Below are 101,940 nucleotides of genomic sequence, written 5' to 3'. Positions count from 1 at the left end.
TTAAAAACCTGCACAGGGCAACATACTCAACTGAGTAGATACTGAATCATTTTGAGAGTAAAAAAAAGTTGGCTTCTCCACACATGCTACTTTTTTTAACAAGACAGGCAGTGATTGAGTGAATAAAAACATGCTTGTTGATAAAGTTAGTACAGAAGCATATTGCATTCACAGGATAAAAAATCAGACCACTGATCTTATAATTACGAGGTCTTTTCTCGTATTTATGAGAAAAGATCTCGTAATTATCTCGTAATTATGGGATCTTCTCTCGTAAGTACGAGATGAGGGGTCAAATTTGTTTTTATCCTGCAAATGCAATACGCTTCCGTAAGTTAGACTCTTCCATTTAACAAAAAAATAAAAAAATGAACATTTTCTTTCGATGACCTGGGAGGGTGTGTTGTGCTTTGCTTTGGAAGTGATTCATGAATGACCCCATAAGGAGACTGAAGATGAATATCACTTACATTGTGAGGAAACAGCTACAACACTTTGGCCCTGGTGTGCATTTCTAAGAGTATGGACCCATCATGTAAGATGCCTGTGCTGAGGATCCCTCAGAACTCAAAACAACCAAGGGGCACCCATACTTCACCTGACTGTGGCAGATAGATGGCTACTTTGAGAGATTTGGACAGAGCAGTTCTCTACCTGGGTGGTTACCATACAGATCAGAGGCATTTCTATATTGTGGTGGTCAATTCAGTGACAGGCAGCAGCAGTGCAACGTCCCAGGACTAAGTGCAGAACTGTTACTTATTAAGCAACAAAACCATCAAGGTAACACACCTGGGATTATCTTGCTTGACTGAAAAATGGCCTCTGATACTGTGGGCTACACTGTTCTTTCAAAGTTACATGCATCTGATTTTCATAACAGTACTGTTCAGTGGTTAAAAACATAGCTGGTAGGAAGAAAGCAAGTGGTTGACATAAATCTGAAGAAATGCATATTTTTTATGGTGTTCCTCGAGGGACCATTGTTGTTTTTATTGGACAGTAGTGTTCAGAATAATAGTAGTGCTATGTGACTAAAAAGATTAATCCTGGTTTTGAGTATATTTCTTATTGTTACATGGGAAACAAGGTACCAGTAGATTCAGTAGATTCTCACAAATCCAACAAAGACCAAGCATTCATGATATGCACACTCTTAAGGCTATGAAATTGGGCTATTAGTAAAAAAAAAAAAAAAAAAAAAAAAAAAAAAAGTAGAAAAGGGGGGTGTTCACAATAATAGTAGTGTGGCATTCAGTCAGTGAGTTCGTTAATTTTGTGGAACAAACAGGTGTGAATCAGGTGTCCCCTATTTAAGGATGAAGCCAGCACCTGTTGAACATGCTTTTCTCTTGAAAGCCTGAGGAAGATGGGACGTTCAAGACATTGTTCAGAAGAACAGCGTAGTTTGAATAAAAAGTTGATTGGAGAGGGGAAAACTAATACGCAGGTGCAAAAAATTATAGGCTGTTCATCGACAATGATCTCCAGTGCTGTGGACAAAAAAAAACAAAAAAAAAAACAGACGTGTGGAAGAAAACAGAAAACAACCATCAAAATGGATAGAAGAATAACCAGAATGGCAAAGGCTCACCCACTGATCAGCTCCAGGATGATCAAAGACAGTCTGGAGTTACCTGTAAGTGCTGTGACAGAAGACGCCTGTGTAAAGCTAATTTATTTGCAAGAATCCCCTGCAAAGTCCCTCTGTTAAATAAAAGACATGTGCAGAAGAGGTTACAATTTGCCAAAGAACACATCAACTGGCCTAAAGAGAAATGGAGGAATATTTTGTGGACTGATGAGAGTAAAATTGTTCTTTTTGGGTCCAAGGGCCGCAGACAGTTTGTGAGACGACCCCCAAACTCTGAATTCAAGCCACAGTTCACAGTGAAGACAGTGAAGCATGGTGGTGCAAGCATCATGATATGGGCATGTTTCTCCTACTATGGTGTTGGGCCTATATATCACATACCAGGTATCATGGATCAGTTTGGATATGTCAAAATACTTGAAGAGGTCATGTTGCCTTATGCTGAAGAGGACATGCCCTTGAAATGGGTGTTTCAACAAGATAATGACCCCAAGCACACTAGTAAATGAGCAAAATCTTGGTTCCAAACCAACAAAAGTAATGCCTCGCAGAAGAAATCATGAAAAACTGTGGTTATACAACTAAATACTAGTTTAGTGATTCACAGGATTGCTAAAAAAGTAGAACATAATAGTTTTGAGTTTGTAGCGTCAACAGCAAATGCTATTATTGTGAACACCCCCTTCTCTACATTTTTTTTTTACTAATAGCCCAATTTCATAGCCTTAAGAGATACTCAAAACCTGGATTAATCTTTTTAGTCACATAGCACTACTATTTTTCTGAACACTACTGTATATTCATGACATACCAAATGCTGTTGGCTGCAAGAGCTTACTATACGCCGATGATTCTGCTTTGCTGGCATCTGGTAAAAATGTATCTGACAATGTGCAATGCATTAAGAGAGACGTTGAGCAATGTATGTAAATAGTTGGTGGACAATAAGTTAATTATTGTAGGCAAAACTGCATCTATTATGCTTGCATCTAAAGGAAAACTGTCAAAGATTAACAGATTACAGGTCAGGTCTAATGGAATTGACATTGAATCAAGGGAACAGGCTTCATATTTAGGCATATAACTTATTTCCAAATGTTCAAATAGACCAAAGTTCTTGTACCATTATACCAGAAGTTTCAGTCTACAGATTAAAAAACTTTTGGTACCTTTCCCTTATAGTGTTATTTCGATTCCAACCTTTCGAAGCACGATGGGACTTTCTTACAGGTTGTTCAAAACAAAACCATCCCAATATATGCTCAACATGCCTTCCAGGACCAAAATAGGACCCAAACAATTCATAAAAATTTAAATGTTACTACCAGTCGAAGGAAGGGTCATGGAGGGAGCTGAAACTTATTCACATGTTCAGTGTTTTCCATTGGCTGGCTCCCAACAATTTAAATATCCATTTCAGTTTAAATGACAGGTCTCACCAAACCAGCAAATCAGTGTCGAATGTTTCAGAAGTGAAATCCTATGGTATAGTATGTCTTATTTTATGTACATTGGTACCAAGGACTGGAACCAATATCCATTGTCCAGTAAACATTCAGAGTCAAAGTTTATTTTTTTAAGAATTGGTCAAAGTTTTTAGTTATCCAATTTTATTAAAAATCACCAAGACATTTACTTGACAGTGCACGTCAGTACACAAACCATGCATGACGTCAAAAGAACGTACACGTCTGAAACAGGATTGTCTCGAGGCACAAATCTGAAGGGTTGTTAACCCCCAAAACATGAATCAAATATTTCTGCTGCTTTGAAGGTCCCAATGAGCATAGTGGCCTCCAGACGCTCAGATCCATCAGGACTCTTTCTAGAGTTGGCTGCCCATCTAAATTTAGCAGTCGGGGGCTCAGTCAGGAAGGTGACCAAGAACCCGATGGTCACTCTGTCAGAGATCCAGCATTCCTGTGTGGAGAGAGGAGAACCATCCAGAAAGACTACCATCTCTGCAGCAATCCACAAATCAGGCCTGTATGGTAGAATGGGCAGACAGAAGCCCCTCCTTAGTAAAAGGCACATGGCAGCCTGCCTGGAGTTTGAGAAAAGTCACCTAAAGGTCTCTCAGACCATAAGAAACAAAATTCTCTCATCTGATGAGACAAAGATTGAACTCTTTGGTGTGAATGCCAGGCATCATGTTTGGAGAAAACCAGTCACCATCCCTACAGTGGCAACATCATGCTGTGGGGATGTTTTTCAGCAGCAGGAACTGGGAGACTAGTCAGGATTGAGGGAAAGATGAATGCAGCAATGTACAGAGACATCCTGGATGAAAACCTGCTCCAGAACGCTCTTGACCTCAGACTGGGGTGACGGTTCATCTTTCAGCAGGATAATGACCCAAAAAGCACACAGCCAAGATATCAAAGGAGCGTCTTCTGGACAACTCTGCGAATGTCCTTGAGTGGCCCAGCCAGAGCCCAGACCTGAATCCGATTGAACATGTGCACAGACGCTCCCCATCAAAATGATGGAGCTTGAGGGGTGCTGCAAAGAATGGGCAAACCTGCCCAAAGATAGGTGCAGCAAGCTTATGGCATTATATTCAAAAAGACAAAGCTGTAATTGCTGCCAAAGGTGCATTACCAAAGTATTGAGCAAAGGGTGTGAATACTTACGTACATGTGATTTCTTAATTCATCCATCTGGTTTCTATACCCGCTTACCAAAGCTAAGGATGACGAGGGGGGGCTGGAGCCTATCGTAGCAGTCATGGGGCATACAGCAGGGTACATCTTGGACAGGATGATCTGTCGCAGGGCCAGCAATTTCTTAATCTTTCATATTTAATAAATTTGCAAAAAAAAAAAAAAAAAAAAAAAAAAAAAAAAAAAAAAAAAAAAAAAACCTTTTCATGTTGTCATTATGGGGTGTTAGGAGCAGAAATTTGATAGAAAATTGAATTTATTCCATTTTGTTATAAGCCTGTAACATAACAAAATGTGGAAAAAGTGAACCTCTGTGAATACAGATATACTGTATAACCGTCTAATTGTGCCCGTATGAAGTGGGGACATTTGAATTTCCACATTTTGTACACCATGTCAACCCCCTCCCCCCAACCGCCATGTCTGGACCACCCACTGTCATTTTTATGGGCGTTATCAACTTTTTGGTGGCAGCAAGGAGAGAAAAAAAAAAAAAAAAAAAAAAGACCTCACATGAATACATTTTTTTCAAGTGTGCAGGATTAACTGGTCAGGATTCTAACTGTGTGGTGGTGCTGAGAATCAAAGCAGGAATTACTGTATGCCTCAAAGTCCCAAAAATAAGAGTCTCGTACGACTAATGAAGCGCTTAAACTTTTTTCTTGTATGTCAGAGGTCACAGCCAAGCTATTAGAAAACACAGTAACTAGTCTAACTTAAGAATCAGCCATTATCTGTACAAAACTTGAAATTTAATTAGGTGAAACTTTTCAGAAATCAAGAAAACACAAGGTCATGATGGCCAATACAACTTCTGCACAAGAATCATTTCTGTTAGTCTTGGGACAAAATCTTTACAAAAAAAAAAAAAAAGGACTCAGAATTGGGTTGGGGGGTGGCACGTGGTCAGAACTCATGTTTCAGAATCTTCCTGAACGCTCTCTGTCTCTGGAGCGACGTCGCTCATGGTCACGGCCTCCTCCTCTCCCTCTATCCCTCGAGCGAGATCGTCTGTCTCTGGACCGGGAGCGGGACCTGTGACGGCTTCAGGAGTGAGAAGAGCAGAATGGAGAAAACGGTGAATGAAGTCATCAAAAAAATAAATAAATAAATAAAAGAAGAAAGAAAAAAAGCTTCAAACAGAACCAGGTAGGTTTAGTGAGTAGTCTGGGAAAAAAAAAACAAAACAAAACAAAAAAAACACCAAGTTTGTACCCTTTCCTCCGGCGCCCGTAGAGCTCTCTCCTCAGTTCACGAGAGATGGGCTTCAGGTGCATGAAGTTACAGAAACCACCCCGAGTGCATTCTCTGCACAAAGAAGGCAAACACAATCAGCTGCTCTGTACTCTATCAACAGTCTTATGCACACTGATGTAGACTCACAATACGCTGCAGACAGACTGAACTAATAGACACAAACTGGAACTTAAAAAAAAAACAAAACATGATAAGTAGGACAGTCCCGTCTTACCATCGCCACTTACCCCATTTCATACTGGCGACAACAAGCTTCTCTGAAGTCTGTGACAGGGGACAGTTCCGCATGGATGGGCTGGCCATTAAACCATCGATTGTTCAGGTCCATCACAGCCTTCTCAGCATCCTCTTCATAACGGAACTATAACAAACCAATAGGTAGCTCAGTGGGATAAGGTGATGGGCTACCTTGGCTCAATTCCCAATTATGCTACCTGTCCATGTCCTTGGACAGGACACTTCATCTGTACTGTCTCAGTCCACCCAGCTGTAAATGGGTACCAGCCTTGGCTGGCGAAATAGCCCATGGTGGACTGGTTCCCTGTCCAAGGGATAGTCATAGTCATCAGTGAGAAGTTGGATGTCTAGAAATTTCCTACTTTTAAACTCTAATAAAACTGAAATGATGGTTCTTGGTCCAGTGAGACATCGGCATCAATTTGACCAGTTAACACTTAGCCTAGGCTCGTGTGTCATACATCACACTGAAAGTGAGGAACCTTGGGGTAATTTTTGATCTTACATTGTCCTTTGACCTCCACATTAGAAATATTACGAGGACTGCTTTCTTCCATCTGCGAAATATAGCAAAGATTCGTCCCATCCTGTTTGTGGCTGATGCTGAGACCCTGATCCATGCGTTTATCTCTTCTAGATTGGACTACCGCAGTCTAGCATTAGGGCTCTCCAACTGGTTCAAAATGCTGCAGCCAGACTTTTGACACGAAGCAGAAAGTTGGACCACATTACACCAATTTTGGCATCCCTTCACTGGCTTCCTGTCCCAGTGAACATCAGATTTTAAGGTTCTGCTACTAGTCTATAAAATTGTTCACGGACTGGCACCTCCCTACCTAGGTGACCTAATTAAACCTTACATACCGGCCCGGGCTTTGCGGTATCATGGTGCAGGACTACTTTGTGTCCCTAGGGTGAATAAGAAGTCTGCAGGTCACAGAGCTTTCTCTTATCGCATACCTGTTCTGTGGAATGGTCTCTCTGCGTCAATAAAACAGTCAGATTCTGTGGAGACTTTCAAGTCCAGACTTAAGACACACTTATTTTCCCTTTCGTATGACTAGCATACTGACATAGTTTTGTTTTACGCTTTTTACTCTTTTAATTAATTTTGTTAGGAAACGGAGCGTGCCGCGGCCTCAACTTTACCTAAATTCTGGGTCTTTTAGTGAAGCTTAGGGCCGGCGATCACCTTAGTATTTCTTCTGTTTTTCTTGTTGTTTAATGCTGGCAAATTATACAGTATTTCTTGTCGTTCTGATGCCTGATTCTGTTTTTTCTCTCTGTTTAAGGTGTAGCTCCATCCAGAGATGGGAGTTGTATTTGTGCTGGTGACCCTCCTGTCTTATGCACCAACAGCATTTCTTGTATATTCGTTTTGTGAATTGTTCTGTAATTTATGTCTGTAGCATGGCCCGAGCAGAGGGTCACCCCTTTGAGTCTGGTCTGCTTGAGGTTTCTTCCTCAGAGGGAGTTTTTCCTTACCACTATTACTCTGGGGGTTGGTAAGGTTAGACCTTACTTGTGTGAAGCACCTTGAGGCAACTCTGTTGTGATTTGGCGCTATATAAATGAAATCAAATTGAAAAGTCATAGACTCTCATCCACTTCATGCTATGGTATTCAAGAATAAGCACCGGCACCAATAGACCTCAGAGCCTAAATATGGTACTAAGACATCTGAACAGATGATGAGTGATCAATTCTGTTGCCAAATCATGGTTACGTGATATGCATCACGCTGTGCTCCTTTCATGTAAAAACACTTTTTTGTAAACTTTGATTTATTATGTTATTACAGGTATAATTTTAAGTAAACTTCCAATGATATACAGAGCACTGATTGTACAAAAAAAGTAGAAAGGTAAAAAAACCTGTACTTTTGTTTGTTAGAAACTAGGACACCCCTTTATTTCAGAGACCATAAAACTACAACCATACAACTCTTTTTGTTTAATAGAGATGTTCCAGTCTGATCGAATCGATCATTATCAGGCCCAATGAAGGCATTTTTTTTTTTGATTAGTATTGGCTACATTAAAACACAAATCACTAAATAAATGCACGTTAACCATCATTTCATTTCATATGCGCACTGTCAGCAGAGCCAACAGGCACACCACAGAGCAGCTACGTATGTTTTAAAAGCACAATGATGCTCTCCTTCACTTTAAATATGCAACAACACTGAATGTGGATCTGTAGCGTGTGTCCAACACTCGACATACAAAATAAGGTCAGTACTAGCACCATTACACCCATAATTAGCCTGATACCCACCTTCACATACACATTCCCAACTAGATGGTCTCCAAGGTTATCACATACGTTCATTTCTTCCACCTCTCCATACTTTTCTTCCATCTCTGTGAAAACCTCCTGAGAAGACAACAGAGAGATGCCATGATTTCACTTTTTATGAACTTGAGCAATATAAGCGCACACTTCTGTTTCAGTGCTTAACTAATGTTTGTGTCTTCAGCAATATTGGGGAGAGATGGGATTTAGGAAACTGATTTATTTTAGAGCAAAGTATCCATTTACACAGCACTAGGGGATTTCTGTGTTGTCATACTGCTATGCAGTGATTGACCAGCTTTGGTGACATTTTGGATTGATCAGAGGATAAACCAGTCAAAAATTAACTGAAAATTGGATAATATAATTCAAACATCCCCGGTTTGAACTTTGTAACCTAGTGCTACACACCTCCTCTTTCCCTTATTATTATTACTATTATTATTAAAAAAAAGAAGAAAGAAACTAGGCCACAATCCTAAAACAAGACAGTAAAAATACGCCAGGATCACTACATAGACTACATACAGTTAGTACACTGTAGAACAATTTCACCACTTACATATTCCGTTATCTGATGACAGTGTGTTCAAGCAACAGTAATCTTAGTGGCCAAAACAACCCTGTGATTAGCAACAACGCTTTATCAGCAACCTGATCACAGCTTTTTTATCCCCCCAACAGTTTTTGGCTATGATGCCCCAAAATCATCACAATGGTACTTACCTCAAAAAACTCATCATAGTGCTCCTGCATCTCCATATCACTGATGGCACCTAGTGGTGACAGCAAAGTGACTAAAACGCATGCATGCTTGAAATTTCTACAAAATACCCCATATAGCAGAAACTACATAAATACAAAACTAAACAAGAAAACTAAAAAAAAAACCTTACAGGTCAATCCATCAGCAGACTGAGCACTGTTCTGAGGGTTACGGTAAATATTCAAAAGGGTGATGGTCTGAAACACAAAATGAAGGCATTAAGATTATTTATTTGAACTCTTTAAGCCTAGAGAAGTGTGACAACAATCAATCAATCAATCAATAAATAAGGGGGATTAATTGTACAAGTCTGGGTTATGTGACCTAAACATTAGAAAGCAAAAAGGTAAACATTTCACAACAACAACAATCACTTGATGCATACCGTTTAAAACAGTAAACCAATACAACCTTTATTTAGTTACTTGAAGTGTGTTTGGTGTAATTCAAGTGTTATTTCATTAAAATGTGACAGGTTTAACTGTTTTAATGACATCAAGCACATTACAGCATGACTGCTGACAAACATTAAGAACAGAACATTATTATAAGTACAGCTGCAATGATTAATCAACTACTAAATTCATTGACAACCATTTTGTTTTGATTCTTTAAAAAATACAAATACTTTGATTTCAGCTTCTTAAAAGTGAATATGTTCTGGTTTATTTTAATCGCTCCTTTACTCCTATCTGATAGTAAACTGAGTATCTTTTGGTTGTGGATAAAACAACACATTTGAAGGCATCACCTTAAACTCTGGACAACACACTGATAAGCATTTTACACTTTGATGTAAAACATTTTTATGGAGCTAACAACTAATCAATGAATCGAGAGAGTAATCGATGGATAACTGGTTATGAAAGCAATCGTCAGTTGCAGCCTTCATCATCAAAATACAAACTACAGAATGCTACAAAGGATCGTTTTCGAAGTAAACAAAACTCTACATTCGCATTAAATGTAAACGCCCCATTTCATACGCAAACATTATTTCCATATGCAAATAAATGCAAGTGAGAGATTATAGGTGTGGTTACAGGTATTAACTATAAACATTTACAGTCTAGAATAAATAAACTCACCTGGCTGAAAGTTGGTTTATTGTGTAATCTGGAGCAGCGATCACCATGTCGACAGGCACCGATTTTGAAATAAAACGAGCAGTTTACCCTTTAAGAAAAAAGAGGATTAAGAATAACATTAGATTATCTACATGTAATAAATCAAATAAATATGCAGCAGAAGTGTGACTTAAGTAATTATTTTGGATTAATTTGCAAAAACTTTATTTAAAGTTGCATGTTGGCCAACTTTTTGTGCACCACTGTGCCTTCTACAGGATTCAGATGACTGTTGCGTCAGTCTCAAGCAAACTTGTGTTTATGAACAAAGATTTTCAGTGAAGGGGAACAATTTGTTCCTACCTAGTTTGCATCTTGTTCTTTTCAATTACTTGGTTTTTTTAAGTGCTGTTTTATTAAACCGAGTGTTTTATTTGTGCTTATTTTTGCATTCTGATTCACCTTTTATCAGCTCCTGACTTCCATTTTCAGCGAAAAATGAGTATCCAGGCTTCACACAGCTCAAAACATTTCCTCATTCACATGTGAATGAAGCAACAACGTCCTCATTGAGGAGGTCTGACTGCACGAGTCTCTCCTTCACTTATTCACCAGCTCTCATTCCCTCATTTCATGTGGTTGTAATCAATACATTCAGTCCCAAATTTAGCTTCCAGCAGACTCATATATTGTAGTGTTGGGGCGACCCACGTTCTCACTTGTATCAGTGGTTGGGCACAGCAGACTCTACCTCATTTCCTCTATGATGTCACATCACGCAGTAATAACAACTATTGATGTTATGCTCGAAGCAGACGGCTCAACACAGTATCGATCTTTCCGAAGTGTCGCTGCAAGATGTTTCAATGCCTCGCATCGCCCTGCGAAAATTCACATAACTCCCCAAATGAATCTTCATTACGTCACACGTGTATCTGCAACGTGTCGCACCTATTTGAATTTAGTGCTATGTGGGAAGCTTGCCCAGCAGATGTCGCCATATTTAACTGTGTCAAATTCTTCGAAACACTGAACCATTTCAACACAACTGCTTTATGTTGATTCAGTGGTTCAAAAAGCTTTGGATTCTCCATCACTAGTAACAACATGAAAGGCAGACAAACAAAACAGCAAGCTAGTGCCAATTAGCTATTTTGGGATAGCATCCTTGTGTACTGAGGAGCTGTGGCTCATCAAGTGAGGAGAGAACGAACACAAGATGAACCATCTATCCATCCATTTTCTTCTGCTTTATCCGGAGTCGGGTCCAGTAAGAAATTTCTACTATAAAAGGACACATTCAACCCACTACAAAGGACCACAATGACAACGGTATGGCAAATTTCTTCTTGCACACGGCAGGAAAGATTTGATTGCAATGATCTAAATGTTTATCATTTGCACTCGCTACCAAAGCACTGACAGTGAACTTTTAATGTCCCTGAAGGGCAATTTGTTTTTAAATACCTCAAACACACACACACACACACATCATACATTTCCTGCCACTGTAAATCATGATAGGTGATTTTAATTTATTTGTGTGCATTAGTCACAATAAGGCAAAAATTGTTTGTATTTATGGGGAAATTAATCTGTGAATATCATTGTTGACTTCTAGTGCTAACAATGCAATTGTTAGGAACCAATGTGGTAGCTCTCCATGGTTGTAACTGATGCCTCACAAGACTACTAACCCCAACTGCTAATGAAGGATGCATGATTGGCAAGAAACTAGACATGGAGTGAATACAGCCTATGACCCTACAACAAATGAGACATGACTGTGATGTTCAAACAGGACATGTCACAAAACGGTGAATGGATCAGAAAAAAAAAAAGTTTTGGGTGAACAGAAAGAACTGTGCCAAAATGAAGATTTCTGGTCCTTTAGTAACCCAGATAAGCATGCCCGCAGGTGTGCCTGGGTGGGCGACCTACCTCTTAGCAAAGAGACAAATCCGAGAGCTCCTATGCAATTTACTGTAGTAGATTAATTCCGCCCCACAAAAACTTGTTTCTATAATCACAATCAATCTGATATGGGTGGGCTTATATGTTAATCAGTTAAGTTTCATAACAGCTAGGCTACTCCCAGTGGTCATTAAAAAGATGGGATACAGTAAAACCCAGTGGGTATACAGTAGTTGTTTCTATCTCGGTCGACTCAGAGCCAACCCAACTGGGAATCACTTCTGTGCATCTTGGGGTCCACAGTGAGGTATAAATCCACAGCGGATGAAGCTGGAGAAGCAGTTGGAGCAGTGCAGTTTACCATATATCTCTACTTAAACTGATTGCACATCTGCATTGATTTGCAAGTTAAAATCCCCATAGACTTCATGCTGCATTCAACTGCCCCAAAAGGACCACTTAGATGGTTTTAAAAGAGTTTGAGTTTGTTTCTAATGTTTAAAGACAGCTATCATTACTACTCTTTCGCCACATTAAATATTAAAATACTAAATGTAAAAACATAATGACCTATAAAAAAAACTTACCTGCTCCATAATTACACAAAAGATTTCACAGAAAACTATCAAGTACTTACTTATGAGCCAGTTATCCTCGTGCAAGTTATGCAGCTGCCAAATATATTTACATTGGTTTGTGAATTCTAAGGAACTGAACTGCAAGACGAGTCTGATTCATTTTATTTGCAATATTAAAAAAAAAGTGATAAATATCATTCCTCAATCTCTTTACGTTTTGAAAACAGATTTTATAATTCAATTTCGAGCATATCCGTTACTATATTTTGAAACACTGCATTTACATTGTGTATTATCTAGTTTAAAAAGCTGTGTGGCGAACCCATGAATTTCAGAAGTTAAGCTAAATCAGAAATTACATAGGAATTAATTTGATTTCCGATTTTTTTACATGACTAACGAAAAAAGTGAAGCGATTAAAGAAAAAAGTAAAAACTGTATGTTAGCACGCGCATTCATCAGCAACGCGGTATTTCAGTTAGCTTAGCTAGCATGAGCTGCAGCCACTGAGCTCTAAAAGGGTATTTATAGCGCCCACACATACTTAATGACTGCAGTCAGCTCTGAGAATGAACCTAAAGACAAAAACAGTTCATAAAAAATCATTAAAATAAGTCTTAATCGCTTACTTATCCTTTTCTGTGCCGAAAATGGACGCCAAGTACTCCGCCATCTTGGCTCGTCTGTTCTGCCCACAAAAACACTTCCGATCTAAATCCTTCAAAATAAAACTCACTTCTCAAATATGAATTTACATTAAAAAATAAATAAACCAACACACGTTTAATAATAATGCAATGGGCCAGAGGGATGATGCAAACCCTGTGCATTCTGCACATTTGGATATGTTAATTTCAAATAGTTCATGTTACCAGTCAGTCAAAAATATTTTGCTGAATATAAACTTTAGAATCATCTCTCTAGCTAGCCCTACTGGTCGCACAGATACATCAGAAAATGTTTTCACAGTTTTTGTTGACCTCGGCCTTTACGTTATCTGCACAAAACATATTCCCACCAGGTTGGGTGAAAATTCATCATGCCACTTTTTAGTTATCTTGTTCAGAAAACACAGATATCACCCACTTTTCCAATGTGCAGAGTATTCAGTGTGCACTAATTTTATACTTTGTGCTGCCTAATTATTAACATTTTACGTTTTTTTTTTTATCCAATGAAAATGACAGCATTTGTGAGGGTTATTTTTCTCATTTCTAAAATTACTCCCTATTTAAAAGGGGTAATTAACTTTTTTCAGTAAGCTAATATATATCACCAGGCATCTTAAAAATAGATATTAAAACTTGCAGCTAACACTCTCAAGTCAATACAGGCAATTAACAATAAAAACACTCATTTTCAGGTCTCTCATGAAATAACCTGTTGTGATTGTTGCTTTAAATACAAACAATGTAGCTGCTGCAGGCCACACCCCTTGTCCAATTCAGACACACCTCTCTCACTCTTGGACAGATTCTGGACGAACTGGCACAGACTAGTGCAGTGACCATATCTTAGAGCAAATTAAAGTTCAGTTTGACTCCTTGTACATATGTCACAGTAAAAAAGCTGGCAGCCCTAAAATTTGCTCAACGCACTGTAACTGTAAAGGGCAAATCAAACAATTTTGCAGAATATGACAGCTTTAATGTAAATGGAAACACATTCCCAACATCACATTACCAAGTTATTTGAGTTCAAAACATTCACAGGCCTGTTTGGCAGGTGTACCCAATAAAGTGTCAGTTGTATCTCTTCAGATGTGGAGGAACAGACGTGCAGTCATCTCACCATTTTCCGTCAAATATTAAATAAGAATATTGCACAATGACTCTTGGGATTGTTTTGAGCCACAAAAGATACACCTGTTGTACTACTGTTCATTTTGGATGAAAGAAGACTGCCTTCAAAGGATGCAGTCGCTGAATTGAGACACAGTAACAATCTTCCCTGCAAGACCAGTAAACGGTGCACTTTAACTTTGCTGGTACACACTTCCAGTAACTATATCGACTCCTGCAAGTATACTTCAGCAGCACCGCCAAGGATGCACAAGCTTCTGGCAAGGTTGTCCAAAGAGCTGGAAAAGGCCATCCCTACTCAGAAGATGGCAAATGATGATATGGTGAGGTAGTACATCCCCAGAAGTGTAAACCCTGTCACACTGCTCTCCCAATATGTTGCTTTAGTGCTGCCTTGGTGGGAAGAAGGGCTGACATTTGGCACCCTTTGCACATGAATAGAAGCTTTACGACTTTGTTGACTGAAGCGTATGTCCCCGTCATAGAAAAGGATGGTGAAGGGCTCCAGCGAAGTTTCAGTCTGTTTAGATATTTGCTCTGGTGCACTGTGCAACTCTTAAGGCACCTTGGCATTTGCACACATTTAACCCCCGCACTGCTGCGTAATTCGTTGTATCAATGCGACCCGCTGTGTTCCGCTAGATGCAGCGATTTGTGCCGCTGGATGCTGCGTTATATAAAATAATTATTTCGTAGTGGATTAATCATTTGCTCTCAGAGTTTGTTGATGAAACCACCTCTAATCGCTACGGAATCAGAGGAATTTTCTACAGTTGTTCTCATGCGCTTCATGACGTGGAGAACGCATTTGGAATCGTCTCAAAGGTAATTATAATATTTGTATTTGGCTTGGTAAAACAGTTGCATTTTCATTCCTTCTCATGAATATCTGTAAAATTATGTTTATTATAGATTTAACATCTCATCATAATCGGTCAGATGAGCTGGGCTGAGATGCGCTGCACTGGCACAGTGACACTCAAGTGTTTTTGAACTGTTTGCGTAATGTTCACGTGTTCGCGGCAGATTGCGCACCAGTGCACGGATCAAATTCATGCAAGTGTCAAGGTACCTTAGAAGGCCCTAGTCAGTTAGTCAGGCATTTGCCAAACTTTCCAGGAAGTTTTCTTTCTGTGTCACAGTCTGTGAAGGGGAGAAACATCGAAAGTATTAATGGATTGCACAAGCCGAGTGAGGCACACATCTGGTGAGATGGGACGTAGTCAAAGTCCTTATCATTTCTGAATGCAATCCATATTTCGACCTTTTCAAACTGCTGCCACAAACCTGGCATGACAGCAACATAAACCATAATCCTGGAATCTGCATCATGATTTCACGGAACCAGACTCACAGGTCCACAAAGAACATGCTCACCAGTGGTAACAACAAGGAGATGATCTGCTGATGCAGCTGCCATCAGTTCCTGGTTCAAACGCTGAAGGAACTGCTTTGAGAGTTTTTGGTATGGGGATGGAAACTTCTATGTGACTGTGTTGACAATGACCCATAGCACATTTTGACTCTAGTCTGTGTCTTCAGACTGTTGTCTAAGTATTGATCCCAGACAATATCTACTCTGAGTCGGATTCAGCTCCCTTTTGATGAGGAAACTCCTTGCAGCTGTAGTCATAAAATGTCTTGCATTGTCAGGGTCTCAGGATGTTAACGAATATACCACCATCCACGATGCTTCCATTTGGTTCTGGTCTCACACGCTGTTATCAATACGGATACTTTCCATACTCTCAACACCTCTTGATGCAGTTGAACATGAGCATTTGAGCGATGGTGAGCACTGGTTGACTGAGGCTGGTGGTGCATGTTTGATCCTTAATATTCGACCCATTGATGAGCATGCTGACTAGAGACAAAAGTGACTGGGGCACAGATTCCACTTGACTACCCTGGTCGAATGAACATGAGGAAGTATCTTTTTGTGTAAAAATGTCTTGCCGGATCGTGTCAGCAATTTGAGTCATCATGACACTCTGTTCATCTCGATCAGTCTGGTATCCTTGTCGTAGGACAGTGTCCACATCATCATCATAGGTCAAGAACACATCCCTCCCTTCTTTGTAGACTTTTATACATGGGAGATGCGTTAGGATTCGGTCCTTAAGGTGAGTACTATGCACCCACGTAGTAACATCCACACCAAGCTGCTCTAGCTTCTCTGTGTATAGCTTGGTGAGGTCTGCTAGTCTGAAAACCTTGTTGATGTCTTTTCTCCTCTATGTAGGATATCAATTCTGATAATGCGATGCCTTTGCATATCTGCTCACTTGAGGTATCTGGCTCCTGACTGACTTTCCCACGTGTTCTGTTGTACAAGTAGGTTAGACATCTTGCATGGTATTTTGCCTAAAGGGCAATGAGGTCTCCTGCACTTAATTTTGCTAGAAGATCCTTGTCTTGGAGCTCATGGGCACACTTCCAGACACGATAGTCTAGTTGAAATGTGCACACTTTACAATGTTTATCTTTTGTTTCCGGTTTGGAACAAAAGAAGCACACAGATAAGGAACGGTCTCCATTTCCGCTACGGCTGTGTGTAAAAAAAACGCTTTGAGGTTGTTAATTCTTCAGTAGCTTTGCGCTTCCTATGCTTTGCACGTTCAAGTTTACTTTGACAATATTTCAAGTAACAGGATTTATGCCATTTTGCATTCTGTTCCTTTAGCGTGGACTCCACACCATTTCCAAGGTTCAGTCTTGTGATGTCTGTTTGTACTGGCATGCAGCTGAGTTCATTAAACTGAAGGATGTTCTCAGTTGTGATTTTGTAGCTTGCATCAGTTGGACATGTTAACTTTTCCTTGCTATCTAGCTGACAAAGAGCACATTTCAACCAGTCACTTGTCTGGATAGGCATATCCGAGGGGTTTTCCATTTTGGAGCATGCACGAGTAGGTTAGTTAGTCATCACCACATCTCCAACCTAGTCCTGCAAACAGACAAAAACAAGTGTCAGACATACACACTACACTAAATTACATTAAGTCCTACATAGGTCCTGGGGAACATTGATGTCGGTGCTTATTGCTGAAATCCGTAGGGTGAAGTGGATGAGATGCTATGACTGCCCTCGGATGGGTCACCAGTACATGACATAGGTTACTTCCCCAGGCAAGGCTGGAACCCATTTACAGTTGTGTGAACTGAGACAATACAGATAAAATGTCTTATCAAGGGACACTGACAGGTAGCACAAGAGGGATTCAAGGTCTATATTGGCCGATCACCTCCTTATCCACTGAGTGACCTGGTCTACTAAATTTCAGAGGTGGAGCCAATGTAACCCACATTAAATACAATGATTTAAAATTAATCCAAAAGAACTTATCTTGGACCAATCAATGCAAAAAAAAACAAACAAACAAACAAAAAAACCTTAAATTCAATTTATAGTAGAGAAGCTTGAATCTTCGACTGGACTGGGTTGCTTGACGCGAGGACGTTTCGCTTCAAATCGCAGAAGCTTCCTCAAGTAAAATTCTTGCTCTGGGGTACTCAGGTCAAAGGAGTTTCAGTCTTTTGTTCATGGTAATGAGTCATTCACGTCATCAAGGGAGCCATCAGAAAGGCATCCATCCCATCATTAGAGGGACAGCTGTCCTGTCATTAGGTGTGCTAACTAGAGCACAATAGTTGCTAATTAGAGCTATTATTTAGTCACTAGCCTATAGCAGTCTGCCTCTCAGTAGGAGGGGTCTGGTTAGGTTTAAAACTCCAGCTTTTGTTGGCTTCTGTTTTATTCGTCTCTACAAGAGTCAGAAGTCAGACTTCCAGAGCAAGAATTTTAGCTGAGGAAACTTCTGCGATTTGAAGCGAAACATCCTCACGTCAAGCAACCCAGTACAGTCGAAGATTCAAGCTTCTCTACTATGGAAACCACCTGGACAACTGAGAGCCTACACAGAAACATTAAATTCAATTTCCTAAATCTAGGAATCATATTTTAATTTTTGATATTTACATTTATGTTGGTATGTAATGTGGAGCTGTGTCAGGAAGGGCATCTGCCATAAAACTTGGGGTCAAATCAACATGCACATCCATTTCAGAAAAGGGAGAAGCCAAAAAAAAACTTTTTTACATTTATATGTTAGCAAGTAGTTCAAATTAATGCTAATATCAAGATTAAAAGATTTGAATATAAAAAAAGCTATTTAATACTAAAAATTTGTATGTAGGCATCCTAAGGAAAATGTTGCCTAGCAACTGTTGCTATGCAAATAAGCATTGGCTCTAAATCTGAGCAATTTTTTCATCCATCATCCACACCAGTAGTGGGCAGCTTGTTCCAGAAAGGGCCAAGAGGATGCAGGTTTTCTGTGCAGACACTGACTCCATTTAGGGGAGGTGATGGTTTAATGGTTAAAGTGTTGGGCTTGAGACCAGAGGATCCTCGGTTCAAATACCAGCCTGACTGGAAAATCACTAAGGGCCCTTGGGCAAGGTCCTTAATCCCTAGTTGTTCCCAGTGTGTAGTGAGTACCTTGTATGGCAGCACCCTCACATCGGGGTGAATTCTGAGGCATTATTGTAAAGTGGTTTGAGCGTCTGATGCAGATGGAAAAGCGCTATATAAATGCAGTCCATTTATCATTTATTTATTGCCTTACTATTGAGTGATCACCAGAAACAGTCTCTGGATTTTTGTGTACTTTCTATATTTATTTTAAAAAGAGGCTTCAACTTGATAACTTGTGTTTTTAATGACAAAAAAACAAAAATAAAATAAATCACATTTGATTCTTTCCAGAGAATGGCTGGATGGATGGCACAAATTATAATAACCAAAAATGTTCACATGTTTTATTAAGATGAGTCTTCAGTTGAGTTGAGGTAGAGAAATAAACCCGGTTTTGCTGCTGTTGAACATCACTGGTAATTTGTCCAAACTGAAGCACCCAGCATCTATATGACATCACACTCGGTCAGTATCAGGACCAAACACTACAAACCATTCAAATGTATGAATGCACTAGTAGATTGGGTAACGTTTAGCATCCATTTCTTTTTCAGGAATGAAACAAAAAAAGCTGAAACCTGAAATTAATCCCACCAACCCCCATGAAACTTTTTGAATTCTAGAAGCTCTGAAATGCAATATGGAGCTATTCCAGACAATAAATTGCAGTGAGTGCAGCATCCATTTTGGTGAGAAAAAAAAAACAACTTTCCTTAGTATTCTACCCTTACTAGGATGCAGCAATTTTCTAGCTTGTCAGATAGTTCTGGAGGAAATCAGTGAAGAAATTAGCAAATTGAAAATATGGTTTGACCAAAACAAATTGTCATTAAACTTAAACTAGAAGCAGTCAGAGTGCGCAAACCTCCGTCAAGGCCATGGGGTCACTGACGCCATAACACTTACAAGCCGTGGAATCATTGAACCTAAAAAAGTCTAACAATGTTTTCTCAGTAGTAAAAAAAAGTTTCATCTGCTGTGACTGGATAGCATGTATCCTTAGCGCTTGGCATCACAGTTTATTGCAACTTGCACCTTTTCCAGAAGCTACTGTCATCTGAGCACTGATATTGATATTGCATGTGCTTATAGACAAAAACAAATAAGAGACAAAATTCAATTTATTATTCAACTAAACTGCAAATACATGAATTTTTTAACATTTATGAAACACTTCTCTAAACAAGGCCATAGGGTCACTGATGCTAAAGAGATTCCCTCCTTGGCACAGTGATCTATTCAATAATTCAGTGTTACAACCAAAACTATGATACATACACTTTTCTTTCCTTTATATTTGACATCATTGACCATGAAAACATGCCACTAGAATTAGCTATCTTTTTAGCAGTCCTTTCCAGCTTACGTACCAGTGCCAGGGCATCATGCCCACAGTTGGTCGCAATGTTTCTGTGTAGGCTCTCAGTTGTCCAGGTGGTTTCCATAGTAGAGAAGCTTGAATCTTCGACTGGACTGGGTTGCTTGACGTGAGGACATTTCGCTTCAAATCACAGAAGCTTCCTCAGCTACAATTCTTGCTACCTGAGACTACCTGAGCAAGAATTGTAGCTGAGGAAGCTTCTGTGATTTGAAGCGAAACGTCCTCACGTCAAGCAACCCAGTCCAGTCGAAGATTCAAGCTTCTCTACTATACCACTAGAACTTGGAATCACTTTTATATCTTTATTAGTTCAAAAGTTATTGTATAAAAACGATTTTTAGGTAATGGCGGTTTTCTTCTGGATCTAGCTCCATAACATTTGAAGCTACATCAAATCTGATGACACCTTACTGAATCAGTACAGATTCAGCTACAATTTGGTGTTAGTTGTGCATCTCTAGCTTCATTTCTCACCTCACACTGACACATTTTCTATTTTCCCTATATTTTTGCATATTCCGGATCCGATCATCACCAAACTTTGTTGTTTGATAGAACATTTGACTATGTTACACCCTAATTTTTTTCAAGCCTTTCTGCCTTGTTTTTGTGGAGTTAGAAACTAGAATACCAAAATTCCCCCTATCCCGCAATGGTGAAGAATCTTTTAAAAAAATTACTGGATCCGGATCACCACTAAAATTTGATCACTTGTTCCTCTTGTCATTTCCAACCAGTCCACAAAATTTCATCAAAATCCGTTCAAATCGTTTTGAGTTATCCTGCTGACAAACAGACAAACAAACGCAACCAAAAACATAACCTCCTTGGTGGAGGTAATAAAACAAAACTAATGTTATTTTGGAACTGCAGAACGAATGGCCAAATGCAAATGCAGATAGATGGGGTGCAATTTGAAAGGGTTAATGAAAATACATTTCTTGGGGCAATAATGAGAAAATCAGTTGGAAAGCACACATCACATATTCATTATGGGGTACTGTGTGTAGAATTTTGAGGGACAAATGAATTTCTTCAGAATGAATACTTTCTGGATGCACTGAACAGGGAATTTGACTCTGGTTTTGCATAGCTCTCACAGTACATATGCAAAAGGCGATATATAGTACACCCAAAAATGTACAACAATGATGTGTGTGGTGTATATTTGTAGTGTCTGTGAGTAGGTCATGTTTGTGCAAAAGGTGTTACAGAAGTAAAAACAGTTCACAGAGTGATATGTAGGTGTGGTTTTCTATCATTTACATTGATAAGGTGTTCATCAGAGTGACAGCCTGAGGGAAGACACTATTATTGTACCTGGTTAGTGTTTTTAAATCATATCTAATCCTTTCAGCCGCACAATAACCTTTGTTAAAGACTTGCAGAGGGTATGTTGTGGCTGCACATTTTGATCAAACTATCTGATCATACCACCCAAACTGAGAACGCGGCCAAAACAGTCATCCGTTACAACAAGATAAGAAAATAAAAAAATAAAGCCATGTGGGGGAAAGAAATGGACATGTTTTTGGCTAACTTCACCCTTTCCAGTTAGTCTCCGCCCCTCCTGTCGGTGTGTAGTTGGCTAAAAACTTGCATAGGAGTCGACTTTTCGTCCGCTTTTCCATTACATTTTAACACAATCCCGTCACCTGAAGCCTGAATCTTTAAGAGGTATGATTCTATATTTATGAGCTAACAGGTTAGCGTTAGAGATAACTACACTAAGTTGTAACCTAAACTCTTCCCGCTGCTTTGTAGCGCTCACGAGCTAACTAAGCTAGCCGTCACATCCTCATTTATGTTAGCAAGTCCTCACGTACCACAACAGCATGAACCAACTAGTTGTAAAAAGAAAAAAAAAAAGTAAAACGTGGTTATTTTTAGTTGGGGAGGGGGGAAAAAGTCGTACCGTTTCGTTGTTAGCAGGTTAGCTGAGCAGTTTTGTGTGAAGCCTGCGGATCAGCCACAAACCCGTCGTGCGTGCGAAACCACTCAGGAAAACCCTTAAACAAAAATAAAAGTAGCGTTTTAATACACACGGTTCCTCGTAGTTACATCAAATCTAGCTTTATTTCGGTTTAAAGGTGACATTCCGTCTGTTTTGTGTGGCTGTAAAATAAAAGAAGCTGTGCTGTATTTATCGCGGCTGCTCTCGGAAGTCTAACGTCGCCGTAAACCTTTAGCCAGGATTTCCGTTTCCATTTGCCCTATGCTGTTTTGTTTCCGTTTTATTCTATTTCCGTTTTTAAAAGTTTTCTACTGGCAGAGTCGCGATGTTATACTCAGAGGAAGTGTGAAGTTATGAAGATCGGTGGTTTATTTTTATCGAATAAATTTAAGTGTACTTAGCTCGGCGGGGAGCAGCGGCTGCCTCGCCCCGGCGCTGTAATCGCTGGTTAAAACGGATCTTATGTTCGGTTCAGTGTTGTAACGCATATAGCTTTGTGACACATGAAGCCTTGTGTGTAAAACACAAAAATCCACGTTTAACGTATGTTTATTTTCAGACTAATGGCCTGTTGTTTGGCCTTTGGTCGCCACAGCCTCGCCCTCGCGTTGGCTAATGTTAGCAGTTAGCACTCAGTTAACTTCTTCTTCTTCTTCTGTCGAGTTTATTGGCGGTTTGTAAATCGACACGGTGCATTACCGCCACCAGTTGTTTGGGTGTGGCTCATTAAAGGAGTCTGACGTATGCTATATTAAGGAAATGGAGAGCTAAAGGAGGGTACAAAAAAGAAAGGGGGAATTGCACTGTACTATAAATTTGAACATCAGATGACATTCCTTGTGTGTGTGAACTTACTTGGCAATAATTCTGATTCTATTGAATAACTCTAATTCTTCGCTGTCTGTTATATGCTTTGCACTCCAGTAAGACATGCTCAACAGTCTCCCTTCTGATGCATCTCAAACACTTACTGGTTTCATGTTTTCCAGTTATGTTGAGAGTATAATTTAAATGATTACTTCAGACTTACTAAGCGGAATGCTGATCTGTATTTCTGATTTCTGAGCTGCTTTTGCCAACTGATCTACTATTTTGTTGCCCTGAATTTCATAATGAAATGGAACCCACATGAAACATACAGAAGTATTCTGTTGCTGTACTTTAAATAAGATTTGAAGAATCTCATTGATCACATCTGGCCTGCAAACAGATTTGCTATTTGAAATGCTGAGTAATGCTGCCATTGACTCCGAACAGATGGCATGGTGACTGAACTTCACCTCCTCTACCCACCCCAGTGCAAGTCAATTTACAGTCCATCCAGACACCCAAAAACAGCACCGTTTGAACTTGCTTAACTCACTGCCCATAAAGATTAATTGGAATTGGTGGATTATTGCGCTTTTTGGCAAAGCATATGGCCTGTGTTTTATCCACAGAAAAACGGAAAGCCCACTTATTGTCCTATCACTCTACTGTGCTGACAGCCACCTTCTTTTTCCCAATAAATGCAGCATTTCAACCACAATGCACAACTTAATCCACAATGCACCATCATCGGCATACAAAGACCTTCCAAGACTAACATCTACCTTTGAGAAAATATCATTAATCATAATGTTAAACATTCAGTGACTGCACACACTCCTTTTGGAACCCCATTGTCTGTTGGATACATCCTAGAGTGGGCTACTCCAACTCTAACTTCAGTGGTTCTGTTCTTCAAAAAAATCCGTAATCCAGTTAAACATTCTCCCACCTATTCCCTTGGCTTCAAGATTGATACGGAGACCATCCCGCCACAACATATCATAAACCTTTTCAATATCAAAAAAGACTGCTCCTACTACTTCCTTATTAGGTTGAGCTTTCCTGATAACATCCTCCAGATATAGCACAGAATCCATGGTTGTCCTCCCTTTGCGAAAGCCACTCTGATTAGTATTCTTGGCAATACCACAGTGTCCCTTTTTGTAGCAGCTTTCTTCAGATCCTCAGTGTAGGAGAGCTTCTCCTCCACCCAGACTCTCTGTATCTCAGCTGCTCATTTGTGTGTCTCACACCCTTTATATGCAGCACTATGTTCTCCTCCATAATTGCAGCATCTAACCTTTGCACCTTCAGGACACTGGCCATACACATGGTCCTTCCCCTACATTTACCACACCGAGCTTTACCTCTACACACAGCTGCCACATGTCCAAATCTCTGACACTTAAAACACCTGAAGGGTGGTGGAATGTACAGTCGTACTGGAAAACTCATGAAGCCAACTTTGATTCTTGTTGTCAATATCTTCTCCTCAAAATGTAACAAGGTGGAGTTTCTTAACTCCTTCTCTGGTGTACATCAGTCTTATAGCTTTCACTGCCTCGGTTCTTGTTACATGATTCAATATCTCCTCATTCGTTAGCTCAGTTGAAACCCCTGTGATTACTCCTCCCACAAATTTCATTTGTTACCGCTCCAAACACTTCACTTCCGTTCCCGCCAAAACAGTCAATCAAACTATCTTGTTGTTTGGAATAACTATATGTGATTGCTAAACACCCCTCCCAAAGCAGTTTGGCGTTCATGGTCCCTACTTTGTCGTCGGCTTTAATTAGCTTCAGTGGGTTGATGGAGCCGGGAGAAACAAACTGCAGTTTTACCTGCAGCTCTTCTTTGCCTCGCTTTACTCTGCTGTTATTCGTCAGAATCCAAATCACCATCAGATAGACTACTGTAACTTTTTGCTTTTTATGTTTCCACTTTACCTTGTAACAATCTGCACTGTTTGTTTCTTCTGCATCTCCATCACCCATCACCACTTCACTCCCATCTCCCACGTCACTTCCTGCCATCTCTGCTCCACACCGCCACTTCCGCAGCAGTAGCTGTTCACCCTCAACGCACAGGAACACCGAGTGTCAGGTAAGTCTCCCCCGAACACTGTGCCCAAAGTTTGTACCCCCTCCGGCTGAAATAGCCAGTCCGATGATGATTCAAGGCTCAGATCATCAGAAATCTACAGACTGCACAATGTAACACTGTATTTATCATCACTGCCTGCTTGTGCCCGATCAAATAATTTTTTTGTAATAGTTGTTAAAGATAAAATTGAACTGATACTTTTATGGTTAAAACTTTTATCTTGATCGTACAAACACACGGGCGTAGGTTGAGGGGGTACGTGGTGCCCCACCTGCAAATCTTGCATGGTTTTTGTATGAAAGCCTATATATTCTTTATATGTCATGGCTAATATATTTTAATGGTTAAGAAGAAACTGAATTTTTAAGAAAGATTTTATTTATCAAAATGATATTCAGTATTTACAGACGTAGTTTTATGTAGTAATATTTTTATACCTTAGGGGGGAAGAAAACTTGCATACTAGACACACCAACATATTTTCCCTGTGCAAAAAGGAGACATATTAAGCAGTTTAGGTTCACTGGTTCAATGGAATATCATAGTTTTGTCCACAACTTGCGGCAGAATCGCAGCCTTCATATTGACATCGAAATTGGGCGTACTCATATGAGATGCATAGACAAGATTATCGTCATGACAATAGTATTTTCCTGTGGAAAAATGCCAAATATTGAGCATTTGATATATAGCCTCTAAATATGTGCAGTATACTCCCATCACTCACACAGTCATAACTCCTAGAAGCAAGATATACATACGTGCTAGTTAATCAGAATGTCCCTCTCTATTAGATCCTTGTTCTTGCCTTTTAAACGTGCATTTCTGCACTTTAACCATCTTTTTAGTTCCGCTACTGTTACGGATGGTGAGTTAATAACAGCTCCAGGTCATATTATCTGGGTTTAGAATTGGCTTAAAGGTACGACATCCCTCTTTGTTTACATCCGTGGACACCATGACCATCAGTTGCAGGCATACAGACGATCTCATGATGCAGTGCACAAGGGCCATTTCCGGTCATGCTCCCTGACCCATGTATTCCCACTATTAGGAAAATGATGAGAATTACATTTTTCTAAGTAAGTAAGTCCCTTCGGCTGCTTCTTTGATTTTCACTCAGGGTCGCCACAGCAAACCCAAGGAGAATCTGCATGTTGAATTGGCAAAACGTTTTATGCCAGATGTCCTTCCTGATGCAAGTCTACATTACATGAAGAAATGTGGTAGGGGTGGGGTTTGAACCAGGACCCTTCTTTTTCTAAAAGCCTAAAAAGTTTGGAAGATTGAACAATACTTCCTGTTAACACACTTCCAGATGTCTTGTGCTGCAGAAAAATTCTGGTATGGTCTAGGTCCAATTCTAGAATATTGCCATACACAGTTAAAAAAAAAAAAGAAGCTTGTGTTTGTTGATTGGAAAAAAGCCACCTTCTACCATGAAAACCCTTGAAACCTGTGGACTGACCTTTCCAATGAACCTTGTCCACTTTCTGTGATATTGACCATCCCCAATACCGCATATTAGGGTGTGTCATTTTCCCCCTTTTTTCAAGTAGTTGTGAAAATCACCTTGTCCTATGTTTATTTTATTAGCCTACCCAAGAAATTACTACAGCACGAATTTCAGCAAAATCAAAATATATTTAAGGGGGCCACCAAGGCATTGAAATTCTTCAAAAACCATCAAAAATTATGATTTCAAAGAATTGTTAATATACACTTTATTGTTTATATTGTCTCTTAACACAGTAGAAGGCAGAGAGGTATTTCTTCTCCAGATTCTGTAGTCTGGCCTAAGAAACAGAATGACATGAGGTATGAAACTGATACTGAAAGTTGTTGGGAAGTAAAACTGCCCAAAAAATGTTTCCAGAAGTTTCAATAGACAGACTACACTCTTTATTTTATCTGAGGATCATATATGCCACTAGTCTACCATCAACCAGGAAAACTGCAAACTTAAATTTGCGTAGAATTATAACCCTACTGTGGTCACCCTAAACATTAACCAAATCACCTCTAAATTTGCAGTTGCTATTATTTTCTGGAGTGGAACATTTTTAAAATGGGGACATAAAAATCTATGGGGGGAGGGAGTGCACCCTACCACATATTCTATAAAGTTTGTCACTTAAGTAATTAGTGTGAACTTTTACAGAGGTCACTGATGTCTTAAGAAAATTTTAAGGTCAGTTTTGAAAAGCGTTGTGTTGGATGTGTGAAAATACACTGTTTTCGATCCTGCTTGTAATGTTTGATTGATGTGAGCGTTAGAATGAATGACATTAAAAAACCCCTTTGACTACTTTTTTCTTTCTCTTTTTTTACAGCATTTTAGCTCATTCTGTTGAAAACAACATGGCTAAGAGTGAACCAGATGAAATGATAGAGATTGCAATTGATACAAGGGATAAACAGGAGGAAATGTAAGCAATATACTGTGCCTGTTTATTTAAATACTGCTGCAAACACAGAATTTACAGTTCGTTCCACTTTTACTTTAAAGGCGCTATGAATGATTTTTTTTTTTTTTCTGTCACTAGATTTCAAATTTGCACCACACATAGGACTGGAACAAAGCTTCCCTCCTCGGCCAGTTTCCAACATCCCTGTTCTGAACTGAGCAGAATAGTCAGCATTTAGGCCCCTTTATCAGATCTAAAAGCTCTCTGTGTGAGAAAGCCAGACCCATTGTATGTGGGTTCTAGTCTGACCACGTTCTTGGTCAAAAGCTTTTTGAGACTCTGATGCCATCTTGAAAAAAATTCCATGCAGTAAAGCTCAGAGCACAGAGGGAGTATTGCTTCATTCTGTGGATAATGCCATTAAGCCATTATTTTTTATCATATTATTATTTATACATAGAACATGTTGCTGGCTGTTATATTTGTTATGGATAAGACGCGGATTGAGGAGCGGTCCAGTATCTGACTGAACCCAGCATGAAGTAATCAGAAGCAGTTCCAAAAAGAAAACATTTATTTTTTCTCCTTTTGTGCTATACATGAAATACTAAATAATTAAGTTCTGGTGAGGTGAAAAGGCGACGCGCTCTCTCAGCGTCTCAACAGTTGGAGTCCGAACGTTCAGGACTCAGGAGTTCCGCCAACACCCCCCCAGGTGACTTTCCCAGACTGTACTCTGCGAAGGAGGAACAGAGATTATTCAACACTTATTACTACGAAATATTGTTTAGAGGCAAACTTATCAGCTACACGTTTAGGTCTGGTTTCAAACTTAGTTCAAAGAGGCTGCTGCTCACAGCTAGTGGAGGATCATTAATCCGCACGCCACTGCCGTGAGGAGCACGCCAAACAATTTCCACCAATAATTACTTATAGCTGCGTATAAATGCCAATTTACATTCACAGATAAACTTTTCAGAATATTCACCTCTGTCGTGTGCTGGCAACGTTTGCCTCTCACCCTCGTCCTCCTTCACAGGCGCGATGTCAGACTCTGAAACGGCCCTCAGCGTCCCCACACGGTCGTCACAAGGTCGTATTCTCCGGCAATCTTATCCAACTCACTGCTGGTTTAAATGTAGTTCTTCATCACTACATTGGTACCAGCTGGAAGTCCTCAGATCTGCACGTGAACATCACATGTGTCGTGGATTGTCCTGATAGAGAGCCGCACGAGAATGCAACAGGTGCAGCCAATCATCGTGACAGAGGAGAGAGACTCTTCTGCAGCACATTTTCCTCAGAGGACAGCCCCAAATCACCTGGGAAGGAAAACAAACACAAAACAACCCAACCTGGTCCAGCCAAACCCCCCCCCCCCCCCCCCCCCCAACACACAACAATATTGATGTTTAAAATGTAATTCATAGTGCCTTTAAATGACATTTGAATGAAAAAAAAATCATCAGCTTGTTTGTCAACAATAATAATAAAGTCACCTACTTATTTCCACTATTATCTATGTGTAAACAAGTGTGTGTGTGTACAGCTAAAAGTGTCATTTGAGCAATGATAAAGTATACTATAAGCATTAAAATGTGTGTTTCTGTGTAATGTGAGTAGCACCTAAATGTAAAAAAAATGTTTTGCTCACAGTGTTGAGGAGCAAACCATCACTGCAGCAGATCTGATTCAACAAGATATTGATATCAATGAGCCAATTGGAAATCTGAAGAAGCTTTTGGAGCCTCGCATTCAAATCTCATTGGACGACTTTGACATCTGTTTGCAAGACATACAGGTTATAATGTACATCATTCTTTAAAAAAAAAAAAAATGCTAAGTATTTTTTGCATGCATAAAATATTTTAAATATTTTAATTTTTAAAAATTGGGTGTGCACAGAATAGCATTGTAAAGCGTTGTGATTTTTTTAAAATGTCAAATGTATGTTTATGAAACTTGTCGATTTTGAAATACCATTGCACACTTTTATAGGGTCTAACAGTTATTGTTAAATTATTGTTCTTGAATATCAGACGGTTTCGGAGTCCCATCTTAACAGTGTTTTCTCTTTTTAGCTTCACCCTGATCACAGTCTCTTTGATCAGGGAGTGAAGACGGACGGCACGGTGCAGCTCAGTCTGCAGATCATAAGTAGACCAGGTACTAAATTAAAGGATAGACTGACATTTTTTTTCATAGCCTGAGTCATATTAACATTTTGTTAGCAATAAAGCTTGTCAGTGCTGTACTAAAGTTTGACAGTTGCTTCAGTGTATTATTACTGTCATTAGCAATCAAAGTCTTTATTGCTAATAATGCTCTAGTATGAGTTGGGTTGTTAAAAAAAAAAAATTGAAGTTGACCTAAAAACAGGATGCAAAGACAGGCTATGCAGTTTGCTTTTCCATTCTGCTTCAAACCCACTCATTTATACTTTTGTTGATGTTCAGGTGAGGAGAAGCTGAACATTTTGGAAATTGTGAAGCCGGTAGAAACAGTCGAGGTGGTGATTGATCCTGATGCAGCGGGGGAGGAAAGCGCTCTGGTGGATGAAGGACAGCTGATTGCCGTGGAGCGATCTGGCTTATCGGATGAGACCTCGGAGCAGGTTACACGCTGGGCCGCGGCACTAGAAGGCTACCGCAAAGAGCAGGTCCGCCTGGGAATACCATATGGTAAGGAAATATAGAAATAGCTTACTGTGTGGACAGCTTTTCTTAATGTGGTGGCACATAAAAACAGTTGATGTACAGTGTTATGTTGCCCGAGGAAGAGCGCCGATCTTGTATCCGATTCGCTGAAATTCAAAGCCTTCCGATCTTTAGTTTTGCTGTTGATGTTTTTTTTTTAATGGCGCATAAATGTGTCAGAATGAGTCTTTGTAAACATGTTGTTTTGGTTCTGCTGTCTTTCTGTGCTCAGACCCTGTGCTCTGGTCAGCTGATCAGGTGATCCACTGGGCTGTGTGGGTAATGAAGGAGTTTAACATCGATGAGATGGAAATAGGTAGTCTTCACATCCCGGGTCAAGATCTCTGTTCTTTCAGCCAGGACGATTTCCTTCTGAAAGTTCCCAATGGAGAGATCCTCTGGAGTCACCTGGAACTCCTGCGCAAATGTAAATCAGAGTAATTTGAGGATGAAGGAGTGTATGTGGTTAGTAAGTGATGATTGCAACTAACACAGACACCCTGAAAGTGATTTTGATACATTTGGGTTTTTTTATACCAAGAAAAGTAGTCCCATTTATTCAGAATTTGGCCTCATACTTTGTGTTGTATTTTAGATGTGTTAGCCAGTCAGGACCAGTCTGGCCAGGATGCCACGGTCACTATTGATCAACGTAAGTTTTTCAAATTTCATTTAATTTTTTCCGAATTGAAAATTTGTCCCAAAATATCGTAAAATATCTTTGTATTTGACTTGATGAAGCCTTAAGCTTGTTGTAGTCTTACACACCTCTCTGCAGCTTCTCTCTCCCTGCCATCCCCTCATTACCCCATCCCCCTAGAGACGGTGTCTGCTCCCAGACCACCAATAACCAGCAAAAATCTATTTAAGCATAAAAATTCAAAAAGAAAAAATAATATAGCACCTTCAACTGCACCACAGACTAAAACAGTTAAATGTGGTCTGTTAAACATCAGGTCTCTCTCTTCTAAGTCCCTGTTAGTAAATGATATAATAATTGATCAACATATTGATTTATTCTGCCTTACAGAAACCTGGTTACAGCAGGATGAATATGTTAGTTTAAATGAGTCAACACCCCCGAGTCACACTAACTGCCAGAATGCTCGTAGCACGGGCCGAGGCGGAGGATTAGCAGCAATCTTCCATTCCAGCTTATTAATTAATCAAAGACCTAGACAGAGCTTTAATTCATTTGAAAGCTTGACTCTTAGTCTTGTCCATCCAAATTGAAAGTCCCAAAAACAGTTTTATTTGTTATTATCTATTGTCCACCTGGTCGTTACTGTGAGTTTCTCTGTGAATTTTCAGACCTTTTGTCTGACTTAGTGCTTAGCTCAGATAAGATAATTATAGTGGGCGATTTTAACATCCACACAGATGCTGAGAATGACAGCCTCAGCACTGCATTTAATCTATTATTAGACTCAATTGGCTTTGCTCAAAATGTAAATGAGTCCACCCACCACTTTAATCATATCTTAGATCTTGTTCTGACTTATGGTATGGAAATTGAAGACTTAACAGTATTCCCTGAAAACTCCCTTCTGTCTGATGGACTACCCAGCAGTGGGGAATAAGTTTCATTACACTAGAAGTCTTTCAGAAAGCGCTGTAACTAGGTTTAAGGATATGATTCCTTCTTTATGTTCTCTAATGCCATATACCAACACAGTGCAGAGTAGCTACCTAAACTCTGTAAGTGAGATAGAGTATCTCGTCAATAGTTTTACATCCTCATTGAAGACAACATTGGATGCTGTAGCTCCTCTGAAAAAGAGAGCTTTAAATCAGAAGTGCCTGACTCCGTGGTATAACTCACAAACTCGCAGCTTAAAGCAGATAACCCGTAAGTTGGAGAGGAAATGGCGTCTCACTACTTTATAAGATCTTCACTTAGCCTGGAAAAAGAGTCTGTTGCTCTATAAAAAAGCCCTCCGTAAAGCTAGGACATCTTACTACTCATCACTAATTGAAGAAAATAAGAACAACCCCAGGTTTCTTTTCAGCACTGTAGCCAGGCTGACAAAGAGTCAGAGCTCTATTGAGCTGAGTATTCCTTTAACTAGTAATGACTTCATGACTTTCTTTGCTAATAAAATTTTAACTATTAGAGAAAAAATTACTCATAACCATCCCAAAGACGTATCGTTATCTTTGGCTGCTTTCAGTGATGCCGGTATTTGGTTAGACTGTTTCTCTCCGACTGTTCTGTCTGAGTTATTTTCATTAGTCACTTCCTCCAAAGGGTAGTTGTAAAACAGCTAACTGATCATCTGCAGAGGAATGGTCTATTTGAAGAGTTTCAGTCAGGTTTTAGAATTCATCATAGTACAGAAACAGCATTAGTGAAGGTTACAAATGATCTTCTTATGGCCTCAGACAGTGGACTCATCTCTGTGCTTGTTCTGTTAGAACTCAGTGCTGCTTTTGATACTGTTGACCATAAAATTTTATTACAGAGATTAGAGCATGCCATAGGTATTAAAGGCACTGCGCTGCGGTGGTTTGAATCATATTTATCTAATAGATTACAATTTGTTCATGTAAATGGGGAATCTTCTTCACAGACTAAGGTTAATTATGGAGTTCCACAAGGTTCTGTGCTAGGACCAATTTTATTCACTTTATACATGTTTCCCTTAGGCAGTATTATTAGACGGCATTGCTTAAATTTTCATGTTACGCAGATGATACCCAGCTTTATCTATCCATGAAGCCAGAGGACACACACCAATTAGCTAAACTGCAGGATTGTCTTACAGACATAAAGACATGGATGACCTCTAATTTCCTGCTTTTAAACTCAGATAAAACTGAGGTTATTGTACTTGGCCCCACAAATCTTAGAAACATGGTGTCTAACCAGATCCTTACTCTGGATGGCATTACCCTGACCTCTAGTAATACTGTGAGAAATCTTGGAGTCATTTTTGATCAGGATATGTCATTCAATGTGCATATTAAACAAATATGTAGGACTGCTTTTTTGCATTTGCGCAATATCTCTAAAATTAGAAAGGTCTTGTCTCAGAGTGATGCTGAAAAACTAATTCATGCATTTATTTCCTCTAGGCTGGACTATTGTAATTCATTATTATCAGGTTGTCCTAAAAGTTCCCTGAAAAGCCTTCAATTAATTCAAAATGCTGCAGCTAGAGTACTGACGGGGACTAGAAGGAGAGAGCATATCTCACCCATATTGGCCTCTCTTCATTGGCTTCCTGTTAATTCTAGAATAGAATTTAAAATTCTTCTTCTTACTTATAAGGTTTTGAATAATCAGGTCCCATCTTATCTTAGGGACCTCATAGTACCATATCACCCCAATAGAGCGCTTCGCTCTCAGACTGCAGGCTTACTTGTAGTTCCTAGGGTTTGTAAGAGTAGAATGGGAGGCAGAGCCTTCAGCTTTCAGGCTCCTCTCCTGTGGAACCAGCTCCCAATTCAGATCAGGGAGACAGACACCCTCTCTACTTTTAAGATTAGGCTTAAAACTTTCCTTTTTGCTAAAGCTTATAGTTAGGGCTGGATCAGGTGACCCTGAACCATCCCTTAGTTATGCTGCAATAGACTTAGACTGCTGGGGGGTTCCCATGATGCACTGAGTGTTTCTTTCTCTTTTTGCTCTGTATGCACCACTCTGCATTTAATCATTAGTGATTGATCTCTGCTCCCCTCCACAGCATGTCTTTTTCCTGGTTCTCTCCCTCAGCCCCAACCAGTCCCAGCAGAAGACTGCCCCTCCCTGAGCCTGGTTCTGCTGGAGGTTTCTTCCTGTTAAAAGGGAGTTTTTCCTTCCCACTGTTGCCAAGTGCTTGCTCACAGGGGGTCGTTTTGACCGTTGGGGTTTTTCCGTAATTATTGTATGGCATTGCCTTACAATATAAAGCGCCTTGGGGCAACTGTTTGTTGTGATTTGGCTCTATATAAATAAAATTGATTTGATTTGATTTAACGCCGGTTCTGAGATACTCGTACAATGTAACGTTTAATTATGAGTTGGTCAAAATGATCTGTTTTGTTTAAATAGACAACACGGAACCCTTTTTTTCCACCCACACGATAGATGTTAAGCTATATTTTGGATAGAAATAGCTGGTTTTGGTGTAGATGATATAGCTCAACTACTATCGCTAAATCAACAAGACATCCTGTCATCTGCAGTGTTTTTTTTGCTTAGGTAATATTTTGACTTTGATGTAATCAAGTGTGGTGCATTGGTTAGCAAGTCTTTTTAGAAGACTGCATTTCAGTATCTCATGTAGTTCCTGAGGTATGGTCATTAATGTCTTTTAGACCGTGGCTTGTGAATTGACTTATGACCTTGACATGACCTGCATTGCTAGAAGACGGTCCACAACATTTATCCACTGAAATTGATTGAAAATTGCTGTTTGTATTGTCAAGATAATCGCACAGTTAATGGTGACCTCTGATTCGACCTATGGCCTTGGCATGACCTGTGTTGCAAGAGGGTGGTCCAGTGAGTTTATCTACCAATTTCGATTGGAATCACGTTTTGCATTTTGAAGATATCACTGCAGATAGTAGACAACCTGTAATTTGACTTTGACCTTTAATCTATGCCCTTGACATGACCTTTGCTGTGTGAGAACAGTCTGCTGACTTCATCCAAGTTTGATAGAAATTGCTGTTTGCTTTTAGAAGATATCTCAGCAGACATGGCCTTCGATTGGGCATTGACCTATAACCTTGACATGACCTGTTTTACAAGAGGATGAATCCAATGAGTTTACACACCAAGTTAGATAGGAATTGCATTTAAGTTTTTGAGATATCCCTGGAGACAATCGCCTCTTTCTGCTTGGCGGCGAGGCTAATGACACATCTTGTCCAGTAGACAGAAGATTATGAAATCAAGTGAAATCCATAACATTAAAGTTTGTTTTCATTGATTTCATGTCTGTGTCTGCAGCTGTGCAGATAATTCCAGCCCATGTCAGCACACCCACCACCATAAAGGTGTTGAAGCAAAACCGTGGCCCCAGAGCACCCCGAATTTCAGGAGAAGAGCGTAGTTCACCTGGAAACCGCACAGGTAACCTATATGTTGTGCAGGTGCTGTATGTTGTTTGTATATTTTTAATGCAGGGGTGTTGATGCATAAAGCATCATGAGCCCTGGATGTTAGCTCCCGCGGTGGTGGTGCAGGAGCTACGTATAAAATGAGCTTTACAATTACTCAATACCAAATTGTCAAACCCTAAAGATATTTGAGATATAAGTTTATCTCACAATGCTCTTGCGTGAGTTCAGACCTACTTTTTCAGTCTTACTTGTCAATGACTTTGATGGTCTGGTCTTTGACCTGAGTAAGACCACAGGTTCACTGGTCACCATAGTTATCACTGTGCTGTCAGGACCCAGTGCAACTGCATAACCTCACAGTTAAACATGTAGACGCTGGGAAAATTGCTGTACTGTGAGGAACTTCTGGAATCAACCAAACTGTGTGTCACATTTGGTCCAAATTTGGTTGAAAATCACATTCCTTAACCTTTGCCAAAATTCTTAGTACTATTATTATCAATAGGTTTTTTTTTTTTCTTCAACATCAGTTTATGGGCCAGTCTTCATTGATGCCAAATTTGGTAGAAATCAGTAAAATACCTGGGAGTAGTAGGCCAACATCCAAGCAGACATGAACTTGATCCCAAAAATGAACTTTTATCAAATTGGGCTTTGCTGAGCAATTCTGGAACACACCCCATATGTGTTAAAAATTAGATATAAATCAGAGTGAAAAGGTTTCCTTTTCAGCTTTGATCCCAATGATTGCTTTTTGAGAAATATGACCTTGCCTGGGCAATTCTAGAAGCCACCTTCATACAGTGCATCTGGAAAGTATTCACAGTGTTTCACTTTTTCCACATTTTGTTATGTTACAGCCTTATTCCAAAATGGACTAAATACATTTTTTTCTGTGAATGTTCTTGAGTAGCTCAGCCAGAGCCCAGACCTGAATCCGATTGAACATCTCTGGAGAGATCTGAAAATGGTTGTGCACCGATGCTTCCCATCCAAAATGATGGATGGAGCTTACAAGGTGCTGCAAAGGAGGAGTGGACAAAACTGTCATAAGATAGGTGCACAAAGCTTGTGGCATCATATTCAAGAAGACTGTAATTTCTGCCAAAGGTGCATCAACAAAATATTGAGCAAAGGGTGTGAATACTTATGTACAACCCCTGGCAAAATTATGGAATCACCGGCCTCGGAGGATGGTCATTCAGTTGTTTAATTTTGTAGAAAAAAAGCAGATCACAGACATGACACAAAACTAAAGTCATTTCAAATGGCAACTTTCTGGCTTTAAGAAACACTATAAGAAATCAGGAAAAAAAATTGTGGCAGTCAGTAACGGTTACTTACTGACCAAGCAGAGGGAAAAAAATATGGAATCACTCAATTCTGAGGAAACAATTATGGAATCATGAAAAACAAAAGAACGCTCCAACACATCACTAGTATTTTGTTGCACCACCTCTGGCTTTTATAACAGCTAGCAGTCTCTGAGGCATGGACTTAATGAGTGACAAACAGTACTCTTCATCAATCTGGCTCCAACTTTCTCTGATTGCTGTTGCCAGATCAGCTTTGCAGGTTGGAGCCTTGTCATGGACCATTTTCTTCAACTTCCACCAAACATTTTCAATTGGATTAAGATCCGGATTATTTGCAGGCCATGGCATTGACCCTATGTGTCTTTTTGCAAGGAATGTCTTCACAGTTTTTGCTCTATGGCAAGATGCATTATCATCTTGAAAAATGATTTCATCATCCCCAAACATCCTTTAAGTTGATGGGATAAGAAAAGTGTCCAAAATATCAACGTAAACTTGTGCATTTATTGATGATGTAATGACAGTCATCTCCCCAGTGCCTTTACGTGACATGCAGCCCAATATCATCAATGACTGTGGAAATTGTCATGTTCTCTTCAGGCAGTCATCTTTATAAATCTCATTGGAACGGCACCAAACAAAAGTTCCAGCATCATCACCTTGCCCAATGCAGATTCGAGATTCATCACTGAATATGACTTTCATCCAGTCATCCGCAGTCCACGATTGCTTTTCCTTAGCCCATTGTAACCTTGTTTTTTTTTCTGTTTAGGTGTTAATGATGGCTTTCGTTTAGCTTTTCTGTATGTAAATCCCATTTCCTTTAGGCGGTTTCTTACAGTTCGGTCACAGACGTTGACTCCAGTTTCCTCCCATTCGTTCCTCATTTGTTGGTGCATTTTTGATTTTTGAGACATATTGCTTTAAGTTTTCTGTCTTGACGCTTTGATGTCTTCCTTGGTCTACCAGTATGTTTGCCTTTAACAACCTTCCCATGTTGTTTGTATTTGGTCCAGAGTTTAGACACAGCTGACTGTGAACAACCAACATCTTTTGCAACATTGCGTGATGATTTACCCTCTTTTAAGAGTTTGATAATCCTCTCCTTTGTTTCAATTGACATCTCTCGTGTTGGAGCCATGATTCATGTCAGTCCACTTGGTGCAACAGCTCTCCAAGGTGTGATCACTCCTTTTTAGATGCAGACTAACGAGCAGATCTGATTTGATGCAGGTGTTAGTTTTGGGGATGAAAATTTACAGGGTGATTCCATAATGTATTCCTCAGAATTGAGTGAGTCCATATTTTTTTCCCTCTGCTTGGTCTAAAAAAAGTAACTGTTACTGACTGCCACAATTTTTTTTCTTGATTTCTTATAGTGTTTCTTAAAGCCAGGAAGTTGCCATTTGAAATGACTTGAGTTTTGTGTCACGTCTGTGATCTGCTTTTTTTCTACAAAATTAAACAACTGAATGAACATCCTCCGAGGCCGGTGATTCCATAATTTTTGCCAGGGGTTGTATTAGTGATGTCTCTTTGGACTGAGATATTTTGATATAGACATTACAAATTATTGATCAGAGAATGAAAGGATTGGTTCTGAGCCCGTTTTTTTGTTTTGCAGCAGTGATGGGCAGATAGACGGACGAGATCAGACATGAGTCAGATGATGTGATCTGCAGTGAGAGTAGAGCGCAGTTTGAGCTGAGCCAGGAGAGGTGGAGGTGTGCTCTAGAGAGAAAGGGAATGAAAGTTAGACAGAACAAGACAGAGTACATGTGCATCAATAAAAGGGAGTGCAGAGGAATGGTGAAGGTGGATGAGTTTAAATACTTGAGATCATCTGTTCAGACTGGTGTAAATGGGTGGTGTTTGCAGACTCCTTGGCAATTCTGTTACCATAGAATTACAATCAGCAAATTTTTAACAGTAAGCCAAAATATGGTCAGATTTTGCTGTTATTGTAATTCTGTTAGCATAGATTTGCTCTCCTGTACATCAGGGAGTAAAGGATACAGCCTCAATTTGATAAAAACGTCTCTTTCACACAGCCTACAGTATCACCATAATGGTTTTGCTGGCTTCATTTACCCACTAAGCTAATGAAATTCCTGCTCATTGATTTGCACACTTGCTAATGCAATAACAGACATTTAAAGGATTACTGTATTTGCAGAATTATTCAAACAAAATGTCTGCTGGCAGCCAAAGTGGTCTCGTCTCATAGTGCATATTGTCATAGCATCCAGTGTCACAAAATAAATAAAAGTTATTTGAGTAAAAGCTAACAAAGGACTCATGCTATTATTTTGGTTTAATGTTTCAGTTCCTGGCTTCCGGTATATCTTGCCTTGGCAGATAAGCAAGATGGAAAAAAAAAACTCAAACTCATTAGAACAATGAAGATTGGTGGAAATAATGACAACATTATGCACAAAACACCATAAACATGTAGCAATATTAGAGGAGCTATTATACCAAATACTTATTGATACTGCACTTGGATTTTCATTGGAATTAGAAATAAACCAAGTGAGTTAAAATCTAAATGAGGTAAACTCAAGCTGTACATTTGTCTGTTCTTATCCGTGTAGGTGCCTGCTTTTTATATGCAGACTAAGGAGCAGATCTGATTTGATGCAGGTGTTAGTTTTAGGAATGAAAATTTACAGGGTGATTCCATAATTTATTCCTCAGAATTGAGTGATTCCATATTTTTTTCCTCTGCTTGGTCTAAAAAAGTAACCGTTACTGACTGCCACAATCTCTTTTTTCTTGATTTCTTATAGTGTTTCTTAAAGCCAGAAAGTTGCCATTTGGAATGACTTTAGTTTTGTGTCATGTCTGTGATCTGCTTTTTTTTCTACAAAATTAAACAACTGAATGAACATCCTCCGAGGCCGGTGATTCCATAATTTTTGCCAGGGGTTGTACATGTGATTTCCTAGCTTTTTTTTTTTTTTTTTTTTTTTTTTATAAAAATAAAATCTTTTTTCATTTTGGGGTGTTGTAAGTAGAATTTTTGAGGGGAAAAATGAATTTGCTCCATTTTGAAATAAGGCTGTAACATAAAATATGAAAAAAAGTGAAGCATTGTGAATAGGTACTTTCCGGGTGCACCGTATGTGATTGGTGCAAATTGGAGTGAAAAACGATTTTGAACATTGACCTCAATGAGCTTGACCCCGGTGAATTGTCTTTGGTAAATTTGATATCCCTTTGGCAATTCCAGAAGCCACCTACATATGTGCCAAGTTTGGGGAACATTGGAGTGAAAAGGATCTTAATTTGGATCTCTAATCTTTTCCCAAATAAGCCCCTTAAGTGTACATCTGGGGGTGACTGACATCCACATATCAGGTTTGATGGAAATCAGTCAAAGGTCTTGGAAGGAGAAGGGAAATAGACAGATAAATCAAGATTCTGACTTTTCACATCAATGAAGATAACCGTTGCTAAAAAGTAATAATGGAAGAAATTAAAAATGCACACACAAACACGTTTCTGAAATTGTGGTTTGTTTTATGAATCTCAATAATATTCTCATATCTGTTAAAACTGTCTCCTTTTTGTCAGGCAACAACGGTCAGATCCAGCTGTGGCAGTTCCTTCTGGAGCTACTGACAGACAAAGATGCGAGGGACTGCATCTCGTGGGTGGGTGAAGAGGGGGAGTTCAAACTCAACCAGCCTGAACTTGTGGCTCAGAAATGGGGTCAACGCAAGAACAAACCCACAATGAACTATGAGAAACTCAGCAGAGCCCTCAGGTTTGTTAATAGTAGTTTTTATTCATAATCAATGTGTGGTTTTTGTTGGTCTTTGTTCTTTAACAGTTACTCAAATTGAGGAAGAAAATTTGATCAAATTTAGGAAATTAACTAGTTTTAACAACATTTTTAAAAAATGGTGCTGAATTATCACTAACATTTTGAGGGTTTTTTTTTTTTTTTTGGAGACTTTTTTTTGTGGAGGTAAGTGAGTTAATCTAGAGCAGCACTCATTTGAGCACTTGTTTCATATGCTACGTACGTTTCTCATATTTCTCATGCGTGTTGTAATTTTAAAACGTTTTGTATCGTCTTTCTTGTGTAAAATGCTTTGGTTTACATTTGTGAAAGGTGTTAAAAAAAGCTTTGCCTACCTTAAGTCAAACAATCTGATAATGTTCTTTAAATCATTCGTGAATATTTAGTTATGTTAAAACAACAAATATTAAAGCTTGAAACATTTATTTATTTGCTGTTTTAAGTAGTTTTATGGTTTTATTTAACTGTATCTGCTAGTTTGTATGCTTTATTTGGAATTTGCTCTTTTGGATGCAAAATTTAGTTTTATTTTTCTGTCTTGATATTTTGTTATATAGAGCACTTTGTAAAATTTTCTGCTTGTGCTCTATAATACTAATACTACTGCTAATAATTATTATTTCCACCAAAAATTGCTTCATAAAACTGATTTTTTCATCCAAAATTCAGCAAACTGAGGCAAACCGTAACCACCATTTGAGATTCAGGCTTCCTTTTTCTCTTTTAGGTATTATTACGACGGGGACATGATTAGCAAGGTGCAGGGCAAACGCTTCGTCTACAAGTTTGTTTGCGACTTGAGGACTCTGATCGGCTACAGCGCCGCTGAGCTGAACAGCCTGGTGACGGAGTGTGAACAGAAGAAACTGGGTCGCATGCGTGTGCACGGCATCCCTCAGCCCGTCACTACAGTGACTCTGGCCGCGACAACGCTAGACAAGGACAGCTGAAGCCGGCCAACCAAAAGAGAACTGTTCTTTCCAGCACCGCTGTGTTCATTCAAGCATGAACGTTTGAGGCTGATCGGTGCCGATTAGCAACGTGGTCATTGTCTTTACAGTTTCTGTTATTTTCTGCTTTTTTCAAAACCAAAACTCTAACCAAGAGAAAAGGCCTTTTCAGGATGAAGGAGAATGCGTGCCGTCACTGAGAAGTGCCATTGTTGTGCACGTCTGAATGTGAGAATGTGAATCCCACTATGAGTTTTGTGTCGTGTTCCTCGTCTGTAGTTCAGCATCGTTCCCGCTGTATATACCGGTACTCCACATTTTGATAGCCACAAGGGCAAGTGTATTTTCATATTCTCCATTTATGGAGGATCTGTTTTGTATTTTATTTAGTGTTTGTTCCCTAAGTTGTTGGACCCTTTTGTCCAATAGGGGGAATAAAGTGGCAAGCATTTTTCTTAACGTCTTGGATTTCTGTCACTTTAAACCTTATATACAAACACCAGCAACCAAAACACCCAGGCTTTGGAAATCAAAGAATCTAACAGGATTAGTTCAAAACCAGAGGCATGCTGAAAGAGCTTAGAAAGAAGTCTGCTTCAAGTGGATTTGAACAGGGTTGTGTGGATTTGTAATTATTATTTGCATTTTTAGGAACTCAGGAAACTTGAGACAACTAAATTCAGACGAAATCCTTTGCAGGGTTGTGGATGTATGAGTGTGTTGAGTTTTAGAAATGCTATACCTCTGATTTAGTTCAATTTACATGCCGAAACTATTTCATGGTTTGAAGATGTGTCGGTATGTCATTTGGACATGCCTACAGTGAAATGTGTTCTATGATTTAGCCCGTCCTAATTTATAGTTACTTACAATCTAACCCCTAGGAGCAGTGGGCAGCCATTGCTAAAGTTATATAGCAATGGCTAGTCATCAGATCTTCAACACAGGGTTGTGTGGAGTTATGACTATATTGAGTTCTGTAGCAGAACGGCCGGAAACCAGAAAATAATCTGACTCAGTAAATCTTGCACATGAATTATCTCACTGATAACTACACCTGTTCCTAATCCATCACCAATCCCAAATCCACTAACCATCCAGCAGATGGCTGACATGTCTGCGATATTACATCAGCAAATCAAAGTGCCTTTGACTGATCTGGTGTCAATGTTCACCAGATTTGTATGAGTTTGTTGTTATTATACATTCTTTTGAAGCGATGAGTTCCAAAATGATAGCACTTACTGTTTTTTAGTTTTCTTGTTAAACAAACCGGAAGTGACCCTCCAAGGCATTTTCAAGGCCGACAAGTAAATCCTCATGTTTTCGAATCCAAAAGAAGTCAACCAGTTATATTTACATTCAAAATTTTATTCATGGTAATAGTGAGTGTACAAAGCATTTCTTATTCCAAGCACATGGTTCATGAAACTACGCGCAGAGGAAGGTCACTGAGTCAATGATAGAAAGCATGATTTTAAGCATTTGCTTCCAAAGACATCCAAAGTATTGATAGAAATTTGTAACATTCTCCTGATTAAGAGCATCATTTATTTGTACATACATACTGCAAGTGTTGATGAGGTTCTGCTGTCGTTTTATTGTCATGACAACAATTCTCCACATCCACATTTATTGGAGGTTGAATGTGAAATCTGCTGACAGATCACCTTTCCTGATGATAAAGAAGAACTTCTACTACGGAGCAGTTTACATGTATACGCAGAAAATGTAGGAAAATAGAATGTTGTGTGGTTCGGTGATTGAATGTGTAAGGAGTGGGAGAGTAGAAAACTTCCAGACTGTGTGATCCTTGTTTGCAGAAGTGCCTTAAAAAAACAAGCAAATACACATGGACGTCTTCTGTACTGCACAATAGCACTTGCCAGCTGGAAGGAAAAGATAAAGGATGAAGTGAGGAGTCATGATTTCAGGAAAGATTTGAGCCATGAATTTTAAATATGTACAGCCAGCACAGTGGAATGTTAATTCTGGAATTCCATCATTCATATTTGGAGAAATGTTGTGATTCTACATCCTTCGTGTCTGACTCTTGCAAGCCAAGGTGTAGGGCTGTGTGATATGACCAAAATCTCATATATACCGATAAAGGACATTTCATATCCAGATAAAAATATACATCACAGCATAACATGTCAATTCAACAAGTTAATAGTTTATATATAATCACCTACATTTATACTAGATACTCAAAAATAACAGGCATTCACTCATTTGATTATTTTTCTCAAATCTTTGGGCAAATGTTTAAATGTAAAAAAAAAAAAAAAACTGAGGACACATCCGGTGTTTGTTTTGGTTTTGTTTGTTTATTTACATTTTAACTGGGTTTTCTGTAAATATACCTTCAGTTTTCAATTTTGCACTGAAAACAATGAAAGTAAAAATATAAAAGTAAGCTAAAATTTGAACGGTTACAAATGGAAAGTAAAACGCCTCCCTTAAAGACCATGACTCTGACACATGAGCACTCACTGACTGTTAATGACTGCTGGAGCAGTTAGTCACTAAAATAACCATTAATTTATGAATATTTTAAAGTGGTTACACTCTAAAGCACAAAAGAACAGTTGCTTAGGCCTTTTTTGTTTGTCTGGTTTTTGTTTTTTTTAAACCATCTGATGTCACCGCAGGCTTCAGTGGACTTTTCTGCTTCAGCTGTGCCCCGGAAAATGGCTGGAATGTGACACCAAGCCTCACAGGCAACTGCTCACGGTGACATAGTGAGATTAAATTTGGCCATTTATGGAGTGAATGCATCACACAGGACAATTTTGCAAAATGGAATATAGCCCCATGAAATAAATGATAAAGCATAATATGCAAACAACATTTTCCATCATCATACGATTCATATCGCACAGCCCTACCAAGATGTGTTTGGCATCATGGACTTCAAAGCAACAACATTTGGCGATTGTAATCACGAAATGACGACAGAGTGCATAGAACGCAAACAGCAACACAACTGATTTCCTTTCGGATACAATTACACTTCATATATTACAGCATTTTGCCCATGCAGATAACAGAGAGTGAAGCACGGAAATGAGCTCAAAGAGCCACGATTGAGTTAAAGCGATTCTTTGCGGTGGCAAAGCAGAGCAGATTCTCAATGTGCTTTTCTTCTTCATATCACAAGATCACAAAGAATACAATAAAAATGTACAATCCTGTGAAAACACTGAGAGGACCGCCCCCAAACACATACAGTGTACTGTATTTGTCATCAATACTGCCATGCACTACATAAAATTACAGCTAATCTCTCTTAATATATTACACATTAAAAAAAAAAATCAAACCAAAACATTCAATGATTTTCAACTTTTACATGTGTATTTTTTTCCTGTATTTTTCATCTTTTTTGAAAAAAACCTGAAACAGTGGATGTAATTGTGTGGTGCGGTGTTCCGAGAGCTCAACCAGTCAAATCGAGCTCTAAAGAACCGTTACGTGGTGAAACGCAGTACAGCTGACATCTGGGAGCACGAGACCGAGAGACTGCCGGCACAGAATGGAGATGAGTGTCGCGGAAATAACGGCGTTACGCTGCACGTTTATGAATTTGTGTGCAATTCTGCGGCGCGTTTGAGAGCTGGCTTGATTGGAATAGTCATGTTTTGTTTTTTTCAATGCAAACTGATGTTTTTGTAATAAACCACTGAAATGTGCAGGTGAAACAGGATACCATTGTCTGACCACTTAATAACTGAATGGACGCTCATGTACAATCAAATCGTACCATTATAAGAAGGCTTTGTTCCACACCAGTTTCCTTAAGCCCAACCCCTTAAACAGATATAATGACCCTATGCAAGACCGAAACAAGGAGATGTCTCGTTAAAATTCATTCAGACTTACACCCAGGTTGAGTCACAGTACTGAACATTGTAGGTTTTAACCAATAGTGGGCACAGCTTACCGGGAAGTTAGCTTCGGTAACCGCTAATCTGCTACCTGAAATGCTGCCTGTGATGTTGAACTGATAGATCATTAAAAAAATTTTAAACTTTTTGCTGAAGCTACCACTAGTTTTTATTTATTCATTTAGTTAGGTGGATGAGCAGATTCAAAATCAAACACACTTGGATATGAGGACAATTTTAGCAAGTGGCCGCCTAGCATACATACAGCTAACATTCACGATTAAACATCAGGTTAATAGTTTTGTTTTAACAATGACAATATTCTGTCAGAATCAGTTAGATGACAGGGGTCCTTGTGGATTAGTATCTGCCCCGTAATGCTAGTTAAGAGGTGCTGAGAGAGAGGAAGCAAAGAGGGGACTGCTAATGCTAATGCTGGCTAACTTCACTGCAAGTCTGTTCATCACAAAATAACATCAGTGGCCAACCAAATGGAACAGCTGGAACTTACCATATCTATGCAGAAAAACATACAGGACTGCATTATAATTATTTAATGTGGCTCAACCCGAAAATGCTGGGACAGGCTAACAGGGTAGCGCTGCAGGACATGCAGCTAACTGCTACGGCAAGAAAGTATTCAGGTAAGACCAGAGGACGACTTAATATACATACATACAAAAAAAATGCCTATTGTTTGCAATAAACAGTGTTCTCTGAAATTATATATATATATATATATATATATATATATATATATACATATATATATATATATATATATATATATATATATATATAAAAAATGTAATCCATGACAGTGCACTCTGTGTGCCAACATAAACAATCGTCAATGATTTTTGGACATACAAACATTTTTGACCATTAAATATTCTAAAAAATGTTAGCAGACTTAAGGTTAGCAGAAGCAAATTTAACAGAAGTGATCTACAGAAGAATGGAATCTACAGTCTACAGAAGTGATAATGGTTTTCAAAGACAGATAAATATAAAAATCCTCTAAAAAAAAGTTGTCTTTGCTAATTAGTGGTTAGCAGATTAGCAGAACTGTGACCACAACTGGTTTGGATTACCATTCCCCATCATCTTTGCTAACTGGTGTCATCCCAGGAAGTTCAGCCAGAATGGTTGTAAGTTGTAAGAATAATTTCAGGATTTATCAGCAGGAGTGTTTTGAACGTATTAAAAGGCGCAGTACTGTCGAGTTACATTTTATGTTAGTGAAGCTGTACCTGATACACACTGAGTAGAGTAAAATAACGGGAACACCCTAAACAAATGCAATATTGTGTCAGGCTTTCATAAATATTAAACCCAGCACTAGCTCTGGCATATTGCACTGTGGTTAACTACAGACGGCAGGGAAATCTTAGTATCGGATGGAAACTGCAGTAAATCTACATTAGAAAATGTAGGTCAGTGAGTAATATCTACTACTCTGAGGTTGTCAACACTGACCTTCAACCCCAAAATGACACTTAACTATTGTAACACCTCAATTACGTAGCTACTATACTCATAATACTAAGTGTTGGGGGGTGTGGCTGGACATTTTGGTGTTCTCTTCTTTTCTTTGCTCTTCAGGTGGCATGGAAACTGATTTGTCTGTGGAGAAGGTGCTGGCTGAAGAGTCCTCACCCTCATCAACATCATGTGTAGCACCTGTGACTGGTGCTCACATGCAACCTTAAAGACTTTCAGCTGAAGCAGATAATTGGATGGCGTTCTGCATTTAAGTCATGTGTGATTCAAGCAGAACTGCCGGGAACTCGACCTTGTGATGTTCGTTTGTGAGACGCTGAGGACCGCGCCTGTGTTTGACACATCGAGCCCGTGAAGCAAGGAAGGGTGAGGACACATGCTGTCAGCACACATTAAAGGTGATTAAGTGTTTGACTAATTGTTGATAGTAACTTGGTGTTTTGTTACACAGTATACTTGAATTGTGATGAGAATTGTGCAGCTTGCTTCTCACTGCTGTGGCGTGCGGATAAGTGATCCTCCACCTGTTATGAGAAGCTGCTCATTTGCATAAAGTTAAAAAAGATACAGACCTGAATGTGTTGCTGATAGCGTGTGTCTTTTGAAAGATATTGTAACTGCTGACTTACCTCACCTCTTCTTTGCTTCACAGAGAGTCAGTTTGTCGTGTCCACCTGGGGGGTGTTTGGCGGTGGTAGTGGGTCCAGGAGCGCCGGGCTTTGATCCTTGCGGGCGCTGGAGAGCGTGCCAACAGTCACTCCACCAGAAGGACGCTATTTTTGTTTTTACACTTTTTATGCACGGCGGGTGTAATAAATATATTGTTTTTGGAACCGCTTTTCTGGTTATTTTTAGCGCTGGGTTCCGTCTGACGCAGGTCCGCTCCTCAACCCGCGTCGACACATAACACTAAGCTCTCGTTATTCTTCTGCGGTAACCCCAACATACAAAACGAGGCAGTTTAGCACATCTCCGTCTTACGCTCTTTTCTCATGTTAGCCGTCAAGGAATATTAAGTTAAACCTTCTGAAGGGGGCAGAAAAGCAATCGCAACGTTCCACGCATTTTACCAGCTTGTTTACCGTTAAAATAACAGGCATATTGTATTTACTGGAAGCCATTTTTCAGTCCAACATCTCTACATGGAAGGCGAAAAGTGGGCGGGGCTGCATAGGGTCAACAGCGCTTCAAAAGAATGGCCATGCATTTACCAACTTTAAAACAACAAAAATCAACCTTCGTTCACTCTTCACAGTGTTCCTTCCCCCTAAACTCCAGGAGTGTTTAAATAGCAGGGGGCTAATGGGTAAGGGACCAGAATGGAACAGACCCTGTAGATGAGAGACTGGGGTTGGAGTTAATTCGAAACAAAATGTTGATGGTCACTTGCTTAGTTTTGCATCTGCTCAAAGAATTTGTAGGTGGGATTCTCGTAACCGTTCTGCTGCATCTTGGCCAGATGACGCTCCTCCGGTGTCACTGCTGCATCCACCTAACAGAGTAAACAAACGTCCATGAGACAAGAACGGTATTTAAGGTATCACTTACATGCAAATGTGTCTTTGGACACAATGATTTGTTGGTGTTTTGACATCATTCCCAAAGCCACTTTACCTCAATGACACCATGATGGATGGAAGTGTATTGTTTCTTCCTCAGCATCACCAAGGTAATGACAATGATTGTCGCTATGACAACCCCTCCGACCATAAGCCCGATAATGGCACCCTTATTGGATCCCACATCTTCGGCAAAAAATACCTTGAAGTCAAAAAGGAGCATTCATGAGCTCAGGGTCAGAGGATTTAAAACAGTATTTTGTAATACTGCAATTTTAGGTTTTCTACCAGTTTTTTATGGTGAACTTCATATCCAGCACTTTGCCTTTCCCCAGTTGCCATCCGCACTTGCGGCATCTCGTACGGTTTAAGGGCGGATACTGAACACAAAGCAATGTGCACAAAAAAGTATGAAACACAACACATCAGTATCAGAGCAGATATTTAGTGGTGTGGTAGTACATTTGTTTTGCTGAAATATTCTGCACATATAAAAAAAAAGGCGAAAAATACATTTCAAATTTTTTGAACCCGAGTAGAACATTTGTATATGGGTGGGTCATGGCATAATTTCGCCCTGCAACAGACTGGCATCCTGTCCAGGGTATACCCTGCCTCATGCCCGATGACTGCTGGGATAGGTTCCAGCCCCCCGTGACCCTTAAATGGCGTCAGTGGGTATAGAAAATGGATAGATGGATGGATGTCATAACTTCTACTCAGCCTTGGGTGGACAGTCTCACTCATACTGGACAAAGAAATGGAAAGAAATCCACATACCAGGTCGTGTGGGGAGTCCTCGATCTGGAATTGGGCGAGCGTCAACGGGTTCAACTACAAACACATAGGAAAATAAATAAAAGTTTGAAAAGGACAAAAACAACAGCAGTATATGCACTTTATGATGTGTCTTGAGTGCATGTTACCATGATTCTCTGTGTTGGGCTGGTTGAAGCTCTCAGGGTGGATGAAGCCCAGTCCATCCAGGCCCGGGTCCAAAGGAGCTGAACTGTAGGTCTGATCAGGCATCAGAGCGTCATTACCGTAACTCACCCTGCCATCAGCCTGGAAACACACATGTACTTTCATATGGACGTGTAATGCATCATGGGAGCTGGGCGGGGCAGGAAAGACTGGTAACAGTGGACAACATGATGTTGTATTGAAATCTGCACAACCAGTAGGACATCAACTCAATGATATGATAATGTGGAAACTGCAAAATCTTGTATTTTTTTTTACAACTATACTGTGTGTGATCACAAAATACATAGAGAAAGATCTGTTATCTTCCTAATTTTGCTTTTAATCCATCATTCTTAAATATCTGATAAAGATGTTATCTCAGAGCAAATATTGTTGTGCGCATCTTTGTCTTGTGAAGAGAAGCCAGTGTATTTATATACGTGAGAGTGCAGTTTATACATGATTCAGAGCATCTGTGAGTGGGCGTAGCTCTACTCACCCACCCGTCGCTCTGCAGGGACGACACTTGCTGAGACAGCTCTGACTGAACTCTCTGAACTATAACAGCTACAGGAAAAAAAAAAAGTTAAAAAAAGGGGGAAAAAAAAGCCCACGGAAAAGTACATGTAGTACTTTTGATCCGATTACACAAACACAAACAGGCGAGATGATCAATCAACTCAATCAATCAATCAATCAACTTTTTTTTTATATAGCGCCAAATCACAACAAACAGTTGCCCCAAGGCGCTTTATATTGTAAGGCAAGGCCATACAATAATTATGAAAAACCCCAACGGTCAAAACGACCCCCTGTGAGCAAGCACTTGGCAACAGTGGGAAGGAAAAACTCCCTCTTAACAGGAAGAAACCTCCAGCAGAACCAGGCTCAGGGAGGGGCAGTCTTCTGCTGAGACTGGTTGGGGCTGAGGGAAAGAACCAGGAAAAAGACATGCTGTGGAGGGGGGCAGAGATCGATCACTAATGATTAAATGCGGAGTGATGCATACAGAGCAAAAAGAGAAAGAAACAGTGCATCATGGGAACCCCCCCACAGTCTACGTCTAAAGCAGCATAACCAAGGGATAGTCCAGGGTCACCCGATCCAGCCCTAACTATAAGCCTTAGCGAAAAGGAAAGTTTTAAGCCTAATCTTAAAAGTAGAGAGGGTATCTGTCTCCCTGATCTGAATTGGGAGCTGGTTCCACAGGAGAGGAGCCTGAAAGCTGAAGGCTCTGCCTCCCATTCTACTCTTACAAACCCTAGGAACTACAAGTAAGCCTGCAGTCTGAGAGCGAAGCGCTCTATTAGGGTGATATGGTACTACGAGGTCCCTAAGATAAGATGGGACCTGATTATTCAAAACCTTATAAGTAAGAAGAAGAATTTTAAATTCTATTCTAGAATTAACAGGAAGCCAATGAAGAGAGGCCAACACGGGTGAGATATGCTCTCTCCTGCTAGTCCCCGTCAGTACTCTAGCTGCAGCATTTTGAATTAACTGAAGGCTTTTTAGGGAACTTTTAGGACAACCTGATAATAAAGAATTACAATAGTCCAGCCTAGAGGAAATAAATGCATGAATTAGTTTTTCAGCATCACTCTGAGACAAGACCTTTCTGATTTTAGAGATATTGAGTAAATGCAAAAAGGCAGTCCTACATATTTGTTTAATATGCGCTTTGAATGACATATCCTGATCAAAAATGACTCCAAGATTTCTCACAGTATTACTAGAGGTCAGGGAAATGCCATCCAGAGTAAAGATCTGGTTAGACACCATGCTTCTAAGATTTGTGGGGCCAAGTACAATAACTTCAGTTTTATCTGAGTTTAAAAGCAGGAAATTAGAGGTCATCCATGTCTTTATGTCTGTAAGACAATCCTGCAGTTTAGCTAATTGGTGTGTGTCCTCTGGCTTCATGGATAGATAAAGCTGGGTATCATCTGCGTAACAATGAAAATTTAAGCAATACCGTCTAATAATACTGCCTAAGGGAAGCATGTATAAAGTGAATAAAATTGGTCCTAGCACAGAACCTTGTGGAACTCCATAATTAACTTTAGTCTGTGAAGAAGATTCCCCATTTACATGAACAAACTGTAATCTATTAGACAAATATGATTCAAACCACCGCAGCGCAGTGCCTTTAATACCTATGACATGCTCTAATCTCTGTAATAAAATTTTATGGTCAACAGTATCAAAAGCAGCACTGAGGTCCAACAGAACAAGCACAGAGATAAGTCCACTGTCCGAAGCCATAAGAAGATCATTTGTAACCTTCACTAATGCTGTTTCTGTACTATAATGAATTCTAAAACCTGACTGAACCTCTTCAAATAGACCATTCCTCTGCAGGTGATCAGTTAGCTGTTTTACAACTACCCTCTCAAGAATCTTTGAGAGAAAAGGAAGGTTGGAGATTGGCCTATAATTAGCTAAAATAGCTGGGTCAAGTGATGGCTTTTTAAGTAATGGTTTAATTACTGCCACCTTAAAAGCCTGTGGTACATAGCCAACTAACAAAGATAAGTTGATCATATTTAAGATTGAAGCATTAAATAATGGTAGGACTTCCTTAAGCAGCCTGGCAGGAATGGGGTCTAATAAACATGTTGATGGTTTGGATGAAGTAACTAATGAAAATAACTCAGACAGAACAATCGGAGAGAAAGAGTCTAACCAAATACCGGCATCACTGAAAGCAGCCAAAGATAACGACACATCTTTGGGATGGTTATGAGTAATTTTTTCTCTAATAGTCAAAATTTTGTTAGCAAAGAAAGTCATGAAGTCATTACTAGTTAAAGTTAATGGAATACTCAGCTCAATAGAGCTCTGACTCTTTGTCAGCCTGGCTACAGTGCTGAAAAGAAACCTGAGGTTGTTCTTATTTTCTTCAATTAGTGATGAGTAGAAAGATGTCCTAGCTTTACGGAGGGCTTTTTTATAGAGCAACAAACTCTTTTTCCAGGCTAAGTGAAGATCTTCTAAATTAGTGAGACGCCATTTCCTCTCCAACTTACGGGTTATCTGCTTTAAGCTACGAGTTTGTGAGTTATACCACGGAGTCAGACACTTCTGATTTAAAGCTCTTTTTCAGAGGAGCTACAGCATCCAAAGTTGTCTTCAATGAGGATGTAAAACTATTGACGAGATACTCTAACTCTCTTACAGAGTTTAGGTAGCTACTCTGCTCTGTGTTGGTATATGACAATAGAGAACTGACAATAGAGAGCCTGCTGATGTGTCATCAGCAGGCTCAAACTTTTCTCTCCAGAGGCTGTGGGCCTGCTGTCACTGCCCAATCATAGTGGGTGCGTTTAGGTCAGATTTATTTGTATTTTACTTTACTTAGACCGTGCACACTTCAATTAATTGATGGCCAATTCTGCAAGCCAGTGAAATGGCACAAAAACCGCGCTGCCATCAGATGGTTCAGTTGGTGTTGCTTATCTACTACTATAAGCAACAGGTTTGTCCACAGCAGTCTGTGCTCAAGGTTCTTGAAATGAAGCAATATCTTCACCTGGTGGACAATTACCACTAGTGCAGGTACAGTAGAATTTCACCAAGCGCTCTAGTCAGAAATGTTTTCTTCCTCTCAGCTGCCCCTGTTCATTATGGTTGCCACAGAAGTTCATCTGTCTCCATAATGATTTATTAAACATTTTATGCTAGATGCCCTTCCTGCTTAGGAAACAAAGATCACACAGAAAGGAACTGGACTGCTGGGCAAGGGCTCAGGGCCTTCTCGCTGAGAGGCAAGAGTGCTAACCACGGTGATATATGTCATGTCCGGCCCAGTTCCAGGCTTCGATCCTTATTTTCTCTCTTTATTTGGTTCTGCTCCTTCTGCCCCAGCCTTGTCCTCTTAATTGTTACTTTCATCATGTGTTTATTCTATGTTCTATTTTTGATTTGTTACTTTCTTTCTTTGTTACTTTTATACTTCGGCCATGTTTCAGTTCCGTTCTGGTTTTGTTCAATCAGTCTGTGTTTTTATGGTTTATCATTTAGTTATCATCTGCCTATTTTTACTGTTCTGTTATAGGTTGTTCTCTAGTGTCAGGTTTTGTTATCACAGTCTCTGTTTTATTTGTAATTTGTTTAGCCACTTTGGTTTCTTAGTCAGTTCCAGTTTAGTTTTGTCTTGGTGATATTTTCTTTCAGTTCTCATATTCATGTCTGGTTTGTTGTTGTATTATATTCTGCCCTTGATTTCCATTTTAGCTCTGTTCTGCTTTTTGCCATTTGCTTCCACTCCACACCCCTGCACCTTCCATCATGTCTTTGTCCCTCACTCATATTTGATTGTGCTCACTGAACCTGTATCGTTCCTTTCACTCACGCTCTTTGCACCTGCCCCATGTGTTGTGAAAGTGTAGGAACACGGACCCACAACAGGGGCGCAAATGAACGGACAATGGAGGAAGTCAAATAACAACACTTTACTGTTGTGAAGAAGCACAACCAACACGGCGAATAACAATTGTAGACAAGTAGTCAATTCACAAAAAATGTGTCACGTGGGCAGGCTCGAAGATAAGAGACGTCCGTCCAAAGCAGAACCGGAACCACACGATTTCCTCTGCCACCGAACCCCGGGAATACTGGAGCCGCCAAGTCCCGAACACCCAGGTGGCCACTGCCTCCGCTTGTCGGATCTGGTACTGCTGGCGAGGAACAAAAACAGTTAGATGTGGGTGCGTGTGCACCCAGCAACACGTATGGTGGGAAAACCACCTCCACCTCTCGTCGAAAAAAGAAACAGAATATCTGCTGTCCAACACACACAAGCAATAGATATTCCTGTCAGAAAGTCAACACAGTCAGCTGAGATCGTTACCTCCTTGGTAGAGCGATATCTCAGCAAAGAAGTGGAGATGACGTCTTGCAGATATACCGCTGCGGATCAGATGATTGGTAACAGCTGTCGTAGGTGACAGCTGTCACCCCGGCTGCTCCTGTGAGATGGCAGCGCCCTCTGGTGCCTGGAGCCCGCACTCCAGGCAGGGTGCCCTCTGGTGGTGGTGGGCCAGCAGTACCTCCTCTTCAGCGGCCCACACAACAGGACCCCCCCCCTCAACGGGCGCCTCCTGGCGCCCGACCAGGCTTGTCCGGGTGGCGGCGGTAGAAATCGGCCAGGAGGGCCGGGTCCAGGATGAAGCTCCTCTTCACCCAGGAGCGTTCTTCGGGGCCGTACCCCTCCCAGTCCACCAAATACTGGAAGCCCCGGCCCATCCTTCGGACATCCAAGAGCCGGCGCACAGTCCAAGCCGGCTCGCCATCGATGATCCGGGCAGGAGGTGGTGCCGGACCCGGAGTACAGAGGGGTGAGGTGTGATGTGGCTTAATCCGGGACACATGGAAAACGGGATGGATCCGCAGTGAGGCCGGAAGCTGAAGCCTCACTGCGGCTGGACTGATGACCTTGAGGATTTTAAATGGACCGATATACCGATCCTGCAGTTTAGGGGAGACCACTTGGAGGGGAATGTCCCTTGTTGACAACCACACTTCCTGCCCTGGCCGATACGTAGGGGCCGGGGTCCGCCGACGGTCTGCATGGGCTTTCGTCCTCATCCGGGCCCTCAGCAAAGCAGAACGGGCGGCACGCCACACCCGACGGCACTTCCGCAGGTGGGCCTGGACCGAGGGCACACCGACCTCTCCCTCAACCACCGGAAACAAAGGAGGCTGGTACCCCAGACACACCTCAAAAGGGGAGAGGCCGGTGGCTGACGACACCTGGCTGTTATGGGCATACTCGATCCAGGCCAAATGGGTACTCCAGGCCGCCGGGTGCGCGGCCGTCACGCAACGCAGGGCCTGTTCCACCTCCTGATTGGCCCGTTCTGCTTGCCCGTTGGTCTGGGGATGATACCCGGATGAGAGACTCACCGTGGCCCCCAGTTCCCGGCAGAAGCTCCTCCAGACTTGCGAGGAGAACTGGGGACCGCGATCGGAGACGATGTCTGTTGGAATCCCATGCAGCCGGACGACGTGGTGGACCAGGAGGTCCGCTGTCTCCTGGGCAGTCGGGAGCTTCGGGAGGGCCACGAAGTGGGCCGCCTTGGAGAATCGGTCCACTATCGTGAGGATGGTGGTGTTGCCCTGGGACGGTGGGAGGCCCGTGACAAAATCCAGGCCGATGTGGGACCAGGGGTGATGAGGCACGGGTAGCGGCTGGAGCAGTCCCGAAGCCCTGCGATGATCAGCCTTGCCCCTGGCGCAGGTGGTGCAGGCCTGGATATAATCCCGGACGTCGGCCTCTAGGGACGCCCACCAGAAGCGCTGCCGGACAACTGCCACGGTTCTTCGCACCCCTGGATGACAGGAGAGCTTGGAGCCGTGACAGAAGTCCAGGACTGCAGCCCTAGCCTCTGGTGGGACGTAGAGTCTGTTCTTCGGCCCAGTTCCGGGGTCCGGGCTTCATGCCAGGGCCTCCCGGACGGTTCTCTCTACGTCCCAGGTGAGGGTGGCCACGATAGTGGACTCCGGGATGATGGGTTCCGGTGGATCCGACAACTCCGCTTTGACTTCATCTTCATGTACCCGGGACAAGCCATCCGATCTCTGGTTTTTGGTCCCGGGACGGTAGGTGATCCGGAAGTCAAAACGGCCGAAGAACAGTGACCAGCGGGCTTGCCTGGGGTTCAGCCGCTTGGCGGTCCTGATATACTCCAGGTTCCGGTGGTCAGTGAAAACCGTGAATGGCACGGACGTTCCCTCCAACAGATGTCTCCACTCTTCAAGAGCCTCTTTCACCGCAAGGAGTTCTCGATTGCCGACGTCATAGTTCCGTTCGGCCGGGGTCAACCTGCGGGAAAAATAGGCACACGGGTGAAGGACCTTATCGGTCCTCCCGCTCTGGGAAAGCACAGCTCCTATCCCTGAGTCCGAGGCATCCACTTCAACCACTAACTGGCGACTAGGATCGGGCTGCACCAGAACGGGTGCAGACGAGAAGCGCCGTTTCAACTCCTTGAACGCGGCATCGCAACGATCCGACCAGGTGAAGGGGACTTTTGGTGAGGTCAGGGCTGTCAGGGGGCTAACTACCTGACTGTAGCCCTTAATGAACCTCCTGTAGAAATTAGCAAAGCCGAGGAACTGTTGCAGCTTCCTACGGCTGGTGGGTTGGGGCCAGTCTCTCACCGCCGCGACCTTGGCCGGATCAGGAGCGACGGAGTTAGGGGAGATGATAAACCCCAGGAAGGACAAAGAAGTGCGGTGGAACTTGCACTTCTCGCCCTTCACAAACAGCCGGTTCTCCAACAACCGCTGCAGGACCTGACGTACATGCCGGACATGAGTCTCAGGTTCCGGAGAAAAGATGAGTATATCGTCCAGATATACGAAGACGAATCGGTGCAGGAAATCCCGCAAGACATCATTAACCAATGCTTGGAACGTTGCGGGGGCGTTTGTAAGACCGAACGGCATGACCAGGTACTCAAAGTGACCTAAGGGGGTGTTAAATGCCGTCTTCCACTCGTCTCCCTTCCGGATCCGAACCAGGTGATACGCATTTCTAAGATCCAGCTTAGTGAACATTTGGGCTCCATGCAGGGGCGTGAACACTGAATCCAACAAGGGCAATGGGTATCGATTACGAACCGTGATTTCGTTCAGCCCCCTGTAATCAATGCATGGACGTAGTCCGCCATCCTTTTTCCCCACAAAAAAGAAACCTGCACCCATCGGGGAGGTGGAATTCCGGATCAACCCGGCAGCTAGAGAGTCCCGGATGTAGGTCTCCATTGATTCGCGCTCAGGTCGTGAGAGGTTGTACAGCCTGCTGGACGGGAACTCAACGCCTGGAACCAAATCAATGGCACAATCGTACGGGCGGTGCGGGGGAAGGGTGAGCGCCAGATCCTTGCTGAACACGTCCACAAGGTCATGGTACTCCACCGGCACTGTCCCGAGATTGGGCGGGACTCTGACCTCCTCCTTAGCCTGGGAGCCGGGAGGAACCGAGGAACCTAAACATACCCGATGGCAGGTCTCGCTCCACTGAACCACTACCCCGGACGGCCAATCGATCCGGGGATTGTGTTTTAACATCCAGGGGAACCCTAGAATCACGCGGGAGGTGGCAGGAGTCACAAAAAACTCGATCTCCTCTCTGTGGTTCCCTGACACCACCAGAGTTACTGGAGGTGTCTTATGTGTGATTAAAGGGAGTAGGGAGCCATCTAGTGCCCGTACTTGCACAGGTGAAGCAAGTGCCACCAGAGGGAGCCCTGCCTCCCTGGCCCATTTGCTATCTAGCAAATTCCCTTCAGAGCCCGTGTCCACCAGTGCTGGGGCCTGAAGGGTTAAATCCTCATAAAGGATTGTAACCGGGAGTCGTGTGGCATTATGGGTGTGTCCCACGTGAATGTCTTGGCCCACCCCTAGCCCAGTTTCTAGGGGCGGGCGTTGGTGTTTAACCGCTCGGGGCAGTCCCTCACTTGATGCTCTATCGAGCCACAAACAAAGCACGCTCCGCGGACCAGCCTCCTCTGTCTATCCGGTGGTCTAAATGTGGCCCTGCTCGTGTCCATAGCTTCATCAGCAGGGGGAGCTGTAACCACAGGGAGCGTAGAGGCCGTGGAGCGTGGGGAGGGCGGAGCTCGGTTGGAACCGGAAGGGAGAGGGACGGCGCGTGCCCGGCCACGCCCTTCGTCTCATTCCCGACGGCGTTCTTCTAACCGATTGTCTAATCGTATAACCAGATCAATAAGCCCGTCTAAATCCCGCGGTTCGTCCTTAGCCACCAGGTGCTCCTTCAGGACCAACGACAGTCCGTTTACGAAGGCGGCACGGAGGGCAGTGCTATTCCAGCCGCACCACGCCGCCGTGCGGAAGTCGACTGCATAAGCAGCTGCGCTCCGGCGCCCCTGTCTCATTGACAGCAGCACGGCTGAAGCGGTCTCTCCTCTATTTGGGTGATCGAACACTGTTCTGAACTCGCTCACAAACCCATCATATGTCTGAAGGAGCCGTGAATTTTGCTCCCAGAGCGCTGTAGCCCAAGCGCGTGCCTCACCGCGAAGCAGAGTTATAACATAAGCTATCTTGCTAGCATCAGTCGCGTACATGACGGGACGTTGTGCGAAGACGAGCGAACACTGCATAAGAAAGTCCGCGCACGTCTCCACACAACCCCCGTATGGCTCTGGAGGGCTTATATATGCTTCAGGGGAAGGTGGGAGGGGTCGTTGAACGACCTGTGGAATGTCAACGTTGCGCACAGGATCGACAGGAGGGAGAGCCGCAGCAGCGCCCTGAGGGCGCACTTCCACCTGAGCGGCGAGAGCCTCCACCCTGCGGTTAAGGAGGACGTTCTGCTCAGTCATTAGATCCAACCGAGCCGTAAAGGCGGTGAGGATTCGCTGCAACTCACCGATCATTCCTCCTGCAGACGCCTGTGCGCCCTGTTCTTCCATTGGCCGTTCAACAGCCGGTTGACGCCCCTCGGGGTCCATGACGTTGGCCGAGATATCCTGTTGTGAAAGTGTAGGAACACGGACCCACAACAGGGGCGCAAATGAACGGACAATGGAGGAAGTCAAATAACAACACTTTACTGTTGTGAAGAAGCACAGCCAACACGGCGAATAACAATTGTAGACAAGTAGTCAATTCACAAAAAATGTGTCACGTGGGCAGGCTCGAAGATAAGAGACGTCCGTCCAAAGCAGAACCGGAACCACACGATTTCCTCTGCCACCGAACCCTGGGAATACTGGAGCCGCCAAGTCCCGAACACCCAGGTGGCCACTGCCTCCGCTTGTCGGATCTGGTACTGCTGGCGAGGAACAAAAACAGTTAGATGTGGGTGCGTGTGCACCCAGCAACACGTATGGTGGGAAAACCACCTCCACCTCTCGTCGAAAAAAGAAACAGAATATCTGCTGTCCAACACACACAAGCAATAGATATTCCTGTCAGAAATTCAACACAGTCAGCTGAGATCGTTACCACCTTGGTAGAGCGATATCTCGGCAAAGAAGTGGAGATGACGTCTTGCAGATATACCGCTGCGGATCAGATGATTGGTAACAGCTGTCGTAGGTGACAGCTGTCACCCCGGCTGCTCCTGTGAGATGGCAGCGCCCTCTGGTGCCTGGAGCCTGCACTCCAGGCAGGGTGCCCTCTGGTGGTGGTGGGCCAGCAGTACCTCCTCTTCAGCGGCCCACACAACACCATGTCTCTCACCTTGTTTCTGTCTGTGTTGTTTCATCTCACTCACACTCCCTACACCAGCCCAAGTATGTTTGCTCCTTACATCACTCTCTTGCACAGTGTTTGATCTTTGTCTACTAGCCACGCCCCCTTTCTGGAATCTTCCCTCCACACCTGCACCTTATTACCTAATCAGTCTGCACATGCACATTGTTCACAGCACCTGTTATTTAAGCCCTCACAGCTCACCGCCAGATTGCTGTCTTAGTACACTTTCCAGCGCCATTCACAGTCCTGTTTTTGTCTGGCCATGTTCCGTATCCTTGCTCTGTTTACCTCGACCATGCCTTTTGCTTCATCCCGGATGTCTGAGTTTGCTTGTGCCTCTGGACCCTGCTCGTTGTGACTGCGTCTCAGCCTGATCCTGTTTGTACCTCTGCCACGCTGACTGACTACATGTGTACCGAAACCAAGCCTGGAATAAAGACCATGATTTCTCCAACACCTAAGCCTAGCCTGGGAGTTTGCATTGCGGGTCCAGCCGCTTCTGGTGACGGGCTCCCGCCCGTCCTGACAATATATAAATCTCCAACACAATGATCAAGCTGTTTAATCAGCATCTTGGTATGCTACACCTGACAGGTGGATGAATTATCTGGTCATAGATGAAGTGCTCACTCACAGGCAAAGTCCTATACAGGCCCCGAGGTTCACTGGTGCTGGTATTTATCCCAATATGGTCGCATGAAGCAGATAAGAGTGTATGTCTCTTACTTCCTCAGTCAAACCCATTACCCATTTACAGCTGAGTGGACTGAGACAATGCTGATTAAGTGTCTTGTCCATGGTTGCAGACAGGTAGTGTGATGGAGAATCTAGTCCAGGTCTATATATTAGTAACCCAACATCTATCCAACTTTGTTGCTTTACTGCTTTTTTTTTCTCCAAATTTGTGAACAAAATTTGAAAGAAATAAGCCTTTCATAGACATAGAAGATTTTGTACTTCAACTCGTGCAAAATAGGAATGAAAATAAAAGTGTTACATTTACATATTTGAGTGTATACCTTTGCAGTGTCTGCTGTTCGTATCATTAGCGGCACCACAGGTATAGACAGCTCAGCTGTGTGGCAAGTTGATAATTTTGAATCAGTTCTGAGTTTGCCTCAAATGACTCCAGCACTACATTGACACAATAAGTGTGTTCACATAACCTTGGCCCTGCTTGTCCGCTTCAGAGAACACAAAATATCTATTCCTATGAAAGTAGCCAAAATGTGATAATCATTATTTATCCTCTGACGTATATTTTGTAACACTGGCAACTGTAACACCAGCACAAAAAGAAATTAAGAAGAGTCAGAGGGCTGATGCACACACTGCAGGCTCCTCAGAGATATTATACAAATAATGAATGTTTAGGAGTTCACTGGTACGAATATTTCATAAGGTGAAAGATGGAACGTACCATTCAACGAGGCAAAGTCGAGTTGAATGGTTCGTTCCAGCTTTCACTGAATTAAATATTCGTACCATTGAAAGAATGTAAAAACATTCATTATTTGTTTTATATAACGGCTAAAATAGAACCTTGTCATTTGATATTTTATTAATTTATAAGCAACAGAAAAGGGACTTATATTTTGGTGTTCCACTGCTGCTAAAGTCCTACACGAACTTTAAATAGAAGTCAAAATGTTTGTGCACTGACTTCATACTTCCATAAAAAAAAAAAAAGACTTTGTGTAGTTCCTCAGACCAGCCAAAAATCACAGCTTTTCAGCTTTTCATCTGAACAGCTCTTCATGCATCCAGACGGCTTACTGCGGAGTGGATTTTTTTGTGTGTGTGCTACAAGAACTAGCAATGTCAGTTAGCTCAATCAAATCGTCGTCCCACGTGCAGACTCACACAACTGGACAGCGCTTGTGCGCACGTGTACTACCAAAAATAAAAAATAAATAAAAAGACTGTGTACTTCCTCAGTGCAGTGAAAAAAAAAACACGTCAGAAATTACTCCAGGTTTTCATTCTAACGTCCTGCTAACAGCCTTCAGACGGCTTAAAGCGCAGTGGATTTGTTTTGTGTGTGTGCGCATTGTGTGTGTGTGTGTAGGTATGTGCAAGTAGAGTGCAATGGTACCAAACGTACGGAACCAAATTTGCATTCTAAATGCAATGCAACACAAATGGGATGAACAATCCATGTCAAGTGACATACAAAGCACCAATCAAATGACAAGAATCCACTAAGCCGTTTTATAAAAGTTTATATTATGACTATACTTATTGTGGCCCTGCGAATGACTGGTGGCCTGTCATCAGCAATACATGCAGCGAGCTTCAAGGGACCACATACAGCAGAGTAAGGCATTGTTTTTTAACAATATATATGACTTCTTTGTAACTTCATCATGAAATCATTTATAACAATCAATCACAACCATGTTACTGATCAATATGAGCTTGTGATGAAATCTCCATCCACATTTGTAGCACACATGATGATAAACATGTTTTTTTTTGTTTTTTTGCACTACGTTTTGTTTGACCTTGACCAATCTGCTTCAACAAGATAACTGTCATGGTTCACAGTCTGGTGTTAGTTTCCTGATCTCAGTGTTGTTATCCCTTGTAGTTTTATTATGTTGTATATTTCTAGTGTTTATCTCATGATTTGTACCCAGAGTGTAATCTCCTCCACACAGTTCATCTTGTGATATTTCCTCTGTGTTATTCTCCTTGTGCTTTTATTTTGACGGCCCTACTTCTAGTGCATGTTGCTGGCTGTATGTCCTATGGAATGGTGTTTAATTTCCCAATGTTTTGATAACCTGTTGTGGACTCCTGTTGCCTCACTCTGTCTTCTGAGTTTAGCGTGCCATTCACTGGACTTTCTGCATGACATGTCTGGTTCCTGTTTACTGACATATTGCTAACGCTGTTGCATTCTCCTTTTGCTGCTGACCTCATGGACATTATTACCTTTAGAACTGATCGACTGGTTCATTCAGACATAACCACTCCTGTCTCGACTACTTGGCTCTCCATTCCACCTAAAGGTTTCTTTACATGCTAGTATTTAAGGCTGTACCATTCATGTCTTTCAAGGACTCTGAGGAAGATGTAACCTTTACATCGAAATGTTAGTCTCTTCATTGTTTTTTGCAGCTTTAATAAACTTTTTGCACCTCCTTCTGTGTTGCACCAGTAGTCCTCCTTTTCTACAAGTTTGTCCTGACCTGGTTGCACCGGAATTTTGTGCTTGGCAGAAGCGCAGAGAACTTTCTCCTTTTTTGCTTTAGAACTGACCATCTGCAACCCCTGGCAAAAATTACGGAATCACCGGCCTCGGAGGATGTTCATTCAGTTGTTTAATTTTGTAGAAAAAAAGCAGATCACAGACATGACACAAAACTAAAGTCATTTCAAATGGCAACTTTCTGGCTTTAAGAAACACTATAAGAAATCAGGAAAAAAATTGTGGCAGTCAGTAACGGTTACTTTTTTAGACCAAGCAGAGGGAAAAAAATATGGAATCACTCAATTCTGAGGAAAAAATTATGGAATCATGAAAAACAAAAGAACACTCCAACACATCACTAGTATTTTGTTGCACCACCTCTGGCTTTTATAAGAGCTTGCAGTCTCTGAGGCATGGACTTAATGAGTGACAAACAGTACTCTTCATCAATCTGGCTCCAACTTTCTCTGATTGCTGTTGCCAGATCAGCTTTGCAGGTTGGAGCCTTGTCATGGACCATTTTCTTCAACTTCCACCAAAGATTTTCAATTGGATTAAGATCCGGACTATTTGCAGGCCATGACATTGACCCTATGTGTCTTTTTGCAAGGAATGTTTCCACAGTTTTTGCTCTATAGCAAGATGCATTATCATCTTGAAAAATGATTTCATCATCCCCAAACATCCTTTCAATTGATGGGATAAGAAAAGTGTCCAAAATATCAATGTAAACTTGTGCATTTATTGATGATGTAATGACAGCCATCTCCCCAGTGCCTTTACCTGATATGCAGCCCCATATCATCAATGACTGCGGAAATTTACATGTTCTCTTCAGGCAGTAATCTTTATAAATCTCACTGGAACGGCACCAAACAAAAGTTCCAGCATCATCACCTTGTCCAATGCAGATTTGAGATTCATCACTGAATATGCCTTTCATCCAGTCATCCACAGTCCACGATTGCTTTTCCTTTTGTTTTGTTGTGCATTTTCGATTTTTGAGACATATTGCTTTAAGTTTTCTGTCTTGACGCTTTGATGTCTTCCTTGGTCTACCAGTATGTTTGCCTTTAACAACCTTCCCATGTTGTTTGTATTTGGTCCATTGTTTAGACACAGCTGACTGTGAACAACCAACATCTTTTGCAACATTGCATGATGATTTACCCTCTTTTAAGAGTTTGATAATCCTCTCCCTTGTTTCAATTGACATCTCTCGTGTTGGAGCCATGATTCATGTCAGTCCACTTGGTGCAACAGCTCTCCAAGGTGTGTTCACACCTTTTTAGATGCAGACTAACAAGCAGATCTGATATGACGCAGGTGTTAGTTTTGGGGATGAAAATTTACAGGGTGATTCCATAATTTATTCCTCAGAATTGAGTGAGTCCATATTTTTTTTCCCTCTGCTTGGTCTAAAAAAGTAACCGTTACTGACTGCCACAATTATTTTTCCTGATTTCTTAAAAAAGGAAAAAGGTAAACGACATACAACCCCAATTCCAATGAAGTTGGGACATTGTGGAAAATGTACATAAGAACAGAATACAATGATTTGCAAATCCTCTTCAACCAGTACAACCCCTGGCAAAAATTATGGAATCACAGGCCTCAGAGGATGTTCATTCAGTTGTTTAATTTTGTAGAAAAAAGCAGATCACAGACATGACACAAAACTAAAGTCATTTCAAATGGCAACTTTCTGGCTTTAAGAAACACTATAAGAAATCAAAAAAAAAAAAGATTGTGGCAGTCAGTAACGGTTACTTTTTTAGACCAAGCAGAGGAAAAAAATATGGAATCACTCAATTCTGAGGAACAAATTATGGAATCACCCTGTAAATTTTCATCCCCCAAATTAACACCTGCATCAAATCAGATCTGCTCACTGACATTGACCCTATGCCATGACATTGACCCTATGTGTCTTTTTGCAAGGACTGTTTTTGCAGTTTTTACTCTATGGCAAGATGTATTATCATCTTGAAAAATGATTTCATCATCCCCAAACATCCTTTCAATTGTCCAAAATATCAACATAAACTTGTGCATTTATTGATGATGTAATGACAGCCATCTCCCCAGTGCCTTTACCTGACATGCAGCCCCATATCATCAATGACTGTGGAAATTTACATGTTCTCTTCAGGCAGTCATCTTTATAAATCTCATTGGAACGGCACCAAACAAACGTTCCAGCATCATCACCTTGCCCAATGCAGATTCGAGATTCATCACTGAATATGACTTTCATCCAGTCATCCACAGTCCACAATTGCTTTTCCTTAGCCCATTGTAACCTTGTTTTTTTCTGTTTAGGTGTTAATGATGCCTTTCGTTTAGCTTTTCTGTATGTAAATCCCATTTCCTTTAGGCGGTTTCTTACAGTTCGGTCACAGACGTTGACTCCAGTTTCCTCCCATTCGTTCCTCATTTGTTTTGTTGTACATTTTTCGATTTTTGAGACATACTGCTTTAAGTTTTCTGTCTTGACGCTTTGTCTTCCTTGGTCTACCAGTATGTTTGCCTTTAACAACCTTCCCATGTTGTTTGTATTTGGTCCAGAGTTTAGACACAGCTGACTGTGAACAACCAACATCTTTTGCAACATTGCGTGATGATTTACTCTCTTTTAAGAGTTTGATAATCCTCTCCTTTGTTTCAATTGACATCTCTCATGTTGGAGCCATGATTCATGTCAGTCCACTTGGTGCAACAGCTCTCCAAGGTGTGTTCACTCCTTTTTAGATGCAGACTAACGAGCAGATCTGATATGATGCAGGTGTTAGTTTTGGGGATGAAAATTTACAGGGTGATTCCATAATTTTTTCCTCAAAATTGAGTGATTCCATATTTTTTTCCTCTGCTTGGTCTAAAAAAGTAACCGTTACTGACTGCCACAATCTTTTTTTCTTGATTTCTTATAGTGTTTCTTAAAGCCAGAAAGTTGCCATTTGAAATGACTTTAGTTTTGTGTCATGTCTGTGATCTGCTTTTTTTCTACAAAATTAAACAACTGAATGAACATCCTCCGAGGCCGGTGATTCCATAATTTTTGCCAGGGGTTGTTGTTGTGGCTGGTGTGCCTGGCTGGCTTTTGTGTGTCTTTTGTTTCTGTCTTTTGGTTTTCCTCCCAGGTGGTGCGCATTTGGGACTGAGTGGCTGTGTAGCTGAGTTTATCAGGACCTCACCCTGATCACCTGAGGCTGATCACGTGCAGCTCGTCAGGACTCACAGCTGTGGTGCATCTACATGGATTGGAACATGGTAGCATTTAAGTCTGGAGTACACAGTGTGTATTTGCCAGAGACTCGACCTTGTGACCAGACGGGTGAGATCGTCGTCTCGAGAGCCATCTCATCATCACTGGATGCAGAGAACGTCCAGGTTTGATGCATGGTCTGTGAAAGAGGAGGGGGTGAGGTCTCACGCTCGTCAGCACACTTCCTGAGGTACGTTAGATTTTGTGACTAACATTTATACAGTCAGTAAATGTGGTGTCCCTCACACCTTATTATATTGAGCTGTATGTTGGTCATTTAAATCAGCTTCCACTGCAGTGGAGTTTTGTGAACAGGGTGTTCTATGCCTGCAGGGTGGGAAGCTGATTTGCAATTAAGCCAGGAAGTGTTTGCTGTTTGTACACCTTTGAGTGGTCTCTCTGTGTGTTGAGTGTGGACTCACATAATGATTTCTTCTTTCACAGACTCGGTTTGTCGCGGCCACCTGGGGGGTGTCGGCGGGGTCCTTGGGTCCGAACTGGTTCTGGCTCCGGACCGTTAGCGCTGCTGGGAGCGCACCGCAATCCACCACGCCAGACCGCGCACTTTTATATTTTTCACTTCACTGTTATGTTTATTAAACTCTGTTATCCTTTGTACCGTGCTCTGCTTATTTTATACTGGGTCCTTCAAACGCTGGTCGGTTCTCCGGGCTGCGTCCGACACATAACAGGTTGTATTTAAATGAATACACCACAAAGACAAGATATTTAATGTTCAAACTGTTAAAACAAATGTTCAAACTTGTTTTTTGTTTTTGTGCAAATATTTGCTCATTTTGAAATGGATGCCTGCAACATGTTTCAAAAAAGATGGGGTGAGGATCACCACTTTGTGAACAACTGCATGAAAAAATAGTCCAACAGTTTAAGAACAATGTTTCTCAACGTTCAATTGCAAGGAATTTAGGGATTCCGTCATCTACAGTCCATAATCTAATCAGAAGATTCAGAGAAGATGGAGAACTTTCTACACATAAGCAGCAAGGCCAAAAACCAACACTGAATGCCTGTGACCTTCGATCCCTCAGGCAGCACTGTATTAAAAACCGACATCATTGTGTAAAAGATCTTACCACGTGAGCTCAGGAACACTTCAGAAAACCATTGTCAGTTAACACAGTTCGTCACTACATCTACAGGTGCAAGTTAAAACTCTACCATGTAAAGTGAAAGCCAAACATCAACAACATCCAGAAACACCACTGTCTTCTCTGAGCCCGAGCTCATGTGAAATGGACACATACAAATTGGAAAAGTGTGCTGTGGTCTGATGAGTCCTCATTTCAAATTGTTTTTGGAAATCATGGACGCTGTGTCTTCCGGACAAAAGAGGAAAAAGACCATCCAGAGTGTTCCCAGCGCAAAGTTCAAAAGCCAGCATCTGTGATGGCACCATCAATGCTGAAAGGTACATCCAGGTTTTGGAGCAACACATGCTGCCATCCAAGCAATGTCTTTTTCAGGGACGTCCCTGCTGATTTCAGCAAGACAATGACAAGCCACATTCTGCACGTGTTACAACAGTGTGGCTTCGTACTAAAAGAGTGCAGGTACTAGACTGGCCTGCCTGCAGTCCAGACCTGTAGCCATTGAAAATGTGTGGCGCATTATGAAGTGCAAAATACGACAACGGAGACCCCGGACTGTTGAACAACTGAAGTCGTACATCAAGCAAGAATGGGAAAGAATTCCACCTACAAAGCTTCAACAATTACTGTCCTCAGTTCCCAAATGCTTATTGAGTGTTGTTAGAAGGAAAGGTGATGTAACACAGTGGTATACATACCACTGTCCCAGCTTTTTTGAAACATGCTACAGGCATCCATTTCAAAATGAGCAAATATTCGCACAAAAAACAATAAAGTTTATCAGTCTGAACATTAAATATCTTGTCGTTGTGGTGTATTCAATTGAATATAGGTTGAAGAGGATTTGCAACTCATTCTATTCTGTTTTATTTACATTTTACACAATGTCCCAACTTCACTGGAATTGGGGTTGTACTCTGATGAGTTGTACATATGTGTGGAAAGCTATTGTGTGGACGGTAAGCAATAAGAAGGAAGCTGACACTTACAGACTTGGTTCTGGATGTCGTTGGCCACACTCGGCACTTTGTAGAGCAGCCCCAACGACTGGTTCATCCTCTCATCAATCAAACGAAGGTGAGCTAGAACCTTAGGATCATTAAAAGAGAGAAACGGTTTCAAGAAGCAAAATGAAGATGCTGTTTCAACATTTAAATACACCAATTAAAGTCAAAAATTTAAACCTACTTATATTAGTCAGTTTTAGACTAGTTATTTTTAACACATGAAAGACATCATGTTATATATGTTTTCACAGATCTCATACATGTCTGTGTCATATGACCTGGGTTTTTTCTCTGGCAATTTTTCTTTTTTTTTCTGTATGTCAGCGTGTCAGAGTACCTGAGGTCGGATCTGCGCAGCTTTCTTAGGATCAACTGTGCGAATGTGCTCATAGTGTTTCAGAGCGTGCTGCTTGTCCTTCTGCTCCGCGCGGACGTACTTCTTCAGCAGACTCGACACCTGGCGAGGCTGACAGTGTGATCATGTTAATTATTATTACATTCAGGAGCACAGAATACGTACTGGTTCTGTTTTAGACATGTGCATCATGATGTATAGCGTCAGTTAAAACAAGAATGTGAGCACAAGCAGTGATACTTTCTTAATAACGAACTGGAAAAACAGATTTGGCAAGAAAACGGTCACATAGCAAATTTGACATTATATTCTGCACATGGCTGTGTGCCGTGTACCCGTGGAGGGTTGCCCTGCAGGGCGCTCAGGTAATTTTCCAAAGCCAGTCTGCGACGGCTGTTGAGCAAAGCCTCCACTCGCGCCATGTGGGTTTCGATCAGCTGCTGCCTCTCTCCTGCTGCTTCCTGCTCCAGAGCTTCCACCTTCTCCTGGAAGTGCTGCAGAAACATTTGAACACCTTGATGATCAGCTGGTTTGCTGAGGAAAAATATGAACAATGCTTACTGTCTTAGTCAAGAAAAAAACAAACAAACAAAAAAAAAAACACAGATCTGGAGCTCTGTTCAGCTGCAGACAAAACTCCAAGAATCATGCATCAAAAGATTTATTTTTTTTAATTATTGACAAACTTAACTGTTGAAATGCTGCTCTTATGAAGCACTTTTATTTCTGATGTTTATCACAAAATTATAGCTAATTTTATTGCTGGTAAAGTATTTATTTTGGCCGTATTTGAAGGTAAATATAGAAAATCTGTGAGATTTTGCATAACATGAAGCAGTAAGTGCGAGCACAAACTGCAAAAGTCATGCTGCATTTGAAGGAAATTGGAAACTTATAGTCCCCCTTCCCCCCCAAAAAAAACTTTGTCATCCTTTTGTAATGTTATGGTAAAACAATAGTCTGCCCACTTACTCATTTTGCCAAACCAGGTAAAAACATTGTAACCATAACTAACACTAGTACTGACAACTGACCCTGCAGACCTGTGTGAGTGTTTGTCTTAGCTGTCCAGCAAGTACCCAGCAAAACGTCTCCAGATTTTATCTGGCAACCTTTCCAATGGGATCTCTGATGACCTCTGTTTATTACTTATGCCTGTCCCGGCCTGTTTTCTTTCTACGTCACATTTCCATCACAATTAAAGCTCTGCTGTGTTTCTTTGGCTCCATGACACCACCACACCCCATGACTCCAACACACCACACAAAAAGGTGAGCAGTGCCCTTTGACTCTCAAACGGCATGCTGGGAAAATCACTGTCTTGTTGCAGTTGTTACCCAAGTGGTTCAAAGGTCTTTATGTTTTTCCAAAACAGGTGACTTTTAACCATATTGGTGACATAAGCTTCATTTTAAACATATGGAACAAAATGATAAAAACGTATTACTTCAATCACAAATAAATTCAAAGGATTACAGATTTAAAATGTAAATCACCCCCAATTTTTGTGTTTTCAGTCCCAGACCACACAATATTTTTATTATGTTTTATGAAAAAGTGCTTAATTCATTATACATGAAGAAAAATAATATTTTTAATCTGTTTTAACTATTATAATCATCATCATGAAAATAAGTGGCCCTCAAACACCTCTCACTGTGGACTGAACAGAACAACAAACGTGGAAATAAATGTTTTTCAATATGTAAAGGAGCAAGCAGCCATGTCGTGGAAAAATATTTCATATTGAAAAATATCACTGAAGTTATTCTATTTGTGGTTTGTTTCACGTTAAAATAGGTGTGGCATTTACTGTTCTGGAAAGACTGCATTCGAGCTTTTCTTAAGAAAGTTTCCTACTTCATGAATTTTCTTATTAAATATTTTTGACCCACTAATAAAAAGAAGCTTTTTTTAGTTGTTAATATGAGGTTGAAAAATAACAGGTTTTTCAATCTACATTCACAAATCATGATGATAATGTTCTGCAGCATTAAACTGAATTCATTTAAACATTTTGTTAATCAAATCTGTCTGTGGCAATCAAACATAAAAAATATGCGATGTGGCGTCTGTCCTACCTGGATGACAATTTTCTTGTCAGCACGAGGAAGGTTCTTGGCTTGTCTCTCAGCCTCCTCCCACTCCCTCATCACCTGGATGCAAAAAAAAAACAAAAAAAAAAAACAACAATAAAAAAAACATCAGTCTTTGTTTCTGAAAGATTCACAGCTCGAGACACAGCAACACCTGTTCAGCTACAGGTGGGGCTGGTTTCTGTGGGTCGTACTGCAGCCATTCTGTTATACATATACTCAACAAAAATATAAACGGAACACTTTTGGTTTTGCTCCCATTTTGTATGAGATGAACTCAAAGATCTAAAACTTTTTCCACATACACAATATCACCATTTCCCTCAAATATTGTTCACAAACCAGTCTAAATCTGTGATAGTGAGCACTTCTCCTTTGCTGAGATAATCCATCCCACCTCACAGGTGTGCCATATCAAGATGCTGATTAGACACCATGATTAGTGCACAGGTGTGCCTTAGACTGCCCACAATAAAAGGCCACTCTGAAAGGTGCAGTTTTATCACACAGCACAATGCCACAGATGTCGCAAGATTTGAGTTGAGGGAGCGTGCAATTGCCATGCTGACAGCAGGAATGTCAACCAGAGCTGTTGCTTGTGTACTGACTGTTCATTTCTCTACCATAAGCCATCTCCAAAGACGTTTCAGAGAATTTGGCAGTACATCCAACCAGCCTCACAACCGCAGACCACGTGTAACCACACCAGCCCAGGACCTCCACATCCAGCATGTTCACCTCCAAGATCGTCTGAGGCCAGCCACTCGGACAGCTGCTGAAACAATCGGTTTGCATAACCAAAGAAGTTCTGCACAAACTGTCAGAAACCGTCTCAGGGACGCTCATCTGCATGCTCGTCGTCCTCATCGGGGTCTCGACCTGACTCCAGTTCGTCGTCGTAACCGACTTGAGTAGGCAAATGCTCACATTCGCTGGCATTTGGCACGTTGGAGAGGTGTTCTCTTCACAGATGATGCGAAGGAGATGTGTTGCACTCCATGAGGCAAATGGTGGTCACACCAGATAGTGCTGGTATCCCCCCCCAATAAAACAAAACTGCACCTTTCAAAGTGGCCTTTTATTGTGGGCAGTCTAAGGCACACCTGTGCACTAATCATGGTGTCTAATCAGCATCTTGATATGGCACACCTGTGCGGTGGGATGGATTATCTCAGCAAAGGAGAAATGCTCACTATCACAGATTTAGACTGGTTTATGAACAATATTTGAGGGAAATGGTGATATTGTATATGTGGAAAAAGTTTTAGATCTTTGAGTTCATCTCATACAAAATGGGAGCAAAACCAAAAGTGTTGCGTTTATATTTTTGTTGTGTGTGTGTATATATATATATATATATATATATATATATATATATATATATATATATCAATCAATCAATCAATTTTATTTATATAGCGCCAAATCACAACAAACAGTTGCCCCAAGGCGCTTTATATTGTAAGGCAAGGCCATACAATAATTACGTAAAAACCCCAACGGTCAAAACGACCCCCTGTGAGCAAGCACGTGGCGACAGTGGGAAGGAAAAACTCCCTTTTAACAGGAAGAAACCTCCAGCAGAACCAGGCTCAGGGAGGGGCAGTCTTCTGCTGGGACTGGTTGGGGCTGAGGGGAGAGAATCAGGAAAAAGACATGCTGTGGAAGAGAGCAGAGATCAATCACTAATGATTAAATGCAGAGTGGTGCATACAGAGCAAAAAGAGAAAGAAACACTCAGTGCATCATGGGAACCCCCCAGCAGTCTAAGTCTATAGCAGCATAACTAAGGGATGGTTCAGGGTCACCTGATCCAGCCCTAACTATAAGCTTTAGCAAAAAGGAAAGTTTTAAGCCTAATCTTAAAAGTAGAGAGGGTGTCTGTCTCCCTGATCTGAATTGGGAGCTGGTTCCACAGGAGAGGAGCCTGAAAGCTGAAGGCTCTGCCTCCCATTCTACTCTTACAAACCCTAGGAACTACAAGTAAGCCTGCAGTCTGAGAGCGAAGCGCTCTATTGGGGTGATACGGTACTATGAGGTCCCTAAGATAAGATGGGACCTGATTATTCAAAACCTTATAAGTAAGAAGAAGAATTTTAAATTCTATTCTAGAATTAACAGGAAGCCAATGAAGAGAGGCCAATATGGGTGAGATATGGTCTCTCCGTCTAGTCCCCGTTAGTACTCTAGCTGCAGCATTTTGAATTAACTGAAGGCTTTTCAGGGAACCTTTAGGACAACCTGATAATAATGAATTACAATAGTCCAGCCTAGAGGAAATAAATGCATGAATTAGTTTTTCAGCATCACTCTGAGACAAGACCTTTCTAATTTTAGAGATATTGCGTAAATGCAAAAAAGCAGTCCTACATATTTGTTTAATATGCGCATTGAATGACATATGCTGATCAAAAATGACTTCAAGATTTCTAACAGTATTACTAGAGGTCAGGGTAATGCCATACAGAGTAAGGATCTGGTTAGACACCATGTTTCTAAGATTTGTGGGGCCAAGTACAATAACCTCAGTTTTATCTGAGTTTAAAAGCAGGAAATTAGAGGTCATCCATGTCTTTGTAAGACAATCCTGCAGTTTAGCTAATTGGTGTGTGTCCTCTGGCTTCATGGATAGATAAAGCTGGGTATCATCTGCGTAACAATGAAAATTTAAGCAATGCCGTCTAATAATACTGCCTAAGGGAAGCATGTATAAAGTGAATAAAATTGGTCCTAGCACAGAACCTTGTGGAACTCCATAATTAACCTTAGTCTGTGAAGAAGATTCCCCATTTACATGAACAAATTGTAATCTATTAGATAAATATGATTCAAACCACCGCAGTGCAGTGCCTTTAACACCTATGGCATGCTCTAATCTCTGTAATAAAATGTTATGGTCAACAGTATCAAAAGCAGCACTGAGGTCTAACAGAACAAGCACAGAGATGAGTCCACTGTCTGAGGCCATAAGATCATTTGTAACCTTCACTAATGCTGTTTCTGTACTACAACCCCTGGCAAAAATTATGGAATCACCGGCCTCGGAGGATGTTCATTCATTTGTTTAATTTTGTAGAAAAAAAGCAGATCACAGACATGACACAAAACTAAAGTAATTTCAAATGGCAACTTTCTGGCTTTAAGAAACACTATAAGAAATCAAGAAAAAAAATTGTGGCAGTCAGTAACGGTTACTTTTTTAGACCAAGCAGAGGGAAAAAAATATGGAATCTCTCAATTCTGAGGAAAACATTATGGAATCACCCTGTAAATTTTCATCCCCAAAACTAACACCTGCATCAAATCAGATCTGCTCGTTAGTCTGCATCTAAAAAGGAGTGAACACACCTTGGAGAGCTGTTGCACCAAGTGGACTGACATGAATCATGGCTCCAACACGAGAGATGTCAATTGAAACAAAGGAGAGGATTATCAAACTCTTAAAAGAGGGTAAATCATCATGCAATGTTGCAAAAGATGTTGGTTGTTCACAGTCAGCTGTGTCTAAACTCTGGACCAAATACAAACAACATGGGAAGGTTGTTAAAGGCAAACATACTGGTAGACCAAGGAAGACATCACAGCGTCAAGACAGAAAACTTAAAGCAATATGTCTCAAAAATCGAAAATGCATGTTACTGCATTTACTGCACGTTACTGATTCCTAAAAAACTGTAAAATGAAAACCTCTGGAGTGAAACCTTCTGGTCTTGCACCAGTACATTCTACCAGACTTTACCTGCTAGTTAATATGATAGCCATCTATACTTTAAATGCCATTTTATTTTTCATGGCCTTGAAAGTCACAATTTTAATTAATTACAGACATTAATTTCAATTCTTTTTCAAAATTTGCCAACAAAATACTAATCTGACTGACTCTAAGTTTTTGTTTGTCACACAATATTTGGAGAGTACCACATTGTGCCGAAATAAAAACAGATAATGAGTGCAAAACTCTGTGGCACACTTACCTGAGACATCTTTTCACGATGCTTAGCCTCCAAACTTTCCTTGGCCTTCTGAAATGCTGCGTGTCCACTGTCATCACCAGGAGCTTCTAGGTAGCGATCCACAGCATCTGGTGGACTGGGGGCCATGGTGGGCACTGGAGGAGAATAAAGGTAGATTATTAAATCAAAAAGGACAGGCAAACAGAGCAGGCAGGATGGTGTAGGCCTCCAGTGACGAAAGGAATACATGTGAACAGACATAAGAAGGGTTAAAGGCTGGAACAAATAAAAAATAAATCCCTACAAGTCCCAAAGCAGAAAAGGCATTCCACAGGGGCAACATTAAAACACGTTTTACTTCTTTGATTTCAGCAATAGGCAGATAAGTTATTGTTCTACACAACAGAGTAAGAACAGCAAAATGTTAAAAGTTCAAACATAAACTGGGTTACACACATACAAAAAAGATCCTTTGAGTACATAAAATGTCGGCACAGACTGTCGAGGACAAAGGATGATTAGTTTCCCAGTACGAGCGTGCACACCTGGCTGTCTGCATGTTTGTTTATTGTGGGAGGGAAGCGATAAGGTGAAAAGTGCTGCGTCAGGACCAGGGCAGGTGCTGCACTGCTGCGCTTCACAAGATGCAAAGTGCAAGAAACAGCTAAGCTGGGAAACTGTAAATGAACTCATCGACCTTTAACAACCAGCAGCCCCGCCCCGCCCCTCCCCTCACCCCCACCCCAAACACACACAGACAGTTCATCCAAACAGTGCATCACTCAGCTGTTTAAAACACGGCAGGCAGAATGTTAGAGACCTGCCAGCTCAGAAGACGACAGAGCTTCTGTAGCAAACAGCTGACTGCCACACGCCAGTGTCATGCATGCACAAACACACGTGTGTGGACATGGCTGCAGAAGCGCGCGTGCACACACGCACACGTGATATGGGCAGAAAGAAATTAAGCTGTGTTACTGAGCAGGTTAGAAAATATTGAACTGCTCTGTGAGTGATGTGGTTGATTTCCAACAGGAAAATTTACATAATGCACATTTCTTGACAACATGTTATCAGAATATTTAAGCAAAATTACTGTTATCAGATTATTTTATTTTAAAAAAGTAAGTTAAGCCCCCCCATCAGGGGTCAGCCAAAAGTCCAAATATTCCTATTCCAACAAAAATGTTATTTTTATTTATTTATTTATTTTTATTCATTAAAGAAACTACTCAGTTAATGTTACATAAATAAAAAATAGTGCTCCAGAGCACAAAACATAAAACTGGTGCACAGGTGGTGTTGAATTGAGGACTTCGTTACTTGTTATATGAGAAGCAGGTACGAGCGCACCATCAACATAACGATGCATTTCATTAGCTACACAAAAATGCTGTTTAGGTAACGTACACTATTTGTGAATCTGACTTTTTTCGGGTTAATAATAATAATAATAATCATACATATCCCACATATTTGGCAACTTGCAGATGATAACATCAGGAACCCCCCCACCCCAAAATTGATCTTTTACTCATTATTGTTATCTTAAACCTAAGCGTAACCAAAATGCAGGTTAGAGATTAGAATAAAAAAACAGAATGGCAGAGAAACACATAATGCAATAAAAGTGACAGACACATAAAATTACTTTTATATTGTATAGTGCACTTTGTGTCACTCAACACAAATCCACAGCATAACAATTATGCACAAATAAAAGTTTAAGACTGTCTGGTCACTATTTTTTTCCAAGTTAAAAAAAAAAGTATTTTGTTACAGTGTGGTTTGTTTTACCAGTAAAAAGTACATATTAATCTTAAATATAAGATTAGATGATTAGCAGCTAAATCCATGTCTCAGAGATTTAAGAGGTTAAGAGACAGCAGACAAAAAACAGAGAGCAAGACAGTGAAAGAGACACAGGGAGACAATCTGCAGCAGCCTGAGGACAGGAAGAGACTAGTGATGCAGACGGTTCTGGTCCTGGGACTTACAGGAGCTGCTGCAGACAGCTAGGCAGTACTCCTCCGACTCAAAGTTGTTCCTGTTGCCCCCACAGCCCCCAAACAAGAAGGGGGCACAGCGGGCCTTCTCAGGCACGAAGTACCAACGCTCCAGCATGTCGTGACACGGGCCGGACTCAGCACGTGCCCAACATACCGCTGAAATACGCACGCAGAGGCAGCAACACAGAAATGCAAATGAAATATCAAAGTGAATGAATTCAAAACGTGTTTCTGGGTTTCAAGGAAAACATCACACGACTAAAGTCAACAAATGCATAGAAACGCTAAACACGGACGTGGTTTCCGTCTCAGACTCTCACCTCGAACTACTTCCTCCACCGATTCAGTGGTGGTGGTCGTGGTGGTTGTCATGGCGATGTTAGCATTACGCTCCTCGCTATCACGTTCGTATGTGACGTCATCATCCAAGTCTCCCTCGACCTCGTCATTGTCTTCATCACCGTCTCCATTCTGATCCCTTTCAAAAGCCTTGCTCTCTTCGTCCTGGTGTTCGTCGTCCTCAGCGGCGGTGGGTTGTGCGTCCGACTGACGGGACATGCTGCGACGAGAACAACCGTCTCACTTTGTGCATGTGAGACTGTGCAGATGCCAACCATATGTGTGAATGATCATACCTGTTATCAGAGTATTCACTCTCAGCTCCGCCCCACCACACGTCTGACTCCTCCCCTTCCTCCTCCGCACTATCGGTCTCTTGTTCCGCCCCCGCCGGACAGCAGACAAATTCCACCCCTCGAAACCGGTCAATACCACACGGCAGCAGCATTCCGTAGTCATGGAGATTCATAGATCGGTCTCCACAGGACTAATATTAATAACAATCATTAGTCATTACCACGACTGCAGCATGTTGACTTTTAACCCAAACATTCTCAAAGAAACCACACAGTAATGAATAATGTCAGTCCCTATGACAGCTACAGTAATTGTATGTTACATTATTCATTAGAATAAAGTCAAACCAATGACAGAATTGATTCTGTGTGACTGCTTGTTAATTAACAAAAGCAATCGAGGAAAAAGGAAACAGAAATCACAGTGCTGGTCGAAGGCAGATATGAAAAGCCAAGACATTTTAACTCTGTAAGAAGTCAACAAACAACCACAAAGGAAAAAAGTTCAATTCAAAAGAAAAAGATTGAGCAGCAAGAGAGGAAACATTTTGACTCTTTTCTCACCTCTTTGGCCACAGTGTGCCAGTGAAGGTGGCTCTCGCACTGGTCCATTCGCTCCTGGTGCAGGAACTTGCACTTATCTGGAACTAGCAGAGCGTCGCTCACAAACTCCCCGACTGCAACGCAAACACGCTTTTGTTTGTCTCCTTTAGTCTGTGTCTATTTTCTTACAGATGCACTCAGTAAGGGTTCGGCTTAAACAGATAAAATCGCACGTGGTTTGTGTAATTTTGTATCACACTTCAGCTGCAGAAAAACTTTACCAACAGACTGGCTCATGCTTTACAAATTCAATTTGCTCTGACTGCATATATTCCATTTTATCAAACAATATGTGTTAAGTCATTTAGCCCTTTTTATAAAGATTTTAGAGTTTGAAAGTTTTAAAACACACACACACTACTATAATAATAAATGTTCATTCATTCATTTTCTGCCGCTTATCTGGGTCCAGGTCAAGGTGTCAGTAGACCAAGCAGCTCCTCCCACACTTCCCTATCCTCATTTAAGTCCTCTAACTCTTTCTGTGGGATCCTGAGGCCTTCCCAAGCCAGATGGGAAATATAAACACTCCAGCAAGTCCTAATCAGTGTGCACTGCATCAACCATTATCACCAATACCGGTGCCCCCCAGGGGTGTGTACTCAGCCCTTTCTTGTACACCCTCTACACTAACGACTGCACCAGCCCCCCCACCCACAACTACATATTTTAAATACTCTGATGACACAGCCATTCTTGCTCTTCTCAAGGACAGTAACTCCATAATCACCTTCCATCAGTCTGTTACCCACTTCACTAAGTGGTACTCGGATAACTTCTTGGAGCTTAATGTGGACAAGACTAAAGCCTCAGTCCCACCGAATAATGAAGGCTGAAGAAGGAGCCACGCATGGGTGTGGGGTGATTATTTGAAGAATGACCCACGTTTTCATCTTAACACGTATCCACTATGAAGGTGCCACTATGTGCCGCTCTGTACCCCGCATGTGCCGCGTAGCAGCCTCTAGTGAGCCACGACCGACCTGTCATTACAGCCTCGAATGGCTCGCATCAGCCACACTAAGCCAAGTAGTGCCATGATAGCGCCATGATAACGCCATGTTGGCACACGTTTAGGCATGAGTTTGGTCCAAACCTCCAGCCCTCCCACACCTGGTCCCTTCAAAGTGTGGGTTTTCAATTCACAGATTCACAGCAGCATTTAAAGATGTCCCTTCTTTTTTTGTTTTTTTAAACGCAGTACAAAAATAGACACTCCATCACAGTTCCGCAGTTGTGCGCTGTGCGCCAGGCTGCAGTCCACTTGTAATGCACCAGACCAGCTAGACCCGAACCACGGGTTCCTGGAGAGCCGCCTCTGTGCTCCTCGCTGGCTCCGCGGCTCTCTGGCTTTTTTTTTTTTTTTTTTTTTGCGGCTTTAAACACACAAAACTTTATGTTTGTCCGTTTATTTCTGCAAAATCACTCTTTTGTGCGCGCGCTGCTGTTGTCCTTTCATGGACAGCCGCCTCTCTGCTCTTTCTGGCTTCCGTTCCATCCGTGGCTTGCTGGCTTTATTTTTTTCCCTGGCTTTAAGCACAATCATTTTTACAATGTGATTCCACTTTGGACTTTGTGTTCGTCTGTTTATTTCTGCAAAAGCGCTCTTTTGCACGCGGTGCCGTTCTGCGTACAGAATGAGGTGGCCGTTTTATTATATACACCTGTGGATCATTTTCAATATATATATTTCTTTATTTCTTCCGCAGCTTACAAGTCACCATGATACAACTTTTAACTTTGTGTTATGTCTTCAAAAATCACTCTTTTGCGCGCTCTCCACCTGTGCTGCCGCAAAGCTCTTAGCTGCTCCACTGGAGTTATCTTCCATGGCTTTAAACACACATCCACTTTCACGCAGTCACCCAAATTTTAACTTTGTGTTCGTCCAATATTGACTGAAATATCACTCTTTTGTGAGCTGGCGTTCTGCCTAAATGCTCGTTTGAAGCATGATGAGGAGTCACTACTGCCTCAGTGCGTCAGTGCGCACACACAGCGGAGCTCATGTGATACATTAATTCCAGAAGTGATTACAGGTATTTTCGGCATCCAAGGTTTGACAGAAAATGATTAATCCGCTACAAAATAATTATTTTATATAGAGTCCAGCGCACAGAGCAGGTGGAATTTGGTGCGCAAAGAGGAGACCCGCTCCAAAAATAGCCTCTCGGGTCCTGCCTCAGTGCGCACACACAGTGATCCATTAACAAGATATTAAATCAACATACTTTTACACACAACAGATATCAACATACAGACATACTTTTATAGCAAGGAACTGTTTTATCAAGCTATAAAAAACATTAAAAATAATTACCTTAAGCTGCTCAAAATACATTCCACATGGAGCAGGAAAGAGAGGAAAAAGTGTCCAGATGAAACAGTCCTCTGTGATGCCAGAAGTGATTAGAAGTGTTTTCACCATCCAAGGTTTGGCAGAAAATGATTAATCCACTACAAAATATATAGAGTCCAGCGCACAGAGCAGGTGCAATTGTGTGCGCAAGAGGAGGAGCCGCTCCAAAAATAGCCTCTCAGGTTCTGCGAAGGTGCCAGGCGCACGGATAATGGACTTTTTGCAGACTCGTAAGCACCACGCAAATGCCTCTAAGCTGTCGCAGTAACTCAACACAAACTGCGCCACGCTGTTGTTGCTAAATTTTGAACATCTTGAAATTAGCGCCATGCTCAGAGAGGAGCCTCGTTAACTGAAGATAATGCCTCTAAGAGCCACTCTGAGCCACTATAATGCCACGATAGCTCATGAAACAAAAAAAAATGGTACATGGCTCCTTCTTCACTCCTTCTTCACTCGGTGGGACCGAGGCTTAAGGAGCTACTGATTCATACTCAATCACGTATCCCGGACTTGGCCCCCATTAACATTCATAACAAAACAGTTGTGCGTGTCAATCATTTAAAATATCTTGGACTCATATTGGACAATAAGCTCACCTTTGATCAACATGTCATTGATATCCATAAACAATCCCAGCAAAGACTCCATATCCTTCATAAGCTCCGTGTCCTCTCTGTCACCCCAAAACTCCTGTTATTGTTATACTCCAGCATCATTCAACCCATCCTTCTGTACTGCTCACCTTGTTACTTCAATATGCTCTCCATCACCAACAGAAATAAACTTATTAAGGTCACTCACACAGCATCCAGAATCATCAGCTTGCCTACCACGGATCTCTTACAACTCAACAATAAGGCAGTCATATGCACGGCCCGGACAACCAGCACAGACTCTGATCATCCTCTCCACTGTTACTTCTGCCTGCTGCCCTCTGGTCGCAGGTATAGAACTCTGAAGTGGATGCGGGCGCGCTTTAGTAAAAGCTTTGTCCCTTCTGCCATAGCAGTTTTAAACAGTTAAACATGTCCTGATCACTTGTTATTTGTATGTGTGTTCTGTGTCTATATGTGTTTTTATGTTCCTTCCTTTTCTCTCAAAAATTCTTGAAAGGGTAGTTGTAAAACAGCTAACTGATCATCTGCAGAGGAATGGTCTATTTGAAGAGTTTCAGTCAGGTTTCAGAATTCATCATAGTAGAGAAACAGCATTAGTGAAGGTTACAAATGACCTTCTTATGGCCTCAGACAGTGGCCTCAACTCTGTGCTTGTCCTGTTAGACCTCAGTGCTGCTTTTGATACTGTTGACCATAAAATTTTATTACAGAGAATAGAGCATGCCATAGGTATTAAAGGCACTGCGCTGCGGTGGTTTGAATCATATTTATCTAATAGATTACAATTTGTTCATGTAAATGGGGAGTCTTCTTCACAGACTAAGGTTAATTATGGAGTTCCACAAGGTTCTGTGCTAGGACCAATTTTATTCACTTTATACATGCTTCCCTTAGGCAGTATTATTAGAAAGCATTGCTTAAATTTTCATTGTAAACGCAGATGATACCCAGCTTTATCTATCCATGAAGCCAGAGGACACACACCAATTAGTTAAACTGCAGGAATGTCTTACAGACATAAAGACATGGATGACCTCTAATTTCCTGCTTTTAAATTCAGATAAAACTGAAGTTATTGTATTTGGCCCCAGAAATCTTAGAAACATGGTGTCTAACCAGATCCTTACTCTGGATGGCATTACCCTGACCTCTAGTAATACTGTGAGAAATCTTGGAGTCATTTTTGATCAGGATATGTCCTTCAATGCGCATATTAAGCAAATATGTAGGACTGCTTTTTTGCATTTGCGCAATATCTCTAAAATTAGAAAGGTCTTGTCTCAGAGTGATGCTGAAAAAGTAATTCATGGATTTATTTCCTCTAGGCTGGACTATTGTAATACATTATTATCAGGTTGTCCTAAAAGTTCCCTGAAAAGCCTTCAGTTAATTCAAAATGCTGCAGCTAGAGTACTGACGGGGACTAGAAGGAGAGAGCATATTTCACCCATATTGGCTTCTCTTCATTGGCTTCCTGTTAATTCTAGCATAGAATTTAAAATTCTTCTTATTACTTATAAGGTTTTGAATAATCAGGTCCCATCTTATCTTAGGGACCTCTTAGTACCATATCACCCCAATAGAGCACTTCGCTCTCAGACTGCAGGCTTACTTGTAGTTCCTAGGGTTTGTAAGAGTAGAATGGGAGGCAGAGCCTTCAGCTTTCAGGCTCCTCTCCTGTGGAACCAGCTCCCAATTCAGATCAGGGAGACAGACACCCTCTCTACTTTTAAGATTAGGCTTAAAACTTTCCTTTTTGCTAAAGCTTATAGTTAGGGCTGGATCAGGTGACCCTGAACCATCCCTTAGTTATGTTGCTACAGACTTAGACTGCTGGGAGGTTCCCATGATGCACTGAGTGTTTCTTTCTCTTTTTGCTCTGTATGCACCACTCTGCATTTAATCATTAGTGATTGATCTCTGCTCTCTTCCACAGCATGTCTTTTTCCTGATTCTCTCCCCTCAGCCCCAACCAGTCCCAGCAGAAGACTGCCCCTCCCTGAGCCTGGTTCTGCTGGAGGTTTCTTCCTGTTAAAAGGGAGTTTTTCCTTCCCACTGTCACCAAGTAATGTAATAATCTGTAATTATTGTATGGCTTTGTATTATTGTATGGATTGATTGACTGACTGATCGATCAGGACGTGTGATGAGCGCACAGAAATGCAGCGTGAAGCTTTTATTTTAAAGAGTCACGGCTCTTTTCAGGTTTGATCAGACCTGATCGATCAGGGCGTTTGATGAGCGCACCGACATGCAGCGACGAGGCTTTTATTTTAAAGTCACAGGTTTGATCAGACACACAGAGAGAGAGAGAGAGAGAGAAAGCGACAGAGGGAGAGAGAGAGAGAGAGAGAGAGAGAGAGAGACAGAGTGAGGGAGAGTGCACACGAGAGAGAGAGCGAGCGACCGACCTGCGATTTCTGTTGTGTTTCTGGATTTCTCAGTTGAGGTTCAATTCCCTGTTCTAAGCACACACAGGTGCTGTGGGCTGTGTGATCATGTTCTCCAGCTGATTCCTCTGGATTCACGCACTCAGTTTTTGGTTGTGTACAGGGGCGCCGTGTTGCACAGACTTGCTTGCAGTAATACTGTGCTGCGCAGACCTGCTTAAAACTGTGTCCAGCGCTCTGCGCCGAAGAAATTTAAGCATGTTTAATTTCTTCCGTCCTACGTGCATAGCCCTCAACATACTGCTGCATAGAGAGAAAAAAAACTCGACGTAGAGCTGCTCAAACTGGGCGGAGAGTTGCTCAACACGGCGTAGACGATACGCCACAATGAGCAGCTCTACAAATACGCCAATGTGAAAGAGGCTTTAGAAGAATTAGCACCGTCAAGTAGCTCGTTTAAATCGTCGCCAGTCACCAAAACAAATTCTGCCATGATTAGCTAAACACCGCCCCCACTAGTGTGTGCACGGGTGGGGTTCGCAGCATTCAACGGTACAAAATGCATGGAACCAAATTTTTACACTAAATGGAACCATATTTGCACACTAAATGCAACGCAACACAAATGGGACAAATAATCCATGTCACGTGACATACAAAGCACCAATCAAATGATGAGTATCCACTCAGCCGTTATATAAAAAGACATATTATAACAGTCAACATCACTTTCACATTCTTTGTTAATGTAGAAATATTGTTTTGTTTTGCATGGATTGATCAATCTGGCTTGATGAATAAAAGTGAGGTATTGACTTTTTAAGCGTTTTAGAAGCACTGCCCTCACCCAACACTGAATGCTAAAGTGTTGCCAGAACTGCTTACCCAGGCAGCGGTATGGCACTACAATGTATGTGTGACTGCGGCAATGCCTGCGGCCTTTCTTGCACCAATTCCGGATGCTGACAGGCTGGTTGGCTTCGACGACATTAGTAATCTGTAACTCTGGGTACACCTGGAGAAAAGTGAGAGGGTTTTTATGCGCTTTCCTGCTGTCTCTGTTCAGGGTCTTTGTCTTTGTTGTGCGCTCGCTCTCTCATTACGTACCTCCTGGCAGTACTGCAGGATGCCCTCCTTTGTGCCGATGCAGCTCTTGCTACCGGAGGGGTCAGACTCCCATTTACCAGTCTGCAGATTGATGTGCATGTTGAGTTTCCCACAGAACATAGCCACCTGGGGCTCGGCAAGTAAACCTAGTGAGTCATCAGCAGGCACCTACACGGATAAGAACAGACAAATGTACAGCTTGAGTGTACCTCATTTAGATTTTAACTCACTTGGTTTATTTCTAATTCCAATGAAAATCCAAGTGCAGTATCAATACGTATTTGGTATAATAGCTCCTCTAATATTGCTACATGTTTATGGTGTTTTGTGCATAATGTTGTCATTATTTCCACCAATCTTCATTGTTCTAATGAGTTTGAGATTTTTTTTTTTTTTCATCCTGCTTATCTGCCAAGGCAAGATATACCGGAAGCCAGGAACTGAAACATTAAACCAAAATAATAGCATGAGTCCTTTGTTAGCTTTTACTCAAATAACTTTTATTTATTTTGTGTCACTGGATGCTATGACAATATGCACTATGAGATGAGACCACTTTGGCTGCCAGCAGACATTTTGTTTGAATAATTCTGCAAATACAGCAATCCTTTAAATGTCTCTTATTGCATTAGCAAGTGTGCAAATCAATGAGCAGGAATTTCATTAGCTTAGTGGGTAAATTAAGACAGCAAAACCATTATGGTGATACTGTAGGCTGTGTGAAAGAGACGTTTTTATCAAATTGAGGCTGTATCCTTTACTCCCTGATGTAAAGGAGAGCAAATCTATGCTAACAGAATTACAATAACAGCAAAATCTGACCATATTTTGGCTTACTGTTAAAAATTTGCTGATTGTAATTCTATGGTAACAGAATTGCCAAGGAGTCTGCAAACACCACCCATTTACACCAGTCTGAACAGATGATCTCAAGTATTTAAACTCATCCACCTTCACCATTCCTCTGCACTCCCTTTTATTGATGCACATGTACTCTGTCTTGTTCTGTCTGACTTTCATTCCCTTTCTCTCTAGAGCACACCTCCACCTCTCCTGGCTCAGCTCAAACTGCGCTCTACTCTCACTGCAGATCACATCATCTGACTCATGTCTGATCTCGTCCGTCTATCTGCCCATCACTGCTGCAAAACAAAAAAACGGGCTCAGAACCAATCCTTTCATTCTCTGATCAATAATTTGTAATGTCTATATCAAAATATCTCAGTCCAAAGAGACATCACTAATACAACCCCTGGCAAAAATTATGGAATCACCGGCCTCGGAGGATGTTCATTCAGTTGTTTAATTTTGTAGAAAAAAAGCAGATCACAGACATGACACAAAACTCAAGTCATTTCAAATGGCAACTTTCTGGCTTTAAGAAACACTATAAGAAATAAAGAAAAAAAATTGTGGCAGTCAGTAACAGTTACTTTTTTAGACCAAGCAGAGGGAAAAAAATATGGACTCACTCAATTCTGAGGAATACATTATGGAATCACCCTGTAAATTTTCATCCCCAAAACTAACACCTGCATCAAATCAGATCTGATCGTTAGTCTGCATCTAAAAAGGAGTGATCACACCTTGGAGAGCTGTTGCACCAAGTGGACTGACATGAATCATGGCTCCAACACGAGAGATGTCAATTGAAACAAAGGAGAGGATTATCAAACTCTTAAAAGAGGGTAAATCATCACGCAATGTTGCAAAAGATGTTGGTTGTTCACAGTCAGCTGTGTCTAAACTCTGGACCAAATACAAACAACATGGGAAGGTTGTTAAAGGCAAACATACTGGTAGACCAAGGAAGACATCAAAGCGTCAAGACAGAAAACTTAAAGCAATATGTCTCAAAAATCGAAAATGCACAACAAAACAAATGAGGAACGAATGGGAGGAAACTGGAGTCAACGTCTGTGACCGAACTGTAAGAAACCGCCTAAAGGAAATGGGATTTACATACAGAAAAGCTAAACGAAAGGCATCATTAACACCTAAACAGAAAAAAACAAGGTTACAATGGGCTAAGGAAAAGCAATCGTGGACTATGGATGACTGGATGAAAGTCATATTCAGTGATGAATCTCGAATCTGCATTGGGCAAGGTGATGATGCTGGAACTTTTGTTTGGTGCTGTTCCAATGAGATTTATAAAGATGACTGCCTGAAGAGAACATTTAAATTTCCACAGTCATTGATGATATGGGGCTGCATGTCAGGTAAAGGCACTGGGGAGATGACTGTCATTACATCATCAATAAATGCACAAGTTAAGTTGATATTTTGGACACTTTTCTTATCCCATCAATTGAAAGGATGTTTGGGGATGATGAAATCATTTTTCAAGATGATAATGCATCTTACCATAGAACAAAAACTGTGAAAACATTCCTTGCAAAAAGACACATAGGGTCAATGTCATGGCCTGCAAATAGTCCGGATCTTAATCCAATTGAAAATCTTTGGTGGAAGTTGAAGAAAATGGTCCATGACAAGGCTCCAACCTGCAAAGCTGATCTGGCAACAGCAATCAGAGAAAGTTGGAGCCAGATTGATGAAGAGTACTGTTTGTTACTCATTAAGTCCATGCCTCAGAGACTGCAAGCTGTTCTAAAAGCCAGAGGTGGTGCAACAAAATACTAGTGATGTGTTGGAGCGTTCTTTTGTTTTTCATGATCCCATAATTTTTTCCTCAGAATTGAGTGATTCCATATTTTCTTCCCTCTGCTTGGTCTAAAAAAGTAACCGTTACTGACTGCCACAATTGTTTTTCCTGATTTCTTATAGTGTTTCTTAAAGCCAGAAAGTTGCCATTTGAAATGACTTTAGTTTTGTGTCATGTCTGTGATCTGCTTTTTTCTACAAAATTAAACAACTGAATGAACATCCTCCGAGGCCGGTGATTCCATAATTTTTGCCAGGGGTTGTATAATTACTTGTTTAATCATCTAAATAATGGTCTGAAATCCAACCAAATTTCTGCAATTTATACTGTAAAACAAAGGGGAAAAAACAGTTCTCCTGTTTGAGAATCTGGAACCATTCAAACAGTTTGTTTTTGATAAATGACCATGATTATTATTTTTCTATCAAGTGTCTGTCTGGCACATCATAAGGGAAATATTATGACATACGGAATACCGTTCGTCTGGGCATGATTCAACACGTAGGTCCCTTAATGTTCAGGACAACAGCATCTGGAGAAGGCCAAGATTATGCCAATGAATCTCCTGGCTGTAACAGAGACATGGCTACTTTTGGCTATGGACCAGTTGTCTGCCATCCAGGACAGAAGGTGGTGCTGTACTGTGGTGAATGAAATGATGTGCAGCACCAATGCATGCTCCCAGACCTGACCCGAGTACAACACAACCAACAGAAAGAATGTCACTAAAGGATTCTCAGAGGAATAGTATAAGATATTCAAATCAATTAAGAGTTAAATCAAAGTAGTTTATCCTTTTTTACAGTAACCTCAGCATTACCACACTTCTGTTGGGAAGGTGTCGTAGCACGGACCCACAACAGGGGGAGCAAATGAACGGACAATGAATAAACCAAAAGGTAACAATTTAATGTTGTGACACTACACAACGAAAAGATACAGAAAATATGCACAGTCAATTAGCACCAGGTGACGTGTGGCAGGCTCGAAGATAGGAGACCCCCCCGACGAGAGAGAAGCCGTACTCCACACGGCTTCCACCACCAACGGCCTGAAGAACACCGGAGCCGCCAAGTCCCGAATCCCCAGGTGGCCTCTGTCCCCGGCTGTCGACCCTGGTACTGCTGGCAGAGAGCAAAAAACAGGATGTGTGAGTCCGCACACTCAGTAATACACAGTCCAACACTGATGGGAGGGAGCACCTCCACCTCCAATCATACACTTAAGCAGCTCCTGTCAGTCACTTATCTGGAGGGAGTGGGAGGCGAAGACGTCGCGGTTCCCACAACACGCCGCTCCAACAAAACTGTCCCACAGGAATAAACAGCTGCAAACAGAGATCAAAACGTGGATTAATCCAAATACTGCAGAGAAGGATTACCTCAGGAATGGTAGTCGATTTCTCGGCGAGGAGGTGGAGTTGCAGTCCGGCTTTTATGGTGGTGATGATGATGAACGAGTGACAGCTGGTGCAGGGGATGAATGACAGCTGTCACTTCTTCTAGGTCTGGCGCCCTTTCATGCTTGGAGCCCGCACTCCAAGCAGGGCGCCCTCTGGTGGTGGTGGGCCAGCAGTACCTCCTCTTCAGCGGCCCACACAACAGGACCCCCCCCCCCCTCAACGGGCGCCTCCTGGCGTCCGCCCAGGCTTGTCCGGATGCCGTGCGTAGAATTCGGCCAGGAGGGCCGGGTCCAGGATGAAGCTCCTCTTCACCCAGGAGCGTTCCTCAGGTCCATACCCCTCCCAGTCCACCAGATATTGGAAACCCCGGCCCTTACGACGGACGTCCAGGAGCCTGCGGACTGTCCAGGCAGGCTCCCCGTCGATGAGCCGGGCAGGAGGCGGCGTTGGTCCCGGAGTACAGAGGGGCGAGGTGTGGTGTGGCTTGAGACGGGAAACATGAAAGACGGGGTGAATCCGCAGTGAAGCCGGGAGTCGAAGCTTTACTGCGGCCGGGTTGATGATCTTGAGGATCTTAAATGGTCCGATGAATCTGTCTTTCAATTTAGGGGAGTCGACACACAGAGGGATGTCCTTGGTCGAAAGCCACACCTCCTGCCCAGGCTGGTATGTGGGGGCCGGGGAACGCCGGCGGTCCGCATGGGCCTTAGCCCTCGTCCGGGCCTTTACCAATGCAGAGCGGGCGGCCCGCCACACCCGGCGGCACCTCCTGAGGTGGGCCTGGACCGAGGGCACACCGACCTCTCCCTCCACCACGGGAACAATGGGGGCTGGTACCCCAAACATGCCTCAAAAGGGGAGAGGCCGGTAGCAGACGAAACTTGGCTGTTGTGGGCATACTCGATCCAGGCCAGATGATGACTCCAGGCCGCCGGATGCGCGGAGGTGACACATCGGAGGGCTTGCTCTAACTCCTGGTTAGCCCGCTCTGCCTGGCCGTTGGTCTGGGGGTGGTACCCGGACGAGAGACTTATGGTGGCCCCCAGCTCCTTACAGAAACTCTTCCACACCTGTGAAGAGAACTGGGGGCCCCGATCCGAGACGACGTCCGACGGTATCCCATGCAGCCGCATGACGTGGTGGACCAGGAGGTCTGCCGTCTCCTGGGCCGTCGGGAGCTTCGGGAGGGCCACGAAGTGGGCCGCCTTGGAGAACCGGTTCACTATCGTGAGAATCACGGTGTTGCCCTGGGACGGCGGGAGGCCCGTGACGAAGTCCAGGCCGATGTGAGACCAGGGGCGATGAGGCACTGGCAGGGGATGGAGGAGTCCCGTCGTCCTCCGGTGGTCCGCCTTACCCCTGGCGCAGATGGTACAGGCCTGGATGTAGTCCCGGACGTCGGTTTCCAGGGACGCCCACCAGAAGCGCTGCTGGACTACTGCCACGGTCCTGCGCACTCCGGGATGACAGGACAGCTTGGACCCGTGACAGAAGTCCAAGACGGCAGCTCTTGCCTCTGGTGGGACGTATAGTCTGTTCTTGGGGCCAGTCCCCGGGTCCGGGCTTCTTGTCAGGGCCTCCCGGACGGTCTTCTCCACGTCCCAGGTGAGGGTGGCCACGACAGTGGACTCGGGGATGATGGTCTTGGTGGGGTTCGACAGCTCCGCTTTGGCTTCTTCTTCATGCACCCGGGACAATGCATCTGGTTTTTGGTTCTTGGTCCCGGGGCGGTACGTGATCTGGAAGTCAAAGCGCCCGAAGAACAGAGACCAGCGGGCTTGCCTGGGGTTCAGCCGCTTGGCGGTCCGGATGTACTCCAGGTTCCGATGGTCCGTGAAAACCGTGAAGGGCAACGACGCCCCCTCCAGCAGGTGTCTCCACTCTTCAAGAGCCTCCTTCACCGCGAGGAGTTCCCGATTGCCGACGTCATAGTTCCGTTCAGCTGGGGTCAACCTGCGGGAATAAAAGGCACAAGGATGGAGAACTTTATCAGCCTCCACGCTCTGGGACAGCACGGCTCCTATCCCTGAGTCAGAGGCGTCCACTTCAACTACGTACTGGCGATCAGGATCAGGCTGCACCAGAACTGGTGCAGTCGAGAACCGGCGTTTCAACTCCTGGAACGCGGCTTCGCACCCATCCGACCAGGTGAAGGGGACTTTGGTGGAGGTCAGGGCAGTCAGGGGGCTAACTACCTGACTGTAACCCTTGATGAACCTCCTATAGAAATTTGCAAAGCAGAGGAACTGCTGTAGTTTCCTGCGGCTTATCGGTTGGGGCCAATCTCTCACCACCGCAACCTTGGCCGGATCAGGGGCGACGGAGTTGGAGGAGATTATGAACCCCAGGAAGGACAAACAAGTGCGGTGGAACTCGCACTTCTCGCCCTTCACAAACAGCCCATTCTCCAACAACCGCTGTAGGACCTGACGTACATGCTGGACATGGGTCTCAGGGTCCGGGGAGAAGATGAGTATATCGTCCAGATATACGAAGACGAACCGATGCAGGAAGTCCCGCAAGACGTCGTTTACCAAAGCTTGGAACGTCGCGGGGGCGTTGGTGAGGCCGAAAGGCATGACCAGGTACTCAAAGTGACCTAACGGGGTGTTAAACGCCGTCTTCCATTCGTCTCCCTCCTGGATCCGAACCAGGTGGTACGCGTTTCTAAGATATCAACTTAACTTGTGCATTTATTGATGATGTAATGACAGTCATCTCCCCAGTGCCTTTACCTGACATGCAGCCCCATATCATCAATGACTGTGGAAATTTAAATGTTCTCTTCAGGCAGTCATCTTTATAAATCTCATTGGAACGGCACCAAACAAAAGTTCCAGCATCATCACCTTGCCCAATGCAGATTCGAGATTCATCACTGAATATGACTTTCATCCAGTCATCCATAGTCCACGATTGCTTTTCCTTAGCCCATTGTAACCTTGTTTTTTTCTGTTTAGGTGTTAATGATGCCTTTCGTTTAGCTTTTCTGTATGTAAATCCCATTTCCTTTAGGCGGTTTCTTACAGTTTGGTCACAGACGTTGACTCCAGTTTCCTCCCATTCGTTCCTCATTTGTTTTGTTGTGCATTTTCGATTTTTGAGACATATTGCTTTAAGTTTTCTGTCTTGACGCTTTGATGTCTTCCTTGGTCTACCAGTATGTTTGCCTTTAACAACCTTCCCATGTTGTTTGTATTTGGTCCAGAGTTTAGACACAGCTGACTGTGAACAACCAACATCTTTTGCAACATTGCGTGATGATTTACCCTCTTTTAAGAGTTTGATAATCCTCTCCTTTGTTTCAATTGACATCTCTCGTGTTGGAGCCATGATTCATGTCAGTCCACTTGGTGCAACAGCTCTCCAAGGTGTGATCACTCCTTTTTAGATGCAGACTAACGATCAGATCTGATTTGATGCAGGTGTTAGTTTTGGGGATGAAAATTTACAGGGTGATTCCATAATGTATTCCTCAGAATTGAGTGAGTCCATATTTTTTTCCCTCTGCTTGGTCTAAAAAAGTAACTGTTACTGACTGCCACAATTTTTTTTCTTTATTTCTTATAGTGTTTCTTAAAGCCAGAAAGTTGCCATTTGAAATGACTTGAGTTTTGTGTCATGTCTGTGATCTGCTTTTTTTCTACAAAATTAAACAACTCAATGAACATCCTCCGAGGCCGGTGATTCCATAATTTTTGCCAGGTTTGTATTGTGATGATGATGAACGAGTGACAGCTGGTGCAGGGGATGAATGACAGCTGTCACTTCTTCTAGGTCTGGCGCCCTTTCATGCTTGGAGCCCGCACTCCAAGCAGGGCGCCCTCTGGTGGTGGTGGGCCAGCAGTACCTCCTCTTCAGCGGCCCACACAACAGGACCCCCCCCCCCCCTCAACGGGCGCCTCCTGGCGTCCGCCCAGGCTTGTCCGGATGCCGTGCGTAGAATTCGGCCAGGAGGGCCGGGTCCAGGATGAAGCTCCTCTTCACCCAGGAGCGTTCCTCAGGTCCATACCCCTCCCAGTCCACCAGATATTGGAAACCCCGGCCCTTACGACGGACGTCCAGGAGCCTGCGGACTGTCCAGGCAGGCTCCCCGTCGATGAGCCGGGCAGGAGGCGGCGTTGGTCCCGGAGTACAGAGGGGCGAGGTGTGGTGTGGCTTGAGACGGGAAACATGAAAGACGGGGTGAATCCGCAGTGAAGCCGGGAGTCGAAGCTTTACTGCGGCCGGGTTGATGATCTTGAGGATCTTAAATGGTCCGATGAATCTGTCTTTCAATTTAGGGGAGTCGACACACAGAGGGATGTCCTTGGTCGAAAGCCACACCTCCTGCCCAGGCTGGTATGTGGGGGCCGGGGAACGCCGGCGGTCCGCATGGGCCTTAGCCCTCGTCCGGGCCTTTACCAATGCAGAGCGGGCGGCCCGCCACACCCGGCGGCACCTCCTGAGGTGGGCCTGGACCGAGGGCACACCGACCTCTCCCTCCACCACGGGAACAATGGGGGCTGGTACCCCAAACATGCCTCAAAAGGGGAGAGGCCGGTAGCAGACGAAACTTGGCTGTTGTGGGCATACTTGATCCAGGCCAGATGATGACTCCAGGCCGCCGGATGCGCGGAGGTGACACATCGGAGGGCTTGCTCTAACTCCTGGTTAGCCCGCTCTGCCTGGCCGTTGGTCTGGGGGTGGTACCCGGACGAGAGACTTACGGTGGCCCCCAGCTCCTTACAGAAACTCTTCCACACCTGTGAAGAGAACTGGGGGCCCCGATCCGAGACGACGTCCGACGGTATCCCATGCAGCCGCATGACGTGGTGGACCAGGAGGTCTGCCGTCTCCTGGGCCGTCGGGAGCTTCGGGAGGGCCACGAAGTGGGCCGCCTTGGAGAACCGGTTCACTATCGTGAGAATCACGGTGTTGCCCTGGGACGGCGGGAGGCCCGTGACGAAGTCCAGGCCGATGTGAGACCAGGGGCGATGAGGCACTGGCAGGGGATGGAGGAGTCCCGTCGTCCTCCGGTGGTCCGCCTTACCCCTGGCGCAGATGGTACAGGCCTGGATGTAGTCCCGGACGTCGGTTTCCAGGGACGCCCACCAGAAGCGCTGCTGGACTACTGCCACGGTCCTGCGCACTCCGGGATGACAGGACAGCTTGGACCCGTGACAGAAGTCCAAGACGGCAGCTCTTGCCTCTGGTGGAACGTATAGTCTGTTCTTGGGGCCAGTCCCCGGGTCCGGGCTTCTTGTCAGGGCCTCCCGGACGGTCTTCTCCACGTCCCAGGTGAGGGTGGCCACGACAGTGGACTCGGGAATGATGGTCTTGGTGGGGTTCGACAGCTCCGCTTTGGCTTCTTCTTCATGCACCCGGGACAATGCATCTGGTTTTTGGTTCTTGGTCCCGGGGCGGTACGTGATCTGGAAGTCAAAGCGCCCGAAGAACAGAGACCAGCGGGCTTGCCTGGGGTTCAGCCGCTTGGCGGTCCAGATGTACTCCAGGTTCCGATGGTCCGTGAAAACCGTGAAGGGCAACGACGCCCCCTCCAGCAGGTGTCTCCACTCTTCAAGAGCCTCCTTCACCGCGAGGAGTTCCCGATTGCCGACGTCATAGTTCCGTTCAGCTGGGGTCAACCTGCGGGAATAAAAGGCACAAGGATGGAGAACTTTATCAGCCTCCACGCTCTGGGACAGCACGGCTCCTATCCCTGAGTCAGAGGCGCCCACTTCAACTACGTACTGGCGATCAGGATCAGGCTGCACCAGAACTGGTGCAGTCGAGAACCGCCGTTTCAACTCCTGGAACGCGGCTTCGCACCCATCCGACCAGGTGAAGGGGACTTTGGTGGAGGTCAGGGCAGTCAGGGGGCTAACTACCTGACTGTAACCCTTGATGAACCTCCTATAGAAATTTGCAAAGCCGAGGAACTGCTGTAGTTTCCTGCGGCTTATCGGTTGGGGCCAATCTCTCACCACCGCAACCTTGGCCGGATCAGGGGCGACGGAGTTGGAGGAGATTATGAACCCCAGGAAGGACAAAGAAGTGCGGTGGAACTCGCACTTCTCGCCCTTCACAAACAGCCCATTCTCCAACAACCGCTGTAGGACCTGACGTACATGCTGGACATGGGTCTCAGGGTCCGGGGAGAAGATGAGTATATCGTCCAGATATACGAAGACGAACCGATGCAGGAAGTCCCGCAAGACGTCGTTTACCAAAGCTTGGAATGTCGCGGGGGCGTTGGTGAGGCCGAACGGCATGACCAGGTACTCAAAGTGACCTAACGGGGTGTTAAACGCCGTCTTCCATTCGTCTCCCTCCTGGATCCGAACCAGGTGGTACGCGTTTCTAAGATCCAATTTAGTGAAAATTTGGGCTCCATGCAGGGGCGTAAACACAGAATCCAACAGGGGCAACGGGTATGGGTTGCGAACCGTGATCTCGTTCAGCCCTCTGTAATCAATGCATGGACAGAGTCCGCCGTCTTTCTTGCCCACAAAAAAGAAACCAGCACCCATCGGGGAGGTGGAGTTTCGGATCAACCCGGCAGCTAAGGAGTCCCGGATGTAGGTCTCCATTGATTCGCGTTCCGGACGTGAGAGGTTGTACAGTCTACTGGACGGGTACTCAGCGCCCGGGACCAAATCGATGGCACAATCATACGGTCGGTGCGGGGGAAGAGTGAGCGCCAGATCTTTGCTGAAAACGTCAGCAAGATCATGGTACTCCTTTGGCACTGCCGATAGATTGGGGGGGACTTTGACCTCCTCATTAGCCGTAGTGCCGGGAGGAACCGAGGATCCTAAGCACTCCCGGTGGCAGGTTTCGCTCCACTGCGTCACAACCCCAGACGGCCAATCAATCCGGGGATTGTGCTTCACCATCCATGGAAAGCCCAAAATCACTCGGGAGGTAGATGGTGTGACATGGAACACTATCTCCTCCCTGTGATTCCCAGACACAACCAAAGTCACTGGTTGTGTCTGATGTGTGATTAATGGAAGCAGGGTGCCATCTAGTGCTCGCACCTGCAATGGTGCCGGCAGAGCCACCAGAGGGAGCCCTACTTCCTTTACCCATCTGCTGTCCAGCAGATTCCCTTCAGACCCCGTGTCTACCAGTGCTGGGGCGTGAAGGGTTAAATCCCCACAAAGGATTGTTACTGGGATTCGTGCAGATTTGCGGGGTTTTCCCGCGTGCGTGTTATGGCCCACCCTTAGCCCAGTTTCTAAGGACGGGCGTTGTAGTTTGACCGTTTTAGGGCAGTCCTTCTGCATGTGCTCGCAAGAGCCGCAGACAAAACACTCCCCGCGGGCCAGCCTCCTTTGTCTGATATTTGATTTTAATTTGGCCCTGCTCGTGTCCATAGCCTCCTCAGCAGGGGGAGCTGTAGCCACACGGAGCTCTCTGGCAGTGAAGCGTGGGGACGACGTCACCTTGTCGGAACCGGAAGGGGGAGGGACGGCTCGTGCCCGGTCACGCCCCCCGGCCTGCTCCCGACGATGCTCGTTTAAACGGTTGTCTAAGCGTATAACTAAATCGACAAGCCCGTCAAAATCCCGCGGTTCCTCCTTGGCCAGTAGGTGCTCCTTAAGGACCGGGGACAGTCCATTTACAAAGGCGGCGCGGAGCGCAACGTTATTCCAGCCGGACCTCGCTGCCGCGATGCGGAAGTCGACTGCATACTCGGCTGCGCTACAGCGCTCCTGTCTCATAGACAGCAGCACGTTCGAAGCGGTCTCGCCTCTGTTGGGATGATCAAACACTTGTTTGAACTCCCGTACAAACCCAGTATAAGACGTTAGGAGCCGTGAATTCTGCTCCCAAAGCGCCGTAGCCCATGCGCGTGCCTCTCCTCGAAGCAAATTAATAACATAAGCCACCCGGCTAGCGTCTGATGCGTACATGACAGGGCGCTGTGAAAAGACGAGCGAACACTGCATGAGGAAGTCCGCGCACGTCTCGACACAGCCCCCGTACGGTTCCGGAGGGCTTATGTATGCTTCAGGGGACGGTGGGGGGGTTCGTTGAACGACCAGTGGAACGTCTGATACAAGCCCAGGACCAGCCAGAGGAGTGGCTGCAGCAGCGCCCTGATCGCGCGCTTCCACCCTGGCAGTGAGAGCCTCCACCCTCCGATCAAGGAGGACACTCTGCTTGGTCACAGAATCTAACCGAGCCGTGAAGGCGGTTAAGATCTGCTGCAGCTCACTCAACACGCCTCCCGCTGACGCCTGCGCTCCTGGCTCTTCCATTGGCCGTTCAAACTCGGGTTGACGCCCCTCGGAATCCATGACGATGGCCGAGAAATCCTGTTGGGAAGGTGTCGTAGCACGGACCCACAACAGGGGGCGCAAATGAACGGACAATGAATAAACCAAAAGGTAACAATTTAATGTTGTGACACTACACAACGAAAAGATACAGAAAATATGCACAGTCAATTAGCACCAGGTGACGTGTGGCAGGCTCGAAGATAGGAGACCCCCCCGACGAGAGAAGCCGTACTCCACGCGGCTTCCACCACCAACGGCCTGAAGAACACCGGAGCCGCCAAGTCCCGAATCCCCAGGTGGCCTCTGTCCCCGGCTGTCGACCCTGGTACTGCTGGCAGAGAGCAAAAAACAGGATGTGTGAGTGTGAGTCCGCACACTCAGTAATACACAGTCCAACACTGATGGGAGGGAGCACCTCCACCTCCAATCATACACTTAAGCAGCTCCTGTCAGTCACTTATCTGGAGGGAGTGGGAGGCGAAGACGTCGCGGTTCCCACAACACGCCGCTCCAACAAAACTGTCCCACAGGAATAAACGGCTGCAAACAGAGATCAAAACGTGGATTAATCCAAATACTGCAGAGAAGGATTACCTCAGGAATGGTAGTCGATTTCTCGGCGAGGAGGTGGAGTTGCAGTCCGGCTTTTATGGTGGTGATGATGATGAACGAGTGACAGCTGGTGCAGGGGATGAATGACAGCTGTCACTTCTTCTAGGTCTGGCGCCCTTTCGTGCTTGGAGCCCGCACTCCAAGCAGGGCGCGCTCTGGTGGTGGTGGGCCAGCAGTACCTCCTCTTCAGCGGCCCACACAACAACTTCCAGGTTAACACAGAAAATGCTGGTATCAGCATGCAAAACATTTTAAACTACACTAGGGAGTATTAATGCCTTGCATGTATTATATATCAGTCAGCTGTAGTTCATATGTTGCTATGAAACACCTGAATTAACAAATATGGTGTATTAAAAGGATTTTTCTCCCCTTGAAGACATTGGACCAGTATTATTTTCCTTCATGCACATCTTGACAGGGTGTGCTACCCCTGTGTGAAATGTAATTGAAATCCATAAATAATTTGCTCTTATGAATTCAATATCATACAGTATGCTGCATGAATTAAACCACAAGAGCTCAACTATCTCACCTCGAAGATGTCATACCAGAATTATTTTACTTCATCTACATCTCCACATGGTGTGCTACCACTGTGTGAAATTTCATTGTAATCCATAAATCGGTTGCTCATATGAATTCAAAGTATGATGCATGAGTTAAACCACAAGAGCTCAACTATCTCACCTTGAAGACGTGACTAGAATTATTTTACTTCATCTAGCCTACATGTTGACATGGTGTGATACCACTGCGTGATGTTTCACTGAAATCCATAAACTGATTGCAGAGGAGTTGCACATATGAAGTGAATGTCATATGATGCACATCAATTAAACACAAAATTCTACACTGCACAATGTCGGACTGGAAATGTGTTACTTCATCTACATCTTCACATGCTACATTACATGAAATTTCACTGCAGTCCAACAAATTGACAGTATTTTAAATGATCAGTTTAGCACCAGTATTGCAAACAAACAAAAAAACTAACTAAACCCAGACATAATTACTACTCAGTAGTTACCTCTACCAAGAAGGCAATGTTTTCATTGATATGACTGATTGTTTATGAGTTAGCCAGATAACTCAAAAGGTAGTGAATTACAATGTAGTGATTACAATGAAATTTGGTGAGCAGGTAGATAATGTTCTGAGAAATCTGTGATTCAATTTTTCAGGTTATTTGGAATATATTCTTGAAGTGAGTTCCAGAAGAATGTTTGACACATAGCAATATTTAACTCAAAGTTGTGAGAGGATGTTGAATCAACATTATTGATTCAATTTGGTGAGCAGATGGAAAATGTCCTAAAAATTATTTTGATCCAGAACATATTTTGATCCAAGATATAGACGTCTGAAGCAATACATGGTCTTGGTGGGTTTATGTGCATTCTGAGTGTCTAGTTGATATTGTTTTTGTTTTTTACATAAAAGTATGGCTACAGGAGGTGTTACACCGCATTATGTGAGCCAGTACATTCTGTGACCTGGCACCTTTTTTTTTTTTTTTTTTTTTAAATCAGAGATATCCGGTTGTTAAGTGTGACGTAACGCATCATGTGATTTTCAACTTCCGGCTCCAAACCAAAAAGGCGCACTGTCATTAACATTGAGAACTGCACTGAGACGATCTGATCAGGCTGCACTTACACCGTTGCACACGGACAACAGCATTAACATCGCAACATAAAACTCTTTGTATATTGTGCCTAAAACTCTCCTGGATATATTAACTGGGTTTTTAGACGTTGTTACTGCGTTTGTTTTATGTAAAAATGTCAGACGCTCAGGTTGTTTCTCCATTATTTTCAACGGGAGTTGCTGTGAGCTGCTATCACTTCCTGTTCATGCCGTTCGGGGAGAAAGTGAAGTTTGCACTTTAACGTCCTGTTTATTTTAATACATCATTTTTTATTAACAAACAGACATGTATATTTTACCTGTGCATAATAAAATATGCAAAGTAAAAGAAAAAAAAAGTTTTATTAAGTGTTCTGACCATAGAACGGAGGTGGAGGCGGAGAAGGGAGGGACGGAAGTTTGCACACAATGTAAACACAAACTAAACTTAAACTGTAAATCCTTAAAAAGATCAAACAGATGTAACTTTAATTGTAAACTTGGAGGTCTTTGCACCCGGAAACAGATTTATCACGTGATGCGTTACGTCAGCGCTTAACAACCGGATATGCACACCAATGTTTTTTTTTTTAATCTTGGCATAAAAAAACTCTCTCAGTTCAGTATTTAGTCAAACTCTGCCTTTTTTATAAACAGGGATTGAAGAACTTAGGCAAAGTGTTGAGAAAATCAGAACTAGTGTCAATCCGTTTTACTGCTAAGTGTACTCAAACACACTTGGAATTTTTCTTGGTTAGGGAAGCACAATAGTGAGGTACACAAAATACAATGTAATAAGAAACAAATACAGAATAAAAATACATGTCTAAGATCAAATATTTAAAATGGTGTACATATTTTGCTATGTGGAAGAGGCGTGATATGAAAGTGTATATATATATATATATATATATATATATATATATATATATATATATTCCCATTAATAATATTGAGACCAAATCATAATGTACTGCACTAAGTTAAAGGTGGTCTGCGTGTATTTAGTTTGAGCTTTAAAATATATTAATATTTTCTATTGTTTGCAAGTACTGTGGTCACATTTTATCTGGGTCACAAAATAAAGCGTAACACTACTCCGTTACATTTTCACAGCTCTCGACGCCGTCTATTGTGTAACTAACTAGCTTGAGCTAGCTCATAAATAGCAATACGCTAGTGTGAAAATGCCTTTCCAACTATTATGGGCTAATTACACATTTATGCGTTTCAAGAGAAACGGCGCTGCTAAATCACTGACACAGTGTTAGCAAGGTAACGGCTAGGCCTCGCTAGCATTGTTACGCCATAACGTCACACCTGGTTACATTAAAACTACATCAGTCAACCTAAAACTATCAGGTGAAGCCGAATGACTGAACCACCTGGAGTGTGTGCACGAAAAAAAAACAATATAAAAAGCGTAGCTTTTGTGTTATTATCATGAATATACCACCATTAAGGGGTATGTTTTAATCATTTCGATGGGGACTGCGTGTTTCCTTTGTGGTCCGTTTGATGGCCGCTGTAGGCCCGCAGGAGGAAGTGGTTCAACCAGGCTGAGATTTCTCTGCTCTACTCACCTCGGAAGAGAGCGTCAAGGTCGCCACCAGTAACAGCACAAACGCCGTATGCTCCCCCATAGCGGCCACCCAGGATCCAGCGCCCCGTTAAGTTCACGACGTCCCGTTAAAAAAAAAAAAAAGAAATACTAATAAGCGACCAGTGTTTGCGCAGAGTCGGCTGAGCGATCCGTTCCTGGCGGTCCGTCCCAGACTCACTGACGGTGGGCTGAAACGATGATGTGTTTACGGTAGTTTTTTTTTTTTTTTTTTTGTCGGGGAGGCGGTGGGGAGTCAAACTGACCGGCTGCTCCGTCACCTGACCGCCCGTGTAATGCTAATCACTCCACAATATGCCGTTATTTTGACAACACATATCTTTATCCTCACTGTCATTTTATTTGATAAAATTGTCTGGACTATAAACAATATTACAGACGCTTGTTTGCCGAAAATCAGGGGCGTAGCCAGTGGGGTGCTGCTGGTTCCCCCCGCACCTTTAAAGGGGTCATATTTGCCCTATTGAGGTTTTGCCATCAAGGGCGCAATTTAGAACTAGAAATTGGGGGGGACAAAGTGTGAGGCCTGCAGGGCCAAAGCCCATAGGCCGGGGTCTGGGGGCCGCTTTAGGTCCCCAGAAGCCAACGGTTTCTAGATAAGCTCAGATGCATTCTGAGCATCCAGAACAGTAATTTTAATGTTTTGAGAAGACCATAAAGTGGACACCATTTGACTTATGCAATTTGAAACTGTGGATATACGTAAGTATTTTATTCTGAGAATAGTCAGCATTGATTTTATTAACATCCTGATGTAAATAAGGTATCACCACATGTGTAGAACTCAAAAAGAATAATAGGTTGAGTTTTCATTAAAAAAAAACAACTGCAATGTGGTAAAATGTATTCATAAATATGAAAGAACAGGCTCTTAATAATTATTAACTATCGCATACTGTATTTTTTTTCTCAAGATTTGTTTTTGCGTAAGTTTGAAAAAACAACAGATCATAAGTTTAGGATAAATTACTTATCATGAATTTAATTTTTAAAGTGGCACTAATGACAACACTCATACTGAACATAATTTCGCTTGCATAGACTGATTTTGGAGATCAAGCAATAATTGCAGATGGGCTTTCTGAGGTCCCAGATAGCTTTTCTGATTTCCTTTTCTAACTTTCAGAATTTAGTAAATTAGCATATGGTCCATTGATACTTATGTGTAGACACTAGTCCCTAGAGGCAACTATTTTTGGTTTCAAATCTGGGCAAATGCAGTCCCAGAAAATCCCGAATGTGACAAACAAGAAACAGGTGTTGTAAACAAGTCAATGCTGCTAAAAATACAAACTTGCAGAAACAAAGATACTATTCTGACATGGTTTGCACATAAGACTGACATGGTTTGCACATAAGACTGGCATAGCATGTTTCAAGTACACACATATATGTCAGGAGGTGGCGGGGGGACATACCATATTCTATCCCCCCTGGTTGAAAAAGTGGGGGGACATGTCCCCCCATCCACCACCAAATTGTGCCCATGTTTGCCATTAACATAGACTACATTTGCATGCAGCCAATAGCCCTTTCATAACCCTTTCATAACCGGAATATTAGCAATAACCCGGTTGCGCACGGCCATGGAAACACCCGCAAAAACCCAAATATGCTCATATTCCGGTTTTTAAAAACCCGAATATGACCCCTGGGTTACTCCTTTTCTAACCCAAATATCAGGTCATCAGAATATCCCCATAGAAAGGAATCTTATTTTGTGTTCTGCACATGTCCTATCTGCAAGGAATC

At 42.5% G+C, this 101,940-nt stretch overlaps 3 protein-coding genes and 1 long non-coding RNA gene across 7 annotated transcripts; 1 reads left to right on the top strand and 3 right to left on the bottom strand.

The window, feature by feature from the left end:
• Positions 1 to 4,992: 4,992 nt before the first annotated feature.
• On the bottom strand, positions 4,993 to 13,124 carry u2af1 (U2 small nuclear RNA auxiliary factor 1). The gene is made up of 8 exons (XM_034186509.1): positions 13,004 to 13,124; positions 9,904 to 9,991; positions 8,946 to 9,012; positions 8,776 to 8,825; positions 8,032 to 8,130; positions 5,742 to 5,875; positions 5,473 to 5,565; positions 4,993 to 5,301 (listed from the first exon to the last, which is right to left on the bottom strand). Exons 1-8 carry the CDS (start codon positions 13,045 to 13,047, stop codon positions 5,178 to 5,180), a joined length of 699 nt encoding a protein of 232 aa, XP_034042400.1. The 5' UTR covers positions 13,048 to 13,124; the 3' UTR covers positions 4,993 to 5,177.
• A 2,563-nt stretch (positions 13,125 to 15,687) lies between these two features.
• Positions 15,688 to 22,242, bottom strand: LOC117525430. 2 transcript variants are annotated; one of them, XR_004565049.1, is made up of 3 exons: positions 21,950 to 22,237; positions 16,826 to 17,123; positions 15,688 to 15,699 (listed from the first exon to the last, which is right to left on the bottom strand). It is a non-coding gene; the product is annotated as an uncharacterized LOC117525430 (long non-coding RNA). The 2 variants fall into 2 exon arrangements; XR_004565048.1 differs by lacking the exon at positions 15,688 to 15,699 and having other exon boundaries at positions 16,115 to 17,123; positions 21,950 to 22,242.
• Positions 21,455 to 41,590, top strand: gabpa (GA binding protein transcription factor subunit alpha). 2 transcript variants are annotated; one of them, XM_034187290.1, is made up of 11 exons: positions 21,455 to 21,711; positions 24,859 to 24,901; positions 27,235 to 27,330; positions 28,966 to 29,110; positions 29,391 to 29,475; positions 29,766 to 29,990; positions 30,238 to 30,432; positions 30,601 to 30,657; positions 34,945 to 35,067; positions 39,950 to 40,142; positions 40,909 to 41,590. In XM_034187290.1, the coding sequence occupies exons 3-11, from the start codon at positions 27,263 to 27,265 to the stop codon at positions 41,129 to 41,131; spliced, it is 1,314 nt and encodes a 437-aa protein (XP_034043181.1). In that variant the 5' UTR covers positions 21,455 to 21,711; positions 24,859 to 24,901; positions 27,235 to 27,262; the 3' UTR covers positions 41,132 to 41,590. The 2 variants fall into 2 exon arrangements, with proteins under 2 accessions (XP_034043181.1, XP_034043180.1); XM_034187289.1 differs by lacking the exon at positions 24,859 to 24,901.
• Positions 41,591 to 47,635: 6,045 nt separating this feature from the next.
• LOC117524220 (amyloid-beta A4 protein-like) lies at positions 47,636 to 100,364 on the bottom strand. 2 transcript variants are annotated; one of them, XM_034185991.1, is made up of 18 exons: positions 100,151 to 100,364; positions 83,984 to 84,151; positions 83,762 to 83,891; positions 77,469 to 77,581; positions 76,905 to 77,095; positions 76,590 to 76,828; positions 76,258 to 76,425; positions 74,282 to 74,415; positions 70,293 to 70,367; positions 68,547 to 68,705; positions 68,194 to 68,322; positions 67,839 to 67,938; positions 49,549 to 49,616; positions 49,010 to 49,148; positions 48,864 to 48,917; positions 48,372 to 48,463; positions 48,139 to 48,285; positions 47,636 to 48,016 (listed from the first exon to the last, which is right to left on the bottom strand). In XM_034185991.1, exons 1-18 carry the CDS (start codon positions 100,208 to 100,210, stop codon positions 47,915 to 47,917), a joined length of 2,268 nt encoding a protein of 755 aa, XP_034041882.1. In that variant the 5' UTR covers positions 100,211 to 100,364; the 3' UTR covers positions 47,636 to 47,914. The 2 variants fall into 2 exon arrangements, with proteins under 2 accessions (XP_034041882.1, XP_034041883.1); XM_034185992.1 differs by lacking the exon at positions 76,258 to 76,425 and having other exon boundaries at positions 100,151 to 100,361.
• Positions 100,365 to 101,940: the final 1,576 nt, after the last annotated feature.

The sequence above is a fragment of the Thalassophryne amazonica genome, chromosome 14 (genome assembly GCF_902500255.1).
Source record: "Thalassophryne amazonica chromosome 14, fThaAma1.1, whole genome shotgun sequence".
NCBI classification, from domain to species: Eukaryota; Metazoa; Chordata; class Actinopteri; order Batrachoidiformes; family Batrachoididae; genus Thalassophryne; species Thalassophryne amazonica.
Note: the sequence above shows the minus strand (reverse complement) of the source record. Positions and strands in the feature narration are given on the sequence as shown.

Bases quoted from the DNA above. Each gene is read 5' to 3' on its own strand.
- u2af1 (XM_034186509.1), bottom strand. From the start codon at position 13,047: ATGGCGGAGTACTTGGCGTCCATTTTCGGCACAGAAAAGGATAA. The intron at 5,876-8,031 runs GTGGGTATCAGG...GGTTTGTTATAG, and splicing joins TTGGGAATGTGTATGTGAAG to TTCCGTTATGAAGAGGATGC. The intron at 5,566-5,741 runs GTAAGTGGCGAT...TTCTTTGTGCAG, and splicing joins TGTCGCCAGTATGAAATGGG to AGAATGCACTCGGGGTGGTT.
- gabpa (XM_034187289.1), top strand. From the start codon at position 27,263: ATGGCTAAGAGTGAACCAGATGAAATGATAGAGATTGCAATTGATACA. The intron at 29,111-29,390 runs GTTATAATGTAC...TTCTCTTTTTAG, and splicing joins TCTGTTTGCAAGACATACAG to CTTCACCCTGATCACAGTCT. The intron at 30,658-34,944 runs GTAAGTTTTTCA...CTGTGTCTGCAG, and splicing joins CACGGTCACTATTGATCAAC to CTGTGCAGATAATTCCAGCC.
- LOC117524220 (XM_034185991.1), bottom strand. From the start codon at position 100,210: ATGGGGGAGCATACGGCGTTTGTGCTGTTACTGGTGGCGACCTTGACG. The intron at 74,416-76,257 runs GTAAGTCCCAGG...ATTCTCCTCCAG, and splicing joins AGCTGTCTGCAGCAGCTCCT to TGCCCACCATGGCCCCCAGT. The intron at 70,368-74,281 runs GTAAGTGTGCCA...TTTTGCATCCAG, and splicing joins ATCGTGAAAAGATGTCTCAG to GTGATGAGGGAGTGGGAGGA.